Here is a 143,479-nt window from a genome sequence, read left to right as displayed (position 1 = left end):
GAATGTCCTCATCTCTGCGTCACACATGTTCCAGTCACGTAGAAGGTGTTTGGCTTCAATTATCTTGACCTATCCATGCTTCTTTCAGTGAAGTTGTGAACTTTTTGGAAATCCTTCAAAGACCTTTCAACATATTTTATCCAGTGATGATGCAACAAAGACCTCAGGTGTACTTTGCTCTCCTAGGCTTATTCAGCTACACTCATGTGATGATCAGACACATTCAAGACCCACGCATTTAAGGACCTCTGCCGAAATCCCTGAAACTTCAGTCTCCCAGAAAGCTAGTTAAGAATTGTGGGACATTTCTTCTGAAGAGATTATAAGAAATTCTAGAAGCAATATGGCAAAGTAGCAGGCATTTTGAAAAATAATAGTGCTGACCCTCTTAGTCACTTTGTTCATTGCTGGGATGAAATACCCAGTGCCAGCTACTTCAAGGAGCAGACGTTGACTTTGGCTCACGTCTCAGAAGTTTCCGTGATTGCATGGTTGGTGGCATGGGAAAGGGCCTGGCCGAGTGAAGCTGCCCACTTCGTGATGGCCAGGGAACAGAGCTGGCAAAGGGAGGAAGGAGGGAAGGAGATACACTGCTCTAGGACACCCCCAGGGTGACCTGCCTCTCCTGACCAGGCTGTACCTCCCCACAACAAGCCAGCTGTGGGACCTTCATAATCCAGTCCCCTTCCACAAGCTCCACCTCTGAGTGCATGAGCCTTTGGGAACACAGACAACCCAAACACCAACCCATTGTGGTCCTCCCATGGAGGGTGTCCTATCCAGATTCTTATCACTTTTGTTTTAAAACATTGTTATGATGAGAACATACACCGAATTGTGCACTGTTTTCACCTAGAAATATTGAGGGCAGGATAGATGTACAGAGAGCATGACTCTACTGTCTTTACTTGCTGGAGCATTATTGTTTTAGCAATCTCTTCACCCAGTGCCTTCATTTTACAATGGGAAATGGAGTCCTGGCAGTGCTGCCTTGTCTGTGGAGATGCCCGGGATAGGGTGGGGGCGCTATTTTGTTTGAAAGAATGAGAAACCAACTCACTCCCTGATGGGGTTAGGTGAAGTCACTTCTAAAGTTTTACTGGGTACTTGTTAGAGAATATCTATCAAGGCAAGACATCAGACAGTGTTTCAGGTATTTACTTTTTCATCTGAAGCAAACTGATAAAAGCTAAATCTTTCAGGAGCTTCACACTTCCTGTTGTGTGCATTTTTGTAATGCTTCCTGCAGTAGTATTGAAGAAGGGTCTGATGTTGGGCTTCTGTACACTTTAAGAAAGTCTTTACTTCCTGTTATGGTTTGGACCTGGAATGTCTCCCAGAGGACATGTGGTAGAGATGGTAGTGTGGTCATTGAGGGTGTGTCCTTGTGCCCTTGCAGGGTATATTTTGCCTTTGTCTCCCTACCCCCACTCTCCTGCCATGAGGTGATGGTTTGCTCCACTGCATGCCCCTGCTGTGATGTCAGCCTCACCGCAGAAGCAGCAGAACTAAAGACCGTGGGCTGGCACCTCTGGAACCGTAAACCAAAACAAACCCCTCCTCCCTTGTGAGAGTTAACTCATTGTGTCAACTTGAGTAAAGAACACCCAACTAAACTGGATCAGCGTAGTTCTGTGAGTGGAAGCCCTACCCTAGGGAGGATGCTCCCCAGAATAAAATAAAATGGAAATGAAGAGAGAGGGCTGGCTTCTGTTTCTTCGGAGGAGCTGCAGTCTTCACCTTTACCTTGGATTTCATCACCTGGTTTCCAGTGCACACCCTTCACCCTTCCATCAGAGACCTTTCAGTCTCCTGATACGGACTCCCATGAGGGACATTACAGTGAGGTCCAGGCCTGGACTCCAGTGCACAGAGAGCACTTTTGTACTTTCCCACACCTGACTCTGGGAGCAGCCACTGTGAGCCAGTCTTGTAAATTCTTATACGTTTGTGTATCTTGCATTAAATCTGTTTCTCTAGTAAGCACTGGCTGATACATCCTTTAAGCTGTTTCTCGAGTATTTTGTCACGGTGAGGACAAGCTGACTAACACACTCAAGTGGCACACTTTACTAGGAAAAAGCTTAATATTTGACATGCGTGGAGACTTAATTCCCATAATCAAATTTGGTCAATGAGAACACAGATGCACTGAAAGCAGACAGATGAGGACATAGACCTGGAACTGCCGTCCCTCTCTCCTGTCACTCTGCCCTTCTGTCCCCGTGTTTGTGTCCAGTGAATGTCCTATGGGCCACAGTTGTCAGGGAAGTAAGGTGCTTTAAATCAGGGGCCAAAAGCACACCCAGGGCCACATGCAGTGAGAGGGCCACTTAGTTCGCAAGCATTTCAGCTCCAATTGTCAGCGGCCCAGCTTTCCTCCTCTGCATGGAGCTTGTGTGTGGCTCCCCTTGTCCAGATCAGCCAAGTCAGAGCTGTGCATCTGACACCTGCTGGCCCTCCAACTCTGTCCCCTCATGTCTGAGCTCCCTGGCTGCTCTAGTGAGGCCCAGAATCCATTTCCTCAGGTACCCTGGGACTCCCGTCCTGCTCAGTGTAGGCAGACATCTCCTGGCCAGAAGCTCCCATGAAGCTGTGACAGATTGTTCTGGGGGAAACTACTGTACTCTCTTCCCCAAACTTCTATGAAGCCACGGACCTGTCCTGGGTGGAAGTCTTGGTGTCTCTCCCAGTGCCCTCTGCGGCAGCCTCCTTGTCTCCTCAGGCCCCTCCACGGGTGCCTTCTCTGCCAGTTTCTCTGCTGGTTTTGGGGTTTGGTGGCTGCTCCGTGGGTCCTCCATGAGGACTGCTCCAGGCTCTCCTTTAGGGTTCTCAGGTGCACAGTGATGAAAGATGGGGACACGATCATGGGTTTGATCATCCCTCAGAAATGCAAAGCTGACTGTATACTCAGCAGGGGAGGACAGCTCACGGTGGGTGTGGAGGATGCAGGGAAAGGTGTGGACCTAAGTCTGCCCTTCGCCGAGCTGAGGCATCCCTCTGTTTTGGAAACAGGCTGACCTCAGGCATGGTCCACTTACTTCACAAGGCTCTGTGACACGCTGTGCTGGGCCAGAGGCACAGTGGGGCTTGGGGAACCATCTGAAGTGAATGGTTAGGCAGTAGAGGACCAGCTATCCTACAGGTTCTAAGAATCAGTGACCTTAGGAGACACTGGAAATTATTGGTAACACAGCAGAACTTGTCCAGAAGGAAGGCTCCCGTGTGGGTTTGAGGACAATCTCTGAACCAAAAACTAGGCCCCTCCCTGCAGAGACTTTGAACAGGCTGTCATTTAGAGCTTGCCCAGTGAGTCCTCCTGACAAGTGTGGCGGGTTCTTCATTCTAAGCATATCCCACGGACTCAAACTTGAAAGCAGAAAACATTGAAATGCATTATGATAATGGTCTTCATAATATTGAATGGTAAGCCCCTCTTTTCTGCAATTACCCTAAGGACAACCTCATTACAGATGTTAAACAACACTGGTAAAGAAATCAAAGCCTCTGCAGAGTATGGTGAGGACAGTTTCAGGAGCTGAAAATGTATCTTGTGTTCTCTCACACGTAATGGTTGTTCCTGCAGAAGGTGAAGGAAAAAGTAATTGTTTGGAGCTCAGTTTTATGATTTTCAGTAAGGAGCTCCCAATGTGAAGGAAGTGGGGGTCGTGCATCTGCTGGGGTGAATATGAAGTGGAGCACCTGGGAGCCCAAGGAGGAGGATGAGGTGCTTCCAGGGAACGGGCTGTGCTCCCTGAAAGCATCAGCGGGTGTGCTTCTGTCCCAGGCTTTAGGCTGATCTCTGGATCCACTGTGGGCGTTGCTGAGTGGGGGACAGCCTGTGCCCCCAGCGGAGGGAGCAGCTGGAGTAGATCTTGGCTTGGTTTTGCAGTCTGACCCTCTTACCCTTGGAATTTAAGGTCCCTTTTCCACCAGGCAGACAGTGAAGGGGCAGCAGCACAAGACTGTCACACTCTCCAACCTCTGGGCGGGCAACACGTCCCAAGCTGTCCTGGGGACATTGTTTCCAGTTGTAAGGGACAGACACATCCTCCAGGAAGGACATAGCACTTTGTGACTGTAAGCAAGGGAATGGTTCCCTTGGAATTGGCTCCTTGGGCATTCAATTAGGGTTTTCCCACTTTTTAAGAAAGTGTGTCCTTTTCACCTAACATTCAGAAAACCCAAGCCAGATGTGTGGGCGCTCATTTGTAATGTGAACACTCTGGGAGACTGAGGCAGGAAGATCACAAGTTTGATCTCAGCCTGGGCAATTTAGTGACTTAGTGAGACCTGGTCTTGAAATATAAAATATTTAAAAAAAGGGCTGGGGATGTAGATCAGCGCAAAGGCCTTGAATTCGACACCTAGTATGTTAAAATAAACAACACAGCAACAAAACAAAAAGAAAGAAAATGAGCGCCAGGTACAACTCCTGGAACATTTTCTCTAAGCCACAGTTAGAAAAGCCTGACACTGTCATGTGCCGCAGCCTCCGGAAATGTTCTTACTGAATGTGTAAGTGGTAATGTTTTGAGGATTTCCAGGTTTTTCTCCAGATTGTACTAGTTAGCTTTATTCTCCATCACAGGCAAACCCACTGCTGGACAATCTCACATTAAAGAAAATCGCTTGGGAGAGGAGTCCAACAGTGAGTAGGAGGGACTCTACACAGAGCAAGTGGGTACAGGGGGCTCTCCAGTCCTGGACAAGCCAGGGCGCAGCGAACCGTCACCTGATCGTCAAGGGCCACGGCCCTGCGTTTGCTCCCAGGGAACTGAGGTCGCTGAGCAGAGATGGACTGTGGGGTCCAGAGGCTCAGGGACAGCCCTGCCCCGGAGTGGGCGTGGCCGCACACTTGCAGGAGAGACCTGCAGCCCGCCCCGCAGTCCACAGCCCCAGCAGAGAAGGTGACCGCTGTCTTCTGAGGTTTTTCTTGCTGCTATTTTTGATCTGTTGTCTTTTACCAAAGCGTCAACATGCTCATTCTTTCCTTTTTAATCGAAAATGCATTCTCTCCTTGGTTTGTATATTCTTCTGTAAAGCAAAGGCATTGATCCTGAAGTTCTTCTCTGTACTCTTATTTTAAAACTTTCTTGGTTGGAGACAGGAACCAATAGGGTTTTGGCCTTTGCTCTCAAGCTCCTGACAAGAAGACAGCAAAGTTAGGGACACTTCTGTTTCTTTGCGAACAGCAGGGCCCCATAGGCAGAGACACTCTCTGAAAGGTCTAATTTAGAAGCAACTTAAGGACACAGAGTTGTGTGCTGATGGCCATTAGCTAAAACAAAAAGAAAAAGAAAGTTTGTAAGAATTGTCCTAAGACGTGGCAGGCTTGTAGTGGACAAGCCACTGTATTCCTTTGTGCTTTTTAAAAATCTCATCTTTTTTTGTCTCTGTCAAGGAAGTCTTTGTTCAAATAATATATTCTGCCCAAGGCTGGGGTGCAGTGGGGTGAACCTGAGATGCTCTGGATGAGGTGGGTCCCCAGGAAAGCCTGGTCCTGCTCTGCGATCCAGTTTCCTGGGACATCGGTGGCTTCAGGATCTGGGCAGCCTGGATAGGAGGTGATTAATTGTCTGGTCACTGCCAGCTGGATCCCTGGCTGAAGGAGTAACTTCCGCCCTCGGCCTTCGCTCTTCCCAGGGGTAGCTAGTTACTCAAAGTCTTAGGAACAAAGCATATTTGTCATAGTATCCGAGCACACACTCGTCTGGGCTTCTGCATTTATCCCAGAGGATGAATTCTTCAAACCCCAGCTCGGAAGGGTGCACCTGTGATGCGTTTATTTCCACATGGGCCAAAACCCCTGTGTGGGAAGGAAGCAGTGTGGGGAGCGGCCAAGACACAAAATCCTCCTAAATGCTTGGCTTCCCCCACGTGTCCTCTGGCCAAGGAATGGGCCCAGTGCGCAGGACCGTAAATCTCGAACTGGTCCTCGCATTCCTTCTAGGACAAGCGGCTGCTTCTTGGTGAGCCTCATCTGCATGGAGCATTGCAGTCCTCGTGCCGAGGGCCCGTGCTATAGGCCTGCGTGTAGGCTCCTGTTTAACAGCCCTCGCTGCTGGACCCAGGGGTGGGTCTGAAGGCTCAGAAGTTACAGGGTTTGTGAAATTCTACTTTAGGGTTAACATGACCAAACCCACACACTCAAACCAAAGTAAAAATTATGTTTTCCCTGGGGGGGATTCTAGGGTTTGTGAAGTGCATCTCAATAAAAAGCAATTCAAAATTATACTTTACATTAAATGCCTTGTTGATTTATTGTTTTCCCTGTTGATCCAGGATTGTTTTGCTTTCGATAGTACTAACACGGATTAGTCTCCCTTAGATTTTTCTTAAATTCAGCGTAATACCTTACGTGTGAAAAGATTTACTGTATACATAATAAAACTACAGCAAAAAACAAAAACAATCTATCTACATTCTGAGGACTATAACACCACTCTTAAGTCTGTTTTTCCAGGAGCTCACTGCACCTACAGTGCTGTCAGGTTGGATGGAAGTCTCTTTGGGCTGTGCCCTTGCGTTTCTCCCCACGGCTCTTCTTGGTCTTGGCCTGGATGCTGGGAATGGATCAGCCGCAGCCAGAGGCAGAAGGCCCTGTGTGTGCACCAATGCTTGACCCCAGTGAACGAGGGGGCACTCTGGGTGTCAGCACCCAGTGTGAGTTCAGTAGTGGGGATGTGAATCAGGGCCCTGCCAACCCTGCACTCACTCTAGGAACACATGCCCATTCACCGTCTACAGGCTTTCAGCTTGGTGGGTTCTAAACCTTTCAAGTCCAGGAGCCTCTATGCACCATGTATAGATAGAGATCCATTGGAAAGACTGGGGCCTCTCTCTCCACGAGGGGCTCGAATGCTGAATGAAGTTTCGGTGGTCTTGATGATGACATTCTATGTGCAAAGCTGATGTAGTTCGGTGGTGCTTTACACACTAGGTAAAAGGGACTGGTACTTCTGGATTAGTCACAAGAGACAGGTCTCCTGGACCTCCATGATGACCAGCTTGTTTCTTTCACAGTGGCTTTGTGGTGTTCCTGTTTCTTCTGGACCAGAAGCAGCTATGGGGCTGCTGACCCTGCACTCCCATTCCAAGCTCCAAGACAGACTTTCCTGCCCTGATTGTGGGCCAGGAAAAGAGATTTCTGCTCACAGACAGGAGCTGTCCCCAGGGTCCTGTGCTTCCTTCCAGGGATGATGAGCAGCGGAGGAGGCCACAGATGCAAGTTGAACCTCCTGAAGTTTATAGTCTCTGGGAAACTTCCTAGCCGAGCAGCGCACTTGGCAGTGAGAAGGGTTTGCAAAACTGAACTGAGGGACAGGCTTTGCTAGGGGTAATTGAGTGTGTTTTGTAAACAGCTCTGGGTTCACCAGTTTATATAAACAACAAGCCTGGTTGGTTGAACTTGGGGGATCAATAGAACTCAGAGTCAGGATCTGAATACAGAAGCAATTTTCTAAATCTTTCTGTTTGTAAACGGTCATGAAATCAATAAACTGCAGCAATTCAAATCATCATGCAACTTCAGGCCCAACCCAGGAGCCAAATCACACCCCTTGTGGTAAAAATAAGCAGAGCCTTTGGTTCTCTCCCAGCCTAGCTGGTCAGCGCAGATGACATTTACAGAGACAAAGAGCACTTACCGCATTGCTGGTGTTGCCAAGTGCTTAACGTGCAGGCACATTAGAAATGCTTTCTCATCTCTGCAAGGAAATTGAATGGAAATTTCCAGTTCTTTCAGTGAAATAGTGCATATGTCTTTGGGCTGGAAGACTAAATTAGAAACAATAATTTTCTCTAAGTTTGATCTGCTCATAGAAAACACATATGAAGTTTAGAATGCCTCTACTCCCTAGAAGTACCCATTGAGGTGCCCATGGTTTGCTGAGAGTTTCTCCCCAGGACAGGATAAAGCCAACCTTCAGAACTGCCCATGGGGCCAGATGAAAGCTCATACTGGGCCCTGCTTTCTGTCCTGGCTTTCTGTCTACACATCTGTCTACACATCGCTAGCCTCTGTTTTATTCCGGCAGCTGCATGATATCAGGTCTTTGATTTTTGCATATGTCGAGAGGTAGAGCTCCAGCTTCTCTGATGGGAGCTGATGAGGAAGTACCGAGCGTGCTCTGCATAGAAGGGCTTTCCTGCTGTCCCCCTGCAGCCTGGCCTGGACCACAGTCTCACTGTGGTCTTCTACTGAGACACCTTTCAGAACCAAGACCCTGGCGCTTGCCTTTCAAAGGCATCTGTGCTTTTTCATGAAGACCTTTCCATTAAGCTATTTTGCAATACTTGAGTGATTTGTTATAGTAACGCATCCAGGTTTTTGACTTTGTCTCTTTTGAAATTGTATTATTCTGTTTGAAGAAGAATAATCAAAATTTTAAAAAGAACATCTATTCCAGGATTCCATAAGGATTTTTTTCTGACATCTTATTTCTTTTTTTTTAAACGGTTTTTTCTTTTCTTTCTTTTTAAAGGGGCTTTTTGGGGTCTTTGTGTTTCCTTTTTTCTTTTTTAGTACCAGGAATCGAACTCAGGGCCTCCCACTTGATAGGCAGGCACTGCGCCCCTGAGCTAAATCCCCAGCCCTCACATTTTATTTCTTAAAGGAGTCATAGCACATACATATAAAGCTACAAATGCCCAAACATTGAAAATTAGAGCAATGTCTATGTTCTCTCCACTGATATTCAAGGCATTTCTAGGACAATATTTATCAAAACATAAAACAATAGGGAATATCAAATTTGACCTGCTAAGAGTTTATTATGTGTACATTCTATTATGTCTATCTATTAAATTTTAAAATAATTGATTTTCACATATTATTCATTAAAGATTTTTAAAATTGAAGTAGAATGCACGTAGACTTGCCCATCTTAAGCAGCTTTCAAAATCTTATTCATTTGTAGGTGTACAGTTCAATACTATTTATAAGCACATGGATTTTGTGGTGCAACATTCAACTTGCAAAACAAAAGCTCTGCCCACTAATCAGAACTCTCCACCTCCCAAGCCCAGCTCCTAATAAGCACCATCCTACTTTCGGTAGCTGTGAATTTGAGTAACCTTGGCATTTCATAGCAGTGGATGTGAGCAGTATTAGTCCTTGCGACTGGCTTCTTTCAAGCAGCTTAATGTCCCCAGTGTTCATCCATGAGGATGAACGCGTTAGAGTTTCCTTCCTTTTCAATGCCAAACAATGTTTAATTGAGCATATAGACCCCATTTATTCATCCAGTTACCTGTGCATACACCCTTGGGTTGCTTTCCTACTTTACTCTGAATAATCTTGCTATGTGCACTGGACGTGCAAATATCTCTTTAAACCTGATTTCATTCTTTAGTTAAGTACTCTGAAGTCAAATTGCTGGATCGTGGAGAAGTACCACACTCTTTTCCACGGTGCCTACACCACTTTACATTCCCTCCAGAATGCGCGGGGGGTCCCAGTTTCTCCATATCTTCCCCAGTACTTACTATTTTCCGTTTTCTTTTTAAATGCAGTAGACATTCTAGCAGGTGTAATGCGATATTTCATCTCATGGCTTTGATTTACCTTTCCCTAATGATTAATGATGTTGAGCATCTTTTCTTAGGCTTGTGGACGTATGTATATTATCTCTGGGTAAATGTTTATCCAAATCCTTGGCCTGTGTTTTCCTTGGGTTATAGTTGTTGTTATTGACTTACTAGGAGTTCTTTGTACATTTTTCTTTTCAGATAATATGCAGATATTTTCTGTCATACTTCAGTTACCTTGGCACTTTTTCTTGTGCCTTTTCATTCCGAGAGGTTTTTAATTTTGTTGTCATCTAGTGCATCAGTTTTTACTTTTATTGCCTGTGCTTTGGAGTCAAATCCAAGGAACTTCTGTCAGGTCCAATGTCATGGATCTTTTTCTCTAAGTCTTTTTCTAAGTTTCATGTTCTTAGATCTTGCGTGTAGGCCTTTGATCTTCTTTGGTTAGTTTCTCTGTGTGGTGTTAGGTAAGGAACCAGCTTTAGTCTTTTAGATGTGGACATCCAGCTTTCCCAGTGCCAGCTGTGGTAACTCTGTTCTTTCCTTCTTTGGTTTATTCCCCTTGTGGGAAGTCATTTGGCTACATTTGTGAGTTTATTTCTGGGCTTTATTCTGTTCTATTGGCCTATATGTCTGTCTTTATGCTAGTTCAAGGTTTAAAGATTTTTAAACTGGTGTTGGCTTTGGACATCTTGATTTTTCAGTAAAAATATGATAAAACTTTTGCCAACTTAAATAGCACTTGAAATATCCTTCATGTAAACAGATGGGAATATAGATATTTTGTTCTCAAGCAGGAGGCCACAGTGAAAAATGAAGCCAGTGGGTTTTTTGGGGGGTGGGGTTGTCTGGGTATTGAACTCAGGGGCTAGAATCTAAGCCACATCTAAGCCCTATTATTATTTTTTTTTTATTTTGAGACAAGGTCTTGCTTAATCACTAAATTGCTCAGCCTAGGCTCAGACTTAGGACCCTCCTGCCTCGGGCTCCCAGAGTCCTGAGATTACAAGAGCATGCCACCATGCCGGTGCTTTTAGTTTCTTTGCTTTTGACATTTTACTAGTTCTATAAAGAAAAGTATTTCTCATTTGAAGGAATCAGGCTGAAACGTGTATGCTATCTTGAAGATTTATCAGTGACACCTTGAAGGGCTCCTGGATCTTCCTGCCCTGCTGTGTGTTCCCAGCCTGTTCTCTCTGCAAAGGCTTCTAGGAGGTGCATTGCTGACTTCACAGCAGCCGAGAAGGTCCTGATTCTCAAACACACACACACACACACACGCACACTCACACCCTCTTGTAGGACTGCAGAGTCCTCTTCTTTGGCTGAGGGCTTGCTGCCGCCTCCTCCCGTCCTCTGCACGGTGGTGAGCAGCCGCGCCCGGGCTTTTCTCCAGGTCCCCCTGCGCAGGTCGCAATTCTGCCTGCAGTGGCCCCAGGTGCCGTGGGGGCTTCCAGAAGGGCTCGAGCTGCAGGTTGCAGAGCAGGTTACAGAGCAGCGAGGCACCATCTCTTCAGTGAGTGCTGCAGATCATGAGAAGTGTGCACAGGCACCCTCTTGGGTCACTTTTGGACGTACAGTGTCACGCGGTGACTGGAGGGCACAGGAGCCCAAGCTAATGCTGCGGCCCAGCATCCTGTAGCCACGCAGCGCCTCCGGTGGGCTGTGGCCCCCCTCTGTGGGGAAGGCAGAGGCGGACCTCCTCCGCAGGAGGAGATTCAGCGCCCAGCGGCCTGGGGAGGATCTGCATTCCTCATCTGCACACGCGGCCAGGTGGGTCCCAGCCTTCCGAGGGCTTAGTCTCTGTGGTGGGGCAGCTCGGCACAGCGGCCCACGCCCTGCCCTGCGTGCCCCCAGCCTGTGAGAGGAGTCCTCGGTGCATTTGCGCACTCACTGACTGACTGAGCCCTTTTCTGGGCAACAGAGGCTCTTGTCTTAAGCAGGAAGGCATGCTACCCTCGAGCGAACCAGAGCAGGTACTCGCCCAGCTTAGGCTCCTGTGCGCATTCAGATGCGCAGACCAGGGCGGAGCGGCTGGGAGCAGCACACCCCTCTGCTGACTCCGCTTCCTCAGCTGGTCCCACACCAGCCTCGCTCTGTGTTGTCTGCTCTGTGCTCTGGCCTCCGCCCTCCCTGTAATTTAGCAGTCTCCTGGCGATGCCATGGTGTTGCTGTGACATTACCTGAGATAACACATATGGGAGAAGGGTTTCCGTGCCTCACAGTTTGAAGGTTTCAGCCTGTGATTGCGCCTCTAGTCCTGTGGCAGGCAACACGCCGTGGCGGGAGCATGTGATGGAGGAGCCCGCTCAGCTCAGGGCAGCTGGAAGAAAAGAAGCAGGAAGGGGCGGGCATCCCAGGGTTTCCTTCTGACCTATGCCACCGGAACTTAGGTTCCTTCTCCCTCCAGGCTCTGCCATCGTTCAGTGGCACCGGAGGCTGGGGCCCAAAGCTTTAAAACACAAGCCACCCATGGCGCCTCTGCCTGTGTCTCCGACACCTCTCCATTCTCAGCGCTCACCGATTTATCTGCCCGGTGAAAGTTCCTGACGTTTATGCAGCTGCCAGGACCACCATGCACAGCTGCAGGAACAAGCACTGTGCAACTGCAGGGGGCGACACTGAGGTAAAGCCCAGTAACCAGCTCAGGGCAGCACTTTGCAAAATAGCAGTTGTTGCTGCTCTTGTGTGATTTAGAGACTGTGGAACAAATGGCGTCTTAGCCTTCTCATCACTGGGACAGTACAATGCGTAGGGCAGTTTAGATGGTCAGAGGTGCTTTCATAGTTCTAGGGGCATGTTGCTGACTCATGTTACTTTAGATGATACTTGCTATGCTGCTGACTACATAGAAGACTGGCTTTTAGTCTTAGAACTCAGGGCTCTAATATGTTTTTAGAGGGAGAAAAGAAAAAGGAAGGCGTGGAAGATAGATGTGCCTAATTTTGTATTCAACTACTTTATTGTGAGCGCAGTCCTGTCACAGACTCGTCAGTTTCTTATTCTAGGAGTGGTGAGTTTCAGACCAGAAAGACAGGGTGAGTCAGGCTCTGTCCCTTTGTGATCTTCAGTCCCCAGTAAGTGCCCAGCTTTCTCGCCCGTCGCATGGTGTCGTTGTTCCATGCAGAGGCCGTGCTGGAGGCTGAGCCCTGGAAGCCATCTGTGCAGACAGCGTGGCCAGGGTAGGTGCTGTAGGTGTGACTCATGTTCCAGAGCTTTCCTTCCTCTTTCCTGTGGACACGAACTGAACTCACAGGCTGACTCACTCTCACTACCAGATACGTTAGAAATGTGGGTGAAGCAAGCCCTGGGATCCCTTCCCACATCCCCAGGAGGGGGTCCTCGAGGAGCTGGTCTGTGAACCACGGCAGCTCTGCAAAGCCCACTGGGCCTGGGGAGGAAGGCATCATGGCTCCCTTGCTCAGAAAGGGCAGGGCCAGTCCTGATGATTCCCAGGGCCTTTGAGGGCAGGAGGGCAAGGGCAGAGCCGGTTGGGAGGCAAGAACTTGGGGGGCTGGGGTGTGGAGTCCAGCCGGGGACCAGGATGCCATGCAGGCGGGGGGGCAGGCTCTGGAACCCACGGCTGGGTGGTGGACAGGACTGTACAGAGAGACAGCAGGTTCCCTGATATGCACGTGGCTCAGTGGGGAGCTGTGTCCTTAGCTGAGGCAGAACAGATGGGATCTGGAGCTTTGGGAGTATAGGGTAGGGCGAGAGGAACGGGGCTTGGACTGAATGACTGGTGTTCATGGTGTGATGATCACCATCAGGCTCCTCCTTGGCTGGTCTCGGGGACCCCGTCACTGCCCTGCACAGGGACGTCAGCTTGCGGTTCGGATCAGGCCAGGCCAGGAGGCTCAGCCAGCTGCTGAAACAGGCACTCAGGGGCAAGGCTAGGAGGACAGCCCACTTGCTTTAATTCAAACCCTTTGCTGTTGGTTGTGTGTATTTCTAAGCTGTCGTCAGCTGTGCAGAAGGCACCTGGGAGCATATCACAGGCTCTTGGCTGAGGGTTAGATTTTCGGTATCAACATAGATGTGATGGTCATAAAGGAATTGGTCGTTGGCCCACAGTTTTTACTACATATGACTAACCGCTCATTACATGAGAACATGACACTTACACTTGCTCAAAGAGAGCTTCAAACATATGATTTCTATTTTTCATTAGGTGTTTAGTGTACTTCCCTTTTGCTGTTGCCTTTAATGACTAATTCTTTTTGCTTATTTTACTATGGATACCTGTCCCTTGGGGGTGATGAGCACATTTGTTGATATACTTTCAGTACATTTTAACTATTTCATAGTTAAAAGTGTATATGAAAAATGAATGATTTTTACAAAGAAAAATAATTGAGGTCTGCTGCAGAAACTCAGAACCTGTAAGAGTGCAGAAGAAAGCACGAATGACCTGTAATCCAGTTCCCAGAGATGGAACATTCTCACCACTTGGCAGTACTGAACACTTTTTAATCATTTACTGGTGATGTGTGGTCCATGCATGGTCTCTATAAAACAGGGCACATATTCTATACTTTTGTTTAAAAGTATTGTTTGAAAACATATAACAAATATTTCTATATTTTTACGTGATATTAAATGAACTAATATATTTCTGATGGATGGACATATAATAACTTATTTAGCCATGCCTTTATTTTTGAAAATGTAATTTCTCTCGGATTTATTTTGCTATTAAAATAACATTGCAGTGAGAAACATTGCTTATAAATATTTATGTACATTTCTTATTTTTATTTCTCATACATTTTTGCTGTGGAATCGTTGTACTTAACTGTATCAACATTGTGAGGCTCCTAATACAACTCATAGAGTTAGTCATGCATTTTGCATTTGTGAAACACAGGGAACTGCTGGAAGTCAGTCACTACTTAAAGGTCAGAATCATGAATTTATGACCTTGGTTTTTGCTCTAAGAACACCTATAGATGTTTGTGTGCAGGAATACTAATGACTGCCAGAGGAAACGTGAAGCCACTCTGGGTCCCGGTGAAGAATAGCGTTGAACACAGTGGCTATGCATAATTTCATTTACAGGCAGGTCTTCACTCTTTCAGTCCTGGTGTCAACCATGCACGGTTGGCAGGTCCTGATGACCAGTCCATCCTGAGGACACTTTAGTCCATGCCCAGGGACAAGGCTGAGTCAGCTCATACAGACATCAAAGACTCAAGTGCATCTTTGAGCTGTGCTCCTACCAGGTTAGCTGCCACCCAGGTATCTCCGGCTCCCCAAGTCCCACTCCACTTTGTGGAGCACGTGCGCATGTTCTTCGGGCCACTGATATGGCACATAGTTGTTAAACTTGCTTTCGTGAACCTCCAGGCAGTCATTGCTCTCCTGGGAAAGTATGACCAGTTCGAAGTTTTATGACTTCTGTTCTGTGCCGAGAACTGACAAGTCCCGTGGACATGTGTGGTGCGGAAGGCAGCTCTCTCTTTTGTGGTTATCTCAAGTCCTGAGAGGAAAAGAAGGTGGAGCAAGGAAGACAGGAAAGGCGAGTGATGTCGTGATGGTGCTGACCATCCGGGAGCAGCTGTTGGCTGCTGTGGCGGCAGCCAGGGGAGTGCCCTGGAGGTGGGGAGGTCCAATACCCCTCGCAAGCACAGTGTTCCAGCAGCCAACCCCTAAGTGCATGTCTCTGTTAATGTACTAGAGAAAAAAGCTGTGGTACGTAACAGCAGGACTTGATGACTTTCTAGCACTGCACAACCTCCAAAGTCTCCTCATATTCCACAGCTGCTTTGCTGCTTCCAGCCTGGAGAAGACAATGCATTGCCTAATTCTTACCCCGGTGCTCCCTCTCTCCACAGAAGGGATAGTGGAGCACATGGGGCCCTCACGTCCTTGTTAAAAGAGTCTGGTGTGCCTAGTGTGCCCGTGGGTCCATCTGTGCCTTCAGGGCAAAGTGGCATGCTGAGGGCTTTGAGACCTGCCAGCTCACGTCCAGGGATCAGGCATGATGAGAAAGAGCCACGTGTCAGAGGTTCCAGCCTCCAGGGTATCTGTCCAACTGGGCAACTGATGCGTATGTACCTGCGATCACGAAAGCACAGCTCAGGGTAGTCCGTTCCTCCTGATGTGGCTGGGAAGACGGTGGGAATTTGGATAAAGAAGGGATGATTGCAGCGAACTGGTGAGCTAATGGGTACCGCTGGAGGCGGGGTTTTATGGGAGTCTTCAGAGCTGCATAGGATTTACATCTGTAACTAGAAGTCCACCTGGGTGAGGGGAGGATTAGGAGACAAATGTGACAGTGGCATTACAACATGTGTTGCAAGGAAAGAAGAGGAGATGAACCTCCTGAGGCAGAAGTGTGCCATGCCCAGCTGCGGCTGGGAGACTGGTGGCTTCTCAGAGAGTGCAGGGCCTCAGCTCTCTGTGGTCACTTTGTGCAGTGTCCCTGGGAGAAGACCTAGGACACCCAACAACATAGTGTGGTCTCAAACAGCCCTGGTTACAGAAGACGGTCCTGCTATTGATTTGTAATGTGTGACACAATATTTGACGTATACTGTAAGTCTTGGCAAGACTATGTATAGGTGATCTTTTAAGAACTTACTAAAATATATTTATAAACTATATGTATATGGCATCTCCATCCCACAGTGTAAAGAGAATCAGGAAATTTGAAATGCTAGTCATTTGGAGAAGATGGCGGAATAAGAAGCAGTAGCATCTCCCTCTACCTAGAAAATAACTGCACAGCAGAACCCATCAGAGTCCGCTCTGGTGGAAGTCTGAGTTCTGTTGAAGGATTGCACACTGTGACAGTAAGCTGCAGTTAACTTAGGTCAACTTCAGCTCGTAGAACAGCGGCCACCACAGCACCGTTGCCTCAGCCCCTGGCAGAGTGTGCACAGATCTCTGGGCAGCCTGTAGGCAGCTGGAGGACCCTGAGTGGGCAGAAGGGACCCTGTTCGCCACACGCCAGGGACTGTGCTAGACTGTTGGTTGCAGTTTTTGATCAAAGAGACACGGGCAACGAGGTGGTAGTCGCTGTTGCTGCACTCCCAGGGCCAGACCCTTGGCTGTGGTAAGCCATTCTGCCGTGACTGAAGTGATGTACAGGGAATGGAAAAGGCCAGCACTTGCTTCGGTTTTTCCTTGTTCTCCTTCCGGGAGCCAAGGCGTTGATGACAAACTGCAGTGGCATTCAGGAGTCACTGCACATAGAACATTAGGCAGTGAGCCTGTGTGGGCAGGAAAGGAGGCGCTCAGCGTGGACTGGAGAGGACCCCGGGGTGCACATCCAGTTGGTCTGCAGACAGAGGCTGCCTGCAGCGGTGGACGCATGGGCCAGTCAATCAGTGCACCACTGACAGAGGGCACAAAGTAACACTTTGTTGAGTAGTCTCAAAGGAGAGGAAAGAGGGATGGGACCAGAGGGACTATTTGAAGAAGTAATAGCCAAAAACTTCCTTAATGTGATGTAAGACATGAGCACAGGCATTCAAAAAGCTAAGTGACCTCCAGGTAAGATGTACTCCAAGACTCACGCTGAGACCATACAATCTAAGTATCGAAGGAGGGAATGTTGAAAGCAGCAAGAGAGAAGCAGCTCTCACAGACAAGAGATCTTTGATGAGATTATCAGCAAATTTCTGATCAGAAGCTTTGGAGGCCAGAAAGCAATGGGCGTGTATAACCAAAGTGCTAAAAGAATAAAGACTGTCAACCCTGAAACTTATATTTAGAAAAAAGCCCTTCAGGCTTCAACTCCTCATAAGGAATGGAGATGTTACAGAAAACAGGCCAAACACGGTTCGAAATGGCATGGAGAAGGTTTAGGAGGCAGTTTATTTACAGCAGTGGGCTTGACTGGGATCACTTCCAAAGAGTCAGAGCCCTGCCCTGTGGGGGGTATCAGTGCTTTTATGGGGAGAGCAAGAGGGGAGGTACAGAGGCAGATTTGGCATATTGTGATTGGAGGGTTGGGTGACATCATGGGTTGCCAAGGGAGTTTCAACATCTTGGGTTACATGGCAAGGCCATCAGTTAAACAAGCATGGGTAACACAAAAGAGAGAAATATCCCACTCTGGCTTTTCTGGACCTGTTCATCTGGTTTTGGCAGGCTTTATTTAAAATTTTAATTTCTTTTTCATGATCATTATGTAACATGAATGTGTCTTAATAAAAAATAAAAACTGAGAAAAGAAGGAAACGGAGAAGGTAAGATTTTCCCAGAGCCACAAAAGTTCATCACCACTGCACCTGCCCTGCAAGACATGCTCATGGGAGCCCACAGGTAGACCCTGAGAGCTCCTGACAGTCCTCAGAACTACACCAAAAAAATAAAGACTTCAATACAGGTGAAATATGGCTACTCTAAACATAGCGTTATTGTCACTTACATGATTTAATGATTATTATGTTAAAATTACTAGTCTAAATGCCAGCATTAATGTATTTCTGGCTTGTGACACTACTTTTTGTTTTCCATGCAGTTTAAGAGGTGAATGCACTTAAGAGTTATTAGTTTTTGTCTTAGTGCATATAATATATGAAGATATGATTTTGTGACATTAATAATTTAAAAGGTGGAGACTGATTTTTGAAGTAGAGTGTTTATATGCTATTGAATTTAAGCTGTTACACTTTTAAATTAGAGTGTTCTAATTTTAAATCCCTATGGTACCCACAAAGAAAAATAGCTCAACAATAGGCACAGAAGGAAATGAGAAAGGAATTTAAATATTTTACTGTAAATAGTAAACTAAACACAGAAGAAGGCAGGAAACGCAGGAATTGGTGGTGAGGGGGAAAAATGGCAATAAATCATGTAGGAAACATAATGAAATGATGGAAGCAAGTCACTCCTTATTGGTAGTGTAATGGGTTAAGCTCACCAATCAGATTAATAGAGTGCCAGTTAGCAGAATAGACAGAAAAAGTTATTCAGGTACATGCTGTTTACAAGAGGTTTACTTTAGATCTTAAAGAGTATGTGTCCAGAGACTGACGTACACTAAAAAGAAAGAATTAAAAGATATTATGTGTCAATAATAATCAAAAGAGAGTAACCAAACACTTGTTGAATGCATTAAAAGGAATGCAAAGAGAGAAATTTGTATTTATGATTAATTAAATTAACAAATAAGAAAAAATCAGCAAACTAATTCCACAATTTAGGGAACTTGGAAAAGAAGGACAAACTAAACAATAACATAAGAAGTAACAACAGACATAAATGAAATAGATAATAGAAGATTAGTAGAGAAAAACCTTGAAACCCACGTTGGATTTTTGAAAAGAAGACCAATATTAATAAACACTTAGCTAAGAACAAAGAGTTCTCAAGTTGCTAATATCAGAAAATGTGGCAGCATACTACGTTTTCCATATGAATAAAAAGGATTTTAAAGAGCATTAGGAACATTTCTACATCAGCACTTTGGATAATCCACATAAAATGAACAAGCTCATAGAAAAACAAAACCTACCAAGACTAAATCATGAAGAAATAGAAAATTTGATTAAACTTGTAAGGAATAAGATGAGTCAGTCAGAATTTCCTAATAAAGAACCTCCTGACCTAATAGCTTTACTTGAGAATTCTATCAAGAGTTCAAAAAAGAATCAACATCAATACCTGTCAAACTCTTCCAAAATATTTCAGAGGAAAAGCTTCTTAACTCATTCAATGAGGCCAACATTGTCCAGATATTAAGCCAGAAACCTATAGACCTGCATTCTTTATAAATACTGATGCTAAAATTCTTAAGAAAATGCTAGGAAACAGGATTTGGTAGCATACCAAAAGGACAACACGCTGTGATCAAGTGAGATTTATGCTGGGATGCAGGTATGGCTCAGTGTTTGACAAGTGTCACTGTCATATACCACATTAACAAAAAGATGACTTGCAAAAGCATGTGCTTATCCTAATAGCTGCAGAAAACATCCAACAAAATTTAACACGGGCTCATGTTAAAGGCACTCAACATATGAGAGACAGAGGACACTTCCTCAAAGGACGTTGTAGACACCTTCATGGATAAGCCATATGTGAGAAGCCTACTGCAAACACCACGCACAGGGGTGAGAGCCTGAAAGATTTCCTCTCAGATCAGGAGCAAAACAGGAATGCCAGCCTCATCTCTTCTACTAGGCACCATGCAGCAAGTTCTAGCCAGAGCAGTCAGGAAGGCCAAAGAAGAAAATGACCTCTACACTGGAAAAGAAGTAAAATTATCTGCAGGTGATATGATTTTATATGTAAGAAACCCTTAAGATTCCACAGGAATTTATTGTAACTAATGAATGAATTCACCAAAGTTGCAATACACAGTTCAAAGCACAAAAATGCTGCATTTCTGTATCCTAACATGAGCGATCCGAAAAGAAATCACAAGAACAAGTCCACTCGTATAGTATCAAAAAGCATAAGTAGGAATTGACATGAGGAAGTAGGTAAAGTTACTAAATATTACCGACAGAAATTAAAAATAATGTGCAAGCAAATGGAAACACGCCCATGTGGATGGATAGGAAGAGTGGGTGTTGTTAAGATGTCAGCGATACCCCAAGAAATCTTGTAGATTCTTTTTTTTTTTTTTTTTTTTTTTTTTTTTTTTTCCGGTACCGGGAACCGAACTCACGACCTTGCGCTTGCCAGGCAGGCGCTTTGTCGCTGAGCTAAATCCCCAGCCCCAGAAATCTTGTAGATTCAATGCAGTCTTTATCAAAATCCCAATGACTTTGTTGTAGAAATAGAAAAGCTCATTCAGAAATTCATCTGGAGTCTCAAGGGACTCTGAATAGCCAAAAAAAATTTTGAAAAACAAGAGCAAGACTGGAGGCAATCACATGTCCCGATTTCAAAATGTATCACAAAGCTCCAGTAGGTCAGAATGCTATGGAACAGGTGTAGACAGTTGCTTAGAACAAGAAAATAGGAGAGGGGGCTGGGATGAACCCTCACATCAAATGATTTCTGATGAGGGCTCCAAAAGCGTTCAAAAAGGAAAGGAGAATATTTTTTCTAAACAATCCTGAGGAAACTGGTTATTCACACGAGAAGAAATGAAGTTGGGCCCTTACTTAACAATATCTACAAATATTAAATCAAACTGGATAAATGAGCTGTAAGTCAGACCTAAGCCTACCAGGCTTCTGAAGAAATCACTGAGTAAAGCTCCCCCACCGCAGTGTGGCAATGATTCCTCAAGCACCTTGTCAAAGACACAGGAGATGATGGAAGCAATAGAAAAATGGGATTCTGTGAAAAATTTCACAAAGTGTGCATTAAAAGATACCAACAGAGTAAAAGGGCATGCAGCAGAATTGGAGAAAATATCTATGATAATAAATTTGATAAGAAATTAACACTGAGCATATAGAGAAAACTTCTAAAATTCAACAAAAATAACTTGATTTTAAAATGGGTAAATGACTTAACTAGACATTTCTCCAAAGAAGATGTATAAATAGCCAAAAAAACACATGGAAAGATCCTATCTGGTCATTGGGGAAGTGCAAATTGAATCCACAATAAGGTACCACCTTGTGTCGGTTAAGGTAGCTCCTACAGAGCAAACGAACAGGCAAACAAACAGTAGCAGATGTTGGTGAGGATGTGGAGAAACTAAACCGCTTCCTTGTTTCATCTGTTGGGGAGGTAAACTTAGGCAAAAAACTAAAGCTAGAATTGCTATGTGACCCAGCAATTCTACTTCTGGTCATAGATCCAAAGGAACAGAAAACGAGGAATTGAAGGGATATTTGTACACTGGTGTTTCTACTACCATTATTTACAATAGCAAAATAGTGGAAGCAACCCAAGTGTTAACTGACAGGAGAGCAAAGCAAAATGTGATCTATACATACAGTGAAATATTATACAACCTTAAAAAGGGGAAATTCTGACACATAATACAACACTTACGCACTTTGCTCATTGTATACTAAATGCAAAGTCTGTCACCAAAAGAGAGTCATCAAAATCACGGGAATAGGAATTAGATTCTGGCTGCCAGGGGCTGGATGAGGGGGCTGGGGGTGAAATGTTAGCAGGTATAGGGCTCAGTTCTCTAAGACAAAGAGTTTTGGAGAAGAGCAGTGGTAATGGCTGCGTTGCGCCATGAATGCTTAATAAAACACTGAATCATATGCTTCAAATGGTTAATACGGTAAATCTTACGTTGTGTGTGTTTTACCACAATCAAAATGATTGGAAAGGGGCTGGGGATTTAGCTCAGCGGCAAAAGCGCCTGCCTGGCAAGCGCAAGGTCGTGAGTTCGGTTCCCGGTACAGGAGAAAAAACAAAACAAACAAACAAACAAAAAAAAAAAACAAAATGATTGGAAAGAAACCACAAGTGGACACCACCTTAACTCACTACAATTAAAATTCAGAAAATAATGAGAACTGAAAAGGATGTGGGGAAATTCTTGCTTACTGCTGGGAGAAATGTAAAATTATGCAGCTGCTTTAGAAATGGTTTGGAAGTTCCCCAAAGTTTAATTAGAACTCCCTTATGATGTGTTCCTAAGTAAACATCACAGATTACTGAAAGCAAATGTTCACACAAAACATGTGCAAATACTTCAGCAACATTGCGCATCACAGCCAAAAACAGCCCAGAAAGTGGGCCCAACCTGAGTATTAGCAGCCACTGAATGTGAGAATAGAATGTGTTATGCAACGGAAAACATATCATTTGATTACAAGAGGAATAAAGGATGGATGTACACAGCAACAGCAGCCTGGACGGAACTTGGAAACGTCGTGCTAGGTGAAAGTAGTTAGTCACAAAAGGCCACACAGTCCAGGGTTCCTTATATGTGAAATGCCCACAGCAGGCAAATCTCCGGGGGAGGAAAGTCATTTACCAGGACCTGGGGTTGGGGTGGGGCGTGGGGAAGTGACTGTTCATGCTAAGGATTGTTTAGTGCGTGTGCGGGGAGTGAGGGGGTGGGGGTGATTAAAACCCTGTAGCACTGATTGTGGTGATAGTGTTATGGAGCTGTGAGTCAACTAAAAGCCCGTGAATTGTACACGTTAAGTGGGTGAGTGTGTGGTAGGTGAATTACGAAGTGTCGTAACATTACAACGAATGTTTAAATCGAAATAAAATTTATTACAATAAAAGACAGGTTGCCATAAATCCCCCTCAGAGTACTCCCCCTCATAGCGAACAATTATCTCATCATTCTGCCACTTCCTGACGCCCTCCTGAAGCCCTCCTCCATCTTTTAGTTGTGCTATTGTGGCTGGCTGGATGTCCTGAATTGATTCAAAATGTTTAGGGCAATTTCTGTCAAATAAAAACACTGCAGTGTGTCTTCAGCTACCTTATTCATCAGCTCTGCACTGTGAAACCCCTCTAGCTCTGTTCCAAAGTCAAAATGACCCTGGAAGGTAAATACTTTGAATATATTCAGGATCTTGAGGCAGCCATGACAATGCATCCAAAGACACTCATGAAAGAGGATGTCCAGAGCTGCTTCAGAAAGTGACGGGAAGAATGGGACAAGTGTATTCAAACTCAGGGAGCATTTTGAAGGAGATTAATGGCAATGTGTCTTTTACTGTGAAATTATTTAAACATTTACTGTAGCATTTGATCACATCATGTATCTGACAATGATGCTGTTATTTTTAAGATACCAGTAGTTTATATATATTAGTAATGAATATATAAATTCTACCTTATAGGTTCCTATCATGCTTCATCAAGTTCAAAAGTACTCTGCATGATAGATTTATTTTGTAATATTATGAACAATTCAAAGCACTTAACAATTAAGTCAAAGAAAGTTCAGAAAAGTTGGGGCAAGACTTTTGGACTCCTCTTTCCCCTTCTTTTAGCACCTGTCTGTGTTTCTCCTGAAGCTTGGGCCAGGTGGCATTGTTATAATTGAAATCCTCTACTTCTTGCCCTGGGGATTTGGACCCTTAGTCTCTGCTCTAACAGTTTCCGGTAGGCAGACTGACCTTATGTTTGAGAGTGAATGAAGGGTGCAGATAGAGGATGGTCCCCAAAGTCAATGAAAAAACTTTGGCAGAACCAAGGGGTGAAATGGAAAAAGCCTCTTTCCTCAGAGCAGAGCTGTGTCCAAAATACAGCATCGTGGACTGAACTGTCACACATTCTGCTCCTGTCCAGGGTCTTCACTGCTTCCTAGGAGTGTTGCAGTCCCACATTTACAAGCGATCTATGCATTTCCTTGTGTCACTGAGCAAAAGAGAGAAAACTGAAGGGAAAATTTAAAGAACTAGATTATCTCTTTTCTTTGTCATTTCACAAAGGGACAGGGAGGCTGGGCCTTCGCACATCTTTCAGTGCAGTAGAACTGTTCGTTATCGTCTGAGTGGTGGAGCTGGCTACCACGGTGTCCCCCAAGCCAGTGTTTGTTACAAGCACCTCCAAACTGATCATGATTCACCGATGAATCAGGGCCGGGTGGTTGGAAGCTGATCTGTGGAAACCTATCTGCTTCCCTGTTGAGTTGGTTCACATTCTATTGTGGTTCTACAGCATTTTACAAAGAAAATACTGCTCGTTCCAACTCTCTGCTGTCCAAATCCAAGTCTTGTAACTTTTCATTATAAGTGGAAGCCTGGTGTGAGACCTCAGCCTTCATAGACCTGCCTTTCCTGGAATGGATCAGCTGGGGCGGTGATTATCTGACCAGGGCACACCCCACCCCACAGCGTCCATTAGCAGCTCGCTGACAACCTTTTGGTGTCCTAAGCTGGGGGGCTGCAGAGCCTGCAAGAGCAGGTGGTGACATGGCTTCATGTGGGTGAGCCCCTTAGGTGCCACGGAGGAGGGGGCTGGAGGGTCCAGCCAGCCGCAGGCTGCGGGTGTGATGTGCCCGGGGCAGGGCTGTTGCTCTGGAGCGTGTGTGAGGATTCTTTGTCTGCCTTCCTATGGCTGCTGCCTCCCGCAGCACTCACTCAAGTTTTGGGTTGTACAGACTAACCATGGAGCAGGGAAGCGTGACTTTGCTGTATGCTAAACCCTGTCCACTTCGCTTCTCATCCTTACCTCTCTTCACCCCAGCTGCCCACTGATCTTTTGCCCCCCACAGAGGGCCATTTGTCGTGGCTTTTCTTTTTCACTCTGGTACACACTCACGATCTGCGGGTCCTTTGTTTCTCGGCTCAGCAAGGTTGTCTGAGCACAGTCACCATGAGACCCAGTTGCTCTCCGGGCTGTAGCTCCTCTCACAGCCCCGCCCTTCCCTGGCTGCTGACATGAGGCGCTACGACTTCTGGGCAGTACTGTCCAGAGCCAGCACCCACAGGGCTGTGTTCTGGGAAAAGTCCTTCCTCGTCTCCACCAGCCCAGGGTTCTAGGGCAGCTCTGGCTCCACCAGGCTGTAGTTGCAACCCTCCGGTCTAACACTGTCTTCAGCGTCTTCACCCTGTTCCTTGTGCATACTTGTGCCTCTGTTTTCTCTTCTTATGAGGACCCCAGGGTGTGTATGCTGGAACCCCCAACAAAGAACCCAAGCTGGCGTCCAACACCCTATTACCAAGACCCCAAGTTCCCTGCAGATGCGTGTGGTCTGCACTGAGGCTGTGTGAGATTTCAGTGACCGTTTACTACTGTGGGGGCTGCAGCCTGGCCCCTCCTGCCCTGTGCCGCAGCTTCTGTGCTGGACGGGCAGTGGGAACATAGCTTCCTTCTCCGAGGATGACCTGCAGCCCTCTGCGCGGCTCATCCCTGGCAACAGGGAGTATTTCTGGGTCAGCCTGTCTAACTGCCGTGGGTCAGACACTTAATTGCAAATATTTGTCCTATCAGGCCTTCCTTATATCTGTGTCAGAGGAACAGTGTGTTTTTGATGAAGGGCTGAGGCTGGGTGAATTTGAAGAATGAGAAGGTGAGAGACAGACACGGCTGAACAGAGATTATTTTTATTAAAATCACAAGTTAATTTGTGCATGTCCGTCCAGTGGTGGATGCAAAGATCATGTGAGAACGTTCACTTCCAGATGTTTGAGCTGCAGGACAGGAGCACAGGAGTCCAGAAAGGGTGCTCCCCGGCCCCGGGACAACCTGGGGAGGCCCTGGCAGCGGGGTGTGCAGGCGGCTCTGGTTTTAGAGTCTCATGGTGATACTGCCCAAGGACAGCTTTTAAAATAAGTCTTTGGGCTCAGTCCAGCCCACATAGATAGGGTCCACCAAAGTCAGGCAGGGGGACCTGTGTCTACCTGAAGGTCAAAGTTACTGTTAATAATGTAAAAGAGTCAATCAAAATTTAAACCACAACATTTGAAGTTCCAGTTAAAATATCTGTGCATATAAGCTGCAGGAATGTTCTCATCTTCTAGATGAAAATAGCAAAATTGTTGAGTTTATTTAACTACCACTGTATTTTATTGTTTTCGGAGAAATAAAGCATTATGGACAGTAGAGTTTAGTGGACAGTTTGGCTACAGAAGTGTCAAACCTAGGGAGAAGGGGCTGGCCAGGCGAGGCCCATGACTTCTCTGGAGTTGGCCTGGACATTGCTAACTGAATTGAAACTCTGTCCACTTTTGTTTATAACAGCATGAATGTTCACAGGCACAGATGACCCTCAGCCCAGGGAAGAGGATTTTGCAAATTCTTTTGTGCTGCAAAAGAAAAAAATGTCTCCTGGGAAAATTGACTAACTTTTAATTTAGTGTGTGTGTGTGTGTGTGTGTGTGTGTGTGTGTGTGTGTGTGTGTGTTTGGTGGTAATGGGGATTGAACTCAGAGCCTTGTGCATGCCAGGCAAGCACTGTACCATTGAGCTACATCCCCAGCCATAATTTAGTTTTTAAGACTAGTTACAAGCAATATATTTGCACAAGACCACCCAGGTGATGAAGTTTATACTGTATTTTTTATATTTTAAATTACCATCAGGTACTAAATATCAACTTACAATTAACAGGTTCAATTTTATTTTTTTATCAAAGGGGAATATATAGCTTGAATTCTATCCAATAGGAGGCCAGGAGTGGTGGTGCATGCCTGTAATCCCAGCACTCTCGAGGCTGAGGCAGGAGGATCCTTGCAAGTTCAAGACCAGCGTGGGCTACAAAGTAAGCTCAAGGCCAGCCTGAACTGCATACTGAGGCCCTGTCTCAAAAAGACCAAAAAAAATTCTATCCAGTAGGAAAGAAACTAAGAACATAAAAAAGGATTCCCAATGGCCCATGCAAATATCACATTTTTCAGATGGGGAGATCGTCCAAGTGGACCAGAAGTTCCTATAACTAATGCCATTTTGCAGATACGGCTTTAAACAAGTACAAGGCCTTAAGATTTAGAATCTAACACAGGCCTGACAATCAAGTCCTGTTTTCTGGAAGAGAGCCCTGAAGTCCACTCAATTTCCAGTAACAATGTTTTTACAGATCAATTTAATAATGATGGGTTTCGATTTCCTTCATATTTTTGTTTTCAACATTAAAATACTAGTTTTAGCTTAAAAGCATGAGTCAGAGGAATAAGTAGCTCTCCAAACAAGAGGGCAAGTACAGTGCTGGGTTTTTAAGGTATTTCAGTTGTTGGATACTGGCTTTACCCTTGGGGCTGCCTCGCATCCCCTCGATTCTGGAGCACCTCTCACGAGCCTCATCCCTCACCGCACGGATTTTCTCCTCACACGGACTTCTGATTGCACTGCTTGGTTTTCCCAGACAGCTGTTGGAAGGCTCGTCAGTGTACCCCAGCACGATTAGTCCCTCAGTTTTTACTTGAGGATGAAAAATTACAGGTTGTGTTCAGAGGGGGAAAATTCTGATGGAGCAAAAGTGTATGGCCTATGTCTCTACATCACAAGAGTCAGTTTGTTTACAATGAAAGTTTCAACTTTCCACTCCCCAGAGCACATCCTGGCTTTGACTGTCCCTTTGAAGATGCCTAAGTACGTACATGTATCCATGTATACACAAGCAGGCATGCATATGCACACACATCCCAGCACATGCACTCACATACACGCACATGAATAAATGCACAGAGTTCATCGTTAACCCATGAGGTTTTACCTGCTTTTACATACCTTTCAGTTTACCGTATGTTTTAGGGGCAAGACTATCACCTAGATACCCAGGAAGCCCCATTGGCCACAGCCAGTGGCCGTGCACCAGGGAACAGGGAATCACATTCTCACAGCTGTGGTGGGTGCAGTCCGGCGAGTCTGGACCCGAGGCAGTTCCTCTCACAGACGCGTGGGAGTCAGTACCTCTGTCCGGTGCCAGGGGTGACATAACGCATCAGGGCAAATCCCATAGTTATGACCACAGACTACGTGAGCGTTTTCCTGGTCCACACAAACTTCCCTTTGGATATGTAGCCATGGTGGCCCCCAAGGGTGGAGGTCTAGGGTACAGAATGTGGACTGGGCCAGAGGCATGTCCACACTTGGACCCTTGATTGATGGAGCACATGTTGCACTAGACGCTGTTTTTCTGGCCATGGTGTCCCATTGGACACTGGAAATCTCAGAGGGAGAGGATTTCTGCTTCCTGTGCCCTAGAATCCGTCAGATCGGGTGAGATTTCACAGATAAAAGTCATTATCGTTTGTTTTCCCCCCAAGATACAGTAGGACTGACTTTTCTTGAGACCTTCATGAATTTCACAGGTAGCTCCGAGGGAAGAGCAGATTGCTGGAGTGTTCAGACATGCCCAGAAGGGAACTCTTCCCAGGATAGTGAGCTGGAGCATCAGTCAGTTACAACAGACTTGTCGAAACCCAACACGCGTTGCTTTGCAACCTTACCTTGTGCCAGGTGCTGCGTAGTTTGTGCAGTGTGGAGAGAGTGGCTTTGTGGATGAAATGTAAACCTGAAAGTGAGGACAGGTTTCTGGGACCAAAGCAAGACTTCCTGTTTAGAAAACGGTGCTCAGAATAGGAAGGGCGGGCACCTGTAGCATGGAAACTGCTTCAGAGAGATTTGAGGTTGTGACAGTCCTGCATTTAAAAATTATGTCAATTTTATAGGTCAATATCAACATGTTAATATAGTAAATCCTAGTTAGTTAAGCTCAGCTTTGGACAAATAAGCTGACAACACAGAGATGGTTTTATTTATTTTATTATTATTGCTGTTTTCCAAAAAGTATATAAATCCTGGTTTTCCCATTGAAATGACAGTTGGGAAAATGTCCTTCAATTAGTGTGTGTTTCCTCAGACCTGTCTAGTTCTGAACCATCGTGTTGCTGTGTGGGTAGATGGTTCTAGCCCTTTAGAGTCCTTTGACAAGAGGGCTGAGCAGGTGCCCTAGGAAACACAAAGTCCAACGCCTCGTGGTTTCCCCTCCCATAAGGCCTGCCTGGTCCACACCTTAGGTTCAAAACTGTAAGACATCGTGCGTGTGGAACCATCCCACAGCCTTGGAACCGTCCTAAACTAAAGTCGTGTCTCTGTTTCCATTGCAAACCTCATTGTTTTCTTGGTTTGACTCGAGTCCAGGCATACTGGTCTCCGTCTTGGCAAGTGTGTCAGATAGTTATAGCAGATGTGGAGTAGTTCCTCCTCCCGAGTGCTCTAAGTGAATGTGTTCTTCAAGAAGTGGCAGAGCCCCTGGTGGGGAGTCACGGGGCTTCTAAGGTGGGGACAGGCTGTGCCACACCTATACAAAATGCCAACCCAATTAGCATGTTAACAAAAGCAGCTGCATGTTTCCTCTCCTCTCCCCAGCCCCATTTTGAGTTTTGTTCTGGACTTTAATTGACACTTTACCAAGAAAAGAGTTCATCAAAATCTTTGTGGATAAAGGAGCACACACTGAACATGTTTTCTTCTATTCATAACTTCGCTCATGGAAATGCGAGAAGCTAACAAATACACTGGAAATGCACTCCCCATGTTCCTGAAGGCAGGGTCGCTTTGAGTTGCTGACTACCTTGGAGCTGAAGCGATTTCCTGGGTGGGGAATGCTAGCACTTGGAGTGCACAGCAGTGGAGAAGCGTATTTCCCTTCTATTGATGTGTTACAATTCTTTCCCCAAAAGGAAGGGGATGAACCAGGCTGGGGAGATGTGATTCCGGTCCTGGGCAGCTGAAGCGGGCAGGGAGGCCCAAGGTTCCCTGTTCTGCGTGAGTGGGAAGGAGAGGGCTCTGTGACTACTGGTGAGCCCTGCTTGGGAGTAGATTACCAGCTGCTCCATGACACTGCCACTGTCTGAAGGCTCCTAGGCTCAGGACACAGGTGCCCTCGGTGGCCGTGTCCTCCCTGGGTAACAGTCCCTCCTCCAGCCTGGGTCTGTCCAGAGCCGGCACCTCTCCCAGCAGCCTGTCATCTCCCTCACACTTTCTGCTCTTTACTCCTGAAACACCTCGGAAGTCCCTGAAAATCCTCTCTGTTCCCTCTGCAGGGATCTCCAGCTTCTCCTCTTTCTGCAATTAAAGTCTTTTTCTTTTCCCTGTAATTAAAAGTGTGAATTTCAAGATAATTTTTCCAATTATTCTTTCCTTGGCGTTTTGGATATATTTAATTAGTCCCATAGCCATGGAATGGGTGTGCTGTTGGCAACTAATTTTATTCTTCAACATTTAATGGGCGAAATTAGGGTTTAGGGAGTTAGTCTAGGAAAGCAATTACCTCCAGCTCCCGGTTCTAGGTAATGCCATCCAAAAGAACCACAGTTGATGACAAAAATGTGTTACAACTCCATTGTCCAGGGCAGTAGCTGCTGTCACGTGCAGCCACAAGAGCTAGAAGCGGAGCTAGTGCGATAGCACCATCCTACATTGTGTCTCTTTAAATCGCAGCACATACCCGTCCAGCTGACAAGTCGCTGCTCAGGACTGAGGGGTCCTAGAAGAGGTGGTCCTTGCATCGCATCGGCTTTGGGCAGTCTGCAGCCAGATGACTCCTGGGCAGCCCTGGAGTCCAGGGCTGGGCCGTGTGTCTGCGCACAGACGGGGGGAGCTGTGCCCGGGGGCACCTGGAGCACCGCGGGCAGAGCCGGGAGGTGTGGGTGACGGACTGCAGAGGCACGTTCCTGACCCAGGGCCTCGCGAGCAGCACCTATCTCCCGACGGTGCCGCTTGGGCGCCAGCGATAGCGCTGGGGTGCGGGTGGCAGTGGCAGCCACTGCTCCGTGTCAGAGCACGGGAAGAGAATTCCCTTGAACAGATTCCGTGCCCTGGCTATCTCACAGCATAAACAAGGCTGTCAAAAAAATTCCAAGAATCTCCCTGCACATGTGAGCCAAGGTAAGAGGGGAGCGAGCCGCTTCCACTGTGAGGCCCCTGCCTCCTCCGGGCCTGAAGGCCACAGCAGGGCAGGGCAGCCGCGAGGCTGCGCAGTGGGCTGGCGGCAGACCCCCTGCACCCTCTTCTGCACATCTGGGCCCCGTTTGCTCGCCAGGGTGGGTGGGGCAGCGTGGGAGCCTGGAGCCCATGTGCTGGGAGGACCAGCCCAGCTCTTGGGATGGGTCATATTGGAGCAGGGGACTGGTGGCCCTGTGAGCTTCGCACACTTGTGACTGAGAAATAGGCCTTAGCCCCAAGAGCATTCCATCCCAAAGGCACAGTTTCTGTGCTTGTCCCTGGCCTGTGAGCTATAATAGGCTTTCAGGCTTTTTACCATGCAGACAGGACTGAAATTTGCTTTCTCAGCTTTCTTCCCCCTGGAGGAGGTAGGGCAGGGTGCTTGATGGTGGTGGTAGGGTTGTTCCTACTGCCTTGTCCTCTTCCTGGGACCCTGGCTGCCTGCTCAACAATAGACTGGTCCCTCACAGAGAGAGACAGGGTCCTCAAGTCTGCACCCTGGGAACATCCCAGCTTCAGACTCATCCAGAGCTGAGGCCTCCTTAGAAGCTCATCTTGCCCAGTGTCTTGTCAGAAAGCCTATGCAAGCTGAATGGGGTGGCACACATCTGTAATTCCAGCATGCCGGGAGGCTGAGGCAGGAGGATTGCAAATTGAATCCTGGCCTGGGTAACTCAGTGACTCAGACCTTGTCTCCAAAGAATTTTTTTAAAAAAGACTTAGGGACATAGCTCAGTGCAGAGGCCCTGGGTTCAACTCTAGAACTGTAAAGAAGAAAGAAAGAAAAGCTTTGTGCAAGCCACCACTCACTAGCAGCGGGGCATCTCAGTTGCTCTAGGAAACTCAGGGACCAATTTGCCCAGGATAGAAACACAGGTGAGGCACATGACTGTTTAGGATGGGGGCCATGCCTGGACCACAGTGGGGGTCTCCTGGATTGGGACCAACGTCGTCCGCCCTTTGTTCAGAAATCAGAGAAACCCCCGCCCTGACAGATGTATTCATACTATAACTGTAAAAAATAAAAATGGGTGTGAACGTACGTGAGACTTCACAGCTACCGCACTCCCCTGTACTGGAGCGGTTTCTCTTCCCCGACCCAGTGGAGGCAAAGCAGCCTCACGGAGCACCTCAAGTATGGTTTCCGGCAAGGATCTGTCTCTCCGTTTCCTGTTTCCTGTTTTAATCTGTACTTGTGGCTCTAGGGGAAGTGACTGTGCTGTGCAACACGATCTCACCGAGGTTTGGCCAAGAAGCAAACCGTGTCTCAGCTTTTGGCTCTACTGGCCCCACTTTCCAGGTTACTCTAATATTTTCTAACATGTATTTTAGTGTAATTTGCTCTAAACGTTTTGAAATGAGCAGAAGCCATTAAAAAGGAAACTCGGCTGGATACCCTTGAAATGTCATTTCGTTTGCTGTCCCAGGACTGTCAGGACAGCACGGGAAATGGTGGCCGTGTGTTGGCTGGTTAAGCTGCTCCAGGGAGCATTGAGGCCAATAGGGATTTTATGAATTATATGGTATTAAAAATTAGAGCTGTTTCTTAAGTCGAAGAGATAGGTCACTGGGGCTGTGGGTGCCATGGTGGGACCTACACACGCAGCAGCTCTTTGTCCTTTTCCCGCAAGTCCTCTGGTCACAGGGTCAGTGGCACTGCTTGGTCACACCCCTGGAGCATCTTTTCTGAGGCACGGCTAGGATCCTGCTTCTGTGTGACCTCTTATCTCATGTGAAACCTTCCAGGCTGCCCCCTGGGTCTGCAGAGTGGGAGACCCTGGGCTGAGAACAGGAGCCCACAGGGTGTGTGAAGGCAGGCTGCTGCGATGCCTGCACACCTGGTCTGAGGAAATGCTCCTTAACGCCTCCCGTGTGCTCATTTGCAAAGTTGGTTTATGCCCTGCTCATTTAACCGCTCTAACTTTATCATCAGTGACCACTCTTCTGGCAGGGTACGTGATTTTTAAGTCACTAAATGTCAGAGCTCACTCACCTTCTGTGTGTATCAGTGAGGGTCCTGCGAGCTGCTGGCCACAGGAGATGGAGCGTCAGGGTTCGGAACTCAGCTTGGTTTTCTCCAACACAGTTCCTGCAGAGAATTCCAAGTGTGTGTTACCTCCTACCGCTAATTTCATTTTGTGTGTAAGCACCTGTTTGCTTTTTCCCATTGTTTATATTGTTACGTGAATATTATTTTAACTAACGTATGTCAAGTTGTTGTATAATTTTCCATCAAAAGCCCGTGAGATGCCCCACGTGTCATTGCTCCTAAGCAGCTCCTGCATTTATGGACCCATCCCTGGGTCCATCTTCTACTCTGTAAAGTGGGTAGTGATGGTGTTGGTGTGGACATTCTTAGCCACTCTGCAGGAAAGCTCCAGCACAAAGCCCGCTGTGCCCCATGGCCCTGGAAAAGGCAAGCTGTGCGCTGAGGCAGTCTGATGGGCAGAGTCCAAAGGGAGTTGAATAAGATGGGGAAAAACATGAGAGAAGAGGAGATGGGAAGGGGGAAGGAAAGCAAGTCTTTGCCATCACCTGCGTTTTCTGTCTGAGAACCACACGCCTCCTGTCTCGCTGCGGAGTGCCCACGGTTCCCCCTGGTCTGTCTTCCTGTGGCCTGGGGTCTCTGCTATCCCTCAGCTCCCACATCAGTTTCTCCAAATGTGTGTTCCTGCCTCTGCTGTTCACCCTCGTCATCCCAGAGCCTTCCTACACAGTGCATTGACACAGGTCTTGAGTAAACATTTATTGGGTTCCACACACTGGGGACACTGAGGCACACAGATGAGGCACTGAGTCTCTGCCCTAGTAGAGTCCCCTCCAGGGCTCTGACACAGTGGGCTGCCTGTTCATTGAGTGTCCCTCCATGACCCAAACCTGTGTGATTTCACAAAGCCACCATGGGGGAACGTGAGGACTGCCTTTGTTTTTCCTGCATTTTGGATGAGAAACTGTTAACTGTGGTTGAACTCTGAAGACAGACCCAGGGCCCAGTGATCCCAGGGATCAAAGGAAACAGGCCCTTGGGGAGACATGTGCTGCCTGTAGTCTTGAAGTCCGGTTCTGGTTCAGGACTGTGCAGGGCTTATCTGATCTGCTTGCTGAAGACAGATCACCCCAACCCACTAGCATGATGAAGGAAAGTTGACGTCATCCGTGTGATAGCTTCTTAGGAAGAATTTGGAATAACAAAGTTTTGACCAAATCTGAATATACACAAGTCTGGAACAATTAATAGCCCAAGAGTTTCCTTGAATTATCTCCAAGAGGTGCCAGCAAGAAGCAAAGATATCCATTTTCATCACTGAAATTTATATTGATGCAGAGGCAGGAAAGGAAAATAAATAACAGAGAAATGTTTGGGGAAAAAGGAGGAGACTTGTGGAGTTAGAAGTGTAGCCAGCCGCAGGCCTGTACCAGCTGTGGGACCACTCCTGCAGCTCGCCTGCTGGCCTGCGGCAGGGGAAGAAATTGGGAATCGTAAGAAACTGGAAACGTCAAGGTTGGGCACGGATACCTGGTGCGTGTCTAAGAACACACATATAAGAGGTTTTATGTCCACTAAAACAAGCAATAAAAGCAGCATGTAAAGAAAAAAGAAAACAGCTGTGGGCTTTCTGTCTGCCGTTCCCCTTCAGGACCCCTTCCCTGATTGCTCCACAAGGCTACTTGGGTCCCCATTGCATTTGTGTTCCTCCGTTGGTCCCCCGACAGTTGGAAATTCTCTGTTTATCTAGAGAGGAGTCCTCCTCCAGCCCCTGCCTCACCCTGTCCCGTCTCCAAGCATCTGGACTGACCACCTTGTTCCTGGTGACCAGCTCCAGCTACTCAGGGATAGGGCCAGGTTTCTGATTTGGTTCCAGATTCTTTCCTCTCTTGACATTCCAGGACAGAATTTCTTTTCTGCACTTTCTAGCTCCCTGTTTATTTTGTGCTCCTAGGTCTCTTTGGAAATGATAATGAACAGAGGGTTGCTTAGTGCTCATGTGATAAACTGGAAATCCTTATGAGCCTGGAAAAGTGTGCCGGAGAAGCTGCGCCGTGCACCCAGATGGCAGGGAGGCAGGCCCGTCTGCATGGGAGGGATTCTCGTACATATCTCCATATCTGTTTTAAACATTTTCTCAAGTATATCTCATTGTATTTCTACAATAATTTTTGTGAGTTAGGCATTGTTCTTATCCTCTCCATTTTTAAGAGCCATAGCTCATAAGGCTGAGTGAGGTCTAGGCTCACAGCTAACATCCCCTTCCAAAGCCAAGGCCACTTCCTTTGACCGGGAGTCCTCTGTGTCACTGTAGCCTCAGCAAAGGCCCTCCTGCCCCTCATGATCCATGGCTTTGCTCTGCTCCTCTTGCTTTGTCCTGGTTTTCTATGGGTCCCGACATGCACAGCACAAAGGTAAACAGAGGCCGCCTTGCTCCTGGAGATGAGCGTGCCTGCTGCTGGCCATTTGGTCTGACACCTTTACCTCCTGCTCCTTGCTCATCTTTAGATAAGAAGATGAGGACCCATGCCACCTGCTTGATGGAGACCACTTCCTCCTGGGGACAGTTGTGGCTTCACGGGAGGGTGGTGCACCTGCTGGGAAGCAGAGTCCCAGCAAGCACATGTGCAGCTGTGTTAAACTTCATCCTCGTTCTCCTGGATGACTCGGTGGCAGGCAGAGAAAGCTGTTAGTCCCATCTTGTGGGTGAGCAGACTCCGTCTTGGAGAGACTACGGAAGTGAAAGAGGAAGAACTTACGCTGACTGCCGGTCCATCCCTTTGGAGCCCAACATGCTGGTGACTGTGCTGGCTTGTTAATGACCTGCCTAAGATCAGAGGTGGCCAGCATCCTTAACTGCCCTGCAGTCAGTATATGCAAACATTGCACTTTGTCCTACTTTATTAAAAAGGAATTTTGTTAATCAGCTTTCCTTTGCTGTAACAAAATACCTGAGTAAATCAACTTATAGTAAGGAGATGTTATACTGACTCTAGTTCCTAAGGTTTCAGGCCATTATTTCTTGGCCCCATGGCTTTGACCTGTGGTGAGGCAGAAGGTCTTGTGTGAGTAGGTGGAGGAGGGGCTGCTCATATATATAAGAAGTGAAGAGGGAGGGTGGGAGGGGCCAGAGTGCCCATGTCCCTGATAAGGGTATGCCCTCACTGATCTCAGTTCTTCCCGAACAGCGTCACCTGCTGAAGGCCCCACGGCCTCCCAGTACTGCCACCCTGGGAACCAAGCCTCAGGCCTGTGGCATTTTGGGGCATTTGAGATGCAAACTGAGAAGATCAGGAAACCATGCTAAGTGTGGGCAGGTTCAGTCATCCAGGAAACCATGCTAAGTACGGACAGCCCGCTGGCGTCGTCTGCATGTTGCAGCAAAGGGAGTGTGTGATCTGGGGTGCTCCCAGATGGAGGAAGGAGACCCCCGTCGCTGCCCTCTTTTCTGCTGCCATGTTATGTTTGCACAGTGGAGCTCCCCAGATCCTCAGAGGGACCTTGGCTCCAGATCTGTAGGCCAGCCTCCTCCACAGCCACATACCAAGGCCCTTGACAATGGCTCTGCGTTCTAGCTCCTAGTGCTGTTGGCTCTTCCCTTAGCTGAATTGATTCGCCTGCCGGGATTCCTGCTCCTGCCCTCCTCGTCTGACCTCTAGTTTTTTGCCCCTGCCCAACTCCTGGGTCAGTCTCCTCCAACACTTGTGCTCCCCCTCCCAGGATGTGGCTGTGACCAGCGTACCACTCCTCTCTGCCCTGGGGCGCCAGGTGGGCGAGCACAGGGCCTCCTCCCTGGTGTCCAGTTCAGAGGGTGCCTTTTGCAGACAGTGGCCACTTGGTGAGCGCTACGGGAGTACAGTAGGCTGTCCTGACTTGTGAGCTAACTTGGAAAGGTGAGACTTACTCGTAATGAATGTGTGGGACGAAGGAGGCAGAGGTGCTGAGCTAAGGTGTTTTTCACACCAAGCGGTAACAGGGGAAGGGGAGGGAGCCGGTCGTGCCACACCACTTAAGCTTCATATCACAGGCTCTCAAAAGCACCTCTCAGGTTTGGGTCATAGGTTTTCCTGACACCCTGGAGAATCCAGTCTTTGCAAGGGAGAGGAGAGGCATGTTCTTCGAGAAAGCCTTAGACTTCACCCCACTATTTAGTATTTGCTTTCTCAGGGCTGCCAGGTGGGCCGGGGTGCCGGTCTGCCTCCCCTCCAGGCTCAGTCCGCAGTGCTCCTTTCCTTGCAAGCTGCCTCCCGCCGCGGCCTGCTATCTGCCAGCTGCCTGCTTCTGTGGTCCTTGCAGCCAGGGACGTGCGTGTCTCAGTGGAGAGACTGTCCTGACTTTCTCCCATTTTCTTGTATCGTGTGATCAGCAAAGTCTCTACATTCGCTGTTTAAACCTGTTTCCCGACTGCTTTGACTTTGTTTGGCCAAACTTTCTTTTGGCTTGAACCCAGGCATTCATTAGGAAAAGTGTAGGCTGTTTTGATCCATTGTGTTGGACCCACTTTCTCCCAGCCCAGGGCTGCCTCACGCCCGCCCACAGAGCCGCGTCCTGGCCACCTGTGCTCCCCACACCTGCTCCGCTCGCACCTGTGCAAACAGCGCCGGGCAGGGCCAGCGAGGAGAGCTGGGAGACCCTTGTCATGCAAAGTTGGTTCGGGCTTTTTTTCTTCTGTTTTAAAGAAAATTGTTCAGAGTCCAACTAACTTCATTCCAAATTTGGCCAAGTGCTTTCTTTTTTCTTTTTGCAGCGCTAAAGGTTGTGCCCAGGACTTTTGTACCAAGTTACATCTCCAGATCATTTTAGTTTTTTAAATTTTGAGGTGGGCTTTCACTAAGTAATGAAGCTGTCCACGCCAGGCTGAGCTTTTGGTTCTCCTGACTCAGCTGGGATTGAAGGTGTCTGCCGTCAGGCTCTGCTGAACATACTTCCTATCTGGAATGAGTTTGAAGACCCACAATGAAGTTCTTTCAGGAAATTATAGTCTATAGAATAAGAATGGTTATTTTCTTTAGTAGGCTGTGTTTTTTAAGGGACATTACTTAGTTATAAAAGCCTATCTTCGTCCAGGCTCTGCCTCCCCTGAAATTCAGTTTCTATTCAAAGTGGGGAGGGAGAGATACATGGCTGAAGTGTGCTCTCCTCTTCCTACGAGCGAATTCTTCCATTCTTAGTTCTGCACCTGGAAAATATCCAGAATCCTCACCAAATGCACAAATGCTAGTATTCGTTAGTGACAGTACAGATGTGGTTTGTCCTCCCCTGAGGCCACAGTGATGACACTGTCCGACGAAGTCCTCCACATCTCTCCGTGGGCTCTCAGAAAATGCAGGTGGCCCAAGTATTAAATACGAAGTCTTCGGCCCGAGTGCCTCTGGGTGCATCTCTGACAGCAGAGCTGCCCAGGGCAGCCTTCTACCACGGTCCATGTCAGGGGATTGGTGGTGCAGCCTCTGCTTCTCGCTCCCTTTCTCTGTAAGATGGTGCTGTGCTGCCCTGCGGTGGCTTTGGTAGGGGGAAGAATGCTGGAATTCTCCAGTGCTGTGCAGCCGGCAGTGACACAGATATGACAGTTTTGTGAGATGGGGGATGAGTTTTCCAAGGTGCCAGACAGGAGGGATCTGCCTCCCTGCGCAACTCCTGCCTCCCTGAGGGCAACGCAATAACTGGCATTGACACTCCTTAGTGTCAGGGTTTGGGTGAAAGTACTCTGAGCTTGCTCTGCCCATTAAAACAAACACATGCACGCGTGCACACACACACAGACGCACACAGCACCACCACTACCACCTCCAAGTCAGGCACGCTGGTGCAGGTTGCAATCCCAGCACTGTAGGAGGCAGAGGGACCAGGCGCAAAAGTTCAAGCCCTGTCCAAAAAAAAAAAAAAAAAGAAAAACTGAAAATGGCTGGGGATGTAGTCAAGGCACAGTCCCTGGGTTCAGTCCCCAGTACTACAAAAATCCATCAAAAACAACAGAACAACCTCAAACAATAACAATAGCAACCGAAAACCCCGCAGGTGCCTGCAAAGGCCTGAAGAGACACTGACCTGTGTTCTCCGGATTCTGGATGGAAGGGGCGTGATCATGTTAGCAGACAAATGATAAATGAAAACATGCTGCTCTGAAATCTCGCTCTTTGCTTTGGGGGCTCCTGCACATGACAGCCTGTCCTTGTCTCTCGTCTCAGCCTCCCCTCACTCCTCAGAAATCTGGGACATGGCTGCTGAGTGGTGGCCCGATCTCCTGAAGGACCACTCTTGGGGGTCACCAGCCACAGCACACTGGCCACCCTTCCCTGGGCTCCTAGTGAGGGGTGCAGTCCCCGACAAGCAGGCTGTCCCTGAGGGCCGTTCTGTGCCTTCAGTGTTTTTCATTCTAGTGTCTTGTGGGTAATCGTAACCAGCCTGGACCCTCAGACCTCCCAAGGGGAGGCTTTGGTGAGTTTTCAAGGAAGACAGCACCCTGAGTTTGAGAATTTGTCGAGCCCCTCTTATAGAGGGAGGAACACGGTAATGGTGCCGAAGGAATTGGCTAGGTCCCTCTTCTACTTTTTCTGCAGCTCAGACTAGAAGAGGGGATGTCATGTTCATCAGAGTTCTCTGTCTTCATTAGAAGGGCATACAGTGCCGGGAAACCTGCTCAGACACATGGGGGGGGGGATAGGTACCGGGGGTACTCACGGATCTGCACGGTCTTCTTTCTTACATTCTCTTCTTTAATGCATTGCCTGTGCTCCATAAATGAGAAGAGACCTCGCAGGAGTGAGTGATGTTCCATGGCCGGGCACGCAGTCTCGCTCGCCCCGCGTTATTTGGGAGTGGCTCCCTGTTTGTTGCGCTGTCTGGTGTGATGCAGGAACAGACAGGGTGGGGCCTGGGGTGTGCAGGTTTGCTTGAGAGGTGAGGGTGGCAGGGATGCTGGATCACGGCCAAAGAGAACAGGTGGGATCGGGGTCCGGTCTGAGACTTCCCTGGAAGTCACAGTGAGCTCTGAACCTGTGTGTCAGGACACGAAGGAGAAGCCCGGCTGTCTGTGGAGCCAAACCCAACAAAGGGCTCTAAGCCAAGTCCCTAAAGGGCTCTGCCTGCTACAGGGGCTCCTGCAGGAAGCCTCCCAGGGCTGACACAGCTTTGAGGGCCGAGGCTGCAGCGTGGCCTCAAAGCGCCAGCCTCAGCGTCCTGCTGCTCTGTGCGGTAGAAGGGAAGCACGGTCTGAGGCACTGCCGTAGACCTGTAGCAGCTACTTGTGGGCCTCTGGGCGTGGGAGCTCTCACTGACTCAGCAAGCGCTTGTTCAGAAGCAACCGTTCGGTTCACATAAACACACCTGTGGCTTCTGAGAGCACAGGTGAAATTGTGTGATGCCGTATAAAGGGGAAGGCTGCCCTTCCAGTCCCAAGAGTGCACGTCCCTGCTCCTGGAACTTCTGGAAGAAAGAATCCACGTGGCTAGTGTTGAAGGGGGTCAGCGAATTGCTTTAAAAATCAAAGAAAACCAGACCACTAGGGTCAAATAAGACCCAAGTTGGCTCTTTCCAGAGAAGAAGGGCTGGAGGCGCTGTTTGGTATCAAACAGCAAATGCAGGATTGAAGAATTATTGCAGGCTTTTGCAGGAGACGATGGCTTCACATTTTAAAGAGACTGGCGTGGTCTTTCTGCCAAGGGCGAGCACCAAATAACAGTATTCCTTGCACCTTGCACTGTCTGCTGCTCTACAGTTTTTTAAATGTGTCTGACTTTGTCTTATTTTGTCCCCCAAGTTTTTGAGAGTTGATCAAGATAAAGACAGAGATTGCAGCTTGGACTGTTCGGGCTCTCCTCAGAAACCTCTCTGTGCATCTGATGGGAGGACCTTCTTGTCCCGCTGCGAATTCCAGCGGGCCAAGTGCAAAGACCCTCGCTTGGAAATCGCTTACCGAGGAAACTGCAAAGGTGAGCTCCTGTTCGATTATCATGCAGTACGGGTGAGACAAAAGTCACGTGCCTCTCCTTTATTTTCAGATGTAAAGGTGAAGAGCAATTTCTATGAATCTCAACACCTTCATTTAGAGATTGTTTAATTCTTCTTTTAAGGTGCTCTGTGTTGTGATGCAACAAATTTATCCAACTGTTTCACAGCTTTTCCCAAGGTCCTCTGAAATCATTCTTTATAAAGTTTTCCATGTTTTTTTCCAGTTGTTCCTCATTTCTCTCATAAGCAAATGTGCAGTAGCACCTGTGATGTTCTCAGGGATGTTTTTGGTGCAAAGCTTACCCTTGGAACTTTCAGTGTTTCTATTTAAGAATCACATTCAGAGTTGATACTGGTTCTTAGAGCAAAACAGGGAAAAGTTTCATACACTAAGGGTTTGACTCAACAAAAGACGTTGGTGTTTCAAACACAAACACAATCATTTCATGAAAGATTTACCTTATTCTCTGGGAAACACCACAGAGACTAAAACTGCCTTTGAGATGGTTTTCTGCCTCAGCTAGCTTTTTGTTCAACAGTGCTGTTAGCTGAACAAAATGACAACCACACCAACCACTGGCAGAGCCCGATATCTCAGCACATGGCTGGCCAGGTTGCTAGTCCATTGGTTCTTCTTTTCACAGTGCAATATACCCAAACCTTGCTCAGATTTGCACTGTTTTTCCACATAGCCAAGAGACGATTTTGCACACTCTTTACCCCTGAGAGCACTCCCTATTGATGAGACCAAGAAATCTCTAGGTATTCAGAGCGGAGCTCCTACTGAAATGCAGCTGGAATCCCTCTGGCACCTGGTCTTCACCCAGTGACAAACCTTCCCCTGTGCATGTGTCTGCCCTCTATGTCATGTCTGCAGATGCCTGATTTGGACCCAAAACTTCCTCTTAGTGTGCACGTATCACCTTGCCAATGACCAGTGGCTACACATTATCAAGGACTCTGTCTACCACCATCATGGTTGATTCAAAGTCAGAGTCTTTTGGGGCACACAACATTTTTTTTTTTTTTTTTTTTTTTTTTGGGTTTTCTCCGGTACTGGGAACCGAACTCACGACCTTGCGCTTGCCAGGCAGGCGCTTTTGCCGCTGAGCTAAATCCCCAGCCCCGGGGCACACAACATTTAAAAGCTACAGGATGGCCAAGACCTGAGGGTAGCACAGGTAATGGGCCCTCTGAAGGGTCCCAGGAAGACTGTTCCATGCTGGAGGGTTTAGGAGAGGATGGTAGGTGGACAGTGAGTGTGTGTAGAACTTTGTAAAACCTCCTCACATGAAGGTGTGATCCTCCTGTGTGCCAAGATCACGAAGATCCCAGGTGGAACCCCATCTGACAGTCCTGCAAGGAACAGTGGGCGGGGCTGGGAGAGAAGGTGGCCCAGGCGGAGGCTGGGCTGCGAGCTGCTGCAATCTGTTTCCACTTTCTGAGAAACAGCAGCTGTCAGAAGCTGTAGGAAGAAGGCAAGCGGTGCCTTCGACTTTGAGAATGGGAGTGCAGGGATCATCTGAGAAAACCCAGCGGCCTGTCGGCTCTGGGGGGAAAGTCTCATGCTGGCCTCTTCTGTCCACTTTGGAGGTGGTTCCCCCATCCCTGCGCTTGGACTTCATGTCTCTGCCTGGTCACAGCAAGGTTAAAGTTGGATTCCATTTTGAGGGTGAGGGTAAATTTGAATTAAACGCTCTTGTCCTTCGGGGTGGTGTCTTGTGACTTTACTTGCATTTGCATCTAACCTAGTTTCTCTGGAAAATTCCCTTGGCTGGAATTGTATTCACTCCACTGTGGATGTACCATAAGCTTGTGATCCCCAAGATGAGATAGGGCAGATTTAGGTAAACATGAGATGTACTCCCCAAAGTAGGTTTAGCTTAAATCTGAAACATTATAAGAACAAGCAGAGACACCAGCAGAGTCATAGTTGCATTTAACCCAGGGCAGCAGGGCCAACCTGATCTACAGACAACGCGTTAGACCAGCTTTGCATTCTGGGCACAGCTGGGCATCACATGCCTCTGGAGCTCTAGATTTGGGGTGCACAGCTGGCTTTGAGATGTTCTGTTTCAGCCCTCATCTGTCGTGAGTCAGCCTTTCCTGTGCTGGGCTGCCCTGGAAAGGGCTCCTGGCCTGTGCTGGGGTCTCCTTGGCCTGGGTTCTGGTTCACACTGGGAGGAGGGTCTTATTTTGGGGTGAGCTCCTTTCCACGGACTGTGTACACTGTCAAATGTTTCCAGCTGGATCTCTGGAGCCCAGCATTTACTGCCCACCATCCACCATGGTGCAGAATGGGAATGGGGGTGACACTGACTTGTGGATGAGACCCAGGTGCCTGGCTTGCCTGGCAGGGAGAATTGTGCTAAGATGACCCTCCGTCCTCTAAGAGCATAACCAGCACAGATTATACAGATGACCCAGGTAGGAATGTGCCTCCTTGCAGTTCGGAGAGGCAGCAATTAAGTGTCCTCCTCCTCCCTCAAGCGACACAAGTACTACTTGCTCTTTCTCCACCTCTTCCTGGTGCTGAAGTTGGCCAGCCTGCTGTAGTGCTCCCTTGGCAGAGGGGCCGCTGCTGCTGACTTTGGTATTTTGAGGGCATTTCCACATATTTGGTGGGTGACAGTTCTGTGGGCCTGTGTCTTTTGGATGTACTGGTTTGGAAACAACAATTAAAATATTTTAGTCCACATTTAATTAAATGGGATTAAAATGTTTCATGCATTTCATGTTATGATCTAACCATTGACCTTGAGGAGAATTGCAGTGGTTTAAACTGATGGATTTTTCTCATATTTTCATAGAAATTTGTGGAGTTTGTGTTTTCTGAGCTCAGCAAACACATTAATAATTTTTCTTTTGATCTGAGAACAGTGGGCTTGTCTTTCTTTTTAACAAAACCTCTGGCATTGACTAAAAGAGCCAGAAAAAAATGTTACATGCCAGGAGACCTTGGAACTATTTTCAAATTTCTGGAAACAAAAGTCATAGCAAAAGCAACTTCCTTGGACATTCCTGATCTGGAGAGCTCTGCATTGGACCCATCAGTGTAGGTTCAGATACAGAATGCTTCCTGTCCTAGTCATTGTCCTCTGCTGTGCATGGCCCCTCAGTATACTGACATCACCACAGAGCCCTGGGCAGGCTCTGTGGGTGAGCGACCTCTTGGTGTAGGAAGGTCCACAGGCAGAATGCCTAAGTCACCAGTCTCAGGCACCTGTCACCACAATGGGAGTGAAAGGACTGTTATCGTCACAGACCTTAGCTCCTTCCCCAGGCAAACCCTAGGGGACAGAAGTAGCGTTCACCTGGCCTCAGGGTCATTGTTCTCACAAAAAGCATTGGTTTCTGGGATCTTCGTCCACTTCGGCTTGAGGACTCAGAGCCATGGTGTGATGGCAGCCTCTCTGAGGTGAATTGTCTATACCTGCCTCTTGTCTCCAGAACAAAGGGATGGATCAGACCAGCTCTGAGAATTCTCTGGTTTGAAGGAAGCCAGACAAAAAGGCCATTACATGCTTCTATGGAGTTGGGGACAGTAGGGGGTGGACCTTCTGGAAAACAGGCTTCCTTTCAGAGTGAGGGGATGTCCTTCAGAAGACAGGGATGTGATGGCGCCAGTGTGACGGCACACTGCTGAGCGTGCACTAACCCCTGAGCGGCACACTCCGAAATGGTTGAAACGACAGCTTTTATGTTATTTGTACTTCTACCACAGTCAACATTATTCTGTTTATGTTTTGAGGATTTTAGAGCCAGCGATGAGGAAGAAAGTGACCAGAGCAAAATCTCCAAAAGGTCCTGAACACAGGGGACCTGCTTAATTTTTAATTTAATACAATGAGCACAAAAAATAGAAATGTAACACTATGAATGTATCACCTATAAGTACTCAAGAAGGGAATGCTGGACATTTCTATTCTGTTCTTTGAAACGTGATTGAAAAACTAGAAGGTTTACAAAAGTAATGTTGAGGTTGTGTGCATCACTTGGATCCCTTTAGTCTAAGGTGTGCGTGTATTACGCACCTAATTATTTAACGTGGCATTAGGAGCCCAGGAGAGCTGTTGAGGGTTGCGAGTGTGGATTCATCCTGTTTGGTGCTTCTCAGCTCTCTCATCTGACGGCTCTTGCCCAGACTTGTTAGCAGTGAGGCCCTTGTGCCTGATTTAACACTAAATATCTGCAATAAGAAACAACACATAGGTGGCCTGAGCTAACCTGGGTTTCGCGGACAGTACGACAGGCTTGTTTCGGAGATGACTTCCACAGACCCTGTAATTTTGTGCTCCCGCTTCTGCTTCTCCTATGACTAGTCAGCAATATACTGGACGTGAACTTGGAATTTAATATCCTGTTGAACACATGAGCTGCAGGTTTGAGAACGTCCTAACCAGTGGCAAATGTGAAGTCTTTAAAAGAAGTCTTGAGCCAGGAACGGAGCCCACAAGTTGTTTGGAAAATTTATGCTCCTTTGGCATGTTCTGTGATAGTTCAAATGTGAGGAATAATTTATGGCTCTGTCTCTCCCCGGGTGGAGACCTTGCAAGCTGCAAGTCAGATCACTTTTCCTTTTAGACAGTCAAACCACAGATTGGTCTAAAAAAACGAGGTGAGCTCAGCACAGCAGTGACTTCTAAGTGAACACAGACTGCATCAAAACCACCAAGTGCTGCTGAGTACTGGCTGCCCGCCCAAGTCGGGATGGAAGCAAGGCCTGAGCTACATAGAAGCTGGTGACCCTGGTGTGATCAGAGCCTGGGCTGGATCTGGATGAAGCTAGGGCTCTCCCGGCCAATGGCAGGAGTAAGGCCAAGCTGCTGAGCCTAGCTGGGCCCAGGAAGGCATTTCCTCCTCACCAGCCAGGCAGCGAGGTGCTGCCATCTGAAGAGGGGCACAGGGGGCATGTGGAGAGGTGTCTCTCAGAGACGTGGACGCTTGTTACCTGGACTGGGAAGCACAAAGAACATCGGGACAGCTGCTCCTGTCAAGTTCTATAATTCAGAGGAGCTGTGTTGCACCATGCTCCTCCAGCAGGAGCTAAAGAGCAGGGAGCAGATCTTCCTGACAGCAGAGAGCTCAGCACTGAGCCACATCACACCCCCTGCCCCACTCCGCACCCTTGCTGGGTCAGTGAGCTACGTACCTATGACTCTCAGATGTTGGATGTGGCCTGAGTCCAGTTCTGATCGCACAGAAAGGAGGCAGCTTCGCTCTTGGCATCACTGACTCTCCTGATTTCCAGTGTAGGGTGACAGCACCCTGCTCTGCAAAATGAAGTGCATCACTGTGATGCAGTGATTTAACCTGGGTACATGGCCATTTGGGGTAGAGTGGGAGTCTTGCTAAGGGTAGCAGCCTCTTCCATCTACTTGATCATCAGGTTTTGCAAGTGAAGTTGGAAGAAACATGAGCTTCACATAGACTTGAGGATCCTGAGCAAACTAAGATACAAAACAGAGAAGAGGTGTGGTTTCCACTCCAAGGTTATCTTGGCTCCGAGACGGTGATTGGGGGTGAGAGGCCCCCACCCCGAGAGGCGTCCCTGCACCCCTTTCCCAGTCAGTTCTGCGTGGTCTAAGTTTACTTCTGTCCCCGGACCTGGCCTGTTGTGTCTGGGCACAGCCCTGGGTGTCGGCGGGCATCCTGTGGCGGTGGCCCTCCTCCCCACTTGCTTCCCACAGACACCCCGGAAAGCTTCTCTGAGAGTCCTTCTCCCTCTCACTCCTGGCTGGGGCGCCACTGCTCTTCTGCCTCCACATGGGGCAGGACGTGCCAGCTCTGCTGAGGAGCCCCTGCCAACCTGGAAGCTCCTCCTCCATGACCCTCACTGCATAACCTTCTGCCCTGTCCTCCCTGCAGATGTGTCCAGGTGTGTCGCCGAGAGGAAGTACACCCAGGAGCAGGCTCGGAAGGAGCTGCAGCAGGTGTTCATCCCGGAGTGCAACGAGGATGGGACCTATAGCCAGGTGACTGTGGGACCCTGTACCGTGAATCCAGGGGAGGTGGGCTGCCCTGGGAGAAATTGGCTGGTAGTGCAGAAGCGAGGTCCCGTGAAGCAGATGTGTACATGGGCACCACCATGCTGAAGGTGGCAGAGATGTCTGTGAACTTGCGCAAGGCAGCGGGCTTAGTAGGCTCACCAGACTATGCCAACGGGATTGATGCTGAGAATTTAATTTTGGTTTAATTTCCATTGTGGGGAGCTTGTGCCAAGAGCCATAGCATCAGTGTAGCGTGAGCCCCGGTTTATCCCAGCCCATGTGGATCAGGGCTGGACGCTGGCCAAACCAGGCTGCGCTGTGCCTGTGGTCAAGTTGTTAGTCACAGGCAGTGCTGGAGAAAACCCAAGTCCCTGTCGGGGAGCGGCAGTGCTGTTGTTCCTCCGGGGTCACCCTGAGCATGCAGCGTTGGCGTGGTTTGGGTGGAACGACCGTCAGCAGGTCAGTGACAGTGTGGGCCTCAGTCTTGCTAGACTCACTTGGCCTTGGACCGATGAGGATGGGAAGGAGGAGTGACGGGGAGCTGAGGGGCAGCCCCTCTACTGTGGTTGTCTTGGGAGAGAGCCAAGAGATCACAGGGGAGCCCCCGAGGGTACATGGAAAGACCCCGCTGGCCTCTAGAGGCTTCTCCTCTCCTGGACTCTGCCGGGGCAGCATCGTGTGAGTCTGCTGGCCCCCACAGGTCTCAGGCTCCTGGTGGGTGAGACAAGGGCTGGGGCTTTGTCTGGGCAGTGGCGGTCAGCCAGGCTCTGACCGCACAGGTTGTCCCTGCTTCTCCTCAGTGTCCTGATGAAAGGCAACACCGGCTCCCTCAAGTACCCCCGGCCCCAGAGAGGCACCAGAGTCCAGGGCTCCTGGGAAGTGATGCCACACGGGCAGGTGGCCTCGTGGAGACCCTGTGTCGGGCGAGCTCACCCGTGTCCTCTCTCGGCAGGTGCAGTGTCACAGCTACACGGGGTACTGCTGGTGCGTCACGCCCAACGGAAGGCCGGTGAGCGGCACTGCTGTGGCCCACAAGACGCCCCGCTGCCCGGGTAGGTGGGGTCTGGCTCGGCCCTGTGGAGACTAGTTTGTCGTTTCTGGCTGTCATCTCACCTCTGTTTGCTCGTAATTCAAACAGGAATTCAGAGTGAATGAAACTGAGTAATTGTGGGGATGAGACAGGTCAGTAGACAAAGCCTAAGGTATTAAGAGCCATTTCTAAGGGAGAAAAGTGAGGTGTGCATGTATTATAGACGCATGCATAAAACAGAGGAGAACTCACCAAAGCAAAACTAAATATACATACATACATACATATGTACACACATATGTGTACATACGCATGCATAGGGCAGAGAAGTCACTAAAGGAGGACACTCCAGTTTGAATCCTGGAAGATTATGGTGATTCAGGAATCTCTAATTTTTTAAAATAATCACTAAGACTGTAGTTACCAGTGGAAATGACCCAGTGTTTTCTTTGGCCAAAGAAAGCGAAATTTTCTGGTTTTGTATATATATTTTTTCAAGGAGAAAGTGGATTATTCTTCACAGGTCAGTTTCCAGAGAGTTTATTTATGTTATTTTATTACTCATAACAGGGTGTGATGTACTGAAAATAATAAAACTGGCAGGATAATAATCTATAAAACGGTCTTTTTCCATTAATATTCTACCAAGAAGGCTGTAAATGATTCTGATCCTTTTTATTTGAAAATGGTCTGCCATCTCTGCAGTCCAGGCTGTAGACCTGGGAAGAAATGTCATGATCTAGTTACCAAAATTCCTACATTATACACATGAAAATTGGCAAGATAAATCATTACATGCCAAAGTAAAGTACAAAACATTGTCCCTAATTATTCACATGAAGGATTGAAAGGTGCATTTGCAGTTCGCCCGTAGTAGACTGTTTAGGGCGTGGGCCTCCTCTGATGGGCAATTCAGTTCCTTCCTTGGACACCTGCAAGGCAGCCAGGGAGCCAGGGAGCCAGGCCCCGGGTGAGAACTCATGACTGCCGGGGGCCTCCAGAGCAGGGTGACACCCACAATTAGCAGAAACACAAACCCCGACTTTGAAGCCACTGGTTGTCACTTAAAAGACATGTGGTGTACATTCTGTGGAATTAAAATGTATCAATTTTTTTCAAAACTCTTTTGCCATGCAAATTCTTTTTAAAAGTGCTGAAAAAATATGTTCAGTCAGCTAACATTTAGATTTAATGGTTCCTTTTCTGAAGTCATGGAAGATATGAAAGAAAGAGAAGAGTTAGTGCTACTGGCTGCATCCCCTGGGTGAGTCCCTTCCTGGAAAGACCTTTGCAGGGGCTCTTTCCTTCACGTATGTGGCCATGTCTGAGTGGGGGATTATGGGAAGGCTTGTGACATCACAAAGGGGAGAACAGCAGGAAGACCCACTCCTATGACTCAGTGATACTCTCTGAAGAAGCAAGCAGTGCATGAAAGGCCTTTCTTCGAAAACCATCGCAAACTTGAATTTTGTACGACAGCCAAAGAGTGCTGTTCCTGGAATCAAATCACTGGACCATTCACTCACATTCTTTTTCTTCCCTGGTGTCAGTAACATCTGACTGCTTAGAAATGCCCCATTTGCACTGTCCACATTGATTGTTTTTGTCCAAGACCTGGATTAGAGAAGAGAAAGCACTGTGTTTTTGTTTGGCATTCAGTGTCGGAAATGCACAGCGGCTCAGGTTAAAAGGCAGCGTAGACCGGGCAGGTTCTCATGCAGGCTGTGTGTGCCTGAGACCGGCGCTAGTTCTCACACACGTGGCTGGTGCCTTTCCATACCTAGCTCTGGTCCGCACCTCTAACATGCTCCAGGACGTCCACAGAGCTACTGGAGAGTTCTTTAATCCCCGCTGTGTTCCATGCCTGCACTCTGTGAGCCTGCGGGCAAGTAAGGGTGACACTAACCCTTCTGGAAACTATACAGCCGTGGGGATGCTGAGAGGAGTTTGCAATCCAAGGGAGATCATAAGGAGGCTGAGTCTGCCTGCCTTCCTTCGCCCTTGCTCATCAAGGGTTACTAATGCATTTCTGCATTTGGGAATCAACCTCTTCCCACATGTTGATCTTGCCTTCTGAGATATTGCAGAAAAGCAATTGCAGGATGTCAATTTGCACGAGATTATGATCAATAATGGGGTCACAGTGGCCCATGTTTTATCTGTAAAACACCAGGGACACCCTCGGACACACCCTCATCCCTTCCTCGAGCAGTCAGATGTTACACAGCAGGGCTAATGTGGATTATCTGCCATCCAGAAAAATGGAAGTCATCATCGTGAAGCTCATTAACACATTTACAGTGGGGCTGTAGTTCCTATGTCTTTCTGCTGGACAGCTTTGAACCACCAGTGGTACTTGTGTGAATGTCCCCTTGTGGGGCAGGGCCAGTCCCATCCAGTGGTACAGGCCGCCAGAGGGGACAGTCATGCATGTAACACTGGTGGTTCAAGCTGGCAGGAAAGTGTGCAAATTGGGTAAACTTCAGTACTCAGTAAATATCTTTTGCCCTCAAAGTCACACTGACCTTATCATGTAAATAAACCACAAAATGTGAAAGTCAGAAATGTGAAACTTAGGTTAAAAAATTAGGTTATAAATGAACACTAGATAGCAACTCTGTGTGTGTGTGTGTGTGTGTGTGTGTGTGTGTTAGAAACACACAAGTACACACATTTTGAGGTGGGCCAGATAGGGTAGGGGCAGGCCCCACTTACTGGCGGGGCTCTGGGGACAGAGGAGGTCCTTGCTCTCAAATCCTTCCAACTTCTCAGTTTCCCCAAGAAGACGCTTAAAAGGGAATAGAGTTCTTCATTTCACAATTATGAATTGCAAGGCATTAATACAAAGTACCTAAATTTCTATAAACCAATAACAAAAATGAGACAATGTAGCAGAAAAAGAGTCAAGACTCTTGGACAGGTAGCATTTTCTAAACATTAACTGGCACCTGCCAGCCCTCACCTGCTACGCCATGTGTGGGGAGCTCAGGACTCAGCTCTGCATTCCAGAAAGGAGCCCTGGACAGATGCCCTTGCACTCTCCAGGAACCAGGGAGTGGGACTCACACAGTCTTCTGCAGCGTGGCTGTGCAGGACCCTCACGGGAGACCCCGAGGTGTATGAGGCAGAGAAAGCCTGGGGATGTGCAACTCAAGCTCTGCATCGCTTTCTGAGCCCCGTGCTATCGTGATTTTGCTTTATTTAACAGTGAGAGGGGGATTCCGAGACCACAGCCACTGCTTTATCGGGCAACAGTGTGAACACCCTTTTCTTCTAGGGCTCATACAGAACATCCACACGTTGATGTCCTCCCTGAGGAAGCTAAGCATTGCCTATGTGAAGTCACTGGTTTATTTGTGAAGTGCTGGCCAGCAGGGACCAGGCAGGGACCTGCACGGGCTAGTGAGCTACTCAGTGGACACATGTCCATCCTGGGCAGCTAGACTAGGGTAGACAGGTGTCCCAGACACACATACAGGGAGCCGTGCCCTCGGGCCAGGAACATCCAGTGTGGCATTAAGAGCCAGGCATAGGTAGGCACAGGGAGGGTAGTGCAGCCTCTCACACCATTCACTCCTAAGAGGTGCTGACCCTGACTCTCGCCTCTCTTCTTACATCCGGCATAGACAAGGTGGCGAGGATGAAAGTGGCTTTTGAGAGTATTCTTCGCGGCAGATGGCAAATAATATTGTGTCCCTCTGTTTAGGACCCAAAAATACTCTTTGAGCTCCATCCAACTGCATTTCATGGCTCACACCTCCCAAAGCAGGTGTTTCTTGCTTATAGCTTGAGATTTATGTGTTCCCAGACTTCTGGCAACTTAGACCTGTTGGCTTTATGCTCAGAGGTTTTCCCTTGGCACCAGAAATATTCAGGGAAAATGTCTGGAAGTCCATTAACATTTTCTCCTTGTCTTTTATGCTGGGAGGGGATGGGGCCCAGATGTTTCTGCTCACAGTGTCTTCTATTTATTGTATAGGAATTTCTTTCTCCCTCCCTCCTTCCTTCCTTTCTTTCTTCCTCCCTCCCTTCCTTCCTTCTTTCCCTCTCTCCTTCCCTCCTTCCTCCCTCCCTCCCTCATTTCCTTCCTTCCTTCCGTCCTTTTTTCCTGCCCTCCCTCCATTTCCTTCCTTCCTTCCTTCTTTTCTTCCTTCCCTCCTTCCCTCCCTCTTTCCTTCCTTCCTTTTTTCTTCTTTCTTTCCTTTCTTCCTTCTTTCCTTCCCTCCCTCCCTCCTTCCTTCCTTCCTTCCTTCTTTCCTTCCTTCTTTCTTTTGCTCCTTCCTTCCCCTCCTCTCCTCTGTCACAGATTTAAAGACTAACGCAGCTGGAGGCAGGAACTGAGCTTAACAAAAGGACTTGTTTCCAAGGGAAGATTTTTATAGCCAGACTAGTCTATAATCCGGAGTCAACTTCAGGTCTTTAATCTTATCTCTCTGCTCTAACTGTGCAGAGGCCAGAAACGTTTTCCTGGTTCCAGTATAAATTGGTTTAGGTGTTGTAAACAGAACCTCCATGCAAAACCTTCTAATATTACAGTATCCAAAGAGTCTCCCCATGGAGCCTGCTGTAAGTGGTGTCTTTGAAGCAGGTTACAGATTTTGAGTTACAGGAAAATAGACACAGCACGATGGGGCCATCATGAGCGCCCACCCAGCCCTGTCTTATCAACAGAGGACAGCACCAGCACTGTGGGGTCAGCGAAGGGCTGCGGCTCTTGTGTGCTGCAGCCTAGCCGCAGTGAATGGGACGGGTCCCCCTCACAGCTGAGGACAGCAGGTCATCGTCCGCCCAGCTCTATTCCTACTAAGTTTCACAGCGTCAGAATTTGTACTTTGCCTTTCATGACGGAAGGATGCAGAGCGTACTCCCACAGGGCTGAGCTGGTGAGTGGTCCCTCCTCGCACTGCCTCTCTTCCTGTCTGATTCTGCCGGTGTCTGCTCACCCCAGGGTTGTGGCTCCTGGGAGGGGAAGCCCGGTAACAAACACGGATGATCGAGAACCCTGGATTAGACTGAATAATCTTTCGGTCCATTATTGACTTTAATGTAGCTATGATTCTTGTGTTCCCCTGCAATGGCTGAAGTGTTGGTTCCTAGCTGACATGATGAAACTATATTTTCAGAGAATTTTAAATGTTTTCTGAAAAATTTCACTTCATAAAGAGAAGCCGCCTGGATTTTTCATTCTCTGCTAATGAATGGCTCCTGCACTAAGCTAAGGATCTCACATAGCTGGGGAACTTGAAAAGAAATATCCAGCATTCTAGACAATTAAATTTCCGAACAGTGAAGTCCACACGGCAGCGGGGGTCGGTCTCTGATTCCTCTGAAGTATTGATTACAAAGATTACTAACTTGCAAATTTGAAATTGCTTCGCTCTGATTGGGAAGGATAAGAAGAAACTTTCTTTTAAAATATTGTCCCCTCAAGATGAACTTTTCTTGATGTCTAATAGTTCTCTTACTGAAAAATAACAGTTATTAAAATAAAATATTTCAATACATATTGATAAGGAAATGTAAAACCAACTTCACAAATGAACCAACCAATAAAAAGTACAAAATGCGCCCTCCTGCTCATCCTCCCTGAAGACCCTGCAGACTGTGCCCACACAGGGCTGGTCTTGGGGTGCGCAGGTGAAGGTTCCCCAGCCTGGGAGGGCGTGGTGGCCACAGTCCTGGGGCTGTGCAATGAGCCATGGATAAACTGCTTTGGGCCGCAGCTTTGAGTTTCTTCTCCCAGGAATTCAGAAGTCAGATGGCTTGCCCTGCACTTGCTGGCTGTCCGACCTGCAGAGCCTCTGGCATCTTTTCAGCCAGTCCTCTGACAGAACACGGCGCATGCAGGGGGCATGCCTGGATCCACCGCGTGCCCGTGCGCGGCAGCACTGTCCCCCTGTGCACTCAAGCACAACCATCTCCCTGCCCCCAGGGGCTTGCACCTGGGAGTGGGCACAGGGGTCTGGAGTCAGCTGCCCATCTGGAGACTGGGTCGCTGACCGAGCTCTGGTGTGTAGGCCAGTGGCCAGTCTTCTCCTTGGTCCTCCCATTGGGCCTCTGCTCCAGGCCGGGATCAGGAAGTCCTGCTGAGCAGAGAGCCTCCTATAGCAAACGGTCCTTGGCAGACAGAGCAGGGCTTGCAGAGGAAGCTCCTGGGGCTGAGGAGAGGGCCACATCCTTGGTGTCCCCGGACAGCCCTGTCCTGGCCCTCTGCTGTCTGCTCTCCTCTGCTTCCCTGGATGGAGCCCCTCCTCCTCTTTCCTCCTCAGATCGAGGTAGCTCCTGGGCTAGAGACACAGGAGAGGGCTGCCCCACTACTCACCAGCCAGTTACCCTGGTCGGCCTCGATGTCTTCCTCCGTGGAACAGCGGCGCGCACACTGTGGGCTGCTATCAGCTTTAAAATGGTGAATGCACAAGACGGGCTGGGGCAGCGAGTGGCTCTTGCTCAGCGTGGCAAGGTGGCTCAAGGGTGTCCTCGCACTGGGCGTCACAGAGAGCTGTGTGTGCAGTGCTGTCTCCCTAGACTGGACTGGACTAGACTGGACTGGACTGGATTCTCCAAGACCGTTTCCCTCGGCTGCTCATCCCACCACACGGGATGGGTATGTGCTGAGTGGGTAGAGGAAATCAGTGGAGGAATCAGTGGAGGAGAGGCAGTGGCAGAGGCAAAGGGGACACTCCTTGCCCTCCCGCAGCACCCTGCTGGTTAGCTGCCCTGGGCCCACATGGCCTCTTTCTCCTGGACATAGGAAAGGCACAGACAGGGGGAGGCCATACGGATGGACGGCATACTTTAGGGGAGGCTTCGGCACTGCGCGCTGGTCTTTCTGCCGTGTCACCAGCCGTGTGCTCCCATGCTGACACACCTTGAGGATGACTGCACTCTGCAAGGGCACCCTCACTACAGAGAAGTGCCAGCAGCAAGCAGGGTGCTCCTGCACATGGGGTGCAGCCCTCTGCAGCCTCCCGCCCTCCTAGCAAAGCAGCAGGAGGCTGCTTGCAGCCTGGGGGGATGAGCCAAGAAAGAGCTCACACGTGGGTGTCACCACAGGGACCTGGGTTTTCCCAGTAGAGCGTGCTGAGTGCCGCTGTGCCCTGGAGGCCCCTTCTTCCCTAGACGGGCGCCCCTGCAATGGGTTGGCCCGTTAGACTCACCCTGTTCTTTGGCATCCACACCGCACATCTGCTCCTCTTGCTGTTCCAAAGCACATGTAGTACTTTTGAAGGGGACGCCACCGGAGCACGCGGCTTCCCGCAGAGCACCACCCCTCTCCTGGGGCCCCCTGCAGTAGCTGGATTTGAACCAAGCATGGACACTTCAGGTATCCAGCCCTTGTTCTTCCTTCCACACACACTTGTCTCACGGTGAACCGAGCCGGTCCCTGAACCAGCACGGAAGTGCATACCCTCACCGCTAAAAGCCGCCTCTTTCGTGGCAGTGAAGTGGGATGAGAGCTCTGTGGCCTTCGTCGCTGGCAGGAGGACATGGCATCAGATAGCTTCCAGTCTCAGTCTTCCCCGCTATGAGCAGCCCTCCAGCCGGCCTCCGGCCCGGAGCTGTCACTGTCTTGCACACGTCTTGCGTGTCACTCCTGCTCTGAGGACCTTTTTGTAGCTATGGCCTACGGCATCAGTGGCGAACTTTTTAGGGTTTTCAATGATAGCAAACAGCTGGCGGCAGCATTTGTATCATAGGTTTGCCATCCCTGGCCTAGGCCCTAGACCAGTCCTCTTACAAACCCCAGAGTTCAACGCAAATCCGTCTCTCTAGGAAAATGCCATGGAGGAATAAAAGCCATTGGCTTGGTTCTGGATCCATGCTGCTTAGATCCATGCGCTTTAAGGTGGAGTGGAGGGTGATGTTAGTGACTTCTCAGTCCCTGAGGCCTGTATGGGGCAGGAAGGCTGTAGGCCGAGGGGCCATTTTGTCCCCAGGCAGGTGGAAGATCAAGGAAAGACCTTCTCCGAAGTCCCCATGGGGCAATATTTGGACCGCGGGGTCTGTAATGAAGGTTCTGTTGTAAACTTCTTTCTTGCAGATGAAGAAACGATGGAATTATTTTTATATAAATTCACTTACATAAATGTTGATTGAATTCATGGACTGATGAGCAAGCCAGTGTTGACTCTGGCTCAGAGAGAAGTGGCTTGGGGCAAAGCAGAGACTGTTAAGTGTTGCATTCTGACCTCAGTCTCTAATCAGATTTTGAGTTTGCAGTTTATACTGCTGTGTTCTTAGATCACAAAAATGTATCAGTGCAGCTGAGCAGCTCTTTCATGGGCGTGGGTAGTCTAATTATGATTTAGCATATTTATATTTTCCTTACAAACTGAAACCCACATACTAATGTGCAGAAATATTACTAAAGTACTGAAAAGTCATTTCCAGTCTAGAGAAGAAATACTTTTTGACCTATTGCAGCCACACATGTTGAAAATAAACCGAAGAGTAAGAAACTCAAGCTCTCTGCAAAATCTGGATTTGCAGAGATAGAACATGGGGAAGAAACGAGAACAGAGGGGTTCTGAGGCTGCAGAGCAGTCGCCGGCGGCTGGCTCTGGGGCTCACTGCAGGGACACCCTGTGCCGGGCCTGGAGCAGGGCAGTGTCATGGACTGGCAGCAGGAGCAGCTGGGGAACATGGAGCCAGCAGCTTTGGGGAGCGTAGAAATGGTCCAGGAGAGGATGAGCAGGACAGCCCCGCCACTCGCTGGTCTTCCCAGCAGCTCTGATTTCCACATTGCCCCGCTGGGTGACGGGAGAGGCGTTTCCGCCTAAGGCTCCAGTAAGCTTCCTGGAAGTCCTCTTGGTGATCAGTATGCACTGAGCAGTGTCTGCACTCCACCAGCTGCATTTTTTCTTCCGTGGACCCCACTGCCCGGGTCCTTGAACACCCTGAGTAGCCCGTGCATTCCCCAGTGCGTCATTGTTATGTCACCAAGACACATAAACATTCTCAAAAATATTCTAAAGCAAACATCTTTAAGGAACAGTGGTCTGCATTTCAGGGTCCCACTCAGAACTGAGAAGAACAAATGATGCATTTCAAGGTCTAAGATGTTTCGGCTGAGGAGTGTTAGCTCTCACTTCCTTTTGTCACCCTGAATAGGTATAATAATGACGAGTGAAGGTGCCCAACGCAGTGTTCATCCACTGGGACAGAAGGAGCCACACCTCATATCTGCAGTAGCATGTGCATAACTTTCCTCCCAAATCACTTGGTCATAAGTAGCTAGAAAACATCTTGTGTTCTACAAAAATAGACTTCTTCAATTTTCTTCTCTATTGCTCAGAATCATTGAAACTAGAGTTTTAAAAGATCTGTAGTTTTATAACTTTCGTTATTTTAAACTATCCCTCCTTTGCCTCAGCTCCCCAATATGAGGGTGCATTTAAGGTGTCCTTTTGATGTTCTCCAGCTGTCCCATGCTAGGCTAGTAGGTTTTATATGCCCAAGTGCTTAGCACTAGAAATAGGAACTGACCTCTGGGTTCCCAGTCCAGGGCCTGTCACTGCGGGTCAAGGTCACCTCCGGGTATTGGAAATCTTGCATAATTTAACTAGAAAGGGACAGGCACCGTGGGTTAACCACAGTGGAATAAAACTATTGCCCAGCTTCATCACTGATAATCCTTTGGGAGTCAAAAATAATTTCACTCCTTATTTTCTTTTTTTAGGTTCCATAAATGAAAAGTTACCCCAAAGGGAAGGCACAGGAAAAACAGGTAACTATCTTAAAATGAAATTTCATGATGATATAATATATAAGCCACTTTAATGTCTTACATAAATTTTCAAATTGAAATTTAGTCATATAGTAGTGACAGTAACGAATGCCCGTTCTTGATGTTAATTCTTTTTACATTCAACAACAAAATATCCAGCCCTTACTGTTCTAAGTTAGCTGGGAAGTACTGAGCACACACCCTACTAGAAAACCAAGGGTTCCCCTGAGAGCTTTCTCAGTTTGCCTTGTATCGGGTGCACTGTGGGTGTGTCATGAGCCTCTGTGTATCAGAGACTATGTAAGTGTGTTACTGTGAACTTGTCAGGGTGACTGGGTGGATGAGGAGCCACATAGGTGTGTCAGGGCCCACTGCAGGTGTGTCAGAGGCCACAGTAGATGCACCAGGGACCACTCTAGGTGCACCAGGGATCTCTGCAGGTATATCGGGGTCCACTCTTTGTCAGGGACCACTTAGGTGTGCCAGAGAACAAAGGTGTGTCAGAATCTACTGTAGGAGTATCAGGGTTCTCTACAGGCATATCAAGGTCTACTCTAGGGGTTACTTGGGAGAGTCTGGATGTTGCCTGGGGACAGGGTGGAGGCTCTACCTAGGACTGTCAACCAGAACAGTCATGGAGGACCTCAAGGATGTACTGCTGGAAGAAGGGGCATTTGCTCCCTCTGCAGCAGTCCCTCCTGTGGGGCCCGACAGGCAGCCACTTTCCCTTGGGAATCACTGGGCCATCTGGGCTCACCTTTTCTGGGTGATGATGTGTTCATGGTGGCTACCAGGTTGGCCCCTGTCCTTTCTGCCTGCCCTCTCCTCTGCTGTCACTGGCTTTCCCAAGGACACACTTCCTCTTTCATCTGACACCAATCTTGAAAGTCAGATGTTTTCTTCCTGATGACAGGAAATTAGGCTTTAGTGCCAATACCTTAGGTGTTTTATTTTTCCTAATGTGGTTATAGTATAATGAGCCAGTAGCAAGGAGCAGTGATGTGAAAACAAATTCATTGAGTTTTATTCTGCCCTTTCTTGATTACATTGGGATGCTGGCGGGCACTGCCCCTGGAGACCATCTGTGAGAGATCTATGCACTGATAAGAAACATGACTGGGTCAGGTGTGAAGAGGCAGAAGGGCAGCACACGAGGACTTAGGGGAGCAGTGCTTTCCTGGAAGAGGACAGACTTCACGCTAACAAGGGTGTGTGGGAGGTAGGGGCAGGTGTAATGGAGAGCAGGGGCAGCCCCTGACGCAGAACAGCAGTTCACAGTCCAGCTAAATGATGACAATGACTGGGACAGTGGCTCTGGGAAGGAAGGAGGGAAAGCTGCCTGGAATACCAGATCAAGCTGTTTGAATTTGAATTGAGGAGATAATTGGGAAGACATTATAATTTTAGGGAAAAGGAAGCGGTAACGTTCCCCATTAGAAGACTGAGCCCAGTGCTGAGAAGGAGGAGAGACAGAAAGACGATCACACGGGTAGCGGGTTCCTCATCCTGTTCATGCAGAGGCACATGGGGGAACCCCTAGGGTGTGGACCAGAAAATAAATTTAAAGCTTTGATCTGCAGAAGTATTTCTTAGAGAAGGGGTACCCAAAATTCAGCAAAAACATTGGCCTACAGATAAAAAAGGAAGCTCGTGAGAAATTCCAACGGCAGGAAAATGAGAGTGCTCGGCTCTCTGAGTTTTTGTTCGGCTTCTGTAGGGTCCAGTCAGTAGCTACCAAGGGCTTGGGCCTGTGTCGGGCGCACTGTCTCACGGGTGAGAGTGAGGAGCAGGCCCGAGGAGGATGCTGGCAGAATGGAGTGGGGGCCCAAGCTTGGGAAAGGCTTCTCCCCGAGCCAGGCTGGCACACCTGCCTAGCCTGGAAATTTTCAGAGGACAGAGACCCATAACTGGGGAGAGTTGGAGGGCCGAGGGTGGTGACCTATGTCAACCTCAGCAAACTGCATACCAGCAACGGCGTGCTTGACTTGCCCTCCCAAAAGACTTACGTATGTCAGTGAAGTGTGTCTTTTAAAACGTTTAATGCCTTAAATGTGTTTTACACACATTCCTCTTTTCACTTATTTTTCTTAGATGACAGCATACTTAATAGCAAAATGGTCCCAGTTCATTGTCATCATCAGTATTAGACCCGGATATTTCAAATAAGTGATGTTACAATTTTGTCATTATTTGGACAGCAAATATCCCCCAGACATTGTTCAGTTGAAGATTTTTGTGAAAATTATCTTTGCCTTTTCTCCCAATAAGCCTTATGAGAAGCTTCATGCTTACTCTTTGGCTTGGGAAGGGGGCTGAGGCACAGGTAGCTAGGTGCTCCCCGGAGCTGGCCGGGTCTGGCACTTTGATGGGGAAGTCCTTGTGCAGCAGAACCTTGTGAGCAGCCAGGGTGAGACTGCAGAGGGCGCTCCGGGAACCCTGGCTCCTTGTCCGCGCTGCCCCTGCAGGGTTGATTGCAGAGGACGGGCCCCTAGAAAGCACTGCTCTCCACTGCCCTCTGGCCGGTGTGGGGCTCTCAACCCTGCACTTGGGCAGGGGACCCAAAGCGTGGTCTTCAGTTAATTATATGAGGCTGGCCCATCTGAAATGCGTCCTCCTTGGCTCCCCGCACCTCAGCCTTGCGGGCACATTATCCATGTAGGGTGCCCTCTCCATGTATCATGCGTCTGCCACAGCAGTGAGGGAAGGCCGAGTGTGCAGACGCTGTTGTCCAGTGCCCGACCCCCTGGTGCTGCCTTTCCGCTTAGGAAAACAGGCACATGAGGACTGGCTTCAGCTGCCACCCAGACCCCTGCCGATCTCTCTCCTATGTACCTAGTGACCTGAGTGCATGACTTTGCTGACCCGGAACTTCCCTCCCAGAATGAGGCTCTGCACTCACGTCTGGCCATTTCTTTCTCACCTGTCCTACCGCCTGGCCTCGGGCCCAGCAGTTTGTACCCACACCCCATGTCCTACGTGGGTGCCTGTGTCTATCCTTGAGCAGCATTTTAAAGCCACAGCCCACCAGTGTGTCCACTCGTGTTCGGGGCCAGTCCTGCCTCAGTGCGTGGTCTGCATGCGGGGGTTGTTGTGGGGTCGGGCATGGGGCTGTGTGGGTCCTGCACTCGTCCTGTATGCACACTTACTTAGCTTACTCTCCTAATTGTAGTCTCCTTGCAAATCTTTTCCGTTCTGAATTCAGATGATGCCGTGGCCCCGGCGCTGGAGACTCAGCCTCAGGGAGATGAAGAAGGTGAGCCCAGGGATGACAGGGCGCTTGGGGAGGCAGGGGAAGGGAGGGGTCCGGGAGCTGGGAGATGGAATCCAGTCACCATGGCCGGGATACCACTCAGAACAGGCTGTGATAAGCCAGGCACACCAAGCGAGAGCCACATGATCTCACTTACATGTAGCATCTAGGAAAAAACTAAACTAAATTGGAATGCTCAGAAAGATAATAGAAAGGTGTGATTACCAGGGATGTGCAGGGGAAATAGGGAGAGGTGATCAGTGATTCCAAAATGCACTTAGGCATTCATGAGAGACCCAGTGTGCAGCCTGCGGAGTGTAGTTAAAAACCGTATATTGTGAAGGGGCTGGGGACTTAACTTAGGGGCGCGGCACCTACCTGCCTGGTCCTGAGTTTGATTCCGGGTGCCCCCTCAAACTATATATTGTGTGCTCAACATTTCTTAATAGAGTCAACTTTCACCACACACACACACACACACACACACACACACACACACTAGCATAGCTTTAGTGAGATGTTGGCTATGTTAATTTGCCTGACTTCAAAAGTCATTTCACTATGTATCTTAAGTACAGATGATAACAAAAAGGCTACAGATGGACGGGATCTGGCCATTTCTATCCCCCATGAGGGTTACTCTATTTTTCCTGATGATTTTAAGTGTTGCCATGTGTTTTCCTGTAGCAGACTGTTAAGATATTTATTTGTAATAGAACCCTGTGGATTGCAATTTTATAATATGGATAATATAAAATACTTCAAGAAGGTACAATACCCCATACCGTTTCCCTGTGCACATTTCACATTTTTATACATAGTCATGATAAGGATAGCTTTCCTATTTTTATGTTTAATAAATTATCTTAGATGTCAGTCAAATTCTTGGGTCAAATAGGATCAGGGTTTGATGAAAAAGTATATGGGATTGCACAGTATAAGTGGATCAAAAGTTAGAATGTAGATGTATGTCACTCTGCAAATAATGACAATCAGAGCTAAGCCCACGTGGCCCTGAGCATGATGTCACGTGCACTCTGCTCAAAATCCATCCCCAGGGTGGGACACAGAGGTGTTGGGGAAGGTCACCTAGATGGCAGTGACAGACAAAGGTTCAAACCCAGGCCCCTTCAGAGTCTGCATTTGTGGGACAGAGTGGTGATCACACCATGTATATTCTATTTTATTTGATAAACAGTATCACTAAAATGGTACATTTCTGAAAAACTGTACAAAAATTAAATTTTAGATTTCACACTTTGTGTTGAACCTTTGCACTGAGTGAAAGCTTGCATGTTATGTGAAAAACCAACCGCCTTTACCCCACAGGATATGTTATTGTACTGTGGACTGTTTTCTAAAACCCAGTTCTTTTAAAGGGGAACTTTCCAGAGTCAAACAACTTTTACTTTGGAAGAAGAAAAATATGTTAAAATATTTTAAGTGATATACTATTATTTCCCTTTGTCTCCTATGTGTACAATCATTTTAATTGTTTCTTTAGAAAGTTACAGCATACATTTATTTGTTCAGTTGATTTGGGGGGTTTGTCGACTGTCTGCTGAAATTTTTAACTGAGCACCTTTTGTGTTCTTTTTTTCCTGATTCACTAGACATTGCCTCACGCTATCCCACCCTTTGGACAGAGCAAGTTAAGAGTCGGCAGAACAAGACCAATAAAAATTCAGGTAAGTGGGGTCTGACATCGCTTTGTAAGGAGTGTTTAGCCCCTGGGGTTTTACCTCCTGAGCCTTAAGTGGACAGGGCCCCTTTTCCTTCAGTACTGCCTGGTGAAAGTGATTCTCATAACTTGACCACCAATGTTTATTTACAAGTTGGTGTTTTATTAAACTTCTTAAGTTCTTCAAATGATTTCTGTATAGATATCAAATAAACTATAGTTTTGGATATAAAAGTGGAAATACTTGTAAATAAGAATTTGTTTTTGACCTCTGACTGACTTAGTTTATAACCGTCCAACCTGGGTGGGCTGTGTTCGCTGTGGAACAGGGTTTGACAGGACTTTTAACTGTACAAATGGCCGTGTTCACGTTCTGGCCATGGGCACCCTCTTTCTGAGTACTGCTGGTCCTGGAAGGTGCCATCCGGTCCTGCCCTCCAGGTCGCTGGTTCTGGGCAGCCGAGGGAGGGAGCTGGGCAGCCCCGGCAGCAGGTAGGGCTGCAGGGGCGGTGGCAGGGATGGCCTGCCCAGGGCTTTTTCTGAGCAGTCTGCCTGCCGAGGTCCCCTGGGCTTTGCCCCCGCCCCTGGCACTGCCAGCCTGAGCCCTTGCGCCTGTCCACCCTTCCCGCACCCTCTCAGGACAAGGTTTCACCACCTGCCACCTCTACCCGTGACGGGGAATTCAAAAGAGACTGACAGATTTTTAATTTTTTCTTACAAGTGGTTTTTAGAGTGCATTCCCCTTATCGTATATAAAGATTCACCCGTGTGCTTGTCTCATAAACTTTCAAAACGGAATTTGATCAGTTGCTTTACCATGTCTCCCAGTAATTTGATTTGCGTCCGTATCATAGAGAAGACGGCATCAGGGAAAGAGTAAAAGCCGCAGATTTCAGTCTCGAGCTGCTGGTCACAGCTCAAAGCTCAGTGGGAATCGATGTGGCCATTTGTGACCAATGTGGCCATAACCTTCCAGTCCCTGGAAGCCTGTGTGTGCTCAGCATTCTGCATTGTTATCTGAAAACTGCTGCTGATTTTGCAGCTTTCTTTGCGCAGAAGCTCAGAGAACGAGTGCATTTTTGCTTCATCTCCCTGTTGCCAGATTTCTAAGCTGTTAAGTGCCTGGCTGATTATAATTAACCCATAAAACTTGCACTGGCTCTCAGTAGGTAGCGGGGCTGAAAATAACATTTCAGGGGATTGCAGTTTGCATCTGTTATCCTGCGCTATAATCTGACTTAACTCTGCTTATGTGAGTAGGGTACAAAAAGATGACATTGGCTGATTCACGGGTACAGAGCATGAAACTCTTCCACTATGTTTGTGTGAAGCACCACGGTGCAGCTGCAGGTTTGTTATGAGGGTCTGAAGAAAGTCAGACCTTGTAGGAATTTCAGGACGGTAAGGATGAAATAATTGGTTACATTTTTCTCAGTGAAACAGGAAATGATAGTAGGATTTATGTCACAGCCACTGTTATTATTGACATTTCAAGCACCAAAAGAATGTTATTTGCATTTCATTTCTATTTTTAAAGATACTTTTATTCATAATCATCTTTGGTTAGAAATAGGTACATGTATTTAAGAAAACAGTTTGGGATTCCATTATTCTACATTTTTAAGATCATTACCCGGTTCGTCAGTAGTCTGTCACGTACTTCAGAAAACCCCAAAGTAGGAATGCATTGCATATTTTCCTTTGATGCTTCTTTTATGAGCCAAAAGTAATATTTTCCCACATTAGTTTGAACTAAAATATTACTTTTGTTAGAAAATACATAGACTATGGCACTGTGCATCGTAACACATAGTGAGCATGCACCAGGAGGTGCGGTCAGATGTGCTTTGGAGCAGCTTTTCAGAAGAACCCATTCATACAAAAGAAAAGAAAATGTAGTCCTCCTCGGCATGAAAATTTGTACATGGCAGCTACTCCATAAAGTTCATTTACTACATTCATAAGGAGTGTTAAGATCATGTGCTCTATGGCACACATTCTGATAGTACTGTTCTTATTTTCCTCAAACAAATTTAACAAAATAAAGAGAAATATAATCAAATGGATAAATAACTAAAAAAGGGAGATAACTAATTGTCATTAGTTATTTCGGCATTTTGATCACTGGGCTTATAATGATTGAAATTCAATAGAAATAGAAATATACATGGCATAGTCTTTTCTTTCTGTAAGCAAAACATTCCTTTCACTGTGAATTAATATATGTTAAATAAATGAGAAAACATGAAACTCCTTCTTACTTAAGAATGTATTGTTTAGTGCTTCTAATCATTCTAAATTTGAGTGTTAAACTTCTTTACTCTCTTGAATCATTGTACTGGGTTTATCTTATTCATAAAAAATACCTGAATACGGAAGTCTATCAGATAGGAGATAGAGTTTTACAAGATTCTTTAAATTATAGACAGTTATTCACATCTCTATTTATTAAGCACATGTAAATGTAGTCCGTGCTCTTCACTGTGACATAGTAACTATTTTCCAAATCTCTTCCTCATTTCCTTTAAAATCAATCTAGAACATTAAAGAGGGAACTACAATACTTTTTCCTGGTTGGGCAATCTATTCACTTCACAAATGAACATCATTCACAAATCACAGACACCAGTATACTCTGGGTTTCACAGCCATCCTGAATAGGAGACGTTCTCTGCCCTGGTGTGTAACTTTCTTAAATTCATGCCAAAACACGAGTCTCAGTTTTCACCCACTGATCGGCATTTGAGGTGGTCCTGTCACAGGTCTGTTTATACCGGAGGGATGCAGAAGAAGCAGTAAGTAGGTGTGGGACCCCAAGACACATGTGTGAAAATGGCTTGGTACCAGGCTAGTGGCCGTGTCCTGCCAGGCTGTGATGTCCGCCCCTGGACCAAGGGGGCAGGGAGGGACAGTGGGCATCAGGGAGGCACACAGTCCACTCCAGAACCCACCAGCCCATACCTCACCGAGGACGGAGCAAACTGCCCACCCCAGAACCTTGCTCAGTGCTCCTGGCTGCTGAGGGCGAGCCCTGACCCCGGAGTCCGCTCTCTTTACTCCTGGGCCACATGGAGCTTTGTCATGTGAGAGCATTTGCTTCCTCCCACCCCGCCCAGCTCTGCCTCTGGTGGGAATCTGGTGGGTTCTCAAAGGGAAAGGGAGTCTCTGGGGCAGGGACATCAAGAGGAAGTTGCAGCGGCACCTGCTGATAACAGAAAGGACTGCACCTAGCGGGGGGGTGAGCATCACTGTCACCTGGCTCAGTACCACCAGGCCACCCCCTTATTTCAACTCTTTCCTCAGACCCCGTGGTGATGCATCTTCTTTACAGCCTGCAAGGGATGGGCCTATACCTGCCATCCAGTGAGGACAATAGCTCGGGTGTTCGGCAGCTACTCCAAGGGGGAGAGAGAATGCATAGGTGGCAGAGTGGAATGCATGAGAGGAACTCACCAGGTCTCTGTCCAGCTCTCCCAAGTCAGAGTTCTGAGGGACCCTGGTCCAGGGACTCCCGAGTGTGAGCACTGTGTGGGAAGGTGTCGGCTTTGTAGCCCCGGGGCTGACTCCTGCTCTGGTCACGGCTCGCTGGCGATGACTGCCCTTCAGCCCTACAAACCGGATGTAGGTTCCTAGCACAGCAGCCTCACTCTCCCTCTGTGGAGTCATCTGCTCCAGCAATCTCCTCTCCAGGGTGCTCTAAGGACAGCACTGGCCCATGCACAGTCCTACGAGGTCTCATTCCTGTCATGGGAATGGGTGAGCATTGTGCCCCCTGAGGAGTTTGGACAGGTTGCGATCTGTCGTTCAGGAGAGGATTTTTCAACTCTAGGCCAGACTTGATCTAGACTCACAAAGACAGCTCCTGGTTGGGGGCTTCATGCTTTGACCAGGCCTGGTGGGGGAAGGAGAGGGAGTGGCCTTCTCAGGACCCCCAGGACTCTGAAAGAGACACACTTGACCAGCACTCATTTCTAGAAGAAAGTGGAGGCCCTGGAGTTCATTCCTGGGCACCCTCTCCACCAGGTGAATTTACTCTCTCCAGAGTCCAGAAATCTCAGGATAGCAGAGTGCATTTCCAGGACCTGTGTGGCTGGCCATGGTGCCTGTCACCTGGACAAATGCCACCCAGGGGTCTTGGGAAGCTGGGCTATGGTTGTGCTGACCACTTGGGTTAATGGTCTCCCAGTCCAGCTGCTTGTCCTACACAAGGGTGGGTCTCATCCAGTCAGGGCCAGGGGGACCAGCGTGCCATTCTGGGGACTTGGTGTGGGTGCAGAGCAGTGGATAAACTCTGCTGCCTATTGCTTAGGGCCCCGTATCAGAAGTCAGAGGCAGTTGAGTGGAACATGGGTGGGGCACTTCCTTAGGCTCAGATTGTAGCATGTGGGCCCAGGTCTCCCCGGCTGAGGAGGGGGAGCAGTGGCCCTTGCCTGGACCCACCTGGTCAGCAGGCACCTCATGGGGCCGTGGCGCTTCCTCCTGGACTCACAGCAAGGGTGAGTGCAGGGAGTAAAAAGTCGGATTAGGGCAGTAGGCGTCTTGTTGCATTGTTTATTTGACATCTGATGTTGGTGATGGTGTCTGTTTTCTCTCTCCTTCAGTGTCTCTTCCAAACGCTCTGTCTTTCCTTGCAGTCAGAGGGAGGGTTGAGCGTTTGCAGGCCTCCTGAGAGAGCCCTGTCGTTGCCCTTTTGCTGCAGAGCTGGCCACACTCTGCCTCTGTGACCTCTGGGAATCCTCGTGGACACAGGCTGGCCTCCCTGCCCTCTGGCCACCTCTGGCTTTTCTGGCCTTTCCATTTGCTGTTTCTCTAGAGTTTGCTCGTGCACCGGAGGAAATATAGAGACCCGCACTGTGTCAGCGGTGGAAATCCTCCTCCTCTTGGAACAGAAAGCTGCCTTCCTCCCTAAGCCATTAAATGCAGCTCTGCTTTATGTCCAGGAAGACAGCCTTGATGTTCAGGGTGCCCCGCAGCTTTAGAGAGCCCCTCAGTGGAAAGATTCTTTTGCCTTCTCCAGGGTTGATAATTTTTGTTTTATTGCACATATTAAAATTAGTGCCAAAGATAATTATCTTTTAATTCTGCTTTAAATCATGCGAAATTGCATCCTCTGGGGAAAAATAATACAAGATATATTTTCTTTCATAAGCATTCCCTTTTTATTCTGTTTTTCAAATATACCATTGTAAAAACATCAACATACCAGTGAGATTCTGAAGTGATATGGTTTTGGTCATTTGAAGAGATTAACATATTCAACCAAATAGCTCCTCTTAAGTATAGACTGTAAAAATGTATTATTTGAAAGCATTAATTATTCTGCTTAATCTTACTAAGTGTACAAAGGTGTTAGCAATATGTCATTATCAGATCAATATTCAGTCAAACTATGGTTAAATAATCCATATACAGAATGTACAAAAATAGTAATGAAAGCCAGCAAATTCTACATGTAATATAATACATACACAGAGAGAGAGATGGAATACACACTAGCACATAGCCATGTGAAGAAGGGGACTTGACCGCACTCTGAATACAAATGAAGTTTAGTTCACTATTGAGTTAGTCAGATCTGCTGCAAAAGTTTCCTTTGTATAATCATAGCTACAGTATAAAAAATATATAGTTCCTGTTCTGCACCAGGCAATTACTCTGGACTCGATGTATGTTATAGTCTGATTGTTGGAACAGCTCTGTGAACTTGGAGCTGCTTATCTCATGGACAAGTTCAGCCGTCAGAATCCTGATCATGTGGGACCAGGGCTGGGGTAAGGGGTAGAGAGCTTGTGAATGCATCTGTCATGGGTGCTCATCCCCTGGGCACTCGTGTTTTCCCAATAGCATACCTGTCACCTGTCCAGAGCTGGCCTTATGGCAAGGGGCACTGGGTAGAAGCCCTGTGGATCTAGGGACGAAACCTCAGGCATGAGAATCAGGAGGGAGGCAAAATCCGGTCCTCCTCGCTGGCTGACTTGGGAAGGGCCTGTTGACCACAAGCAGAGAGACAGGGGGCGCCAGGCACGTACCATCCTGAGGGTGTGTGGTGCTCTCACTCCCCAGAGTGCTTTCTGCACAGGAGAGTCCAGGGGCTGAGCAGACCGAAGGTGTTCGTGTGTTCCTCCTCCAGGCTGTCAGGCTGGCCGGGGCCTTTCTCTGAGTAGAAATTATGGTTGCTGCCGCTTCAAGCCCCCTGGAGGCCCAGGGAGCTTGAAAGGTAGGAGGCTGTGGCCTGAGCTTTCTCTCACTGTGGGGTCCTGACCCAGGCACGACCTCTGGGCTTCAGCACTCTGTTTTTAAGACAGTAAGGTTGGGGCTGACTCCAGAGGAAAGCCCCAGAGCTCACTCCCATCCACTCCTCAATGGCCGGTCCGGATGTAGGACCAGAATCGACTTCCTGTGGTGCTCATCCATGATCAGTGCCTGACTGCAGCCCACAAAGACACCACACATTGAGAACCCTCCCTGCATGCGTGTTCATTATACCAGGTAACTGGATTTTGGAGAACTAGTAATGATAGGAGTAGTAATGCTGTACAAAGCATACTGTGAGGAAATGTACCCAGTGCGGTAAAATTTGTGCATCTGTCCTAAGGAGTCATTTGATTTAAAGCATAAACTGAGTGAGATGGCTCATTTTGCTTTTTGCACTTAAGAGTAGAACTTCCTAGTACTATTTCACTGTGATTCTGTGTCTATGACTTCCCCTCAGTTATGTTACAGACCAAGTGAGAGTTTGACCCACCAATCAAGGAGAGTCTGTATCAAAATGACTCACACAGGTAAGCTAAAATGAGAGTTCCCACCTGACCCGCATGGGTAGCAGGAGCGTTCAGCTAAGGTTGTCTGCTCTAAACAGGTGTGTGCTTATAAACAGCCACTCTCTCCCTCACTGTGAACGATGAACAATTAATGTTTGGTCAATAACTAAGAATTTCACCAGCTCAAAAATGTTTTCTTTTCCCAAGGCCATCTTCTCTTCAGATAGGATGAAATAAATCATTTTTTACTACCAGCTCTTGTAAAGTGCCAACTGGTGCGGGGCATTAGTATAGATACAATAGACAAAATGTACTGGGAATTTAAAAAGAATAGTGCATTTGCTAAAGAATTTGATTCATTCTCCATGATTGGAGTGGATTAAATAATTATTTGTACCTTAAAATGCCTTTGTGTTTTTAACAGATACTTTGGTTTGTCCTTATAGTTACTATGTTTCCCGTTCAATATTCCTGTATCTACATAAATACCACCATGAAAATGTTTTTCTATGCATTTTCTTGAGACTCGTATTAGTGACTAAAGCCAGAATGCATCATGCTGTTGTGTTTAGATGAAAACATGAACCAAGAAGAAACCACTTAAAATTTTTTAAAGAGTTTACTCCATAAGATGTATGTTTAATAAAACACCTGCTTTGACATGAGCTATTTAAATATTGTATAGGTTCTGTATACTACCAAGTAGACTTGGAGATAATCCTAGTATTTCCTTAAACTCCTTTGATAATTGAAGAAACAAAGAATCTATCATTTTGTACATACATCCTGGCCCTAGATATCTTATTGTCAGTCTTAGAGGAGGATTGTTTTCATCAGTCTTCTCTTCAGGTAGAAGGTAATGCTGTTTTTCCTTTTTACACATGAAAAATTGCAAAGCTTTATCTGAACAGTAGGCAGAGGTCCCAATTATTTGCTTACTACTTCAGTTTACTTTGCACATTTACCCTAGGTACCTACCCAGGGCTTTCAGGTGGGTGTGTCAGGCTTTCCCAGTGCCACACAACACTTGGGAGAGCCCGCAGACCGGAAGTGTCCTTCCATTTTGCTCATGTGCCATCCTGCCTGGTGGCACTGTTCTAGGCTCTTCCCCACGGGTCACACAAGCATCCTCATGCTTCCTTCTGCAGCTGTCCATTCTGCCAGGCCCTTTCAGAGGAGGATGGGATGTGGGCAGGAGGCAGAGCCTTCTAGCACTGGACCCGCCACATCTCTCTGCTGTGCCGTTGTATTCCCGTTCCTCTGTACAGCACCTGCCACCCATGTCCCTCTCTGCCTGTGAGGTCACCAGTCTTAGTCTTACTGGATCAGGGCCCACCCTGTGTGACCTCATTTAACCTTAATTACCGCAGTCACATTCCCAAGCCTCAGGTGAAGCTTCAGTACGTGAATCTGAGGACACAGGTCAGCCGATGGCAGGTGGAACAGGATGATTTCTGTCCTCGTGCCTTGGACTTGGACTGTGCACCTTGGAAGCAAAGTCTGTCTGTGGCAGATCCAAGTGTAGGTGAGTTAGACCGTGGTGGCACAGCCGCAGCCAGCAGCCACCTCTTCCCCTTGGTCTCTCCCCTGAAACGTCCCCCGCGGCAGAAACCCTTTTGTAGGCCAAGGAGGAAGAGTGTGCCAGTGAGGGTCATTAGGGCGATTTCTCACGATCTTAGATGAACCAGAGGGAAATTGTATTGGTTATTTTTCTCTCCTTGCTGAGACAAAATACCCAACAGCCAGAGTTAAGGAAGGAAAGGTTTATTTTGCTCACAGTTTGTAGAAGTTTCAGTCCATACTCAGCTGGCTCCAAGGCGGAGTGGCACATGGCAGAGGGCAACAGTTCATGGTGGCTGAAGATTAGCAAAAGCAAGAAGAGCTAAAAGGGGAGGAGTGCAGCAGGTGGCCTCTTTCCCTCTCTTACATATGCAAGCTACCCACCCCAGGGTGGGTGTAGCACTCACACCCATAATCCCAACATTGGACCATGAATCAATCATAAACTCTAGAAGCTCGTCCCATGACTGCATGAGGCTTTGGAGGGACATCCAGACACAAACCATAACAAAAATATTTATTGTCATGTATCAAATATTGGCTGAAGTTGAAAATGAGAATTTCTCCCAAATTTAGCTATCGTTTTCTCGGCCGCCTATATTTTCTAAAAGTACTTACTTTCCTCAGTGATTCTTTTTTAGTCCTTTTATGAAAGCTAGCCACCTAAAGTTCAAGCTAATAAAAAAGTTCCACGTGTTTCTGGAGACAACAGCATTATGGGACTTTTGCTAAGAGGGATATTTCTTTCTAACATCCTGGGCTATCTAGGCCTGCCTAGCATGTTTGCATGCATCTGCAGTGTGCCGAAGCTTGCAATCTTTGTGCAGTGCAAACGTATGCATGGGAATTTATTCTTTAGTTTCTGCATTGTGGATATAATATACTTTCAACACTGGAATTTTTAGCCAATCCAAAAATTATTAAATGAAATTGCAGCCATTATTATAATTGTACCAAGTCTAATGCAGAGGCGAGCTTTGCAGAACACAGCTTCACACTTGAGAGGCACTGTGAGGAGCAGGTTGCCGGAAGCCCACGTAGGAAAGGCCAGCAGCTCACAGCTCAGTGGGTGGACATGGAATCTTCATCTGGGATGAAATCTGGAACCAAACCCACTCCCTCTCACCTTGTGTTCCAGTGCCCCTGACTTGAGAAATTAATTCTCCAAGATCACACTCAGCTATAAAAGTGTTTTTCTCTTTCATTTGGTAACTTGGAAATAATTGGGTTGTTTTTGTTTGTTTGTTTGTTTTTTTGTTTTGATGTGACACTGCATCAAGAAAGACAAGGATGCTTTAGTTTAGAAGTCAGTTTTTTAAAATGACAAATAAAACATAGACGGGTTCCTTTAAAATAGTTGGGAAGAGAGGTTCTGTTAGATTTTCAAATTTTTTAAGCTTTTAAAAAATCATTATCTTTTCTCACAAATGCTTAAATATTTTACCTAAATCCATCGCTTGCTTTAAATTTTGAAATAGAAATGTGTTATAACCAAACTGCCCATCATGAGGGGCAGTGAGATTGTGGGTATATGAGAAATTTTGGGCTGAAACAGAAGTTAATGAATTACTTAAGATAGTTCTCTGGTTCATGTCTCCCTCCCTGTTTAGAAATCACTGTCTCTTGTTTATCTCCTGTTTTTTTAGAACTTGTAGATCCATGTTGAAGATTTTGTTGATGTTTAATGAAACACTGGACATGTACGAGTGCCCTATGGCACCGTGTCACTTTCTTTTTGGCCATGTTTGGGTGTGGCGGGGAAAATTCAGAGTCTGGGCAGAGAGAGAGCTGGGGGTACCCAGCTGTCAAGGGGACTAGGTCCTGATTCTGTGAGGGCACAGCTGTGTGAGGCGAGTGAATCACCACACTTGATGAAAGACTGCCTCACTTTTGACATCTTCTCTTGAGGTGTGGAACACTATTCTATCTATCCCTTACACTTTATGTTACAGAGAAACTTTAGCTTTATAAAAAATTATAGTGAAAGCAGGGTTTACACCACCCCCTCGTTACCTAGTCCTTCCCCAGGTCCCACAGAGCCAACTGTGCTCCACGAGTGTAACGCGGTATATCGTTACAGTCTGTCAGCTAATGTCCACACTTTATGATTAAGTCCCCGGTTACCTCAGGGCCCGCTTGATGCTGACCGTTCTGTAGCCTAGGCAGACTCACAATGTCACATATCTCCATCACAGCGTCCCATAGAATCCTCTCACTACCCTAGATATCCTCTGTGCTGTGCCTGTCACTCTTCCCCCTGTTCCTGGAAACCACCGATCCATTCCCTGACTTCACAGTCTGGCCTTTTCCGGAAGGCCCTGTACTTGGAAGCCTGTGGTACGCAGTGTCTCTCACTTCTCGATGCACATCCAGGGCTCCCTTGTGTCTCCTCTCAGCCTGGTGCCTGCTTTCCTTTTAGTGCTGAGTAATTCTCTATTGTCCGGGTGGGGTTTATCTACTCACCTTTTGAAGACATTTTTGTCCCTTGCAGTTAGAGGCAATTGTGAGAAAAGCTTCTCTAAATAGTCATAGGCACATTTTTGTAGACCTCGGTTTCAATTCATTTGTTTAAATACCTAGGCACAAGGTTGCTAGATCATCTGGTGAGATGATGTCGAGCTTCATAGGAAATTTTCAAACCATCCGCTCTAGCGTTTGTCTGGTTCTGCACTCCCAGCAGCAAGGCGCGAGTTTCCATGACACTTGGTGGGTTCCCAGCCCTCGAACGGGGAGCTGTGGCTTCTTATGACTTCAGCTGCAGTCTCCTGTGACAGATGACACTGAGTACCTTCTCTTATGCTGGTTGATATCTGCCTATCTTCCTCAGTGAGGCATTTACTCAGCAATTTTACCCATCTTTTAAAAATTTGGTTGTTTCTTTATTGTAGAGTTTTAAGTGTCTTTTGTCGATTTTGCACATAAATCTTTTATCAGATAAGTGTTTTATGAATATTTTCTTCCTGTGTATGACTTACCTTTTCATTCTCTTAGCTGTGTCTTTTCGAGAGCGCTGATTTTCAATTATAATGAAGTCCGGTTTCTCTGTTGTGTCTTTCATGGGTCTTGCCTTCTGCATGGTGTCTAAAGTTGTCACCACACGGCAAGTCATCTTGATTTTCTCCTGTGTTGTCTCCTCGGAATTTTACAGGTTTGTGCCTTGTTTTTGGTCCATTCTGAGTTAATCTCTGCGCAGTGTGTAAGATCTGTGTCTGGATTAGTCTATCTTACTTTTTCATGGATGTCCTGTTGCTCCAGCTCCATCCACTTGAAGACTGTCCTTTCTGTGTCCTGTGTCCTTTCTGAAACACCAGTGGACTGTATTTGGGCAGCCTGTTTCCTGGCTCTGGAATGGTTTTACGACTGAAAGATAGTCAGAACTGGTCGATGGGGCAAGTGGCTGGGTGGGAATGGACCAAAGGGGACTAGAATGAAGGATGCAAAGAAGGCATAGCGAAGGAGCCTTGCGGGCGGCGGGTCCGTCCCCACTCATCCTCAGCCCTCGGCTGGCAGGCTGGTTTCCCACAGTCCCTGGGCTCTGCTTTCTGTGAGATGCGCCCTCTGGATGGAAGCAGACCTGTTCGGGAGGCTCTGTGAGGTGAGGTCAGAGCAGCTGCAGGGGGCACTGGGACACCTACAAGCCTGGGGACAGGGCGGGGAATCTGGAAGGAGTCTGAGAAGGAAATCCGGAGACAGGAGAACTGATGACAGCGTAATTGCAGTTACTAAGAGGTGTATCTTAAGTGTCTTGTCACCAGCGGAAAAGCTAGCCCTCTAACTGTTGACAGGAAAACCTAGTTTTTGCTCACATTTCTTTTGTTTTATTGACTTTTTTAGAGGCAGTGCATTAAAAATCTTTTCTTTTCTCCTTCCATACCTTTATGTTTTCCAAGGACATATAGTTTGTAATTTTTTTTAACTCACTAAGTGCTACTGAGCTCTGCCCAGGGAGGAGGAAAAGTCCACAGCTCATGTGCACCTTTTGCCATGCCAGCAGCTGAACAAAACCTTGTAACAACTCATTTTTTGTGTTATGTGCACCAGCATAGGCCAGTCGCACCTGAGCCTTGGGTCTGCCTGGGTATATACGTGCTTATGTTTAGATAGCAGCAAGTTTTTGCTTACTACAAAGGTTATAGATGTTTATTACAGGAAATATGAGCGAAAAAAGGAACTAAAACAAAATACCCTGTAGGTGCATGATCCAGAAGAAACTTATGGTGCATGTGCTGGCAGGTGCACCATATCCTCTTACCTGTACTACTACCTATGCCCTTTTCTGCAGTTCCATGATAAGCAATGTGAGCATTTTCCATGCCATCCAATTTGAAGTGGGCATGCCACTTAAAATGTGGTTTGTGCATAACTGTGTCAGGTGATAGAAAATGCGATGTCCTGGGCCTCTCTGCTGAATCTTCATCTTGTGGACGAGGCACTAGGATTTTTAATACATTCCCCAGATGATTCTTACACATAGAAATATTTGTGAGGCATTTTTCTACAGCATTATTATTATGGCCTCACCATAAAAGGTGTACAATATAATATAAACTGTTTTAGTTTACTAAAACATTTTCTTAAGCATAGACTGATACTGTGTTTAATGTCTTAGCATAGTAAGCAGGTCTGTAAGGAGTATATTTATTGGTATAATTTTCTGCACACCTGTGATTATGTCCCGAAAGCAGGACAGAATGAAAGCGCTGGCTAAAGAAGACTCATGCTCAAAGCTTTGGTCTCTCCTCTTTCCATTCATTGATAATTCTGTTCACCCCTCCTGTCATCAGTCCACTGAAATTTTCTTTTTGTTTGTTTGTTTGTTTTTCTCCGGTACCAGGAATTGAACTCACGACGTTGTGCTTGCCAGGCAGGCACTGTGCCACTGAGCTAAATCCCCAGCCCCGAAATTTTCTTTTTTAAGTAAAAGTCCTGGAACTTATTTCCAATGACTGTCCTGGGTCACGTATTGACCTTTCAACCAATCTGTTTCTTTGCAGCGAGGCAAGGTGCTCTCCGGCAATGCTGGGTCACACGCTCTCCCCAGGGGTGGTGGGGCCTTGGACTCATGCCTTTGTGAGGGTGGCCATGGGGAGGATGAGCAGAGACATGGGAAGAACAGCCAGGGTCCCTGCAGTCTTGTTCTGTGCCTTGTGTGGCTTGGACCCAGCTGTGTACTGGGAGGCGGGAGCCAGAGTAGGGCCATGCGGACAGGTGAGGGGCCCTCGGGCCTAGTCCTTTGGGGACCAGCCAGAGAGATGGCTGCCTGCAATGCATCAGCTGAAGCAGACTGAGAATGCCGATTCTCTCCTGAAGCACCAGGCAATGCTGCCGAGAGTGGCTGACGGAAGCTCGCTGCACTGTCTGCCAGCGGCCTGGTGGGAGAGGCCAGGAAAGTGTAGGATGATCTTCAACTGCCAGATACCCTGGCTTCCTTTGACCTGCACGCCCTATAGGGTTCTGCCCAGCCAGGCCTGCAGCTCATGTTCCTGCATCCACACCCGTGCACCCCCACACACATGGAAGTTGGCATGGAGGGCCAGGCACCCTTTGCCTAAACCTACACAGAACATGCCCTTATTAGGGGCTTCAGGCTGGGGTGCATTTCCTGTGCTGCTGTTGATCTGTGAAAGTTAAATATTTAGAATCTGTCCTAATCAAGCAGTTCTGCCAGGACGCCCGCTAGGTTTTCTCTGTAAGTGGGAAGGGCTCCCCACAGCACAGGGCAGTCAGGTCCCGCAGGATGCACGGACTTTGCTCTGCTCCATCTTCAGGGGTGCTGGTCCTGAAACCTCCTGAGGTTGGGTCTCTCCCTCTTACCTCAATTACATATAAGGACTCTGGATTTGATTTTCATGGTTTTCCAGGTCCTGGGAGAAGGCTGAAAGTAAATGGAAAATTCCAGAATGTTCCAACATGTCCGATCTATATGCAAAATACTAGACAAATGTCCCAGCCTTGTGAAGACCTTCAGGGTTGCTCCTAGGTGAAGGGAGCTTCCTCGTGGAGGGCCCACTCCAGAGTCACCCGTCCCAGCAGGAAGCCCCTGAACCCACTTCCACCTTCCCATGGCCCCTCAGCTCCAGGCTGAGTGTATGTACAGCACGCTTGTTATAGAGGCCAGCATGGGTCCAGTACTGGCTGGGGCCATGGAAACTGGGACATGGAAAATGTGGTCGCTGAGGCCAAGACTCTCTTTGGCTCTTGGCCACATCTGACCCACCCAACCCATCTCTTTCTTCGTGCTGCTTCCTGGAAGGCTGGAACTGGCAGGACCCTAGGGTTGACGGTCTGCCTTCACCATCACTTGCTGCAGAACCTTGGCTACCCCATCTGTGCAGGAGTCCCCCAGTTCCTACCTTATAGGTTGATAGGATGACCTGAGGGAAATGGCCATGGTCTTGTCAGCAAGACCTGGTGGCTGCAGAGGGCTGAGCTAAGAGGACATGGTCAAGCTGAGTGACCTCTCTGGACCCTATGTCCTCACATACTGAGTGGGGTAGTGAGAGTAACTTACAAGCTGAGACTTTAACCAGGTAGTTCTGAGAAAGAGTTTAGTGCCTGGCACGCACTATGCCTTCAAGAGTTGCACACTGACCATGAGAGCGGGTGAATAGGAAGTATTGAGATGTGCTCAGGGCCATAGAAATGTTTGTTTCTTTAAGTCCAAAGCCTCAGGAGACTGCTGTCCATGCTGTCCATGGCCTCCCAGGTACTTTCCCTGCAACCCTGTTTGCCGCTGCCGTCTCTGACCACACCTCCTCTCTGAATGGGCTCACTGTGTCCTATAGTTGTCTGTCCATACCTGCTTGGGACAGACCCGGGTGCCCAGTGCTGTGTCTAATTCTCACAGTAAACTGCAAGCAGGAGCTGCAGTTCTCACTCTAAAAGTGAGGACGGAGACTTTCCAGGGCAGCCCCAGCACACAGGACTGGTGAGAACCCGAGGCAGCTGAGGTTGTCCCCCAGCCAGCCATGCTGTGACCAGGTCCCAGGCTGGGCAGTGGGCATGGGGTACCCAGTGTCCACCACTGTGTCAGCATGCAGCTGTTGCCTTTCCTTCTCCTTTTCCTCATCTCAGTTTGTTGTAAGGACTCAGGGTCTTCTCTTCCTCCCTGTGCTCAGTGCAGGGCTTTGGAGAAAGGAGACTCCTGGCCTGGCACCTGCTCGCTCATCAGTGCCAATCCTGTTGTCATAGCTGGGGTGAAATCTCCCTTCTTCATGTGGGCTTTTTTTGGAAAGTGGAAAATATTCTGATTCTTTTTGCAAGGCATCCAAATATAAATTCTGACCATTTTACTTAGTTTCCTTGAAATACAATCAGTGTCTTAATTCTACACAAATATAAAGGGGAAAGTAACATTTCTAGAGCACTTTTAACATAATTTTGTGTTCCCTCCATTAAGCCCCAAAAGTCCTGTGTGAAAATAAAAAGGTGATGTGATCACGCAGGAGAGGAGGTGAGGAGCGTGGCACCCGGAACCCTAGGGGGCTCAGCGAAGTGGCGTGGGTTTGGGCAAGGAGGTGGTGGCATTGTTGGGTGGGATAGCCCGGTGAGACCCACTGCCCTCATGGAGGGGGAGAGCTGGCAACCCATGGGGTGCATAGGAGGGGGCCTTGAGGAGGCCTCTCAAAATTAGGTGAAGTGAAGCAAGAAGTACAATGTAGGCCACCTTGGAAACACACACATTAAGAGCAATTTTGGTGCAACTTCCACTGGTAGAAACTTGTTGGCAAATAGGATTTCAGCAGGGGGACGCCCTGTAGATACTGGGGATGTGGGCCTCTAATAACCTCCCACAAATGTCTGTATTTGTCCTGAATCAGTAGGATGATTTCCACTCCTCTGTCAAGGGCCCAAGACCCACATCTCAGAAGGGAGACGCCTTAGAGATCAGCAGTGGTTTCATTCGATTCTGTGACTATAAGAAATAAATATGGGAAGAAGTAAACCAGAATGGACAGCTACGGCTTTTATTTTCTTGCTAAAGAAGCTGAATCCAGGGATTTTACCCAGTGCTTTATTGTTTAGAAATACTCACTTCAGTGTGAGCATCTCTCATCACCTGATGTTCTGTTTTGTGAGTGTTCCCAGTGAGGACGGTCCTCAGCTTGCAGCAGCTGAGAGGCCAGTGTGATCCGAGTCTAGGTCACCTCTGGCTGCACCCGAGAGGTTGCACTCACAGCGCTTCCTGCCTCTGTGCCCTCGAGTGGGAAGCCAGCCTGGCCGAGCCTCAGTTTCCTCACTGATGAAATACATGACTTTAATGTGCACCTCAGTCCCTTATTCTGCTAGTTACAGGAAAGCATCCAGAATGTTCAGCTCCTTGCCTCCCATGCATATAAATCACATGGCAAGGACCTTGGATTTAGAAGATAATCTGAACATCTTCTTTGGAATTAAGTTATACTTAGTTGGTCATAAATAAATAGATGCTGTGTACAGGCAAAGCCTTGCCACTGTGAATGCCACTTTGTTCTTTCACTGAAAGTGGACATGGGAATAATTTTATTCAGTTAATGAGTTTCAAGGCCTCCCTCCCTGCCCCCCACCTGCCATTTCTAGCAAATCAAAATCTAAAGATGCATTTCTTTTTATTTTACTTTTTGCTTTCTTTGATCATTTCATTTAACTGTTACATAATTAAAGAGAAAACCACAAAAGATTCCGTGACTGATGAAGACAACATGTATAAAAATTAAGTACTGTAATCAGCTTTAAGAAAAAATGAGAAACCCATATGGAGAAGTCTGTGACAAATGAAAATATATGCATTTTCAGCATTATCTGGGAGGCTGTTAGAAATGTAGATTATCAGTCTCACCCAGAGCTGCTGATCAGAAGGCTGAACATGAAGGGCTGCGGCTGCCGTCTCCCAAGCCCCTTGAGGGTCGGATGCCTCAGGGGTCTCCCACTGGGATCCTGCTCGGACTCACTGCGTTTTGGCAGTGCATAGGTGTGAGTTGGTAAAAGTCCGCAGGTAGTCATCAGTAGTTGCCGAATGTCTGACGCTGCTTCCGGTAGGAAGGGGAAGTCAGCCATCCATGAATGCACAAGCTTCTCTTCACACACAGGCTGCAGGGCAATGTGAACAGTTCTGCCCAGGATCCCTAAGCATACCCTCTGACCTGCCTCCCCACAACCCTTCCATGTCCCAGCAGCCTGAGGGTCCCCTGACCAGCGCTGGTCCACCTTAACCCTGCTTAAGGACCAGGAATGCAGGATGGTAGAGAGCTGTGGCCTGAATCTGTTGCAAGGCAGCTCTCACCACAGACCTGGGATCTACATCCAGACTCTAAGGGAAGACAGGAAGAGGGCTCACAACAGGAAAAAAGGAGTCTCTGGAGCTTGTGGCTGAGAGCTGCCCTGGCCCGCTGGAACTGCCGGGTTTGGTCTTTGACACACGGTACCCTCTGGTCTTCATTCCCATCACACTGGGCCCAACTCAAGAGCTGCATAAGTTGCTCCTACCCCTGCATCCCCAACCCTCTCATCCCTGGCCACCGCAATCTTTCTGGTAAAGGTAGAACGAGTTTTGAGTGCCAGGGCTGTGGTATTTACTCTTTACACCAATATTTATTATTGTTTGATTTTTTAATACTTTAAAATTAACTAATTCTAATTGTAGAAAATGTGGAAATACATATAGAAAAGAAGCCATGTACCCCTGACCTTGGGACCACTGAATGTGAGACCTTGGACCGTGGTCATCTCTGGCAAGCTCTGCCTTGCGGTCTCCCTGTGGTGGGCTGGAGCTTTCCTCAACTGTTCCAACTCAGCCACCTGGTGGACACAGCAGGGAGGCCATCTGGCTCCAGAGAAGTCCCTAGATTAAGAGGAGGGAGAGTCCACACTTAATCTCCACTCTTGTGCAGAACACAGTGCTTTCTGAGAGTGGGAGCTATTGAGCAAACTGTGTATTGTTCTGTGCTTGGAATATTTAGAAATACATAATTCCTTCTGAACTTCAGAATACTTTGCAGACCTCCCTTATGTAGGAGTTAAACTTTTAGCATCCCCTAGCTGGGACGGCATATCTAGTACTAAAAATAGTTTACATTTTATAAACCACAGTAGCATTTTTATTCATTTTAAAACTGATAGAAAAAAGTGCAGGCCGTGTTATGTATTTAGCGTAGCAACAAGGGTGATTGTGCTTAAATGCCTGGGCGTCTGCACGGTGATCCCTCAGCCCTGCGAGCTGCAGAGCCAACACTTTTAGTGTGTCCCCTGTACTGAGTTCTCTGTGTATTGTGATCTTGGTTACTAAAATTCATGCTGTCGTATTTCCTGTGTCTTGTAGCCTCAAACTGGGTGTGGTGCGGTCACCCTTATCCCTTGTGGGGATTACGGTCATAGTCTTAGTGGGGTCCTGTATCTAAAAGCACACTAGCAACGTCTCTAAAACACAGGTGTCGTGATGGGTAAGATGAAGGGCCAACCTGACTGGATTAAGAGACTCATGAAGAGGTGACTGGATCAGATACTCTTCAGTGGATTGATCCACGGGTGTTCACAGCTGAATGTGCTATCAGGAGGTAGGGCCCAGTTGGAGGAGGGTCACTGGGAGCACTACTGCCAAGGATACAGCCATTGTTAGCATCCTTGCCCTGTGCTCTGCTTCCTGGCCATAGCAAAAGGAGCATCTTTGCTTTAACACGCACTTCCGCTCTGATGTTCCTGCCTTGGAGCCAAATGACCATGGACTGAGACCTGTGAAACCACAAGCCAAGCAGACCTCACCCCCTTTAACTTGTAAATGTCAGGTATTTTGTCCTAATGGTGGAAAAACTGACACATATTTTATCGTAACACCACCCCCAAACACACACACAGGGGTATAGGAGCCCCTTGTCCGGCCCAGACCTGGCCTGGCCCTATGAGTCGTGACCTTGCCTTGGACCTCTCTGCAGCCCTGTGTCGTCACACTTTGCCCAGCACCTCATCTCTGGTGTTGGTTGAGGAGCACCATCTCATGCTGCTCCTGGAGCACATGCTGTAGTGGTTGACACACGTCAGAGGCAAGGGTCATGTGCCAGAGAGGGTAGAGGCACGTCTGGGGGCATCATAGGCAGATAGCTTGAGAGGAACCAGCAAATCCTAAGTCTGTATGAAGACGACTAGAGAAGCTGGCCTTGCTTTTGGAGGAAACACACCAAGCGTTATCCTTCCACAACTTCAGCAGGGGCCCCTGAAGGCCACTGCACACTCAGCAGTATTGAACACCAGCTTGCCTGGTGCTGCAACCAGCCTTGGCCATGGGCTTACCCGCTAGAGACCGATGTCATAGGGCAAGAAGAAGAACCTGGCCTCTGGGGGTTGCTGCAGACCCTGTGGTGGAGGGACAGAGGGACATGCATGCTTGTTCCTAGAAACAAGACTGCAATTATCCTGATGGGAACAGCTGAAGGGGACTAGAAGGCTCTCTTCTGGCAGGTATGGTGCAAGTATGGCATGGGGCACAGACTGAGGAAGCAGCACTCTTCCCAGCTTTCCCAGTTGTGGTCACAACAGTGACTGGAACTTGGCAGGGGCCTGCAGTGGTAAACAACCCGGTCCATGCACGTCAGAGCCATGAGCAGGCTGTGAAAACCAGAGACCCAGGCCAGACAAGCAGAGTGGGAATTCAAGGGGTAGACGAGATATATACAGGCCACCAGAGCAGTTACTCAGGAGGGTAAGGGAGAGCAGGGAGTGTGGACGGCCTCCAAGACCTTGTGTGTGACCAAGTCGTGTGTACTTGAGAACTGCTTCTGGATTCCACCTTCTGGTGGTCACACAGCATTCATTCAAGTCCTCTGGGTGTGGGGCCAGAACACGTAGATGTATTCTGGTGGTCTTACTCTCACTTTCCAGTGAGAACCTTTTTCACTAGTAAAGTCAGCACTTCAAAGCCCAGAAGCATTATAAAGAAAGGAAAATTTGCATATATCGAGCCACACTTGGTGATGAGCGCTGGTACCCATGGCCTCATTCCCACAGCACAGCTCACGGAAGACCTCCGTGTTTAACAGAGAAGGTGTGGCGGGAGCAAGCCCTGGGAAAAGAAAAGAAGGATTGGGCGTCCACCACTCTTCCCAGGTGGTCGACATGAACTTCACAGGTGTTTTTGTGTCTCATGGGATCTAAGACACTGTCCACTGTGGAACATACCAAAACAGAAACAAAATGAGTTGCCAATTAAAATATGATGGATATTTTCTCATTTTTGGAATTCCTATTTTATACTTACTAGAACTTCTTTGAAATTGATTTTGTTGATTGAAATACAGAAGTGTTTATTGAGTGAGATGCACAGACAATAGCACCTCTTGAAATGTTTTGGTAGATCCGCATGGGCACCCATGGGGCACAACAGGCTGTTACTCCAGACGGCCCTCGGGGCCCTCATAGTAGATGTGGAGGCACCAGCCACTTGATTTCAATCATGATACACTATCTTACAAGATTCATGCAAGCGGAGCATGCGCTGTGCATGCATTTGTCTGCTGTTTTGTGATAAATACAGTGGTTTTGAGATTCCTCTCTGTGGTTATATGTGTTTCCCATGCTTCTGTCCTATAATTTGTATGCACAATTATATAGTGTATGCACATGACACAATTTATTTCTGCATTTTTTAAATCAAGTTGGAACCTTTGTAAAGATTCCACATACATTCTTGTACTAGTCAGTTTTTGAAAGTGTGTTTTTATTACTCTTGGATAAATATGCTAGAGGTGATTTTACTCTCATGGAGAGAACACCACTGGGGGAGAGGCCAGTTTTTATACAGCTCCCCAACATTTGGTGTTGGCATCTTTTATTTGAGACATTAGCAGATTGGTAGTGATGTTTCACTGTGGTTTTAATTTGCACTTCATAATTTTGAATTTTTCCCTGGTGCTTATTGTTTAGTCATTTAGCTCTCATTTTGAAGTGTCTGAAAACTTTAGATTAGGTTCCTTGTAATGATTTATAAGAACTCAAAAACTCAGAATCTTTGTCAGATATCTATACAAATATACATATATATATAAAATATCTATCTATCTATCATGCATACACACTTCAGAAAAAGAAACTTGTATAAACATTTTAATACTAAATTTATTGAGACATCATGAGATCAATACAAGTTACTTTTGGCCTCTACAATTAGCAGAAGTGCTCAGAGTGGTGGCTGTGAGCTTCCAGACATTTATTGGTATGGCAAACTGGTGCTTGGGTGACCTTGGTCACTGAGATTGCTGCACATGTTCTTCAATTCTTCCCTAAGGCCTGGCGATAGTGGATTTTCTGCAATACATGATGTCCTCTAGGGTCTCTCATATGCAATTAACACCATCTGTTGAAAAAGTATCATCCAATTTTTTTTACTGAAGTGTGTATACATTTTTTGGTGGACTCTATATATCTGATATATAAGTGCCAGATTTTATATATATATATATATAGAGAGAGAGAGAGAGAGAGAGAGAGAGAGAGAGAGAGAGACATATATGTATGTCATATATAGATAGACATAGGCATAGGCATAGATAGGTATGACATTCTCTCAGTCTGTGATCTCCCTTTATACTTTCTTAATTGGGTCTTGGTGAATATTTTCTTCAAATTTTATGTAGTCTGATTTATCACATAGTCTTCTTGAAAGACCTTTGTCTAATGCAATATCACAATGGTATTCTCTGTATTCTTTTATAGGCTTTACAATTTTAGGTTTTATGTTTATATTTTGAATTGATCTCAAATAGTTTTATGTTGCATGTTAGGCTTTTCTCTTTAATTGGAATAGAGATATCATTCTAGAATCATTTGTTGTGAAGACTTTCCCTTCTTAGTGGATTGTTTCAGTGCCTTACCAAACATATCTTTGAATCTACTGGTAGACTCACTATTCTTTTTCATTCATCTGTTTAGCTATTCTTATTCTACAATAGACTGTGTGGGTCTATTACACAACTTCATGATCACTTTTTGAACTTGACATGTTAGTCCTCCAACTTTATTCTCCTAAAGGAGTACTCTGAGTTTCTAGGTCTTATGCATCTCCTTATGAATTTTAGAATACAAATGTCAATTTCTACTAAAAACTTTCCTTGAATTTGATAGGGTCCCAACTTATGTTGGGTCTACTAATCAATTTTGAGGAATTAACTTTATAACATTACTGAGTTTTCGTATCTATTAACATGGTATATCTGTTTTTCCTTAAGCTTTCTCAGCAACAGTTTAATTTTCAGTTCCTTACACATTTTTTGATAAGCTTATTACTAGCCATGTTATGTTTCTGACGTTATAGCAAAAGACATTTTAAACAGTTTTAAATTATTCTTTTGAAATATATAAAAATATAGTAAAATTGCTTGTTTACTAGCAGGCTTTTGCTCTGTAGATATTCTAGGACGTTTTTGTATACTATCTTATCCTGTGTAACTAAAGACGGTTTTATATCTTTCTTTCCATAACTCACTGCTTTTTTTTCTTACCTTTACTGTATCACCCTTATTGCCAGTATAATGATAAAAAGAAGCCGTGAGATTAGTTACAACCGTTAAACTCTTTATCATGAGCATGGTGTCATCTACTGTTATCTTAAATAGTCTCCATCACATAGAAAAGATTGTTCTTTTAGTCCCAGTTTTCCAACAGTTTTGCCATTTAAATAATGAACAAGTCTCTCTTAATTAAAAATGAACAACTAAATTTTCTTTTCTGAAGACTAATAGTTTTACTGCCACTGAAAAATTTGCACTTAGGAAATAGTGCTATTGAAGTGTCTTGAGAGTTATTGGGTATTATTGGTGGTGTTGTAAATAGTCCCTTCAATTTTATAAGACACTTTATCCTTCTTCCTGAATATACTTCTACATTGTTCCAGTGGCTCCTCCTCAGCATTTATAAGACCGATTTGATACTGTCCTATTCTGTTCAGGCTGCTGTAACAATATGTTTGAATGAAGTGGCTTACAAACATAATTTTAATTTTATGAGCATAATTTTATTTCCCACACTTGGAGGCTGGTAGTCAAGATCATTTGGAGTCTGGCGATGTCTTATTTTCTGGCTTCACACTGTGTCCTTACCTGGCAGAAGAAACCAATGAGCCACCTCTGCCCTCCTTTATAGGGGTGCTAATGAAGCTGCACCCTAAAACCTAATCACCAAGGCTCCACCTCTTAACGCTATCATCTTAGGGGTGACGGTTTTGACATATGAATTGGTAGAGGGCAAGAATTCAGACCACAGAAGATTCCACTGGACAAATGATTGCCATGGTTTATAGGGTAGGAATGAAGCTGCATGACCAGGCCGAGCCTGAGTAGAGATTCTTCTCTGTTTTATCTTGTTCCATCTTTTCCATTTCACACTGTGTAGCCTCCGAAGTTTTGGAATAATTACTGTAAAATTATATAACATTCTTTTACTTGGAAAATTAAGAAGATAGGAGTAAATAGAAAACAGAATCCGGCAGTATAAATTAGATATGAATTAAGGTAAATGTGATGGGTACAGTCCTTAATGTCCATTTATTTCACAGTGAGACACTTTTAGGGTAATGTATGAGCTCACTGTAAGAATTTCTGAAAAACTGTTAGTTAAGGAATTACCTTTCACTGAATAACAAGTTTAGGCAGTTTTTTAAAAGAAGCTGGGTGTCTGGGAGAGCACGAGGTTCCATGAACGTGGCATGTGCAGAAAAGGGAGCTGAACCCCTAACAAGGACGGCAGCTTCAGGGAATCCTCTGCTGGACAACCATCCTCCAGAGGCTGATAGCAGAGGCCCCTGGGTCATGGACTGTGGCCAGAGGAAGGGTTGCAAAGACACTGAGTGCCCAGTACCCAACAAGAGCAGACCAGCCAGAGGCACTGGAGCCAGAAAAGGGCAGTGTGGATCATAAAGTCCCATGACTCAGCCTCAGTCTGGAAATGCAGTGTACCCATGGGCAGTACAAATAACAGCTTCAAGGGATTCTGCTTTTTAAAGTTTCTGAAGATTCTGCTTCCGTGGGAAGGTGAAAATAACTCTCTGGACAGCAGTGCAAAGCTCTTTAGGAGATGAGCAAATACGAGTCCTACATAGGCTGTCTTCTACTCGTGGATATAGGGCAGATATGAAGATGGTCTTTTACACAGTCAGAGCGATGCAACAGCGTGATACCAGCACAAAAGCAGGCATGTGGATCAATGGACAGAATTAAGGATGCAGAAATAACCCTAGACATCTTCAACCATCCGATGTTTGACCAAGTGGCCAAAAGCAGACTGTGGAGAAAAGATAGCCTCTATACCAAATGGTGCTGAAGAAACTGCTTATCCGCTTGTAGAAGAATGAATCTAGACCTATATTTCTAATCCTGTACTAACGTCAAACCAAATGGCTCAAAGACCTAGACATAAAAACAGGAACATTGAATTTACAGAGCATAAAAATAGGTGAAACTGTTCAAGACATAGGCACAGGCTAGGACTTTCTGAACAGAACCCCAATTGCATAATAATTAACACCAAGAATCAACAAACAACATGTATTTATTTTCATGTACAATAAGTACATGAAAAAAATTGAAAGCTGGGCACTTTTTAAGAACATTGATGGTAGTAGGACACTTTACATCTTTGCAGCATAGGGATTATATAAAATGTAAAAGCTCTGCACAGCAAAATATACAATGAACAGAATGGAAAGATAACCCACAGGAAAAGAAGAAAATTTTGCCAGCAATTCCTCCGACAGAAGACTAACATCTAGAATAAATAACTCAAAAATTAGGCTCCTAAAAACAGGCAACCTAAATAAATATGCTTCTTGAAAGAAATACAAGTGGCTCCTAAGTACATGAAGAAAGGTCCTGCCATCTTCAGCGGTTAGAGAAGTTCCAATCAAAACAACACTTGGGATTCCATCTTACTCCAGAACCAACAACTGTTATCAAGAACCCAAAACACAACAAAAACTGGCAAGACTGGTGGGGGGAGGCCTTCCATGTTCTTGGTGGGAACGTAAACTAATACAACCACTATGGAAATTCTCAAAAAAACTAAATATAGGAATTCCTTCTGACCTAGCTATCTCTTTTCTGGGTGTCTTTTTGAAAAAGTGAAAGATATCATATTTAGTGATGTGTGCACACTCAGGTTTGTAGGAGTGCAACTTATAATAGCTACATCTTGGAAGTAGCCTACATGCCCATCAATGGATGAAAACTAAAGAAAATGAGGTATATAGACACAACGGAGCACGAGTTGGCCATAAAGATGAGTTTGAGTCTTTGTAGGAAAATGGATGCTCCTCCAGTCCATAGTACTAAGTGACATGAATCAGACACAGGATGAATATTGCATGGTTTCTCTTATATGAGAAATCCAAAGTATAAAGAATTGAAAGAACAAAATAAGACATAGGTAATAGATGAAAACAGGGAGATGGACTTTGTGAAGCTACGAGGGGTATCTGGGGATGGGAGGCAACAGGAGAGAAGGGAGGGGAAGCAGCAATGCAAGGATTAAGATGTTACATGTGTGTGTACCAATTCCTCAGGTGAATGTATTTATTATGTGTTCCAAATACATACTAATAAAAACTTTAGAAAACAGGAGGGGTGTGACTGGTGCTGCTTCCTATAAAACTGGCTCAGGCATCAGCTCAGCAGAATCCAGGACCCTGCGCATAGTGAGGTGGTCATTTACAGATTTTAATCTTCTAAGTTCCTAGATGCCTGGCCATTGGTCATCTTCTACATTCCTTTTCATTATCAGATGATTTGGACAAACTGTCTGACATGTGCAAAGTCACCGACACCTGCTAGGTTAAGAAATGAACCGATTTTTTTTAAAGTAGGCATTCGGAAAGGTGATGCGAGTCACAGTGAACATTTGTGGAGCACATTTGTGGAGTTACTCAGTCAGTCAGTGCACCACTGCAGCTGGTGCCTTAATCTCTTACCTCCCAGTTGCTGGAGCCAGGATTCACCCCACTAGGGTGTGTCTGCCTGGGTGGACAGCAATGGCACCCCATCAGCTCCCATATGGTCCACCTGCCTGGCACCATGTTTATGCTCATAAACACTCTTTCCGCTGCCGCCAATGACTTTAAAGTGGGCTAATGCACAGTTCCCACAGAGGGATTCCATCTTGCCAGGGTGTATCATTCAGCCAGCCTGGAGGGGCTCCATGGGACTGCTCCTCTGTGAGATCCTGCTGCAGCCACAGGGAGCCTGAGTCAGGGTGTGGCCCAGGCATAGCTGTGTGTGTGTGTGTGTGTGTGTGTATGTGTGTGTACACAGATGGGCACAGATCGAACAAGGCTGAAACAAGGAGAAGCCACGTCACTGATATAGGGGAATGTTGGCTTTAACACACACAATCCATACCACTGGCGTCTTAACTGTCGTTGTTTTACTTGGTGTCATTGTCTTACGTGTTATGAGTAAATTTTGGAACCAATGTATGTCCCTGAATTACAGAGGTACTAGTTACCATTGTCATTTACTGATTTCTGTTGCCATGGCTTGCTGTAGACTCACTGCAGTGAGATGTGGTATTCCGGGCCAATGGCTTTGACGCAGAGAACCTTTCTGCTAAGCTGGAGGTCGGGGAATCCTACTTGGGAAAGTGGGTGTTTTTGCAGGCTCCCTCAAGGGGAGTGACTGCTGCTGAGGGTGCGGTGGGATGTGGGCAGGAGGCGGGCAGTGCAGAGTCCCTGGGCAGGGTTACTTTCATTTTCCGGGGCAAGGATGCTTCCCAAGCCCACCTCCCTCCTCCGCCAGTGCTGCTGTGGCGTGCCAAGTCAGAGTGCTGGGTCCGAGGTGGATCTCCTGTGCCAGGGGTGGCGTGCGCCACTTGTGAGTGTGCCCGTGAGCTCAGGAAGAGCCTGAGTCCCTCCCACGGGCACACTAACTGATAGGTGACACGGGTCCCACCACAGAGCAATGTCCCCGCGCCACTCAGCTTGCCAAGCCCGTGCTGTCCCTCAGCCCTCTTCCCCCAAGCGTGGCTACAGCTCCTTCCCGGCCCCGGCCCACCGTGTCAGTCCTGCCCCTAGTGCCCACTCAGCACCTTCACCTTTTCCTCTCCAGCATCCTCCTGTGACCAGGAGCACCAGTCTGCGCTCGAGGAGGCCAAGCAGCCCAAGAACGACAACGTGGTGATCCCCGAGTGCGCGCACGGCGGCCTCTACAAGCCGGTGCAGTGCCACCCATCCACAGGGTACTGCTGGTGTGTGCTGGTAGACACGGGACGCCCCATTCCTGGCACGTCCACCAGGTAATGCACAGCTGCGGGAAGATGGGGTGGGGGCTGGCGCGAGGACCAGAACGTGCCTGTTATGCCAGGGTGTAAGCCGTGTCCTCTATCCTCTGTGCCTGGGTGGCCTTTAAGGGCACATGACTTCAGTGTCCCAGAGCAGAGGAAAGTGTGACTGGAGGTGACCCGAGCTGACTGGGCTGCAGCAGAGGCGCACATAAGCCACACTTTTAGGCAGGGTTGGCCAATCCGACTCCATGACGTGGAGAGCACGGCCACCTCACGGCACATGCGCGTTGAGGAAGCTGGGGCTCTGAGTGCCGAGGTGGCTTCTACAGAGCACAGACGTTTGTGAGATGACCCTGACTTCCTCTCCAGTGCCTGGACACGAATGTTTTGACACTTCCTAAATTATTTCTTCCGATTTTCCAATATAACTGCCAGATATGTAGGCAGGAGAGCGGGTCTGGGTAGCCTCGGGCTCCTGGAGCTCGGGTAAGCAGCACACGCAGGCTCCCTGGTTTCACATCTCCAGACCCCCTTTCCCTGGGATGCTCACCTGGGAAGCCACAACGCACTTCTGCAAGGGGTGGGCGTGGCACAGGGTGTGGGAACAAGAACGTCCTGGGACAGAGGCAGCACTGCCTTCTAAGCGGCATCTCTGGGAACCAGCCCTTCTGCTACCCTGGCCTGTGCTCGTTGCTGTTAGTGCAGGTCGGGCGTCTGCTCACAGCACAGGCCTGCTGTGCTCGGCTGCCCGCTTCTCCGCAGCAGAGCTGAAGGGTTGCTGGCAGACGTGTTCTCAGGGAACGCCGTGTCCTCGGGGAAAAACAAGGAAGAGCCTGACGCTCAGAGCCAGACTCCTCACCCTGCATCCGAAGTGCTGGGATCAGCGTTTATAACGGTACCCTGAAGAACCTGTAAACACTTTCTAATGTGACTGACTCAGAACAGAAAAGCCCTCTCTCCCCCATCTACCTGATTTCACTCTGCACAGACCGTGCTATTTCCTACCAGAAGGGAGAGGCTCAGGCTCTCTTCTCCCCGGGTTTGCCTGTAGGAGAGAGGAAGTCACTCTGTCTCTCTCTCTCTCTCTCTCTCTCTCTCTCTCTCTTTCTCTCTCTCTCTCCCTCTCTCTGAATGAAGAGGTTTATTAGGCAGAACTTAAACTACACAAGTACACACTCAAAGAAAATAGAGTGCAGGCTCTCAAAGAGAGGTGTATTAGAGTCGAACTGGGAATATTTATGTATTTTGGGTAGTGGAAATTGATTGTATAGTTTTCAAAATAAGTGATCTAAGATGTTTTGCCTAAAACATTCATTGAAACCTTTGAATCTGTTTGTCCTAAGGCCTTGAATAAACAAGCAGGAATGCTAAGCTGAGGAAATGGAGCCCCCTAAGGTGCTGGCTGCATTCTTCCTTGTGTCTGTTCACTCATTCCCTCACTCAGCACAAATGCTGACGGTCCGTGGGGGTCCGGGCCATGGGACCTACCTGAGCAGACAGGTTTCCTCTCTCGCGCTTCTCCCTGCTGGGACAGTGGCTGGGCACAGGAAGTCCCTAACCTCGCCCGGGCTCAGGGTTTAGCAGCTCTCACTCTGAACAGATGAGAATGTCTGGGGATCCCACCAGTCCACAGACAGCCAGAATGAGCCTGTCGCCCTCCCTGCTCTGCCGCTGGCAGCTTCCCGGCTGGCTCAGGGCCGGTTCATGCCATGCCTTCTAGAAGCATCCTTTGCAACCATGGGGATATATTTTGGAAGAAGAAAGGCTTTCTCCTTTCAACAGAAAGGAAAATTCTCCCCACTGACTTGGTGAACCTCCCCTCTTTCTACTTGGTGGAAACATTGCTGTGCCCCTGACCCAGGCAGCCCCAGGCCACCAGGAAGGGGGAGGATGCTCCTCATGGAGCAGTCGGTTGGGCCTGGGGTCCAGTCTAAAAAGTCTAGGTTTTGTGTGAAAGAGAGAGGCCTCCGTGGTGTCTGCCGCCCTCAGGCCAGAAGATGGCAGATGCAAAGGTGGGGTGGCAGACAGCACAGCAGTGGGGTGCTGGCACTCGGGCTGGGCCCACAGACCTGGATTACAGGTGGAGGGTGGGAGTCTGAAGCCCTGGCAGGCTGAGCCTCGGGGAAGGGCCATAGACAGGATGCATTGTATCTGGAAAGCAAGGGAGCAGAGTGGAGGGCAGAGCCTTCTGTCGGCCTGCACCAGGGCCAGTGTGGGACCATCCAGGAGATGCGATGCTGAGACACTCCAGGCTCTCTCATTTCTTCATTTCTCTCCCAGCAAATGTGCATAGATAAGGCCTAGGGAGGAAATCGATCGGGTGATGACAAGTGATTTGGAGGGAAGTGAATGGTTCTCGGGGAGGGTCTGTGGGCTGCAGTTTGAGCACAACAGCCAGGACCCTTGCAGGCTGACTAGAGCGGAGGCCTGCAGAGCTGGGGAGCAGTGGGTAGAGAGCCTACTGGGGTGCATGATTCCCCGCAGCACAGCGGGGCCCAGCAGTTTCAACCATTAGCTCTGGAGCAGCTGTAGGTATTAAGTAGAGAACAAGAAGACTCCAGACAGGTGTGCACTGCAGGGACTGGGTTATGTCCCTACAAGCTCAGAGATGCAGCAAGCTCAGTTTCGGCTGATGCTATTTGGCTGATGCAATGTTGAAAAGGACAGAGTCTCTCAGTCGGCTCTGACATCGCCTTGTGTTGGCTTTGTCCTCAGGCAGGTTCTGTTCTTGGTCATAGGATGGCGATAGCGTATCTGACACCTCATCCACATGCCACAGTGCACCCAGGAACCTCCCTCACCAAATCTTTTCTAGAAGCCCCTGGCAGAGTCAATTAATAGATCACTGCCTGCCACTGGGCCATACACCCATGAGAAAGGGCGTGTTGTACGCTGACCTGAACACGTCCAGGAAGGCAGAGTGTTGGATGCTCAAGATCATCAGAGCATGAGGTAAGCTGCAGTCAACCTCCCCATCACCATTCCTGCCACCCTGGTAACTGGGTATCCTATCACAGAAAGCCCCTTGCACCGATGGATTAAAAAACCATTTCTCACCTACATGCCATTTACTCACTGATTTCCTGGAGTGAGGAGTCCAGGATGATACATTATGCTTGCGTTTACAGTTGGGTAGAGAGCACTAGTGTTCGCTCTCCTCACTCTCCACATAACCCAGTGGGGAAGCAAATTTAAAAATTCAATAGAAGTCAAAAGGGTTGCATACTGAGTGCTTTTTCATCTGTGAGCTGGCTCTGCTTCCTCACTTGCATGAAAAGGAAGTGAAAGACCCTCATTGGTTAGGCTGCAGGCAAGGTCATAAGTACTGGCACCCTACACCACCCAAGCGCAGAGCATTTTCCAGCTGGAGCATCTGGGTCTAGGCAGGAGGTGGGGCTAAAGCTCCTGTCCCTGCTGTTCCCCTCACGTCTATGCCAACATCCACATCTCAGCCACAGCTTGCCCTAGAGGAGGAGGGGAGGCACCCATGCAAGTCTGCAGTGCGAGGCCTGGTGGAGTCCAGGCTGGAAGGACGGGGTGGGTTTCAGCTTGGAAGGGGCTGCTGGTGTCAGCACGGAGCAGGTGGCTTACTGCTACTGGGAGTGCACACTTTCCTCTCCAGGACAGCAGATGCAGGCTTTGCCCCTGCCATGGGCCTGGGGGCTGTGCCTACCCTGCAAAGGGCAGCACCTGGGCCCGCCTCCAGAGCCCTGGCCCTCGTCTCAGTGCACACGGCACGTGGCTGGAAACTGCCCTTCTCCCTGGCTGTCAGCCTGGGCTCCGATGGCATCCAGACATTCAGGAGGAGTCCCTTGTGCCTTACACAAACACATTAGAATAAACGCTATTTAACACTGTGGTGATGGGTGTCAGAGCCAAGTTGAGCATTTTTAGGTAGGGATTACTTCTTGAGATTACTGTTCCTTATGCATTTAGCATCTTCTATCACTATTTAAAAGGAGCAGAATGCCCTCACTTAACTATACACATATGCATTTGTCTGTCAACATCAGTGGGAGAACTCTTAAGATGTCTCAGTCCCGAATTTGGAGCCAAACCCAAATGACCCTCCAGGGTGGCTACTCCCTAGTCAGGAAGATCTCGTTAGGGGATCTAGACTAGGTTAGAAATGACACCTCTCTCTTATCACCCATGTAACTAGTGGGACCTGAAGGGCCCCTGATACGCTGCAGAGTCCCGTGGGGCAGTTCTTGGTCTTAAGCATAGACCATCCCACACCCCATGTGGCCCTCTGATGACCTTAGACAGGCGCCCACTCCTGGTCAGGTGTTCCACCATGAGTCCACTCCTCAGCAAAACCAGGACACTCAGCCACATCTCATTTGCATCAGCCACATCTCACGGGCCCCCGGCTGCAAGAGGGTCCCTGTCCATTCTAATGCGGGTACAGTTCCCATCTATTCCAGCCCTGTAGACACTGGCCTGAAAGAAAGTTCTCTCCCCTCCACATGCCCATGTTTTCCTAATTTAACCTGTGCAGTAAAAGCACAGTCTAGTAACTCTTGGCAAGCAGGCTTCTTTTGCATATCCTGAGTGCTTTATTTTATTTTATGTTATTTTATGGTACTGGGATTGAACCCAGGGTCTTCACACTGAGCTATAGCTCCAGCCTCCCCCAACCCTCTTTTATTTTGAGACAGGATCCAATCACTAAGTTCCCCAGGTTGGGCTTCAATTTGCAGTCCTTCTGCCTCAGCCTCTCCGAGTGCTGTGATGATAGGTGCATGCCACCACACCTCTCTTCTGGGTGCATTTGGATTGCTTATGTTCAGGTTGTAGTCCCAGATGCTTCGCGATGAGCCCGCTGTGTCCAGACTGTACCTGAGTGTTCTGCGCAGTCCGATGCTGGACCCTCTGCCTTCCCAAAGAACCCAAGTTAATGGCTTTGGGGTACAATGTGAGCATTCGTTTGCTGGTGTGTCAGGGGCTTTGTAATTTCCACGACGGAGTTTTAGAAGGTCTTAAGAAGACTGTGAGTCTAGGAAAAGAGTTCTCTGCAGTCAGAGGTGCTATGCCGGTGGCAGGGAGGCGGGGAGGCGGGTGGAGGTGAGGGTACTGGCTCTCACCATGGGCTGAACTTGCGGCTGGGACTGGCCGGGGCCATCGGGGCCACCAGAAGAGAGAGGCCTTAGAGAGCGTCAACAGAGACCTTTCCGTTCCTGCTCCCTCCTGTATTTGGCAAACACCTAAACGATGAAACCTGGAGATCCGAGGTGGTGTCTACAGAGTGTGTGTGACTCCACGGCCCTTCGGACAGGAAGAAAGGAAAGAGAGCAGAGGAGAGGGCAAGTGTCACGGGACTTCGTGTGGCCTGGAAACGTGCTGGCCCCTGGGGGCCTCCGGGCTTGCTCCTGAGACAGCAGCCTCTGCGTCCTCCTGCCCTGACCTCAGTGCTGTGCCAGACCAGGTGACCTGGGCTCTGTGCCCTGTCCATCACTCGCCACATGGCCAGACCCGGCACTCAGAGGAGCGGCCTGGCAGGTTCAGTGGGTGAGGTGCTGGTAGGACCACTCCCACGGGGAAGATGGAGCTGCAGCCGCCGGGGCTGCCCAAGACCGCGCGGCATCCTGCGGCGTGGCCGGGGACAGGCTGGGGCGTGTTTCCCACAAACCCTGTGTCCTCCAGAGTGGGGCTGGCAGGGAACGCCCCGCCGCAGGGTCCCCGTCTCCTGGGAGGGAGCTCCCCGATTGAGCCCATCCGTCTAAAAAGCACTCTTGGAAGCTGGCTCTGCAGCGAGTGTCAGCACAGAAGCGGGGAGGACAGGGGCCCACGACTGGTGCCCGTGGGCGCCGCCCACTGTTTCGAGCGTGTCCTCGCCTGGCGGCCAAGACCTCTGCACTGCAGCCCTCCCCTCTGTCTCTGTGGCCAGCGGAGTGGCCGTGGCGAGGAGCTGTTGACTGGCATCGCGGCTGTGACAGGCTGCCCTCTGCGTGTGGAGCAGAGCCCTCAGGCAGGGGAGCCCCAGCCACCCAGGACTCGTGGTTTCACACACACAGGGTGGGGCCAGGTTGCTTTTTTTTTTTTTGGTTTTTCTCCGGTACCGGGAACCGAACTCACGACCTTGCGCTTGCCAGGCAGGCGCTTTGCCGCTGAGCTAAATCCCCAGCCCCTAGGTTGCTTTTCTTGTTTTTAAAACACTGGGACAGGGGCTGGGGATTTAGCTCAGCGGCAAAGCGCCTGCCTGGCAAGCGCAAGGTCGTGAGTTCGGTTCCCGGTACCGGAGAAAAACCAAAAAAAAAAAACAAAAAACAAACAAAAAAAAAATAAAACACTGGGACAAACTTTTGTAGTTTTATGAATATGATGAGAAAGGCATTGGTGCTTAAGTAGTGTAGCAGTGTCAAACTCTGGGCCTGAGGAGAACTTGCCTCCTTTCTGAGGGCGTGGTCCGATCCAGAGCAGTGCGTGCATGCGGCAGGGCTCACTTTTCATACGACTGAGGAGCGGAAAGGAGGGGTGGGTGTTGGCACCTGGGACCACCATCAAGACTTCAAGAACAGATCGAAGACAGACAGGCCAGGAGAGGAGCCACAGTATCTCCCTTCTGTCGCCTGTGAGAATGTTTCTTCCATTCACGGCGCACAGAGAGTGACAGACGGAACCGAACCATGGGTGCTGTGCCTGGAGGATCAGCCCGAGTCTGTGCCACAACCTGGTCTGCGAGTGCTTTGCAGATGCATAGGAAATGGAAGAAACCTGTCTCTGGGGCTCACACCAGCTGATTTCTCTCTTGTCCCCTGTCACCCCCAGGTACGAACAGCCAAAGTGTGACAACACAGCAAGGGCACACCCCACCAAAGCGCGGGACCTGTACAGGGGCCGGCAGCTGCAGGGTGAGTACTGCGGGTGGGTGGCCGGGTGTGAAGGTGTGGCAGGAGGAGGACTTTGCTTCTCGGGGGCTGGTGGAGGCCGGCCTCCTGCTGCTGCACAGGGCGACCTGCTCCGCGCAGACGCAGGCGCTCGTGAGTAAGGCATGGGCTGCTCCTGCAGTGCTGTCAGGCGTGGCTGGTGAAGTAGGAAAAGCCACCAAAGGCAAGGGCGAGATGAAGCACGTGAGAGCAGAAAGAGGCAGGGTTACTCTAGAGTCAGTGTCACCACAGTGGAGCTCTTTGGTGCTTCTGAAATACAGCACCAAAGGACCCTTCGTTTATTCTACATAAAAGAAAGCAGCAACGCCAGTGCCACCGCTGGCACTTTTAACACTGAGTTAACAGCCGGAGAAACTGCGGATTCATTGTAAGGAGCACGAACTCAGTCTTTGAATCGGTGAATTCAGCTGCAAAGGGTTATTTGAAATTTTCCAGGAAAAGTTTAAATGTATGATTAAAAAGGCTTTGGCTAACGGGTGCTTCATGGAAATTCTGTGGCATCGGAAAGCAGCCATGTGTTTGCGATCCACCGGGACGCTGCTAGGCCTGAGCCTTTCCCTGAAACAGTACCCTCCGGGACAGGTGAGCTCAGGCTGCAGACGCCTCAGGCCCACCACAGGCCCTGCTCAGAGCCTGCCATGGCCGCTGGTCAGAGGCAGAGCCGGCGTCAGGCGTGAGCCCAGTGCTGTCAGTAAAATGCTTCAAAGCCGCTTGCTCTTTGATCCTCTTTTTTTCTCTAAACATCTCCAGATGGTGTGTGTTTAGTTAAAGTCAAAGTCTCGGAGACCATGGAAATCATTCCAGTGTCCCCCATAGAGTGTACCTGTTTGATCCTAGCCTTACACAGTCTGGATAAATCTCCTTTAGAAACTTCTGTTACTTCTGATAGTACATGTCAACTTCTGGTTGACGTGTACTATCATTGATAGAAAGGCTTTTCAGTTTTAAAAAGTGAAGATGCGTTTCTGTTCAGAAACAAAGACAGAGAAGACCAGAATACCCACAAGAGATGCATTCTTCATTTATTCATTTCCTTATCTGCTCAACAGCACTGGGGATGAAAATACCTAATACTGAGGAAACGCAGATGTCAAGGCGCAGTAGGAAAGGAAGAAAATGAAGCTTTTTCTATCAGCACTGAGCAAAATCCATGGCATCCACGCCCTTCCCTGCCCAAAGGCTCTTGATGGGGGGTTTTCCTCATTCCCCAGCTCTGTGCCACCCCGGGAACGTCCTCCTGAGGCAGGCTCCAGGAACCCACTGTTGGCATTGTTTTTATCACACTCCTTTCCCATGTGGGAATGATTAACTTGCTCTCTGTGTCAGGAATCAGGCTTCTATCTGCATTTTGGAGGACACAGAGATGGGTAGGTAGAAAGATTCGTGGAGATGAGGGGAGCCCCCCAGCAGCCCCCAGACGGAGGCCTCAGTCTCTGTGATGCTGTAGTCTACCTGCCCTAAGTCACTGAATTCTGGTGTAATTTCTTACCTCAGAAGTCAGACTTCAGTATTCCTGGAAGATATGTTTCTGGAGAGGAAATAATGAACTCGGCCACGGCTGTTATGTGGAAAGCCCTCCCTGAGCATTCGCTGGTTTATGCTGGCCTTAATCATGTCACATAATCCTCACTCTGTCTTTTTGCCTCCAGTCCCCTTCCTTAAGGGTCTAGGACTTATTTTTCTCTTTTAATAGTGCAAGACTTCCTGGCTCCCAAGCCAGTACTTCATGTGGTTTTCACACATGTACGATGAAGGTAACTCACTATGGCCCAGCGAAGTTCCGCTCTCAGTTAGTCAAGAGCAGCTGCTACTTTCTCCTGTAGGAATGACTTCCTGTGGGAAGGCCCTCCTGTGGGAAGGTCTTCTAGAGGTACTGTGGCCAGGATTCTTGATTTGAAGATGGCAATGGTCTCTTGTCAGGTAGGAGTAGCTGGCCACATGGCTACAGTTGGTCTGTCTGAAGTCAGACACAACATAGGGAGTTGGTGCTGGCTTGGGACAAGGTCCGCATCAGAGCCATGGCAGTCATGCTCCTCGGTCACAGTGAGGGAGAGGGACCATCAGGTCATGTGGAGTCCACCTCCCACCTCCCACCTCACCTGACATGAAGCCCAGCTTCTATGGCTGGGGCAGTTCAGAAAATCCTGCAGTTCCAGCTGCCTGCCCACTTCTAAGATGTTTGGGAGTGTGGTATTCATAGCCGCTTACTCATTTTCATTATCTGGAGAGAGTCATCCTTATTAGGAAACAAGCCCAGGGAGTTTGCTGGAAAGTCTGAAATGAAGACTATTCTTCTGGAGGAGAAATTTTATTTCCAAAATAATGCAGCGCTTGGATAGGCGAACATGTGAAGTCACACAAGGCTGTTGTATCCTCTTAGAAGGCACAGCTTTGGTCTTAAGATTCTGTTCTGAGTTTCAGCTCTGAGGTTCTTTATTTTCCACACTGAGTTAATAATATTCCCTGCAAAGCTCATTTTATGTTTTCTGGGTGGCACTGGGGGTTAAACCCAGGGCCTTCACTCTGACTCACATCCCCTGCCCTTTCTGTTTATTTATTTATTTTTTTATTTTGAGACAGGGTGTTGCTAAGTCACTAAGCTGCCCAGGCTGGCCTCAAACTTGGGATCCTCCTACCTCAGCCTCTCTCGGCCCTGGGATTAGAGGCTTACCCCACCCCACAGGCTTTGCCTGGGAGTTTGCTGGCTACCAAATATTTATTCATACCACACATAAGATAATTAGTGTGTGTTCTGGCCCATGCCAATCAAAAGTAGATGGTAAGCAAATCTTCAGAGGCCAACACTTCTGCAAATGGAGCACAGATCAAGACCTGGCCGCACAGGTCATACACTGGAAACTGCACTTTGTTCCTCAGGTTTCCTTGCCGGGCTGTCCTGTTTCCTGAGAGAAGTTAGGAATTGAGCTAGTGGAGAGCCCAAGAAAAGAATCAACCGCACCTTCTCCTTCTGCAATGTACCTTGCTTTACTGTGGCCGTACCTCTCCCTGGCGCTGTCTAGATGGTATCATAAGCAGATACCTACCCCACACAGCCTCAGTCCTCTTCCTGTCCTCCTGTGCCTCCTCCTGGCTGAAGGGCCGCGTGCGCCTGTAGGGTAACCCTGTCCATCCTGGGCTCCCGTTCTCCCCAACTAGGCCCCCTTTCCTTGGTGTCCTGGCCTTTTGCGCTGTCCTTAGGCGTCAGGATCCTGGAGGCACCTTCCCAGCCACTGTCCACTAGTGTCCGTCCACGGGCCCCCCACAACCAGGGCTGGTGATGTCTTGTGAAGCCTTGGACTCGTGGCCTCTGCTCTGTGTCTGATGTGGCCCCTCAAAGGGAGAATGGAGGTTTCTAGCATCTCCACCACCTTCCTGGAGCTCCCCTGAGGCTGGGCATGGGAAGGGGCCTGCGTCCCTTTCCGAGCCACATGTGACTGTTCTGTATGGAGTGACACTGGCAGGTTTCGATTCACTGACATGTGTCTTAGATAAAAGGGAGTCATGTTGTGGGGGGCTAACTGGGACCTGGGATGGGGAAGCAGGGCACAGCCCACTGTTCCTTACACACAAGACCTTGTAAAGCTGACCCAGGAGGAAGGGGCAAGAGCATTTTTCTCCGAATGCATGCTGGCGGCCTCCAGAATCCAGCTACGTAAGCCCAGTGCTCACCTTGGAGGCCGCGGGAGCTCACTCTTTAGAACTTTTGTTTCTCTTTTCTTTATGGAATGTGTTATGCTTTTATTGCTCAGGCAGACCTGAGACTTTTGGGCTTAAAGTATCCACCTGCCTCAGCCTCTTGAGCAGATGGTGCATAGGCTGGCCCAGAACGCCTGGCTCACAGACGAGCCCTTTATGGAGGACAGAGGCAGGTACAAGACCAAGTCACACGAAGGTGCCCGGGCACCCACACTGGGATGGCACAGCCAGTGCTGACCCGTTTCCCATCACAGAGGAAACATCAGCCCGTGTGGAGCTGGCAGGAGCAACTCGCGCTGGAGACTATTCAAGGGAAGTCAAAATAATTTCTTTTTATGGCTTGGGTTTTATGAGTCCGCATAACATGCGCCGATCAGATGATTTTCATCTTTCCTAAGTAAATACGACTGTCTTGGCCTGCTCTCAGGTGCAGCATTAGTTGGACACACAGGCTGGCCTCCCCTCTCTGCGGGCCTTTGGCCCCACCTGCCCCACACGGGGGAAGCAGCTGCCATCAGAATTATATTATCAGGCTTTCATCACGGTGCGGCTCACTTCCGTCCTGGTGACGGTGAGATGGTAGAATAGGCCGAAAGCGTCCATGAGCAGATCAGTCTCAGGAGGAATCTCCTCCTTTCACGCTGTCCTCAGGTGGGCACATGCCATGATGGCCTTCTGCGGATGTCACCCTTCAGCTCAAGTCCCACGGGCAGGGAGGTGATGGGTGAGAGGCGTCTCAGGGTCCTGGGAAGCATGGGAGGGCTCATCCCCAGACCACAGCTGTGCGCTGTGTCTCCTCGTGGTGGAAGGAGGACATGTATCACAAACATGTACTTCCAAGTATGGTACACCCTTCTCTCCAGGGTGGTCGAACAGCTCTGTCCACCTGTCCTTGCAAAGTCTTGGGCCAGCGCCAGGGCCCCTCCCTAGCAGGCCCTCTGTGACAGAGTGAGGCCACAGTCAGAGCCCTGCGGCCTCCGGAGCAAGGACGCCCTCCCTCAGGTGACCACAGCATGACTGTGGTTTGGACTCTAACTCCCACCTCAGGCCTCCTCCTGGACTTGCCAGCTGTATTTTAACACCATTCTGAATTGCTGCAAAATCGACTATGAGGTCAGGTGTGGTGGCCCATGCCTGTAATCCCAGCACTTGGGAGGCTGAGGCAGGAGGATTGTTGTGGGTTTGAGACCAGCTTGGGCTGCAAAGTGAGCTCAAAGGCAGCCTGAACTGCATACCAAGACCTTGCCTCAAAAAGATGAAAAAGAAATCCATTCTGATTTCCTGGAGCAGCATAAACTGACCAGAGCTGCGTTGGTGCCCGATGCGGAGTGACTTGCAGATGCTGGCTTCTGGCTTTGCTGCAGGGAGACGGGGCTGGCAGGTGGCAGAGAACGGTTCTGCAGCTTGAGGCTGCACTTGTGCTCCAGGTTTCTCCTTAACAGGTGCTCGTGTCCATTTTTCTGCTGATAGATCCAATGCAGAATGCACGGACATGAGGCTGCTGTACTTCACCTGAGCTGGTGAGGAGGTACTGGTACCCGGGGATACACGGTCCTCAGTGCTAGGAGCATAGGCATCACTCTGCAGCGTGGGGCTGGCTTCTGTCCTCTGCTCCCCAAGCAGGCACAGAAAAGCGCTCTGTCGCGTTCCTTCTGTGGGGCCAGTGTAGGAGGTTAGCAGCCACGAGCAGGCTGTGAACCGCAGAGGACTTTGCTTTGTCAGTCCTGGATGGCGTTGTACTTAAAGAACGTTAGGTCACGAGCTTGGCTTGGCTTCTGGGGATGGCAAGGGTGCATTCCAAATGCCGGTGCCTGGGGCAGAGTCCTGAGCCTTCATGATTTTATTACTGGACAACTGAACCGATGAAATTAAATCCGTGGATGGATGTCACTGCCCACCTTCTAGAGCACCATTGCCCTTTGGGGGAGAACATGGCAAAAATGGATCATTAAATGAGCTTTATTGGTCCATGGTAGCTGCAAGTGGAAAGCCAGATTTGAGAGTCACCCTGAGGCTTGCACCCCAGGGCCTCAGGACAGTACGGCCCCACCCCGGGGGGAAGGTGAGATTCAGAGGAGCAGCTTTGACAGAGTCACAGTCCCAGGGGACGGGTGAGGGCCTTGGCTGTCACCAGAGGGCCCAGGGAGGCGTGCTGCGTGGGGACTTCCATCTCCTCACAAGAGAAAAGTTGGCAGAGTGTGTGGCATGTGAGGTGATTGCTGGAATAGTGAGTTCAGTTCGTGATTCTTTTCCACTTTTAAGAGAATGAGGAGAAGTTGGAGAGGGATTGGAGGAAGATTATAGGAATCAGTTATTCACAGTAAAACAAGAACAAATAGGACAAGCTAAGGAAACAAATGTTTTGCTCCCCAAAACACAGAGGAGGGATAACAAATGCAAACTGCAAATTTTAGGTTGCTTGCAGGGACGCACTGGCCAACTTTCCCATTCGTTAAGGCCTTGCCCCCCACGTGTGTACGGGAGCTCCGAGGCTCTTTCCCCACGGACTCCGCTGCGTACAGGGAGTTTCCTGCTCGTCAGGATGTAGCTGCTGAAGGTCCAGAGAAGGCTCAATTCCCAGAACTCCTGAGTGTGTGGTAGCAACAGGACTTCGAGGAGGCGGGATGCTGAGGGGTCCTCCAGGCCCCTCACAGACACCGACTGTGGGGCTGCTGGCGGCGGGGTCATCTGAGATCTGGGTGTAGCCACCCCTCCCATCCCTCCTTCAGGAAGTGGGCAGGTTTGCAGATGCTTCTTCCTGCTTCTTGTACCCATTTGTAAAGATAGCTCAGGGGCGGCAGGGCCGGCTCTGTGCCGAGTTCGGAGGGTCGGCGGCAGGGTTGATGCACTGCTGTCACCATCATGCGCTGCGTCCTAATCTGCGGAGAGAGGGCCCCTCGTGACCAGCAGTGGCCCCAGAGGAGCTGCATTGTGGCAGGGAGCCCAGAGTCTGAGTGGCAGAGTGAGAAACGGCAAGGAAAGAGTAGCAGGAGCAGGTAAGAGGACAGGTGACCTCACAGCAGGACCGGCAGGGACTCAGAGACACCGGATGTGGGCGGGACACTGATAGACCAGGCTGGCTGCGGGGCCAGTACACCTCTGTTCCCGAAATATGGTGCCTGCCTCAGACCCCTGAACGTGACTCCCTGGGGGAGGTCACAGCAGGAAGACAGTGCACTGTTCTCCACTCCATAGACCCTGGAAGCTAGGCTTTCTGAAATAATACTGCCCCACCGGTCACTAAAAATGGCTCCTTTTTAAAACAGATTTCAAAGTTCCTAAGATTCATGGGCTCCATTTCATTTCTTGATTCCCAACCTTTGAGTGCAATAAATATCTTAATTTCAAGAAACCCGGGAGTTTGCCAAAGTAGCAGAGGCCCAGGATTTAGTGAGACAAAAGTGGGCACAACCAGCATTGGGTAAAGCATCGAGAGTCTAGGTCTAGGCCAGCACTGTGACTCAGCAGAAGTCCTTTCAGAGGAAATATGACTTGTGTTGGTTTTATTGTCTCTTTTGAAAGCATATTTTTGAATCTCAGGGGCCAAATAAAAATTCCCTAAGAGAGGAGGAACGTTATCAATTACATCAATACAGTAAAATTCTGATTCATGTGGGCTTGGTTGCTTTGAAAGTTATGGTTATGCAGAAGAGAGATGGAATAAAGTTTAGATCTATATTAATCCTGCAGAAGTATCTGCCAGACAAATTAATATTGTGAGCAATATTTGAGACAGCTTAAGTAACTTAAGAACAAACTGTCCTCATCCACCACCAAATATGTCAAATTTGTTGGTAAACAATTACTGGTTTATTACACATGATTCCTATCTCTTTATTAAAGCAGTTTATCTAAAATAGTTAACCACTTGAAAAACCTTCCAAGTATGGTACACACTTGAAAATACTAAGTTTGCCTTTCATTGACCTACAACTCGATTTTAATAATGTAGGCCTTCCTCGTCTCTAACTGGGTTTATGGAGGATCTACCATGGCCAAATCAAGACCCTTCTGTGATACAGGGCACATGGTAATTTCAGTAAATGGCCCAGGCAGAACCTGTTACCAGTACATGCACACTCATGCACATACCCATACACAGTATTTGTCTCCACACAAGGCTCAGACTCCTGAATGAATGCAGGGATGTGAATCTCTCTCAGCCACCCTGCTTTCTTTAGGTATTCTGAGACTATTCCCCTCCCACTTCAGGGTTTCTGTATAGAATTTCCTCCTGGCAGCAAGAGGATGCTGAGGGCCTGCCCTCATTTTGAGGTTCCCATAGGCTTAGGCTCTGGGAGGGAAACAGGACTATGGAAGCTGATACCCTAAACCCACCTCCCCTGAGTGTGTGGGAATCCTGCCGCTAGAGAGGTGACAGCTTAGCACATGGAACACTGGCATGGTGTGTGTGTAGAGGATGCCAGCCTGGCACCTGGCTCTGCAGGCTGGAGTTGAACTCCAGAGATGCTGGGGACATGGTCTGAGCTAAAAGTTGGTCTCAGCTTGTATCTAGTTTTCTCAGAATTGAAGTTTCTTTTTATGACCTTTGCTTTATGTAGTTTTTTTTCACATTCTCTTTTGTACGTATCAAAAATACAAGGAATGGTTCAAAAAACTACTGCAAATGTTAAATCTTTAACATTTCATTTTAGTGAAAGACCTATTGCCATTAAACTCCCTCAAAATACTCCACTCTGAACATACTTATCCCATTGTTTTTGTCACTTTCTGAAGCAGTTCTGGATATCCTCTTTCATGAGTGTCTTTAGTTGCAGTGTCATGGTCATCTTGTCCAGAACCCACTTAAAATGTTTAGCTTTCATGATCATTTTGACTTTGGGAAAGAGCCAGAAGTTGGACAGTGCCAGAGGCAGAAAATAAGGTGATGAGGACATATCAGTGTTTCTATGAGTCTGTCTTCCGGTTGGATGGCACTCAGCAGCAGCATTGATGTTATTGTTGATCATACCTAGTAACGACCCTCACAAAGGAGGACTTCCAGAACTGCTTCAGGGAGTGAAAAAGCACGAGGGAGGGAAAGTAAGGAGGATCAAGATGGGATATGTGTATGTACCAAAACTCCAAGATGACTGTATTTGTTACATATCACAAACATGTACTAAACATTTTTTTTTAAGCAGCCAACAAAGAAAGTGGCAAGAATGATCAGGTAAATGTGTTTGAGGCTCGAAGAACTATTTTGAGGAGGATTAATGGCCGTGTGTCTTTCACTACAATACATTTTGTAAATTTAGGTAAGCACTGTGTACTTTTTATCACACCTCATAAATAGTGTGTGCTCAAATCTAGTAGCAAGTACCCAGCCACATGTCTGCCTGTAGGTTTTGCACACTCTGCCCTGGAGACTCTGATTTTTCTTGGGGTCTCTGTGAAGACAGGCAAGGGCATCCTGCCGCACTGAGCAGACGAGCAGGCTGTGTTGTGCGCACCACCTGCCTGCTCTTCCTCGCCCTGCTGGGTACACGGCCCTGCTCCAGGGAGGCCAGCGCGTTCGCAGAGCAAACAGACAAACTCGGAGTATCCTCAGCCCTCCAGGCCAGCGGCTTCTGGGGAGGTGGTGAGCTCTGTGTTTGGCCTTGGAACAGCCAGTCTGGGCTGCTGGGCCTCTGGGGTGCTGTCCTCCATCTGCCTTCCTACAGGGCCGTGCAGACAAGTGCTTCCTTACGGAGAGGACTAAACCCGAATCCAAGCAGCCCTGCCAGAGACAATGTATGAGCATACAACATGACATCCTCACTGGAGAGCAGAACGTTGCAGGCACGGGTTAAAAAGCCCCTCAGTGCTAGGCAATTGGCTCCTTCAGAGACACTTCAGACCTTCAGAGACCTTCAGAGATGCTAGCACTGTGTGCAGTACCAATGTACCTTACTCTTCTGTAGGCCCGCTCCGATGATACAAGGTCACCCGGACAGCCCAGGACATGGCTGCATTCATATGTCCATCCTGGTAAAACTTCAGAGCCGACGGTTCCCAGAGAGCCCAGCGGGGTGATTTTTCAGATGCAGCAGCAGCGATGTGGGTTTGGCTCCGGTGCCAGAAGCTTTCAGGGCCATAAAAGGCAGCATTCAGGGCCATAAAAGGCCATGTGTCCTGCTCTCTACTCCCCCCAGAAGGAGGTCAGTCACTCTAGGACTTACAGTTATCATTTACTGGTGCACAGGTGGCCCTCAGGCCCAGCCTCTCAGCATACCTGCTGCCTACGTGTGTGTCCGAGGCCAACTGTCTGGAACATCACCAAGCGGTTGTACTGTTCTGAGTCCACCATCATCACCAGCATTTCGGGTCACAGCTGAAGATTTTTGTCTACACCTACTCGAAATGTTTTTAGGCTCAGTGACAGTTCTGGAGTCCAGGACTTTGCCCAGTTCTCGTGTGCTCCATAGGATCCAAAGATCATCCTCAGAGCCGGGGCCTGCTTGCCATCTCTGCAGAGATGTGTCTGCAGAGTCCACCTGGGATGTGTCTGCTTAGGTTTTTAGTTCAGGTAACTTCCAGGAAAAAGCTCCTCGTTTAGTCCGCCTCAGAGAAGAGACGTCCTCTAGGCCTCAGAGTCTGAGAGGGACGGGACAGTTATCATAATCTAGCCCTAGAAAAGCACTGACAGAGAACTTGGGTGAAGAGACGTCCCCATTTCCTACCCCTTGGAGTAGCAAATTTGGGATAGCTGCAGGTCCAGCTCATATGGGGCCGCCTTCTTCCTCCAGTAAGGCTGGTTGGACCAACTGGGGTACTGCACGGGTGTACAATTACAGCGCCTGTATAAACTGTCCCCTGAAACTGGAGTGTTACTTGTCCAGGCAGGAGGGAGCCACAGTGCCCCCCTCTAGAGAGCATCACGTCAGGGAGACACAGGACAGTATCCTCTCCCTGTGTATGATCTCCTGATTTACCAACCCATGCCATATTTCAAATTTCAACTCTGTTCCCCCTTCCTGTTGGCTGGAGAAGTCAGATGTGTGGCTCTGTCGTGTCAAATGTGCATTCTGTATATTAACCAAATCTTACTGTCTGCCCGGCTTTTTAGTCCTCATTCTTTCTACATATCGATTTCCTTCCCATTTTAAAAAATTCCTGCCGTTGTGACAGGGTGGACGGTGGGAAAAGTGCTCAACCTCCTCGTGGTACTGAGTGAGCAAATACTGCAGGCAAGGATCCTTGCATCACAGAGTAGCCTGCCTGCCCACCTTGTCCGGGGGACCTAGAACCATAGCCCGGCTGTGCTGTAGTTGGAAGTAATAAAACCATAGCACACAGCTGGGAGGAAGAGCAGGTCCACCCCAGAGGTCATTGTTTGTGCTGCTGGCCGCGAGCAGAACACTGACGAAGAGCCGTGTACTTCAGTAACAGGACTCCTGAAAACCACAAGACCCCAGCGATTCTGACAGCTGCTCAGTTGTGGAGGAGGAATTAGACTGAGACTCGTTCTCCTCTCCCCTCACAGAGGGGTTGGCTGCTTTGCGGCTGTGTTAGTGCCCAGTGGCTGTCGCTTTCTGGCAGCGTCCTCTGAGGAAGGGCAGCACGGTGTGGCCGGCAGGAGGCCCCACTGCACCAGAGACGCCTGCGTACGGCAGGTGTGTCGCACCTCTGCCACCTTTCTGCAGAGGGGACATGGGGATAATGCATCCTGCTCGTGAGGCAACATCCAGTTTCCTCTGGGGCCAAAATTTAGCTATTCTGTAGCTGGTTCCCCAATAAAAATCTAGGGTTGTAGAAAATATTTCTCTCATAAATTAATATAACCTGGACAACTATCAACAAGCACCGAAGCATTAAGTGAAAACATTTCATTCCAGAACAGGGCTGGATTTCTGTTTACCTGTATCAGTCACAGTTGGTGACTGCCCGTTTAAAGGAGTCTATGGGGCAGCTCCGTGGAAAATCCATAGGAGATAATAAACAGACTCGGCCTTACAAACAAGCAAAGCGTGGAACTCAGAGAAATAGGCTGTTTGAAAATGTGGAACCAGCAGCGTCTAGCCAACGTAAATTGTACACTTGTTTGTACATATTCCTTCTCACAAGCCCCACTTCTTCACCCATTTGTTCATTTAGTCAGGTTTCCGGAGGGCTCGATGAACGGTCCCTGCCCTCAAAGTAGAGCCCTCCATGAGTGATGTGGACGGTGCTGTTCGCCCCGCAGAGGTGCTCCTGTCTGGGCCCTTCCTTAGCCTCTCACTTGGTTCCTCGAAAGGCCATTTAGCAAGGCATCCCTCTGGGGCATGGCTCCCATCCAGCCCGTGTGCTTCTGCAGTCTGCTGTTGGAGCTTACAGCCTCCTGCTCTTCGGCCAGCTGATGAGGTTGGGCAGACACAGCCCCATCCCCAAGGGCACGACGGGTCAGCAGAATCCAGGACAAGCCCCGAGCAGAGGCGCTGCCTTTGCCTGTGGACGGTGGTGAGGAGGAGCAGACCACATCTCCTTACCTCTTCTCCAGGGCGGCCGTGGTTTCCCTGGCCCTGTCTGCTGCCTGACTTTGAAAGGAGTATCCTCAGGGGCTTGATCGTATGCATCTTACTGCGCTCGCTACTGGTGCCTCCGGCACATGAGACTAGTCCCCACCCACTCTCAGAGATCACAACAATACCGTTGTCCTTTGTCCAAGCTTCATCACTGACATCCTGATTTCATGTTCTCTGACATATCTTCAGCTGCCCTGTAATACCTCAGCTGTTCCCTCTGGGTTCTTCCACACTGGAAAGAATCAAGGTAAAAAGAATGCTGCAGACATGCTGCCCTTGCTGCCTTCTGATCACTCCCTCCTGATTGCTCTCACATAGCTCTGGGTTTCATGCCTGACATCGTCAGGGGACAGCGTGGTGTGCAAAGCTTATGCCTGAGATCTGGGCTCCAGGAAGTTATATAGTTGGTCTGTTGTCACCTGAGAATTTTCAGTATGGATAAGATTAATATATTCAGATCACGAGGCCAGAGCTTCTGTGAGAAGGAATCCACAGAGCCACGCACCACTCGGTGTTTAACAACATGTGCACAGCCCTGGAGAACTCCGGAGATGTCAGGAGATAGGACTAATGGTCAGGCCCTTGTCAAGCAGACGCGATGCTAGGTGGGTGGTGGACTCTGGACAGGTGAAGGGCAGCTGGGAGCTGCGTTAGGGCGGGGTTCCCATCACACTTCCAGTTTGGGATGAGCTCAGGAGGCTGGGTTGATGGTTTCCTCTAGTAGCTCTCTTGTTCTTAAAGACTTGTAAGGTAGAAAAAAGGCAAAACAAAAACCTTTTCCGGCAAAGTCGTTTCACACAGTTCAGAGCCGAGTGTATGAGGATTCACACTGGTATGTCACGGCCATTGGTGTGAGGGCTTTACGGACCAGGGAGGTTCAGGCCAGGTGAACTCTCTCAATCTCTGAGAAAATGACCTTTGAGACAATTTATTAAGAATGAGGAAGATATGAATTGGTGAAGAATAGACGTTCTTCCAGGGGGGAGAAACATTTTGGGTGGCAAAGCAGAGAGAAGAGCTAAGGATTTGCAATTAGTAAAACCAAGAGATGTGCCAGGGAAGAGTTTTTATTCAAGGACTACAGAAATCAGTGTGGCTCCTTTGGTTCAGATTTCCTGTTTCATTGTATCATGCACATCTTTAAGCAGGTTTGGGATTTTATTAATAGTCAATGATTGCAGAGCCAAGGGAGACAGGTGGTAGTGTGTTTTCTTCTTTGAGGATTCTGCTCCTTACCTGAACTCCACCATGGAGCCTGTATCTGCTGAACTACGCTCACAATAGTGTGCAGGTTGAGTGACCAGAGCCCTGAGGAAGGACTGAGCTGGCTTCTGAGCTTGGTGACCTGAAGATCCAGTGGATTCAGGTGCAGTTTATCTCCACTGAACCATTCGCTTTGCTCAGCCTTGTTAGATGGAGGACTTGTAAATACAGATAGGGCAGGGATGTCCAAATCGGAAATCTTCTTGAGTTTTAAGTGGAGGGTCTTTCTGATAGCTAGGTGGTTGGGTTGAGTTGGCTAATAGCTAACAGTGTAACTCAGAGATATTCAAAGTGACATCTGTGAACATTCTTTCCCAGTGGCCAGTGATTCCTTAACTGGATGACTTTCCCAACACTTCCTCCATGCGCATAGAACCAGTCTCTCAAAGTATGCTTGAGCCTGGTATAAAAATATTTTGCTATGCTTGACAGCCTTTGTAAGACAATTATTATTAAAAAGCACCAAAGCAGGAAGCAAATATGAAAATAATTGTTCCTCATGAAAGAAGTGCTTTTGCTCAGCATGTTTGGTGAGATTGCCTGGCTTTGTCTTTCACCAGCAATGTTAAAGTCAAGAGCGTCTGTTGGTACAAATACAGTCACTGGATGTGGGTAATTTAGGTGCAGGATTAGAACTGGGAAATGACCTCAAAAAGCAGGAATTCTGGCAGATGTCTGGCATGAGTTCAGTTCCATCACTAGGCTAACCAGAGGCTCTCAGGCACAGAGCTGGCCCATGGGCTTAGGAAGGCACTTTTCCATGGACTAACTTATGCTGTCATCCTTAGTTTCTGTCTTAAAATTTGAAAAAAGCAAATTTTGATTACAGAGATTGAAGAAATTTCCTAGTTCTCTATTCATTTAGACACATGGTCCAATCCCCAGAAATTTGAAGGAGGCCCTGAGGTGGACGTGATGAGCATCCTGGACTTCATGGAACCCCTTCTCTTCAGAAGAGTACTGGTTTCCCCTGCTGACACCTGAGCTCAGCCCTGCTGTTGTGTTGTGTTGTGTTCTGTTCTGTTCTGCTCTGTATGGCTTTGGGTTTGGACTTGGTTTTTTAAAGATGTTATTATTACTTTGACTCATTTTTGGTCCGACTCACAGCCTGCACTCCGGAGACCATCCTCTCTGCTTCTGGAGCCCAAGAGTGGTCAGGACCACTGTTACGTCCTGTGTGCTTTCTGCTCTCTGTAGGGTCAATGACTGTATTCCCACAGAAAGATTTGCTGGTGACGGGGATCTGACCAAGTCCCTAGACTGAGGGGAGGAGAGAAAGCCTGGAGGGTTGGGAAGCAGCAGGTGGTCTCGGTGGCCTTGCCCCTTGCAAAGTGCTCACCATTGCTGAGCACCTCAGAGGAGCAGGATTCGCCTTTCGCTGCCTGCGCTCCCTTCACAGAGTGTGGGGAGAAGACTGCACACTGCTCACGTTGTAAGATGTCTGTGGAATGTGTCCTCACCTGAAATCAGAGAAAAGGCCATTGGCCTCACAATATGATTCACAAGTAGAAGTTACACTCATTGTAGAGTGACTGCAAGGAATAAATGCTTACAGGCCTGTGATTTATATATATTATATAAATCTATCTTGTGAAGCTTTGTATCCTTTCTGAAAGTTATCAGAAAGATGTGAAAACAGTTATATTGCACAGAAAATCACTGACAGTAAAGATAAATGAACTAGGAGTTCAGGGAAAGAAAGATTGATTTGACAGCATTACTCAAACTGCACATGGCGAAAGAGATATAAAACGCCAGGCTGGGCCTGGCCTGGGCCCATAATCCAGGCTGTGCGGGGCCTCCCTGCGTGGACACCCAATGCTGTCTCAGGGGAGAGGGCCCCCATGGCGCTCCCTTCCTGGCCTCCAGAGTGGATCCGGGCTGGGAGACAGGTGGTGGCTGTCATCTCTTTGGAATAGGACAGACTTTTACCCCCTGCTGGGCCACATGAATGGCCAGTCTCTGCCTGGAGTGCAGCCCAGGAAGCATCCGACACCCTCACGAAGCCTTGTGGAGGGTGGCAGGGATGGAGGGTGGGTGTCCAGGGCCTGTCCCCATAGCATTGTGGAGATAACGCCATGCTCAAGCCACCAGTCCTATTGTGAGGATCGCTGGTTTGCAGTAGTGTCTCCCAAGTCACAGTGAGCTGAAACTCCCTTCCAGTGAGCAGCTGTGGGAAGGTAATCCTCAGGAGCTACAGGAAAATGCTCTCTGAATTGCTGGGCTGTGCCACATGACCTGGAGGGGAGGGCGAGGCTGTACTGAGAAGGAAGCTCAGCCTTCACATCACAGGGAGTGCGGAGTGGAGCAAAGCACCCAGCTCGGTGCTGTGGCTCTTGTGTGTCCTGTGGACATGCGCAGATCATGATCTTGTATGTCACCCGATGCCTTGAGTGGGAGCACACGGCCAGTGCTGCATTCTTGCCAGACGCCTCATCACTGGGTGCTGGTCTCCCCATCGCCTTATCTGAGAACAGACCTGTGACCCTGCCCTGTAGCCTGGCCCTTCTGTCTTGGTGGATGGGAGGGAAGGGTACTGGTAGAGCTCAGGGTCATGTCACCAGAGTGAAACCACATTCCACCTGCTATAGTGTTACTTCTTTTCCATAGACTTAGGAACCACCTACCTGCAATACTCATCGTCAGTTTGGATCTGTTCCAAAGCTTTGGCTTAGCAGAAAGCCCACAGAGAGGCAGGTTGTTTTTCCACTGTGTGACATGCAGAGGAAGAGCAAAGTCCCTGGACCAGGAAGCACACTGGACAGAACCAGCGCTCAGCAGAGCCTAGCAGGGCACAGGGCCTCCTGCAGCCCAGACTGGTATCCCCACAGGCTTGGCCTCCAGCAGGCGGCCTTCCCCAGAGGGACAAGCGAACCAGCGTACCCCAGTGCCAAACTCAGGGAACCTGTGGGCACCCATGCGCCCTGCGGATCCCTGCGCTCTTGCCTCTCTGCTCTTCCCTGACCACATCTTCCCGCGGAAGCTCCCAACCACGGGCTCATTTTCATCCATAATGTGTGAGCTCCTCAAGACCCAGTCCAAAGCCTCTGTTTAAAGGAATAAAAAGTACCCTGGAAAGTGTCAAAACCTGAAGAAAATTCAAAGTATAGAAATATGGAGAGGACAGAAAGTAGACTTGATACACAAGAGTACCGATATTTTTGTCTTAAGTTTGGAAAGTTTTACGTTTTTGTCATTAGTGCCCCGTTAGGACAGTGGAACTTTACTCACTGTGCTTCCAAAACGACACCCAGAATTTGGAGGCAGATTTATTTATGTCGACAGGCACTGCTCGGGATCATTCCCAAAACATCAGACCTCAAAGACCAGGGAGGGAGGTTTTAACAGGACTGAAAGGGGAAAGGCAGAGGCAGAGTATTTGGCTGTCATTGACTGGCTCTTACAGTGTGCATCTCAGGGACCAGCTGGTTTCTAAGAACAGAAGTAACAGGCAGGTGCTGTGTAGCTGAGCTACCTCCCCGACCCTTGGAATAGAAGTCACAGGAACCGTTACCTGGGCAACTAACAAAACTGAAGTGTATCGGTGTATGTGTGTTGGGGGGGTGGCATTTCCTGCTGCAGTTGTTGGCTACATGGGTTTTGTCAATTGTGAATAGGTCCGATAGGCTTTTCACCAGGTTCATTGGAAGCTTTTCCCAGTCGCAAAGCACTTCTGTCATCATGACCTGTGCAAAGGCCATGAAATGTGCAGGGCGTGCGGTGAGAGGTGTCCGTGCTGCTTCACAGGGCTGACCTACGAGCCACAAGATTTATAAAGCTGCATTTTCCTCGTGCAAGCTTGAGGCACTCACCCATCTTGGTGTAGAGTGCATGATGGAACTTGCTTAATTCTGCTCCGTTCTTTATCACATTTGCACTGCATGGAAAATGATGCTGAGATGGCCGGGACTCCACCTAAGGACAGACTACAGTGCCCGGTGGAGAAAACGGGGCGCTCAGCCACTTCCTCTTGCACACGCTTTGGAGCTACAGAAATAGAGGATTTAAGTTACTGTACAAAAACAATTTGGGGATTGTGCCAAAGCCTGTGTTCTTGGTGTTCTTGGAATACTTCTGCACATGTGTGTTCAGGCTTGTCCAGGTCTCCACTCTGCTCTCCCTCCTAGTCTTCCTGGACCGCTGGCCTCAGCCTCCAGCTGGGCCTTCTCTGGTCTTCCACCATCTGTCTTTGGCCAACAGAAGGGTGTCCCATCACTCATAGGACGTGGATCAGACTGTAGCTCTTGTCTGTCCCTGCCCTAGGATTCTCGTTTTTCTAGGGGGAACCTGAACCCCTGTATGGAGCTCACAGGACCCTGCATATCTTGGGAGGTCCTCTGGCCTCCAGGTTTCTGGCTTTGTAGCAGCTGTATACTCTGAGGAGCCAGGGTCTTTGCACCTGCTGGTGTTGCTGCTATGGGCCTCCGCCTGCTCACAGGGACACTGCTCAAGGTCTGTCTCCCTCAGGAAGGAAACAGGAGTCTGGAGAGCGCAGGGTCTGTTGTCCCAGCCTCCTTGTGGCATACGGAGCAGTGAGAAGTACTAGTGGATGCTCACAGTATATATTTCTCAGTCGGTGCCGAGAAATATTCTTGACCACAGTTCAGCTTTAGTTTTCTACCAAGTTGATACGTAACTTGATCTCTCTCTCTGTCTCTGTCTCTCTGTCTCTCTGTCTCTCTGTCTCTGTCACTGTCTCTGTCTCTCTTTCTCTGTCTCTTTCCATTCAGTTCAGCACGTAGGTCTTGGGAAGAACCCAGTTTTCCCATTAGAGGTCTGACCAAGTCTCTACACCTTGGTCTGAGATTCCAAGGCCCAGGAGACCTCTGTACCCCAGAGTTCTCAGGAAATAGTGGGACCAATTCTGAGTCAGATGTTAGAGAAGCACATTTCCTACCTATCCCTGGAGGGCATCTCATTGCTAGCCAGAGATTTACCCTCTCAGCTCACATCCTCACCATGGATGAGTCAGGCTAGCTAATGACTGGATGGAAAGTACTTGTGTTCTGGAGGAGAGGAGGTGGAATATGACCAGGTGAACAGCCTAGCCCCACAGAGTGAGCAAGCTTGGGTTGGGCAAGCACAAACCTCCCTGGGGGTCCTGAGAAAGTCAGACAAGACGTTATCTTATTATCTACTGCTTTTTATTTATTTTTCACCTGTATTACATTTTTGTACATTTGACACAATACATATAAGATGAAGGGGACCCAGACTCGCAGATTCTAGGCCGGTGTTAGGGACCTTAAAGCTCATTGTGTAGTCTCACTGGCCCCACGTGCTTCATGGCCCACAGCTGCTTCCCTCTGTCTCTTGGTGCTTCTCCACCCCTCAGTCCTGCAGGCCACCCTGGTGTGTCCCGGGTATGGTCCAGAGATGCCATCTCAGCTTATGTCAAGATGACACACCCTCTTCCTCTGTCATTAGTCGTTGCTTCTAGACCTGTGACTTCTGTACCTGTCCAAGTCTGAAATAAGTCAGAGTCTCCATCCTCCTGGCAAATGACACTAGGACCTTAGGAGTCTGAGACCCCAGCTCTGGAGAAAGGGTCTTGTCTGATTCCTCACCAGAGGGGGGCATGAATACTTGATGAGCATGTGGGACACTGGGCAGAACCTCCTGCCACAGGTGTACCCTCTGGCATCCTCGCAATGGCTCACCAAGCACGTGCGTCCTCAGAGCGCGAGGCAGAGCCTGCCGGAAGTTAGCACTGTGCCTTCCTGAGCAGAAATATTTTTCCTTTTTTCCATTGCTTTACTCAAAATGAAGTTCAGGGTCTTTGTAAATGAAACTTAAAAGTCCTCTTTTTTGGACTGAAGGACTTCTCAACTGTGAAATAAAAATCTTTTGCAGAGACACCTGTGTATCACAGGCATGTGTTTTATGCAGTAACTAAAAATAATACTCAGGCAAGACCAACTTGATGTTTCATATTTCAGAAGTAGTTCACACCTACAGGATAAATCCCCTTTACTGCATTAAGGAGTCTGAAAGTTCTGTATGCCACAGTCTGGTTTTTCATAATGAATGCGTATTATTTTCTAATGAAGGATACCATGTTGCTTTCCCTCATTTGGGGAGACATGATTTAATTAGCAGTGCAAACCAACCTGGATGGACCCACAGTCAGTCTGCCTCATCGCACAGCTGTGAGCTGAAGCCTTTCTTGGTGCTGCTCAGTACAGAGAATTAGCTAGTAAGTGATCCTTCTCCCAGACGGTTGTGCCTTTCCTCGCCTACTCTGTTAAACTCTCAGGGCTAATGGGGCTGGGAACCCATCGGGAGCTGTTCCTATTGCACCTGTCACCTGCCTAGAGCTTCCTCCCTTTGGTCCCTGGGCTCCAGGCTGGTGCTCTGGGGCGCTTTACCCTCCCTGCTGCTTTCCTGTCTCTGATGGTCGGCCCTGCACTGGCCATATCTAAGCTGTCACTTGGCCTCAAGAGGTTTCCAAGAGGTTTCCGAAAGGTTTCTGACCTAGCACATCTTTCTGCAGTGAATGTGCAGATCTTCTTGGCTTGCGCTTGCTGGGAGGAGTTTGGAGATGTTGAGGCTCTTCAGAGGGACCAGCTAAGGATTTCCTTGTTAGAACCCTGAGTCTAATTTAGCAAAGGTTAGCTTCTTAGCACCCACATGGTCTGAACTTCGGGCAAGTGTCCTGATGCTAGTGGGGTCTCCAAGGCTTAGACAACCTTCTAAGCTTGTCTAAGCAGAGCCTTGGGATCCTCTCTGAGGAGGAGCACCCCTTGAAGACACCTTGAAGACAGGCAGGGCCCAGTGGCAGTACGCAGTCCCTGCTGGCCCAGAAACTGCTGTTCCTCTCCTCTTTTTTGTGTGTGTCTTTCTTCTCTTTCTACCAAACACTTCTAAGGTTTTCTTTGTTTTTAGACAGAACACAAACAATGAAAAGCTCAATTTATTATCACTGCCTTGAAAACTTATATCTGCACAGACTAGAAGAAAAAAGAAATCACTGCCTGAGGGTCTCCACTTCCTGGTAGCTGCTCAGATGGAAGCCAGTGTCCAGGCCACCCTGGACCAAGGGCAGGCTGAGGGCGGTGGTGTCAGCGCTGTTCCCTGAGGGCCTGAGCAGTGAGGGTGTGGTGGGGTCCTGCGGAGGGGAAGCGCCCCAAAGTGGGCTAGTGTCTCCCAGTTTACCCTGAATTTGGGGTGGGGAGATACTCTCAAACGTGGGCACCAGGGAATCCCAACTGGGGGCAAAAGGGAGGGAAGAGGCTGCTCATTTAGCAGCACCTTCCTTGTAAAGCATGCTGTGGAATGTTAAGCTTCAGAGAAATTGTATTGCTCACCTGCTTCTGGAGCCTGAGGGCCACAGTTCTTCAGCTCTAAGCTATGAGACAGAGCTGCCTCCCACCTCCTGTAGTTCTGGGAGGGAACCAGGGCATGGCCTGTCAGCCCCTGGGCTCAGCCCACCTGGGACGGAGCTCCAGAGGGCCACTTCCAGTGAGACCCTGATGTGTCTCCTAACACTGGTGCCTCAGGGGTAGCTGGAAGTGCTACTCGGCACTGCTGCTGTGATCCATGAGACGCTACTACCTGGGACTCTTCGTTCTACCCAGTGACTCAGTGAGTGTTAGATGCTGTGCTTCATCACAGCTGTGATTCCAAAATCAATGTCTGCCTTTGGCAGTGAGCCTAGATGTGTTGGTACCGTTCGTTAATATTGAGGCATCCCAGCACACTAACTTCCAAATACTAAAACATCTTTTTCCGAATATAGAGAATAATACCTTGTGATTTGTGTGAACTATGAAAAGTTGTATATTTTTTCCAGGTTGTCCTGGCGCCAAAAAGCATGAGTTTCTGACAAGTGTGTTGGATGCGCTGTCCACGGACATGGTTCACGCCGTCTCTGACCCTTCCTCGGCATCTGGCAGGTAGGCTGCTCTCAGCTGCAAGAAGCCCAGGAAGCACAGGGGATCTGGGAAGTTCAGTCAGCCTAAGAATTAGATATCTGAGACCAGGGAGCTTACTTGAATGTGACAGAGCTGGAGGCAAAGAGCTCTCTCCAAGACCTCCAGTGGAATTGCCAGAGAATCTCAAGCCTCAGATGTTCCCCCTCATAAGTAGCAATCATTTGTTTATGTATTAAAAGGCATTTTCTGGTAGACATCTTAACATTTCATCTCCTTAACACTTTGGTCTTATATCCTTTGGCCCCTGTGCCCTTGATTGACTCTTCTATCTACAATGGTCTAAAGCTTCAGGCCTCCTTAGCAAGAGACCTTCATCTAGTTGTGTTTGCTAAAGAAGACTTGAGATAAAGAGACAATGCTAGTGAAAAATGCCTCTACAGACTAAAAAATTCAGTAAGGTAAACATCATCTAGATCTCAACTTTTCATACACATTTTTGGAAAGATGCTTCCTACATGAAAAGTGAAATTGAAAGCGGTAAGTGAGCTGCCATCTGAGAAGCAACTCTGAACACTGGGAAATGAGCCGGTGGTGTCAGCGTGCTGTGTCCCTGTGACCCACACACACCTCACTCACTTCTGAGGGGCAGAATTCTCCAAACAGGGCAACGTTGGCTCAGGACTGGCGGGGAAGGGCAAAGAGGGCTGAACGCACGCTCTTCACGGTGGAGGAAAGATCCAGTTACTGGTTGGTACAACTTCAAGTTCTGACCCAATGCCAGCCACTTTAGAGAGATTTTACCAAATCATTTCTTACACTGTCCAACTTTATTTGTGATCTAAGAGAAACTATCTAGTTACAGCTTCAAATTTTTTTCCATTTACATCTTTCAATATACATGCTTTTATGTGTATCCCACGTACCTGTGCGGAAGTGGTCACGTGTAAAGGCAGAAACCCTCGGCTCTGGGTCACAGGTGTGTGGCGTTCAGGACAGGGGATTTTGTTCTTAAGAAGGTGGCCAAGTGCTCAGCCATTGTGCATGCAGCACAATGCAGCATTTGGGATCCTGAAACCCACAGGAAAACCTTCCGCTCAGCCACTTCCTTAGCTAGGTGCTAGTGTCTCTCTGTGGACACTGGGCAGCAGGGCGGGGCTCTCAGGGAGGCAGCTGCAGCTTTTCTAGGTCCTGACCCAGTCCTACCTCTCCAGGCTTTCGGAACCGGACCCCAGCCACACCCTGGAGGAGAGGGTGGTGCACTGGTACTTCAGATTGCTTGACAAAAACAGCAGTGGAGACATCGGCAAGAAGGAAATCAAACCCTTCAAGAGATTTCTCCGGAAGAAATCCAAGCCCAAAAAATGTGTGAAGAAATTTGTGGAGTACTGCGATGCCAACAGTGATCACTCCCTGTCTGTGCGTGAGCTGATGGGCTGCCTGGGGGTGGCGCAGGAGGAGGGCGCGGCGAGCACCAGGAAGCGCCACAGTAAGCACCTCTCCTCCTGTTTACCTTCTGCTCTTGGTGTCCGTGTGGTTTTCTTCCCAGGTTTCAGAGATGCCTTACATCTGCGGGTCCGGGAGAAATGAGACCTATCCTTCGATTGTTGGCCTTTGATTACAGATGGCCCTTAGGGTTAACAGTAGGCCATCAGGGACTGATACCTGATATCTCAGTTACTTTTCTCATTGCTGAGACAAAATGCCCAACACCCAAAGTTAATGGCAGAAAGGTTTATTTAGCTTACAGTTTGTAGAGGCTTTAGTCCATACTTGGCTGAATCCAAGGCTGGGTGGCACATGGCGGAGGGCAACAGTTCATGGTGGTGCAAGACAGCAAAAGCAACAAGAGACAGAAAAAGGGGACAAAGCTTCTTTCTGTCCCTTGTATTGCATGTAGGCTACCCCCCTAGGGCAGGTGTAGCACTAATACCCTTAATCCCAGCGTTGTACTACGAATCAATCACACACTCCAGATTCAGCCACCTCCAAAAAAGTCCTATGACCGCATGAGGCTTTGCAGGGACATCTAGACACAGACCATAACACCCGGTCAGGAGCACATGGTGTTGAGAGGGCAGAAGCCAAGCATGGCTCTGAAGCCAGGCCTTTGGGTGCTCCATTTCCAGTGGTCAACTTCCCAGACATGTTTTGCTTCTGATTCTGGAAACTGTTGGAAATAAGTCACCAACTGTATCATGGACTCCAGCTAGTCATCAGCAGTAAATAATTCCTGTCATCCAGACCAGCTGTACCAGTGGCTTTGACTATTGTCCTGTGTGAACCTGGCCCACTAGCCAGTGTTCCTGTGCCCTCTTGCGTGTGAACCTCCTCCGAGCTGAGCTGGACTGTGGCTCCTGAGAGGTCCCAAAGATGCGCTGATGTCGGCCCCATTAGTGCCCCTGTCCCTAGAACTGCTGAGACAGTCACTCAACATTATGCAAACAAATTAGTTGGGGCTGAACTCTGTGGCCATGAAGCAATCCTTGCCAGTCTGCCCGTGAGAAGTCAGTTCTGCAGAGATGGAGCCTCACTGTGCAGTTTGTTATCTGAGGTCAATTCGTACCATCCTGTCCACTTGGGACAGAGCTGATGGCAGTGGGAACTGTGTACTCCTCTCACAGGGAAGAGGGGAGCATGCAGTAGACACAGACCATCTCTCCTGATGGCACTGTCCAGGAGTAGGAATGTTTAAACTACTGTAGAGTGTTGAGTTGGCCCCATGAGGCCCCTGTCACTAGACAAATGTGTCTGCACTTTATTGTCTTGTTTGTAAACAGAAAAGATAAATCTGATCCCCATCTTCCTCTGTTAACCCAAATGAGCTGTTATTTGTAGAAATTGGAAATTGGGTCAGAAAAATGAACAGTGGGCATCTGAATACACATTGAGTTGATATTCCAAATTTTTCATTTCCCTTGTAGGATTTTCCAGACTTTTCTCCTACCTTTTTATTTCTCAATTTTATGATCAGTAATTTTTTTTCCCATCCTGTATTACTTGAAATACTTGAAAGTCAGCGAAACCTAAGTATTCAGGAACAGATAAGTTATGACATAGAAAGTATCCAAATTATTATCAATTTCTTTTGTGTTCTGTATTTTTGCTAATTATCCAAAAATGCAGATTTTACTCTAAAATCTGAGAAATGTAGTGAAGGATGTATACAACTTTTATTCTGTTTCCAAAACTATTTCTACACACACATCTACATGTACATGCCCTTGGACTTTGTAAAATGGAATCACAATATGATTTCTAAGTGAATCACACTGATTTAGCATTACAAAATGTCTGCTTTTAAATGACTGCAATTGAGACCCACTTCAAAATTGGATTTAAACTTTGACATTTATAATATCAATGCAAGATAAATCATTATCTGAAAATAAGAAATTATAAAGCCAAGAAAGGCTCTGTTTATGAAAATTTCAGAAAAAACTTCAGAAGGGATTACAACACAGTTTAATGGTTCTCCAAGATAACCACTGTGCAGAGCCCGAGCAATTAGGAAATATTCATTTCTGACCAAAGTCTTTTCTAACATTTCAGAATGTTAACTTTGTCTCACTATAACTTATCTCTAATCTACTACGACTTCTAATTAGTAGAGAGATTGACAATGACAGTCAAGCAACAGAAAACCAGGTGTTGCTGAATGGACAAGTTGGCTTAGAATACATCTAAAGTATCACTCTAGGAGTGTGGAAATTTGAATCTTTGGCCTAAGTTTCCTTCTCAAAAGTACTCTGATGCTTATAGCGTTAACACCCATGTGAAAAATGCTATTGTTTAATAATTTTGCGGCTCACGAAATACAATGAGTTCGCCGTTTCACATTGCATTTCAACTTCCCTAAATAGAAAGAGAAGTGAGTTGGGGCTGGGGATTTAGCTCAGCGGCAAAAAGCGCCTGCCTGGCAAGCGCAAGGTCATGAGTTCGGTTCCCGGTACCGGAGAAAAAAAACAAAAAAAAAAAAAAAAAAGAAAGAGAAGTGAGTTTATAACAGACAAATCGCAGTTTTTGCTCAGTAGATTTTTATTACATAGCTACACATCAGCAGTCAGTGGAAGAGCTGGGACACCCCGGGCTGTCTTCCACCTTCTGCCCGTGGTCGGGGTACTGCTGAAGTGACAGTCGGGAAAACAGATGCCCATGGTCCAGTGTAGCAGCAGGACATGAGCTAAACGAGACCCAGGCCAGAACCAAGGGCGGCAGGGTGCTGAGGAAGGGGGCAAGGGACACAGAGGGACATTCTGGTCAGCGTGAGCAGGTGTAGATGAGCTGGAAGGGATGGGGGCATATGTGGGTAGGTACAGAGTGGGTGCCCAGCAAGCCTGAGGAAGGCACCAAAGTGGACAGAACCCAGGAGACCCTGGCCAAGTCCCTGGATGAGAGGCCGTGGAAGGCTTGGTAGGAAGGACTTGTGCAGAAGTGCTTTCAAGGGGTCCCTGGGCACCTTGTGGGCACAGTCTAGACAGGAAGGGCTGACGGGGGGAGGGAGGGGTTTGCAGGGTCTCGGAGAGCGGGGGCAATTTGCACAGTGGGGCGGGGGGTGGGTTGGAGAGCTTGAGGGCAGCAGCGTATGTGCTGGTGGTAACAAGAGCAAGTGGCACAGCAGGGGCAGTAATGCCAAGAGTTTGCCCTGAGCAGTTCATAGCCAGAAACCCTGTCCTAGAAACGGAAGAGCAGAGACAGAAATTTTCAGAGGGAAGATAGAGAGCCCAGAGCAGTGGCAAATATTGTAATCCTAGCACTCTAGGAGGCTGAGGCAGGAGGATCACAAGTATAAGCTCAGCCTGGGCAACCAGGGAGATCCCGTCTCAAAAATACTGAATGAATAAAATAAGATAAAAATGTTAGAAGGGCTGCAGATGTAGCTCAGTGTGAAGGTGCTGGGTTCAATCTCCAGTATAATATCAATCAATCCGTCATCAGTGGTACCATCCAGTTTGTCCTGTCCCCTTGGGGTGACTATGAAGAACCCAAAGGCAGAGAGTGCTGCTGAAGCTGAGGATCTGGTCTCAGCCATGCCCTGGTGGCGTGTGCACTCGGGGACATCAGGAGGAGCTCCTACTGAGAGCCCGGGTGTGGGAGAAGGGAGTGAGACCCAAGCTACCCAAGGTCAAGGAGGAAGGAGGAAGGTGGCCGCCCGTGGGTCAGAGAGGACTGGAGGCGTGAGGAGTATTCTGGAAGCCTACAAGACAGGGCAGCTAGCCAGCGGGTGGGAGAGGAAGAGCACGGAGCAAAGGCCAAGTGCCCAGGAAGCAGCAGAGGCGGGAGGCCGCCCTGAGCAGTCTCCACGGGGGAGGGGTGGACGTGCAGATTGAGAAAGGACACAGAGATCCCCAGATGCTCCCACAGAGCAAACAGCACATCTCCTCAGCTTCAATTTTACTGGAAAATTTGGGGAAAACCACTCAGAGTCAAACATGCTAGTTATTCCTAATTTTAATATAAAAAAGAATGTGTGTGGGCATGCAGCTCAAGGCTTCTGTTGTCGCAGAATAGAATCCATGTTCCTTGGGAGCCTGTGGAAGGTCCTGGAAGATCGTTCCCTGAATAGTGGATTGACCCTCAGAATAGGGACAAAATGAAACAGCCTTGTAAAATGGACTAGAGCTCTTGTATTGTTCAATAATGTTTGCACAGTGACTTTATTATCCACTACTCCTAAGTGTAAGCAGAGAGATGTACGTGTGTATTTAATGTGAACAAGTCTGCAGTAGATGACACCCTCCTCAAGTGGCATGGGCCCCTTTCTGGAATCATAGTGTATCTGTCATTAAATAAAGAGGGTTTGATTTGTAATAATGTCTTCTTCCCCTCCAGCTCCCAGAGGCAATGCCGAAGGCACTGCTAATAGACAGGTGAGTGTATTTCTGTTTTAGCTTGGATGACTAGCTGGTTTCCTTGAAGGCAGCATGGATTCAGAGTGATGTGGATTTGGAGGGGACGGTACATTCCAGGAGAGGAAAGGGTACGAGAGGCGGCCTGGCCAGCTGCCCCGGAACCCTAATACTGCCCTGCCCAAGCCTATCCATTATGTCCAAACTGATGAACCATTAATGCAAAGATTTTGCTTCATTTGTTGATGATTTCATTATTTTAAGAAGAATTCCTAAATCTGCTTGTATTGTAGAAGTCGCTGTTCTGATTTCTTACATCTTAAGAAGGTGGGGGAACAGGAGACACTTTGGGGGACGCATGAACACCCGCTCCTTCTAGTGCTGTGAATAAGACGGGAGCTCAACTCCCGCAGCTGTTTCTCTTCAGGCTGAGTGTTGATAAACACACGTTCGTGTTTCTGAGTCCACATCTCTATACGTGCAATTAGAGGACACAATTGTGGTATCTCTCCCCAGGTCCCATGCCAAGGCCTAAATGAGAACGTTTTCCAGGAGACAAACATGAGTAGATTCATTTTCCCTCCCCCAGAGCCGGGCAAAAGCTTCCTTTCTTTCTGACCTGGAGTCAATTTGTTATTTATTTTGTCTGCACCTGTTTGATGTCAGGCCTGCGTTCCCTAAGGCAGCCCCTGTTTTTGTTGTGGGTTTTAAGTGGGGACCTCCAACACATACACCTTGGATGTAATTTAAAACCATTTTATTTGGGAAAGATGTGTGATTCATTTTCCTTTGTTCAGCAAATGTTTATGGTTTTAACTTTTTAAATCCCACTGCAAATCACTTACACTTGAGAACGCAGCTGGCCTGAAAGCAATTACCAGCTGTGACCAAAGACTTCCCAAGGGTTGTTTTCGTTAGATAATGGCAATTATGGCACACGTGTGCTCCACTCAATTTTAAATAAACTCCGCAGCCCCTTCCGGAGGGAGAGCTGAGAGCGGCCTCTGCAGCTTCTCCTGAGTGCCGGGGTGCAGCAGCAGCCCCAGCAGTGAACATCCGAGGGACTCTTAACCGTGGTGACTGCCGCGACTACTGTCCCTGGAGGACAGGCTTCAGCTTGCTGGCAGCGGCAGAACTGAGGACCTAAGTGTGCTCTGAAAAGTAAAACAGCCCGTCACCAGGCACCATCGCGTTGTGCGTCACAGGTTCATACGTAGTCAGAAGTGATCTGTCCTCCTTGGCCCCTACCCAGAAGGGTTTGGAGCTGTGCAGTCAAGCAGATCTTGAGACGGGATCTAACCATCTTTAATAGCCGGTGGGCTATCTTTACCCATAACCGACCACAGCAAAACTTTCACTTAGAGAGGAGCTACAGCGTCTCGCTCTAAACCTCCTCAGTCTTTATTAAGGGAAATGAAAGCCAACCCAGAAATGGCCTAAATTTTGAAGTTGAATTATTTTGAATAATAAGACAGAAGAGTGGGTCCACTTACTGTGTAGCAAGGGACGCACTTGGAAAACTAAGTCTAGGAAATTGCATGTTGCTTTCCCTTTCCATTTTAAATTGCTTTTAATTGGAAGTTGGGGTTGTGAATTATACTGAGAGATCAATAATATAGTAAACACACTTTTCATGTTGCATTTGCTCTTAGGTAAAGCAGTGCGTGGGAAAGATGAAAAGGAGAATTAAAAAATCAACTGTGCCTTTTTCAAATTTGAAGCATAAATTAGATTACAAAACCAGTTCAGTGTAATGAATTCCAGGTTGTAGGAGATGCTGCGGAACTGTTAATGTATAGTGAATTTACAGTACTTGAAGGAAATGCCCATTTTATCAATTGACGCATTTTCCTGGTATTTTTAATTATTTCAAGGGGGAAAGTGTGAAGAATGTTTTCATTAATCCTTACAGCTAAGACGCGCTTTCCTTTCTTATAGGCTTTTTTTTTTTTTCTGATTTTTCTCCGGTACCAGGAACTGAACTCATGACCTTGCGCTTGCCAGGCAGGCGCTTTGCCGCTGAGCTAAATCCCCAGCCCCTCTTATAGGCTTTTAAATACTGCTTTTCCTCTGGTATCATTTCCAGAAGCTGGGGCAGACCTCGCAGGTGGGTGGCGTAAACTTCCTAACCTGAAGTCTCTTTGTCTTGTTTTTCAGCCCAGGAAGCAAGGATGAACCGCTCACATACCCAAGGCAGTTCCTAGACATGTGGGAATCTCCCTCACCAAAGAGCAATTAAAAACCAAAACCAAAAACATATAGTATTTGCACTTTGTACTTTAAATGTAAATTCACTTTGTAGAGATGAGATATTTAAACAGACTGTTTTAATCTGTGAAAATGGAAGGCTGGCTTCAGAAAATTAATCACATACAATGTATGTGCCCTCTCTCGACCTTTGAAAGCTGTGCTGGTGGAGACGCCTTTGAGTGCCTTTGAGCTGCCCTTCCGCCCGACATCGCGGCCGCAGACACCGTCTCCTTCGGGAGGGAGCGGCTCCGCCCTCGGCCCCGACCCCGCGTTGTCTGTCCGCCCGCCCAGCTGCCGTGACTCCTGTAATGTCCATCTGTACCGTGCTGCGCTCACTGTGCACAGGTTGGCCTGTTTCTTGGGATTTTGTGTTTGCTTTGTTTGGCTTCTCAGAGATCTCTCTCACACCAAGAATCATGCGACCACTAACTCCCAGCATTTTCGGGCAGGCAGTGCCCCGGTTGGAAAGAGCATTTCATCTACTTTGTGTGTCCACTTCAAGCTTCTTAAGTCTGGCCTTGGGCTCCATTAATCATGCCATTAGATTTCCAGAGTGGCTCCCGCAGGGGGCCCGCACCCTAAGGGACTCCAACTGCGGACAGTGAGTCTGAGTACCCCGCTGCCCGAGAGGCCAGGGCTGGTTTAGTCTGGTGGGCTCACCACCTGGCCACTGCCTCTCTCTCCACATGGCTGTCCCACCCCGCTGTGGCCTACACCAACCCACTGAAAGGGAAAACTGTCCCCCGAATAAATTGGCGTCTCCCTAGAGAAAGCAGCAGCTGCCCAGACTGTGCTGGGGGTGTGACTTGGCACAAGGAGGACCGCTCCGCTTCCTGTAGCTCCAGACTTCAGGGACAAGAGGACTTTGCCTGCGGTGGGGTTCGTCTGAAGGGGCCTGTGAGAGGAGTGTTGGGGGCCGGATGCTCTCACTGAGCGGCAGGACTGAGGTTCGCATGCGCTCGTCGGCCCTGTAGAGCACTGGGAGGATGGACCAGAACTCGGCGCTAGAGCGGAGTGACTATCAGCGTAAACTTTTGCTTGGAAAAATCTTCGTGGCCTCCAGTCTCCCAACAGTGTCACGTGTGTGATGTCTGTGGATTTTTGTGAAGATATTTCTTGAGGCTTTGTGCTTATTCAGACTGTGCAAAGGTAAAAACCAAGACTTTGGAGCCCTAAGCCAGCTACATGTCAATGCTGTCCAAGAAATAGTTACAATCTTAAATGTTTTGGATAGTCTTTTATATTTCTAAACTTTGAATTTAATCATTTTTCTTAGATTAAAATAAAGTATGCTATCAAAACTGTATTTAGTCTTTTTTTTCAGCGGGGTTCACAGTTTTATGATCGTCTCATTGTAAATGTGTCCACTGCAGGGAGGTAAAGGCAGGGACCCTGGGCTGAAGCAAGTCTGAGTCATAGCTCCGCCTGTGAAGGCTGTGTGATTTCTGATGAATCTTTAGGCCTATTTGGACCTCGGTTTCCTCCTCTGCAGAGCAGGGGTACAGGTGGGTGCCTCCTGGGGCAGATCATGAGTTAACATGTGGCTGCTGAGAGCCTGGCCCAGGGACTTGCTCTTGCCAGGTGAGGGGGTCACCCAGGAATGGCTGGGTGGCTGAGCCCTTCTCTTGGTTTCTCCTGTGTTGCTGGGTGCTTCGATGCAGGACAGAGGAGTGAAAAAGCTCTTGTTTTAGTAAATGCGTTTCACTAAGTTACATAACTAAGGACCTTGAGAGTGACATTGAACTAGTCCAATCCCCCAGCCTCTACGCTTCATCCCATCCTTGGCTTGGTCCTTCTTGACTTACCCTGGGACCCCTGCAGCAGCTTTTTAAGCATTCGTGCCTCCTCCAGGATTCTCTACTCCCTCCTAGTCCATCTCCTCCCACATCCACAGCGCTCCCTCAGCTCGGGAAAGGATGATCTTCATACACTCCGTCACAGCACTGGTGATGACAACGGTGCAGGGAAGCCTTTCCAGGAGCCAAGGGAACTAGGAGGAAGATGGCTGCCAGCAAGCACCGCTCGGAAAGGTGGAGCTTACTGATCTTGAAGCAAGTCAGGGCAGTATCCAGGAGGTTGAGGAGCAGGCAAGAGGCAGGGAGCAGGAAGATCGGTGAGGAGGAAGTGGCAGGCCATCACAGGTCCCACGTGAAGAGTATTAAGACTGCAATCTGGAGCAGAAGTCTGTTTCCCTGACTCCTCAGAGCAGGGCTGTCTGTGCTGGACGCCTCTCTCCCGCATGTCCCACCCCTTCTCCTACTTGCGGAGGCTCCTGCACCCTCCTCAAGTGCCTGTATGTGGGAGGGTTTTAGACACTCTGAGCAGCTCATAAATCATACTCACAAAGGTCACACCTGGACTTTTGTTTACCTTTTGGAGGTGAAAGGTGTCAAAGATTTTAGAATTGATGTATAGAAGTGACTGATGTGATCATAAAGTGTCAAGGGGAAGACCAAATAAAACCAAGCAACAAAGCTAGTCCAGAAAAATAGTAAGCATTTACACAAGGCTGAGTTCAGGGGACTGTGGCGATTGTGGTGGTGTGGTGACAGGGATGGTGTGATGGTGATGCTAGTGGCAACGGATGACAAGGATGGGATGAGTGATACAGAGACTGATGATGTGGATGGTGGTCATGGTGGTGTTCGTGATGGTGATGAAGACGGTGAAGATGGTGATGGTGATTATGATGGTGTTGGTGATGGTGTTGGTGTTGGTGATGGTGATGGTAATGAGGAGGCTAGTGGTCATGGTGAAGAGGAAGATGGCTTTCTCTCAAATACCACACTCCATTACATAGGCCAAAATTTGAAAATCACTTGGCTTATTAGTCATGTAGCCATTTTTAGTATTTCTTCAGTCGAGAAGATTGTCTTCCATATCTTCTATTGTAATGTTTTAGACAAGTCACCCCAAAGCTTGCTGACAACAAGACCTGTTTATATTTGTTCTTGGCCATGTGTGTTGTCTAAGTTGTCCACTATTCTGGGGTCCGGGCCCTGGCCCTGGCATAACCGGTCATTGACCGATGCCATTATGAGCACAAAGCTATGTGTCGGAGCTGTCTGCATCACATGATTTTGAATCTCACCTTTAGGAGTATATGAAGGACAAGGAAACTTCAGTACAAACTCCTGAACAATGAACACCGGTCTAAAAAAAGTACAGGTTTTAACTATTTACAAAGGAAAAGCCCTAAAGGCAGAAATAAGAGAATGCTATTCTTAGCCCTCTATTTGTTAAGAATTGACTTCACTTGTAAGACACAGAAATCAGAAAACCAAACCTCAGTGGCTGGGGCATACAGAGGTATTTTTCTCAGTTGGCCAGAAGACAGGCAGCACATAGCCCATAGGGATCCCCCCAAGGCTTCGGATCGGTCTGCGTCTTCAGGAGGAGACCAACCAGCATGGCTCAGAGGTGTGCTGTGTTTCATGTCTCATAAGCCCACAGGACCAAGGGCAGAGGGCAGAGCCAAAGGCTGAGAAGAATGCATGTTATGCTTTTTAGCTTTCCCAAGCCCCAGTGAATAGAATTCTACTAAGTATTGTTGGCAACCAGTACCTCTTCTTAGCACCCAGTCATTAGCTGCTCAGGACAAGGGCAGCTTTGTAAGTCGGCAGAAGGGAAGAGGAATGCTGGACAGGCAGCAGCAATGTCACCACGGTCATCCTCTCGTGTGTAATGACACAGCTGACGCCTCCTGTGTTTTATTCTACCTTATATATTTTATGTGAAATAAATTACTTCTTTTGTATTTCCTGTGGGCATCTGACAGCTTACATAGAGTTGACAAAGTGTACAAGTTAATTTAATTCATGTGTGTTACATGGCAAAAAGATTTTATGCATCCTAATAATTCTTTAACTGCAGAACATAGATTTTTTTTTTTTTTTTTTTTTTTTGGTTTTTCTCCGGTACCGGGAACCGAACTCACGACCTTGTGCTTGCCAGGCAGGTGCTTTTGCCACTGAGCTAAATCCCCAGCCCCTAGAACATAGATTTTTGTTTCCTTAAGTTAACGTTGAAGTTATACTCAGCAAATAGATTCTTTGCTGTGGAAGATGGAATTTATATATTCCCCACCAGCTTGGTTTGATAATGCCTTTTCAGTCTATGTGGTTATTAGCTAAGAGCAGAAATGGCTTTTATTTTTTCTGAAGACCTGAAAGTATACTCTGAATATTTTAGTTCAAACTTATATATTCATGATTCTCTAAATATTATAATAGTTAGATTTCAGTATTTAAAATAAGTGAGACCGTTGACTTTCCCATTTAAGAAGTTGGCCTTCTAATTTGACAAATAATTTTATTACCTGAGCTCTGTCATGGCAAAAGAAATGACCTTCTGATATCACGTGACCCCAGTGACCTAAGGCTCTTCGACCAGCTGTCACTTTCTAAGGCCTCCAGGATCCAAGAGTGCCACCCTGAGAACCACTCTTTTACCACATGAGCCTTTGGGGAAACGTTTGATATCCAAATCACAGGAAAGATTACATGATGTCCTGTCATTGGTTCCCATTATTAAGACATGTCCCAGAGGAGGGAACAGAACAGCAGCAATACAAGAAGAGTCCTGAAGGCTCTCCAGGGGACAGCTGCTCTCCTGGCAGGAGGAGAAATCACAGGTGGCTTAGTGCTGAGAATCCTGTCATCCAGCATGTGGATATGTCACTTTCTTGTTGTCATATCTTTGTCTTTGCATTGCTCTGACATCAGAAAATTTTCCTCATTTCTCAGCATTGCATTATTCTCTTACCAAATTCTGAACAATAGCATCACTTGACGTTCTCCAAACAAATTGTTCCTATAACTTTTTAATCTGTCTTTGTCCCAGCTGCTGGCACTTGATGGCTCAGCAGAGCTGATTCACTGTGCTCCACGGGGTTGGGAGAACAGCTTTGCTTGCGGGTTTTGATATGAATAAGCAAATCTATCTCATCATTTCTTCCTTAATCGTGAGAAACCATGCATTAGCATATTTGTAGAGGACACACTTCTAGATACCATGGATTATAATTGTGATGAACATTCATTATGCCATCAAATGAGCTCTTAGGGGCCACCACTGCATAACCGTAGCTCCACCAAGGGACTGTGTATACCCCACACCCTCCAACAAAGATCTTCATGTGATTAGGTTCCCATCTCCCTCTGAATAAGTCTAGTTTCAGTCTTAGTTACATCTCTTATTTCATAAAACCGCTCTTCTGTTTTATATATTTTGTATCCTGGCTGTGATGTGCACATGCCATTTAATAATTTTGCTGTGGGCATGCCATTTTTCATGGTCTTGAGACTTCCATGCCTGAAAGAAATGTAGAACTTATCTCTGCTAAATGTTGAGCATGCACAGGCTTTCCAGTGCCTGCTTCTTTGCAGAGTATGGCTTGGAGGCTGCATTTGGTCTAGCTGATGAAATGCAGATTGACTATGAAAAGCAAAATCATTCATTTAAGCAGAACTTGGAAAGGAAGACCTTTTAACGATAACAGCTGGTTACCTTTAAGGTGCAGAAAAGCCTTGTGGATTAGTATCCCCTGGCAGCGAAGCCAATGTATTCTTATTTGATTATAAATCGGATGCATTTCCAATCAATTGCAGTGCTTTCCTTTGGGAACTTTCCCTTCAGAGGCAGACCCATATGTGCTGATAGTGAGGCAGACGGGCCAGAACACTTCTCCTCTGTCGCGGCTCAGGTGCCTTTCCAAGGGCCCAATGCCAACATTCCTGCATGCGCAAAGAACGCTGGACGCATTCCCGGCCTTTCTTTCCCTTTTACACCCATAAAGTTTTCTTCTTGAAAGCATTTTGTCCATTTCTGGCACAGCAGTGTGGCTCCATCCGTGGATGTGGAATGAGGGAGCAAATGACATCATTTGCAAGAGGCAGGTGGGGGAAGCTGTGCTAAGTCCTTGGTGCACGTTTAATATTGATTTGGACAGGCGAGGTAGAGTTCTATCCACACGTTGGACAACATGGCTATTGATCTGATCTTCACTATCATCTTCTCATAAATGGTTTTGTACTTTTCAGGGTCTGGCACCCTCTGCCCCTCTCCCCTGCACCCATGTTCTCCCATGCTCACTCTTCATGACCACTTTTGTTCTGGGCCTTAGGATCAGATCTTAATTCTCCGCCAGAGCCTCCACTCTCTCCAGAGCTCTGCCTCCTTCTGTCTTCACACAGTGGGTGTGGCTGCTCCTCTTCCTTTCCTGGTTGAACTCCAAATCCCCTCAGCCTCGCAGATGTGTGGCTGCTCCTGGACCCCTTCATCTCTGAACAGTGTCTTCTCTATCAGACAGAGAGGAGCCTGTGGAAACCCCACTTCCTCAGTACTGCAGGAAGATTGTTATTGGTGCCGACCAATGTTTATGACTTTCCTTTCTGCTATCGGTGTGCACAGTCCCAATGCCTCAGAACTGGCCCTGGAAGGACCCCTCACCTCTCTCTGAGTCCTACAGCTTTTCATTACAGAGCAGTGTCTACCCTCCAACATTCTGAAGGGTCGGAAATGAATTTTCTGTGGGGCGGCAGCTCCTGAGACCATCCCAAGTCTCCAAACCTGCATGGCTGAGGACCACAGCAGCTGTGGTCACCCATGAGACACCAAACAATGGGTCTCTGTTTCTTAAGCATTGCCCAGTATTATAGGAAATGACAAAGACGAAATAGGCACAAACTTCCCTCCAAGCATTGTGAACTAACACTTGATATATAAATGCGGACCCAGGCAGTGCTATACTGATTATTTGAACATAGTCGTACTCTCATTGTGCATTTATGTTCTTTTGAAACCTCAAACATTTCAATGAGAAGAGTGAAATAAGAGGCTCATATGTCTTACTGTTTCACTTTTTTATATATTCAAAACCAAAGACGTTTTGAATTCCCTTGCTTCTGTTGAAATCTCTCAACATATTCTAAGAAGAAAAAACGAATCCTGAGTGACAGGATTGTCGGTAGAGGCAAAAGAGTTCAGACACTGGCTGTGACTTAGGGTGCCCCCGCCGCTAAGGACCACCCCCCTGCATGACTTCTGTCACACGCAGCCTTCAGTCACCACCCGCAAAGCCCTCTCTGGTGAGTGGAGGTGTCCGCCTCTCCTTTCCTCTGCCTGCTGCTCTGAGCACTGAAGCAGAGCCTGTCTGCCCCGCTGTGCCCGCTCCAGTTCGCGCACTGGCTGGGCGGCACGGCTGGAGCCCCCACAGTCCCAGGCCTGGCATCTGGCCATCCTGTGGTGTGGCTAGCAGGGCAGCAGCCAGGGACATCTGAGTCCCCTGCAGGCCTCTCAGGTGCAAGGCCGTCCGCATATGGATTGAGTCAGCATCCACACGGGGCTCACCTGTCACTCTGATGAGCAGCGTACTGCTGTGGTTTTTAATCAGTGTCATCATTATCTACCGGACCATGCCACCATCTATTCTTATCGTAGGTCTGTCTCACACTGCTTTGCTGCCCTGGCAAAAGCCACAGACTGGATGGCTGATGCAGCCAGAGCTCCCTTTGTGGCTCCAGAGCCTGCAAATCTGAAATGGACGAGCCAGCACGTCCAGCTCCACAAGGGCTCCCTGACTGTCAGTATCTCACTGTGACCTCACATGCCTGAGGCAGAGGGACGGCGAGCTCTCTGGGGTCTCAGATTATAGGGCACTGACTCCTTCGTGAAGACTCTGCCCTCACAAGCTCTTCCGGGCCTAATCCCTCTCAAAGCCTCATCTCAAACACCATCTCCTGGGGATTAGGCCTTCAGCCCAGGAATTTGGGGAACACAATTTAGTCTACCCCAGCTTCTCTGCATGGGCTGTTTGGATGGAAGTCATGACAAGGTAAAAAAAAATTACAAGGTAAATTGAGAGTGCCAGATAAGACCTTGTGCTTTGGCGTGCAGTAGCCAAAAAGAAAAAAAAAATCTATTTCTTGATTCAAAGCAGAAGTCTCTGCACAAATTATTTTTACCTAAGAACCGTCATTGGCCCTCATTTCCCCAGGAGCCTGCTGAGACCCTGGGGCTGAGACACTTTGGACTTGGGGAGCAAGGATGGGGCTGTGTCACCCCTGTCTTTCCAGGCAGTGTCTGCCTGTCAAGTCCTCACGTGCCCTCAAAGCCAACACAAGGGGCCATGTTAGCCTCTGGAGAAGCCTGCACACATCTGGAAACTAATGCTAGATGGGTGGGTTCTGGGGTTACGTGGGATTTTTGTTGATTAGCATAAGGAAGGACAGATACACACCACCACGGACGTGAGAGGCCACTCTACTCAGTCTCCTCTGGCTCCCAGGGCACCCACCACCCAGCCTGCTCAGTGGGCTGCAGTATGAGCACCCGGAGGCTGGGGTTCCCGCCAATGGGGACTGTGTCATCTATAAGCTTATTTAAGTAGCGGAACCCAAGCTGTAATCCAGTCTGTCTGACCGAAAGAGTTCCTAGTGCATTAGGATGTTTGCTGGTTCCACTGGGGACAGGACACACCCCAGGGAAGAGCCCCAGCCTCCTCCCAGTGGGCGGGGCAGGATGCGTGCTGCCACGGTGGGTGACCTCAGGAAGCCCCAGCTCCTGCAAGGCTGGCTGAGCAGATGCAAGTCCACACTACCACCTCGAAGTGCCCTGCGCTCCCACCAGTGGAATCCAGAGAGGGCTTGAGAACCCCAGGGGCAGCAGGCTGGCAGGGCAGTAGTGTCGGCCTTCCTCGAGGGTGGGAATGAGATGGCGTCTCATGAGAATCAGAGTATCTCAAAAAAGGAAGTCCAGAAATGCAGCATGGGACAGAAGGACAAAAAAAGAGGGTAGACTGGCAAGGAAGAGAGGCATGGAGAGGCCCTAAACACAGGAAGGGTGGAAGAAGGAACGATGCCTCCCCTGAGCTGCACTTGTGATGCTCACCTCAGAGGCCACGGTCCCTTCCTAATTGCTTCCTGTCTGTCCCTTAGCACAGACTCTGTCCTTCTGTGGCACCTCCTGGAGATGTGCCCATCACTGCCACTCCTACTGAATCTGACCCCAAGCAACCAGGAAGAGCGCTGAGCACCGCCTCGCTGGGAATTCCGTCGGGGCCCTTCTCTCAGCAATCAGGCGCAGGATTTACATGCTTGCTGTGTTCAAGCCTCCTTGTGTGTCATCCCAGTGCGAGGCAGCCAGATCTCTAACTAGACGTGCCAACAGAGGAGGGCTGATGGCCAGCATAAGTCATACAAAAATGTGCACACCCCTGTGGGTTGTATCAAATTCGACACAGCGTTATAGGATCACAGGAGAAAAGACAATGGGTTCCACATTTCACCGCCCTGGAATTCTTTAAGACATGCAAATGTGGAAGGAGAATTCATTGACACTGTGATTGCCTGAAATCCAGCTTTGCTTTTGGTTAGTGTCAGTCATACATAAAACGTGAAGCATGCGGCTCGAATTATCACTTGGACGTGGATGTGTGTGCGTATGGTTCTGAAGTCTGCGTGCATGTTTAACAATCTTCAAGAGCCCATTGTGTCCTGTGAAAGACCCAGAACTGACTGGGGCTCTCTGCTGCCTCAGTGTCCTCCTGAAGTATCTAAGCATAAGCAGAGAAAAAGCACCAGGAACGCATGAAACATCTCAGCAAGACTGGAGCTGATCAAGTACAGCCCGAACAGGCGGACTTCCCAGCTCTGCAAACCAGCAAGCCTGGGGAATGGAGTCCCGGTCAGGTGCCAGGAGAGAAAGTCACAACCGGTTTTCTTTCTGGTAGATGAATTAGTGGTGGAAAGGGTCCATCAGGTCATGGTTTCCTTTTTTCTGTGCCTCTAGCATTTACCATAAGGGATGACTCGGGGATCTGGTACCCGTAGGCTAGGTTTAGGATAAATGTTGCATGATATGTGTAGTTACGCTGCTGAGATGATCTATTCATCAGAAAAGTGCATTCAGCATTAAAGGGACTAGTGGAAATAACTGGATAGCTCCTGGAGGTCCTAATGAGTGTGAGAAGGTGACCAATACCTGTCACTGACGAGTGATAGGACACCAGTCTCATTATGGCCAGGCTGGGCCAGTGATCTGGCTGTTGGAGGGGGTCAGCTTTCTGCTCTCTGAGGCCAAGCAGCTGGTGGCAGAGGAGAACGTTTCAGAACCCACACTCCTTCAAGGACGTAGAGAGCTGCCCTGCTCAGAACTTCCTGCTCTTGACCTTCATTTACCAGAGACATCAGGCGGTATTGGGTGAGACCTGGGTCTTACCCTGCACTTTCTGATCCTGCCCCTGTCCTACTGCTCCATACTCGTGTATGCGTGTGCTGAATCATTTCACACTCACAGAAGAGAGTTTCTGCTGTGAAAAGGACCCCTGGATTGGTGACATACCTGCTGCTGCTTATCCTTGTACTCACGTCCCTGTAGCCCCTCAGCCTACTGGTAAGGCTGTCCGTTCTTATATACTGCACTCCCACGGATGCTCCCAGATCTGTGCCGAGTGCAGGCCTTTCCCGTCTGCCTAACCCCTGCATGGAGATGGGGAGACGCTGTACTCCCAGGAAAACCTGAGCTCCGGCGAGGCCTTGCAGGTCTTGCAAGGTTCCAAAGCAAGTCCTCAGAATCAGCACCCTCTCCTCAGGCCATCTCCTCCCTTTGTAACTGACCACATGCTCACAGGGCTCCCCGGACTCCCTTCTCACATCAGCGTCCACACCATCCTTTTCCACTGCCTGCCCTGGGGAATGCCAACGGTCGTTGGCATTTACACTTGAAACACTCACTCATGCTCAGACTGATATGTGTACTTGGTGCCTCCCTGGTACCGGGCGCAGACCTGGGTGCACTGCTGGGTGTGAAAGGTGAAGAAGGTGTGTGTGATCCTGCCTCTCTTAGGTCAGGAGGACTAGAGGAACAGCACCGAGCGTTCCTGTGCCTGTGGGCACGCTGTACGCATGAAACTGTTCTGAGGCCAGCAAAGGATATGCAGGACACGGTGACCCTAAAGGCACAGGAACAAGGTGCTTGCAGTACGTAGACAGCACGTGCGGGCTGGGCAGGACCTGGGCGGAAGCCAGCCTCCAGACTCTGCAGGGGCAGCAAGTGCCTGAGGGGGCCAGAGACGCCCCCGCTTGCAGCTGCTGTGGGCTAAGGGCTGCGGAGCCCTGTCCTGGGTGGAACTTTCATCTGCTCTCACTCGCTGTGTTAGTGGATGGGATAGAGAGAAGCAGCCACAGGATGTACGTGTGAACAGCGCATGCACAAAGACACACACGCATGTAAAGTGTATATAGCATGCATGCACAGTATAAACACACATCCATGCATATATGTTGTATATATACGTATACACATATATACTACATGTAAACAACTACAGATGCAAATATAGTCATAACATGTATATTCTACACACACACGTTATATGTACACATACATACACATGCATAAATTGCATGATCATCCACTCAAATGTATATCATACACACACATACATTATACATGCATACATTAGCACCACACTCTCTTATCTGTGTGAGATAATTTCTGAGACCTCTGGCTAAACTCTGAAATGGGGGGGTAGTGGGAATTCTCTGTGGGGGTCAAGGAAGCAAGCGATGGGGGAACCCCAAGAAGGTACATAGGAGAAAGAGGGGCTCCCATGGGTGGGATCAGGTTATATGTTCCTGCCAGTACAGACCATGGCCCAGGGCCCAGACATGGAGGGAAAAGCATGTGCCTTGGGCTGGGCCTGGCTTCTATCTGTGATGGTCCTCCCTACAGGCCATCAGTGGTCTGTTCTCAACTCAGAAACGGTGATTCTTCTCAGCCCACCTAATGCTCAACAATTCAGACGAGTCCTTTAAAAATACGAGCAGCCATGTACTGAGCATATCCTGGGGACCTGACACAGGAGAGCAATGTCTGCCATCCTATAGCAGGTCTGCCACATGCAGGTCTGTGTTCAGAGGCAATGACATCAACACAGGCCACGTGCCAGCACCCAGCAAGCCACACCTGGGTCTCGATCTTGCAGTGCCACACAGGCCCCTCCTGGGAAAGCGGGCTCTGACAAGTTCCTTCCCCACCTTCTTTTCCTCTGCCACCTCCCTCCCCTGCACCTCCACGCGCCCCTGAGATTGTCACCTTGAGGTCAGCAGTGAGGCCACCTTCCACCTGTCCCGCGTGCTAGTCCTTCACCCTGCTCACATGCAGCCTACCCTTCTCCCTGACATGGTGTAGTTTGTGCACTGGCTTTCCTGAAGCAGCAATTGCGTGTATTTATGACAAAAAATAATCAGGCCGGACTATCCGAAGGGTAATGTCCAGCACCTGTCCACATTCCTCATGAATGTCGACAACAGCATCCAAGAATAAGACTCACTTCTGAAGGCGAAGTTGGTGCCACCAGACCAGCCCAAAAGGAAGGAATGGCTGTGTCCAGGTAAGACACGTTGTCTCCAGTCCGTCTTTCAGCTGTGCTGGCCCCTGTGATCCCTCATGACACAAACGTTACATACGTCATAAATGTAATTCCACAGAGCTGTGCAAGAGGTAAACAAAGCACAAGTGAAAAGAGGGAAGCTGAAGTAGCCGATGCCATGGTGGCTCCAGGTGATGGTGTAGCTAGGGCCCTTACTGGATGCACAATGAGGTATCTTAATATTTTAGACATTGGGAGATTAGAATACAAAGGGAACACTCAGTGTGTGCTGTTATCGTTAGTAACTATGGCCATGAGGGCTTACACCAAGTCACTCAGCCAAGCACCGGTCCCCTGTCCACCTGGCACCAGGCTCTGCTGTAACAGTGAACTCAAACATCACCAAATGTGTCAATGCGCAAATGAGTTGTGTTTTGGCCAGAATGTTTTTGTTTTCTCACAGTATTTGCCCAAAAGCAAACATTCAAAGAATTCGAAGGCCATGGGGTTTATTCCACCTGGGAAGGATGAATGGGAAGAGCCTGAGTGTGGTCTGCAGCCCCTCAGGTCTCTGGCAGGCACCTCCTCCACCACCCCAGCAGCCCCCGCCTCACCTGTGTGGGCTGCCAGTGAATCTGGAGGTGATCGAACCTCACAGGCTTTATGATGGGCATCATTGGCTCTTGCAGCACAAAGTTAACATTTCCTGGGACAAGATGTGCGGATATGTATGAACTGGTTCAGCCATCTCAGATCTGCCATTTGGGTGCTTTTTCAAATGACAAGTACAGGGATCCTATGCATATTTATAAAATCCCCTGTGCAAGCACAACTGTGACAAATGTGAACATTACAAAGATCTAATCAAAATCCTGAGCGAAATTACCATTCATGTCTCAGAAAGTGAAACAGCAGCTTCTAATAGAAACTGTCCATCATAATCCATCCAGAAACGCTTGCCCACAGCAAGCGGCAGCACACAGGATGTGAGTTCAAAGGACCTGCTGACCATGCTACACACACACACTTACTCTGCGTTGCAAACATGTTCCAGATTTTGGCTCGAAGTTTCAAACTCCGAGCATAGACTGATGAGCGGAGGGGCCCTACTGATGGGGCGTGTGGTGACACTGACATGTGGAATCTCTGCACAGCCTGGTCCTGAGGTCTCCAGGGGCTGGGAAGCTCCAGGGAAGCACCGACCCGGTCCTCAGAAATAGCTGCTGCTTGCATCCCTTGCAGTTGTTTAGCCCACAACATGAAGTGTAAGCAAAAACTTCTTCCTCTGAGCTTCTTCATCCTCCACCAAATGGTCAGGATGGAGGAGGGTACTAAACACTCCAGTCAAGGAGCAACAGAGTTCGCCTGAGTTCTCATTCCTCAGAATAAGTCCCCAAAGCAGTGTCCTGCTAAGTTGCATCAAAACGGCCTCGACTGCTAGGATCCCAAACAACTGAGAGCTCTCAGAATAACAAGATGCTGTTGGACAGGGGGTGATCAAAATGTATGGTGAATGTTAAATGAAAAAGGCTTACAGAAAGAGGCATGTTGCTATTGACCTGCACGAAAATACGCTCCCCCTACACTTTAAATACTCGTATCCCATTGTTCTTGCCACTTTCTGAAGCAGCTCTGAAAGTCCTCTTTCATGAGTGTCTTTAGTTGTACTATCACAGCCGCTTCCATGTCCTGAATGAATTCAAAAGGTTTACCTTTCAGGGTCATTTTGACTTTCGGTGCCAGATCTGGTAAATAATATGTATGAAGACACACTGCAATATTTTTATGAGCCTGCCTTTCTCTTGGATGGTCCTTGGCAGGAGAACTGTCTGCATTGCTGATCACACCTTATAAAGGTATGGAAGAGGACTTCCAGACCTGCTTCAGGCAGTGGCAAGACTGATGGGAAAAGCGTGTTTGAAGCCAGGGAAGTATTTTGAAGGAGATGCTGTCATACAGTTCTTAATTTAAATGTTCAATGTGTTTTGATCACCCTCTTAACTCTTGTTATTTGTCCCTAGGCTCTGTCTTTCTGAGGACCATGGCTCCAGCACAAGCTGGATGATCAGACAGTCTCAGTTCAGGAGCCAGAGGCATTAAACTGAGGGCAAACAGGACACTGCTGGATCACCAGCAGAAGTCTTCCTCTAGACAAGGACTTAGGAAGACCAGAGCCGTTGCCCTTCAGCAGCTCCTGCACTGCTCCCGCCTTGTGCCTGTGTGTCTTGTCATCTTTAAGACAGCTCTAGGAAGAGTTTTATTAACATTCTGTAGGTGGGAAATCCTAGCAAACACTGAGGAACCTGCCTGGGACCCAAGAGTAGAGTGGTGAGCGTGTGATGCAACCACAGTGGCTTGGTGCCCGGCTCTCTCAGGCTGCCCGGTGCTGTCTGCTGCTGTGACATGTGGGAAGGAAGGCAGGAAAGTTCCCACAAGCCATCATCATGTTATTTTTATTTCTTTGTTAACCTGCATCTTTTAAACTCTAAAAAGTTTAAGTCCCTTTTTAGCAAAAACCATGACACTGAAGGCAGGTGGCATATCTGTGTCATCATAATTCAGAACCATCTGGGTTACCTTGGCAACGCCAACACTCAATAGGAGGAAAGGCTCAAAGCCTATCAGCAGGCAATGGGGTATGTAGGTCAGAGGTGGGGCTTTGAACTCAGATCCCGGGTGTGCCAATACCAGATGCCCATGTAGCTACATGTGAATAGACCTTCCTTATAGTTTCTTGTGGTTTCCACATCTGCAAAATATTGAGGGTAACGTTCATTTTGCAGGAACTGTATGCCAAGAGGATTAAGTAAAGCAGCAGGTAAGAGGTCTCCAGATGCAGTCGGTAACCCCAGTGTTAAGATGACAGGGGTGATTTTTTTCAGACCCTCGGAACAGATATGTTGGAAAGAGCTCACAGGTAGAGAAACAATACGCCATGCTACAAAGAGAAATTTCACCCAGAGAATCATAACTGTTTATTTTGTTATATTACCCTGGACCCACCGTGGTGGCCCTGACTCTTGGCAGGATGATTTCACAAGGATAATAAGCCATGTTTATAGAGGAGGGCAGAGGATAAAAAACCAAAAGAAAAGAATGAACCAAAGAGTATGAGAACAAATTATGTGCCTGCACTCTATGAGAAGCCCTTAGGTGCTGTCATAATAAGGTGAGTTTCAATTACTTTTTAAAATGTTTTATCTTTTAAAAAAATTCCCCATGAACTTCTCTCCCTGAGTTATTAGTGGTACTTGCCAAGTGGTGTTTACTTTAGCTAGGGGAAGAATAATTTGACCAATGAGAAATATATGTAGGGAGGAAAAATTCCGTCAAATGCCAAATAAAAGATTGGAATGCCACAGACAGTTATTTTGGTTGTACTATTTAGGTCATCAGTGCTATATGTCAAGCATTATATGTCAAGCACACACACAGATTTGGAGCTATGGACACCTAAATACTGTGCTCTTAAATGTTGATTATGTCTTAAATATTCATTATATGCCACCTGGTGCTTCAAAGCTTGAAAATTTCAAACATTTTTATAAGTCAGAAATTATTTTCATGCAGAATATTTTTAACAATGAGCAATAAATCCTTCCTAGTGGATGCCTTTGTCATTCCTAGGAAAGAATTATGATGATTTCCAAACAACACACACCTGGACTTTCAGAGATGTGTGGTCCACTTTCTCTCTCTGGACACTGTCCAAATGCAAGCAAGAAAGGAAATGTTGGTAGCAGAAGTTGTAACAGTAGGATAAAGAGCTGCACACGGGCTTTAACAACTTGTTGTGGGTCCAGGGGTGGCTGTCCCTCCCTCCCAAGGCAATTAATCCACCAGTATGCTTTAAAAAATAGAGGATTAAAGTTTTGTTACTTCTCAAAATAGATTTTACTAGCTGGTAGGAGCCGAGCGTGATGTATCTTGGCTCGGCCTGTGGCAGCAGGGGATGGCTCTGCCTAGACACCAGGAGCTGGCTGGGCTCACCGTCACACTGCTGTGTCCCCTCCTCCAGGATGATGTCCGGGCGAGGGGCACAGCGGGACATGGAGAACTCAGACCTGCCCCCACGTGTCTCCTCAGGTCATTGGCTCAGTCTTACCCATTCATCTGAAGCTGAAATAACGGTTCAACATTGAAGACAGAAATTGAAACTGAAATTTCAACCACATGAGTTTGCTGATCTTAGACACTTAAATCTTTGTGATACAAAAGGAAAAGGACTTCTTGTGTTTGTCAGAGAAATAATGAAGGTGTGAAAAAATACAATTAAATGTACTTTGATTCGGTAGTTCAGCAATGAATCAAACACAGTATCAAATTGAAGAAAACATGTGAACAATGAAAGTAGAAAGACAATATCTAAAGCCTTTCACGGTAACTTGTAAGGGTTAGATTTCAGGCTGTGTTGAGTTGGATACTCAAAGGCAGAGCAGTGAGTAACCAGCTCCTTAAATGATTCCCTTTGTTTTTTGAAGAAATGATGCATTTCCAAATCATCCCCTGACTAAACGGCGTGAAGGTTTGCTACTACTGATGGGTAATTCATCTGAAACATGAGGAGAGGAGGCCATATTGGTCAGGAGGAGGATGTGTGACTTCCCGAGATAACTGGGTTGCTGAGAGAAGGTGAGGGAAGGCTGTCTCCCCTGGAGATGTGGCGCCCTTCCCTCCTCCTTGGACCTTTTTTTTTTTTTTTTTTTGGTTTTTCTCTGGTACTGGGGACCGAACTCACGACCTTGCACTTGCCAGGCAGGCGCTTTGCCGCTGAGCTAAATCCCCAGCTCCCTTCTTGGACCATTTGAAGGTGAAGGTACCAGCAGTGAGGGAGGGGTCCTTCTCCCCGAAGGTGAGGCATCCCTTCTCT

The 143,479-nt window shown here is 48.1% G+C and overlaps 1 protein-coding gene and 1 long non-coding RNA gene across 2 annotated transcripts; both read left to right on the top strand.

Moving 5' to 3' along the window:
* Positions 1-35,154: 35,154 nt before the first annotated feature.
* On the top strand, positions 35,155-127,542 carry Smoc2 (SPARC related modular calcium binding 2). Its single transcript, XM_005377922.1, has 14 exons — positions 35,155-35,169; positions 36,476-36,613; positions 40,509-40,686; positions 46,574-46,680; positions 47,648-47,747; positions 57,405-57,452; positions 60,655-60,705; positions 62,316-62,390; positions 89,760-89,946; positions 96,706-96,788; positions 118,059-118,161; positions 119,352-119,626; positions 123,970-124,007; positions 126,144-127,542. Exons 1-14 carry the CDS (start codon positions 35,155-35,157, stop codon positions 126,159-126,161), a joined length of 1,416 nt encoding a protein of 471 aa, XP_005377979.1. The 3' UTR covers positions 126,162-127,542.
* A 13,841-nt stretch (positions 127,543-141,383) lies between these two features.
* LOC106147822 lies at positions 141,384-142,855 on the top strand. The gene is made up of 3 exons (XR_001232807.1): positions 141,384-141,427; positions 141,637-141,778; positions 142,696-142,855. It is a non-coding gene; the product is annotated as an uncharacterized LOC106147822 (long non-coding RNA).
* The last annotated feature ends 624 nt before the right edge of the window (positions 142,856-143,479 follow it).

The sequence above is a fragment of the Chinchilla lanigera genome, unplaced genomic scaffold, assembly GCF_000276665.1.
Source record: "Chinchilla lanigera isolate Chin_1 unplaced genomic scaffold, ChiLan1.0 scaffold00010, whole genome shotgun sequence".
NCBI lineage: Eukaryota > Metazoa > Chordata > Mammalia > Rodentia > Chinchillidae > Chinchilla > Chinchilla lanigera.
The sequence above is the reverse complement of the archived record's forward strand: the minus strand, read 5'-3'. Positions and strand labels throughout refer to the sequence as shown.

Bases quoted from the DNA above. Each gene is read 5' to 3' on its own strand.
- Smoc2 (XM_005377922.1), top strand. The intron at 46,681-47,647 runs GTGACTGTGGGA...CTCTCTCGGCAG, and splicing joins AGGATGGGACCTATAGCCAG to GTGCAGTGTCACAGCTACAC. The intron at 47,748-57,404 runs GTAGGTGGGGTC...TTCTTTTTTTAG, and splicing joins CAAGACGCCCCGCTGCCCGG to GTTCCATAAATGAAAAGTTA.